General features: G+C 39.7%; 1 protein-coding gene across 4 annotated transcripts; it reads right to left on the reverse strand.

Moving 5' to 3' along the window:
• Positions 1 to 52,938: 52,938 nt before the first annotated feature.
• LOC140311803 (ephrin type-B receptor 3-like) lies at positions 52,939 to 111,599 on the reverse strand. 4 transcript variants are annotated; one of them, XM_072389344.1, is made up of 16 exons: positions 110,865 to 111,598; positions 83,316 to 83,380; positions 77,131 to 77,803; positions 73,809 to 73,964; positions 72,513 to 72,848; positions 69,887 to 70,011; positions 69,132 to 69,294; positions 68,638 to 68,746; positions 67,028 to 67,080; positions 66,676 to 66,810; positions 64,379 to 64,626; positions 63,596 to 63,811; positions 62,575 to 62,724; positions 61,984 to 62,183; positions 58,745 to 58,900; positions 52,939 to 56,883 (listed from the first exon to the last, which is right to left on the reverse strand). In XM_072389344.1, exons 1-16 carry the CDS (start codon positions 110,926 to 110,928, stop codon positions 56,775 to 56,777), a joined length of 2,958 nt encoding a protein of 985 aa, XP_072245445.1. In that variant the 5' UTR covers positions 110,929 to 111,598; the 3' UTR covers positions 52,939 to 56,774. The 4 variants fall into 4 exon arrangements, with proteins under 4 accessions (XP_072245445.1, XP_072245444.1, XP_072245447.1 ...); XM_072389343.1 differs by having other exon boundaries at positions 66,592 to 66,810; XM_072389346.1 differs by lacking the exon at positions 58,745 to 58,900 and having other exon boundaries at positions 110,865 to 111,599.
• Positions 111,600 to 144,179: the final 32,580 nt, after the last annotated feature.

Genomic DNA, 144,179 nt, shown 5'->3' on the forward strand with positions numbered 1-144,179 from the left:
TGTAGTTCCTTTAATCCCAAAAACATGTTCAAGCCTCTGCAATTCAACGATACGATCGACTGTGCGACATAAAGCTATGAGATCCAACAGGACAAGTATAGAGACCATAAGTCCATTATCTGAAGCAAAAAGGGGATAATTGGCAACTTTCACCAGAGCTGTTTCTGTGCCATGATGTGCTCTGATTTCTGACTCTTCAAACAGATAACTGCTGTGAAAACGGCCGCATTGTTGAGCTGGAACAACTTTTTCAAGAATTTTCTAAATAAAGTGGAGATTGGATATACATCTATGACTAGCACACAGTCCTGGATCAAGAGTAGGATTTTAAGTAAAGGTTTAGCAAATTTAATAGCCTGTCAACAAAGATAGATTGATTAAATCTGATATGGAAGTGTTGGTTCGGGTAGATTTGAGATGGCCGAAAATACAATTTGATGGTTTAGATGAAACTATTGCTCTTGTTAGGTCAGAGAGCACGACAGAACAGAAAAAGTCTAATCATCAATCAGGTTCTACAGACACTTCTAAGGCTGTTGTACTTCATTATACATCCGCAACAATGGCAGGAAGGATGTCATATTCATTTTCTGAAATAGAAACAATTTTATTTGTGAGGAAGCTCATGAAGTCGTCACTACTGAGAGTTAAAGGTATACGTGGCTCAGCATAGCTATTACTTTTAGTCAATCTGGCTGCAGTGGGGGCTGTTCTTGTTCTCTTCAAACAATGATGTATGAAGTTCTAGCTCTGTGAAGAGCTTTCTTATATGTTATTAAACTATCTTCCCAGACTAAGTGAAATTCTTCTAAAAGAGTGAAACAGCATTTTATTTCCAGCTTTCTTGAATTCTGAAATGAGCCGTCTAATCTGACTATTTCCTTCATTTTAAGAGTATTGTTTAGTGATGAGACCATTGCACAGCATGCCATGCAACTGGGGAAAAAATAGAATGAATTCTTCAGGTTTATTTTCAGCATTTTTCGATAAACACCGACTATAATGTGTGTTTTTAATTTTATTTTTTTTGGCATTCGTCAAGCAGTTGTGAGAGCTACGATTAATCTTGGGTCAAGGACTTTAGAAACCCTTAGATTAGAAATCCTGATTGAAAGATAGCTACTGTGGCTCATCATTGGCCTATAGTTCAAGGAATATGAAATTCTAAATAGCTAATGGGAGCTACCTCATTAATTGCTGACATAATCCTCCTGCTGCCAACACCAAAGGATTCCAAGAAATTTGATATAGGGCAAAACAAGTGTGTGTTATAGAGTTTACGGTTCAAAATGTGCATCTGAAAGAAGGAATTCAGCTATATTTAGTGAAACAAGAGGAGCTAGCAATTCCACAGAGCACAAGTGAGAAAAACAAAACAGGGCTCCAGTGACTGCAAATGTCAGCACAGGAGCCCACAGAAGCTTTATTTGTCAGTTTGTCCACATATTTTACATATACCACACCCACAAACATATATATCATCCAAAACAGTACTTAAAATCAGGAATATTAAAATATCGATTTGGTTGAAAAAAGTCAAGATGATTCTTATGTTGTGTCTCAAGTGTTGTGCAACATAAGGACTTATTGGCCTAATGGAATCCTTACATGTACACAACTGTTTTGACTTAATGGAGCCTCAGTGAAAGTCATTAGTGACCTCCACTGAAACAGCAAACTTGCTCGTAACCCACCGTATATGGTATTTAATGTCAACTAGAGCCTGGGCACGTTACCCAACCTTTTTAATCATACTTCTCTATTGTCTGAGCCAAGTCACTAATGATCAAAATGGAACTGTACACAAACACATAAAAACATTCAAGACTGCACTTAATAACTGGCTGAGTTGCTTTGGAGACTTCATAAAACTGCACTAAACAGACCTTGTCTCCCTTTCTCACGCAACAACGTTGTCTCAAGATAATTATTTCAGCATTGTGAGAAGAAGACGGCTGCTTCATGGGTGTTCACCGTATGGGAGCTCCTTTGATGTCGCAAATCTGTCCACTCTACTACCTCAGATGCCAGACGGCTAATGATCATTTGACTGTGAGTCTTCGTCATTCTTCAGCACATTAACAAGAAAAGGCGACCGCAGATGAAACAAGTTGGACATACACACACACTGGTCCACTACTGTGTCTTGATGCATATACACCCTTTGATCAGTCTTGACATACAGTAGTTTGGATACTATAAGCATTTGTTGTCATATATTTTGAGTATTAAATCATATCATGTAAATTCAAATTCTGGGTTCAAATACATGACAATGAGAGCGGCAAGCATACAGTGTTCAAACTGGACACATTTTGTTTATTAAATCTTACAAAATGGGGGATGTTTTAACCTCAAAACCAGTGGTAACACTAGGTTTCCACTGCACTGTTCCGTGCAATGTGCTTTGTAAAGTGGCACTTGAAGGTTGTCTGTGAGCCTCCCTTCCTGTCAAAGCCAGCGGTCCACTTGAAACTCAAGTACCAACACACATTTTGCACAACCACCCAAAATAACCCAAGCAGGTTGCCACAGCAGTGAAAAAACAGGGGTTGGACAAATTGCAGGGAAACAAACAAGATAAATGCACTATACAAAAATGTATGTGTTCATTTAGCACTCTAAAGTTTTTTTCTTTTTTGTTTCTATCATCACTTTTTAAAGTCTGCAACATACTGTAAAATGATTAACTTCTGCTTTTTTTTTTTCAAAAGACATGTGTACATATTATTCTAAACTGGCTGTGAAGAACTGTCCCCACTGGTGGATGGCACTGTTTTGAAGTGTTACTAGGTATGCATAATCAGTTCTATGTTGGTATCGAGTGGCTTTGTATCACATTAGCCTGGATTGTGTGTCTGAAAAAAGAAGGGAGAGAGAGAATCGCTTTTCTAGGGTTACTCTTGGGCCTTTGTGCTGTGCCAGCTGCAGGCAAGAGGATGGCCGCCTTCTCAGCTTGCTGTCAGCCTCTCAGTCGAATTACTCAAATGTTTTTTTTCCCTCACTGTTCCCAGCTTGTAATGAAATTAATGCCACTTTAATTTGCATCACCCTCTTGTTAAGACCAGGGCTGCAGAATGAATGTGGCTTTGTTTGACTTCAGCACACGTTGAAGAAAAAACAACAGTAAAGCTTGGAGGGTTGCCAAGTGTCTGTTTAGTGATTAGTTAATGGATCGAAATGTTTTATTTTTTTCTATTTTCACCTATTCTGCTTAACTATGAGGTGTGATCGACCAGCTGTTTTTTTTCACAGCATCTATGGTGTCGTTGTACATCTATTAGTCATCAGGAATTGGCAACACTGATGATGCATGTATCACTGGAGGTGTATGATACAGCCTAACTCACTGTCAGGTGATCCACTGAATCATTCAGAGTGTGAATCACTGTTACATCCCTAGTGTATTTGTCGTCGGAAAGGCAATGGCACATTGATCACTCTGCTCCTTCTCATCTCGGCATCAGTCTCTTTGAGCAGAAGGCAGGAAAATATGTATTTTCAATGCAAAATGAGCAGACTTTTTCTCTACTGGCTGACAACCAATCAATTCCACTACAGTGTTTTCTGTCTTCAGTCAGAGGAGACGTTCGATAAAATGAACAAGATAAACTAGGCGTGCGAATGTGGCTGTCGAAATTCCTCTACAGAAGGATATCTTATGAATTGGAGTGAAAGTTTAAATGCATGACAGCTGTGTATGTACACCTTTTCTAACTCCTGAGGGAGCTTAAAATAATAGAATCTGAGTCCCACTTGTACAGCTTAACATTAATCAGTGTGCACCTGTGGGGATCAATCCTTGATTTAATGAATGTGTTGCTATATGCAACTTTTTTTAAATATGCTGCTTTTTCCTCGCTCCCACTTCTGTTATAGCTTTTTGTACGAGGGTCCTCGAACATTACAAAGCACAAAGACCTCACTAAAAGATATTGTTCTCTCCCATAGCAGACTGTGATTCTGAAACAACCAGCATTCCTTCTCTCACTTAACAGTATTACAATGAAACTAATCTGTTGCCCAGACACCTCTAAGTAAAGGTGTATAAATGCTCAGGACGCAAGAAAGACGCGTTCAGATCTGATTGCTCACTCCACATTCAAAGGTGGCCTGGGAAACATGTAGCAACATTCAGTGTAACCATTAGAACATACTGAGTTTTTAAATTGGTCCTGTGCTACACCTGCTGCTTTATGACATATTCATGTTTTACCTGCAGTAGGGTTACGTGAGGTACTTATGAAAAGTCAGTGTCAAGCCTGCAGTAGGCAGCAGTCAACACTTGCAGCTTTGTGGAAGCAGGACGGTATTCTGAACGGAGAGGAGCTGAGCAACAGCTGCAACAGTTATGCAGAATGGAATCACTCTTAAGAGGTGTTTTTAGGCAATTTAAACAACTTATACTTTGAAAAATTCACTGTTGTTTAAAGAAATAATATTTTGTGGATTTTTACACTTTTGACGTGAAAATAAGTTACAGTTCAATGTAAAAGTGATGTGGTGCAAAATTTCCCATGATGGTGTTTAAAGTTTTTACAATTTTTAAACTGTGGACAAAAAAAATGCACACCTTTTGTCCCCCGTTAGCTCGGTTCCTTTTCTTGAATGCCTTGGTGCTTTTCCACATTGAGAGCAGTCTGACAACTGTCTGCTGCATGCAGCAGGAAAGACACTGACTACTCAGAAGTGCTTCACACAACCTCACATAAAATAAGATAAATAATTCAATAAAAACATTTCAGCTCTTCAAAAGGTCAGGCCCCTCTGATTCATACATAATATATTTATCTGCCTCAGTCTATCACACTTTCCTATAATTCTTCGATCCTGCCAGAGGAATTTGATGTTGGGCCAATTTTCTTTACCCACAATACCAACATTTCTTCTTTTTTTAGGTTTCATTTGATTAGGGCTGCTCTAAAAATGCATTTAATGCCGCAGCCTTATACATTTATTTATTAGCATTATTATAGCTGTTTGATTTCTGCTTCCTGGCGTCCTAATGAACTAAATTAATTACATAAAGGCATGCGGGGAAACTCCCACGCAGTCTTTCCTAAAGTCTGATTAAGGGAGAAAAGGCTTTGCATTTCTAGTAATTTTTTGCAGGGAAGACAAAAGGTGCATTAACAGGATTAGTTGACAAAGTCTTCCCTGAACCATTTCTTTTAAAAACACATCAAAATGATCTTGTAATTTTACCCTTTCATACAAAAGATCACGCAGCTTGCATCATACCGTGAAGCTTGTGCACTTTCTCAATGTAAAGTTTACATGTGCATGTGACACACCCACATGCATGCATTTGAAACATGTCCCTTTTCAATATGAGTGCTTCATCTTTTTTTAATGAGTGGACACAACTGTGGTTTGAGCCATGTTCTCGAAGGGGAGCCAGTGGTGGCATTTGTTTGCTTAATTAAATCATGAGAGTCATCGCAGTGTGACAGGTGAGCAAAACAGACGGTTGAGGGTTTTTTTCCCCCAAATCCCATAGAGATGCTTGCATCTAGATGCCTGGCACTAATGATTTCATTAACATGGCTAACAGGGCATCAGTACACCTGTTCACAGGCATCTGAGCAGATATCTCGGTAACCTTGAGACAACGGCTTGAGGCCCCTGCCAGCACACCTTTTGTTTTATGGCTGCTGTCTCAGCTCTTGTGTAATTGTATTAATAGCGGCAGTGAGGATTTTTCTTCAAGCTCAAAATGATCTGTTTTGTCATGAAAAACTACATACAATGAGCGATTGTATTACATTTGCATTAATGTAATGTTTTTTCCACCTTTTCATTTCATAATAAGAGAAACTGGAAAATGTAACTATATTTTGTCTCACCTGTCCAACCTACATGAAATTACACATATTCTAAGCTTTACTGTCAACTTGTCTTTGTAGACAGTTTCCACATGAAAGTAAGCAATGAGCACCCAAAAGTTTTGACAGCCACAGAAAGCATCTTAAGTCAGATCTATTAATACTGCTCCACACTTGATCTGACTGTCTCAGAACATGTCACACCCATCTGGCCTTCAGACAAGATCTCAAGAAAAAAACTATTCCATTTTAACTCTGACCTCTTTTTCTATTTTTCTCCCAAGAACATTTTAAACTAAATGAACCAGCTGGAGTTTTTCTGATCTTTCACTATTTTGCTGTGATGTTTCATATCATTCCCCATGGCTCTGACTTTCCCTCTCTCTCTGGGCCAGTTTTCCCACAATATCTACATGCTTTAATGGTCTGTAAATTGTCAAAAAGGCCTATCTGTCTCCTCGCCCACTGATCTGACAGCCTCACTGATTTTCCCCCTTTTCTGCCACAGGATGTGCTCAATAGCCCCTGAGCCCCCCACCCAGCTGACTTCGCAGGTGGATATCATTAAGGGATGATAAATGAAATATCAAACCAGGCAATACTCTGTCCACTGTTTAAAGTGAGCCAGTAACAGATCTCAGTGGTAATAAAATACTTTTTTGCCATTTTGCATTCCTGTAAACTACCTGAGTATGATTGAAATGTTTCTGACTCCAGTTTCTGTCTCACAAACACAACGTATATCCTGGCAACATGCATGGATGTGTGTTTCTATCTAGGAGCACCAAAGTCAACATCAGGAACATAGAAAGGTGGTGGTATGAGTTGTAAAATCTTTTTCCTGGAGACAAATGCTTGAGTGCAGTGGTCAGTTTAAGCTTCAATTCCATTTTGTTATGATAGGATAAGAAAGGCCTTCCACAACCGTGATGAGCTAGAAGTTAAAGCAGACTCTTCAAGTTAAGAAACATTTAGATTATAAGGAACAGTGGTTTGCAGAAACCTAAATTTTACATTTAAATCTACATTTTTTTCTGGTGTCAAGGCACTTATCAAATTTTCCTCAAGCTCAGTTTTATGGTTTTGCTTCTTGTCACATCCAAGTGGAAGTTGAATGCTTGCAAAATCAAAAATGATTAATTTCATCACAGTGATGTAGATATCAATTCAGAACATGAACAGGAACCTCAGCAGTATGTCGAAGATTTGAAATTGATGTCAGAAGCCTCTTCAACCCTGAGAAAATGCTGGTTTTAACCCAAACCATGAAGTAACTGTACTGGCTGTAAGATCAGCACCTTCACCTCACAACAAGGGTTCCTGGTTCAAATCCTAGCTGGGGCCTATCTGTGAGGAATTAGCATGTTCTTCCTGTGCAAGTGTGGGTACTCTGGCTTCCTCCCACCGACCAAAACGTGCATGTCAGTTTAATTAGTGACTTTTCATTTAATTTAAAAGTTTAATTGTCCCTATGAGTGAGTGTAAGTGTGCATTGGTGATGGACCAGTGATCCATCCAGCATGTATCCTGCCTCCTGCCCTGACAAAACTCAATTAGATTTTCTTCTCTCTTAGAGTCACAAATGCTTCACAATGCACAATTTATCTTCCCACTTTCTGTTTGGGTTTGTTTATTTGTTTGTGTCTTTTACAAAGGCACCAGTGTTGCTCTGAACATGTCATCATGATATGCTGTGTTGCTGTGGGTTGGTTAGTAAATGTAGGTTACAACATTAGTCACATTGCCAGACAGATACAACAGCCATCTTTGTGCCTCAGTGTGTTGTGTGACCTCTGCTTTAGAGCTATGCCAGAAGTTACTGACAAGACTTTTTCATGTTAGCCAATATATACCCATCTTAACCCTAACCCAACCTTAACCATTGTGTTACTTTATATAAGTTCACTAAATAACGGAAATAAAGGACTTTCCTTTTAATTAAGGGGTTGCTGGCAATAAAGTATAACATGTTCCCTTGATGGGCATAAAGAAAGCCAGTAAGACTGATCAGTATGTGAGCAAATAGGAGAAGGGATTTTTGTTGTTTTCCTTACTATCCATGTACTTTGATGAAGGTGAAATTCTGCTTTTTCATTAAGCGTTGGCTCAACCTAAAACACTACTTATGGTTCTGAGCAGCAAAAGGAGTTTGTATTCCTAAAACCCCTATCTGTTAGCAGCCCCCCCTCTATCCCTCCCTGGCAGGGTGTCTGTAATGATACTCCTATAAGATCAGAGTGGGAGCACATAACCCAGATACCGCGCTCCATTTTTTCCAGAGCCTGGATACACAGAAATCCAACTGCCTGTCAAAATAAAATCACTACAGCACGGACATGCTTGTTCTGATATCTGGAATTCTGCATGACTGATAGGGAAGCATGTATCATTCCAGTGCTAAACAGCATGTCTACAACAGATAATGCTCACATGTTGTAAGAATGTTATAAACCTTGTATGATTCATGTATGATCACAATTAGAAAATTAATTGGTGACGTATTAACACTATTTAAAACTTTTCCAGGATTTCCCACATTCAAATTAGAACCCATGCTTATATAGTAAGAATTTCTATATAAGCAATTATATAGTAATTAAGTACAGTTAAATTCTCAATGGATAGAAAACTCGATGAACATCCTGAGAGAATAATAGTGGAACTCCCAAGCGAATCTTATCAAATGCAGGTATAAATCCGAATTTGGAATGACTAGCAGGGCTTTTACAGCAGGCCCACAAAGAGACCAAACACAACAGTGAGACTAGATAAGATCCGCACGAATGTGTTATGTGAATCCAGCTGTGCCTAAAGAGAGAGTTAAATCCAAATCCCCAGAACAAGCACCAAATTCAGGCATGTCATGAGTCTTTTGCAAGATCCTTGCTGATAAAGAGAGCCTACTATTACTGCCTATCACACACATATGTACAGACACGCAGTCGCTCCGTGTGCTCAGACGTTCTCTCTTTGTATGTCTCCAACGAAAACACCCACATGATGACACACACAGAGTAGCTGTGAGATCCCATAACTAAACAAACAATGTCAAGTGGGCCATTTTTAAGGTTACAAAAGTTATGGGCAACTTTAAGTGAAGGGCCTCCAACTTTAATAGGCTTTGTGTTTTCTCAGATGTTAAGATTGCGCTAGAATAATGGAGGCTATAGAATCACAGACTAGAAAGATAAAATACATCAGACGTAGGCATCAATGTGCTTTTTTTGCTGTATAGAACCATTCTCCATCAGCAATGTAGTTGACAATAATGTGCTTAAATAGTGTTTACATTTCACTTTGCTTACTTTATTATACAATGTTTGAAAAAAAGTGGTTTCCAAATAAATGCTGCATAATGCTAACTATATTCCTCCAGGTACACAGGATGTTTGTTTCATCGCTCAGAGCCTAAAATACTCATCTGTGTGGGTTGATCCTTGCTTAAAAAATAGAGTCATATAGTGCCATTGCCCACTCCTATTTGCTCAAGTTTAAACACAAGTTTAGACCTCGGAATAAAGCAGAGACATGGCTTTGACTCCCTGACATGAGGGGAGGCAAGTATGTCTACATTATCTGCAGTTATCAGGAGTTGCAGGGCTCTCCCTAGACTCTTTGAGTCCAACTACCAGAGCAATATATCAGGCAGGGAACGAGTGGAGTAAGGACGAGCAGTGATAGCAGGGAGGAGCATCTGCCAAGGTCCAGGTTCACTCCCACTTCTGTTTGGCTTGGCCTGCTGATGAGAACATCATGATAATAAAGAAACCTGGAAGATGTTATATTACTGGCCATTATCCCTATCGTCTCTAGTTCTGACAGCAAAGCTGTCAAAATATAATGTTAAAAATATTTTGTCTAGGGAGGTCAGACATGTCCTGTTCTGCATCATGCTCATAATGATGTAAAAATGTGTTGAAATTCAGTTGACTCATGACCTTACTTCTCTGGCATGTGAGTAATTTATACAGTTGTACTCATCCAGCAAATGTACCTCCTCACATGTTTTCCATGATTTATATTGAACACAACATGTTTATTTAATATAGCACATAGTGGTTGGCTCTGTCACTTCACATCAGCCAGAATTAAACATTAACGATCAGATTTAGACCATGGGTCTGTTTCTGTGTGTTAGCCCCGTGGTGTGCCATCCACCCATCCCGAGTGTGCCCTGCTTCTTCTCCAGTGTCATCTGGGATACGCTCCAGCTCCGCTCTGTTTACAAGACAAGTTGACTGCAGCTACTTGATGGATAAGTGTGTTCACTTAGACTTGCAAAGCTTTGTGATGCCAAACATCATTCAGTAAACTAATCATTGCGTATTTTATGTGCAGCCTTTGCTCTTTCTAATTTCTAACTTGTCCTAATCACACTTCTCCTAAGGAAATCAGAAACAATCTGATGGGTCTGCAAAACCATAGAAAGCCTACATTGGCCAACAAACCTTCTTGATTGACAGTAAACCCAAACTTTGCCTACAGGAGGCTTCTGGGCAGAGTAGCCGCCTTCAAATCAACCAATTATTTCCTGCCCATGTGGTGTGTGTATACTGTACTTAGTAGGTGAATAGTGTCTATATTTGAGGTTGCTAATTTAGAGAACTGTGACCCCAGTCGAGTTTTACTCCCCCAGATGTAAAATAAATCTAGGTGGTGTCTTTCAGGATGCTAATTTATGTGTCCCTGCTGGCAGCTTAAACTCTGTTATCTTTTGAATTGGCAACACCACCAGCTGGTCTGTCCTCACTCTTGCTGAAAGAAACTCTTGCTGAAACATTGAAAAAGTGTTTTGAGCTTAGGAACCTGTCCCTGATTCTGACAGTAATGTAGGCACAAAGGGTCCAGATTAAGCCCTTTGCTTGTGTGTCTTTAGAAACATAAAGACAGCCTCTGTCACATGAAATGATACACTGGAGGGTTTATTAAACAAGACCTTTATGCCATGGTTGCTTATCACTGGGCCATCTAGCTGTAATACTGGAGGAAAAACCCACTCCTACAGTACACACACTATTCTCGTTGAGGTATTTTGTGATTTTGTCCCTTTTTCAGTTCCAGTAAATACCAGTGGGTGTGTTAATGGCTGTGCAATCCACCTCTCTTTATCTGATTTTAGGAAATGCACGCTTTTTGCCTTGCTGTTACTGAAACAGGCTTTTCTTTGGGAAGCAGTTTATTTATTTTTATTTTGAGTTATACAGTGAAATCTGAGTCAGGAAAACAACTGCATGTATGTTATTATTGATGTATTGCATCCCATGTCCAACATCAAGGTTATGCCGGATGCTCCATGATTCATACTTTTACTATTGAGCACATGAATCTACAAGCTAAGAATCATTTGTCTCGTAATGGGTTATATAGAATATAAATACATCAGAACATACATTGATGTCTACCTTTTATGCATAGTGATCTTACACAGCATCTCTGTTATTAAGTATTTCCACTAAGAATAAATTGCTTTTTTTCTTTAAGCTGATGGCAGTCATTCTCACCACAGGGTAGGTTTAAGCAAATTTCTTGCTTGTACTCTGTAAGTTCGTAATAATTACAGTCAGGTACAGGAGAACTTAAATATGGCCCAAGTCTTTATATGAGATTATATGAAGAAGGTTTAGAACAGAAATAAAGATTAACTCAAACATCCTATTAAATCTTGCTAAAACAGTTAACTCACTTGCTCAAATTTAAAGTAGATATTTCAAACTTAGTAAATAACGATGAAAAAGTGAAAGAAAGTAGATTTGTATGCCTTGTTATGCTGTAGTCCTGGGGCACCAGCAGCAATTACTCTCAATATTAAGAGTAATTATGCAGTGCAATTCATGTCCTCGTTAAACAAAGTATTCCACCTTGAAATAACAGGATTTTTCCAAACCGAGTCATGACTCTGAAAAGTTGTTCCTCGGAAAAATTCGCTGGAAAGATACGAATGCCGCTGAAGAAAAGCACAAATATCCCTTACCTGGACTGACCTATATGTGAGTGAGCTTGCAGCCACAAAGCAACAGCAGTCCAGAACTCCATTTGTGGCAAGCTCCAAAACGAGAAGGAACAAGCAACTATGTTTGAGTGATGGTAAAAGTTAACACTGAAAGATAATTTTTTCTAACTCAGTTTGGGAGATTGTGATTAGTACCAAAGTAATACCATTTGTTTTTAAATTAAAAAAAAGCATAAAATGAATTTAGAAAAAAAACGCATATCACTCTGTAGACATGTATGTTTTAGCCTCAACCAGGTATTCTTTAAATGTACCTCTACCAACCTGAACTAACGATGAAGTAGAAAAGTGAAAAATCCGTGGGCACATTTGGGTTGGATTTGACTTAATCTTAATTCTTTTACATGACAGTCCACGGAATAATAGCACCATCCACCCCCAACTATCTCTTTGAGTGTTTTTGAAAATATTATATTCATGCAGTATTGAATTTTTTACTGTTTCATATAGTGCAAATTTTTTGTATGCCATAATCTGCAAAGTAGCTTTTAAAATGCAATATTCAACTAATTATTTTGAGCTTGCTTAACACTTCATGTAATGGCAAACAGGCATGTTACAATTTTGAAAGGCAGATAAAGGCATTGAATAGTTTTGGAACCCAAAATAGTATTGGTTTTACGGCTTTGGAGTTTTCATATTGAAACAGCTATGTTTTGCGCTTTGCAACAGAGTTAATTAATTTAATAGTAAATCACCTGTGAGTACAATAAGATGTTAAAGTTGAAAGCCATGACTCTCCAGAGATTGGCACAGTGATATTAAAACTAGAGCAATAATCTTCCTGTATTGATGTGTTTTTATGTGTGTGTGTGCACATGTGTGTTTAATATATAAACAGGTTGCTTCTGATATCGTTGTAATTGGGTTGATAAGATTTTTCACATTTCGATAAGTGTTAAATACTGGGTATTTCGCATAAGGGAAGTACACTGCTACCAATAATCACAAAACACATTTTATAGACATAAGAGGTTAATCTGGCATGGCGTGATCAAAACTAACATCTGAAGGTAAAAGGACATGAGAAAGACAGCATCTGATGCTTTGTGAAGACAAATATGTCTCAAGGCGCATGTAAAATAGGAGACCATTTACGTAGCCAAAGCTCAGCATGTCTAAACAGGCTTGATTCTATCTAATTGTATGCAGTGTGCACTGTTCTTTCCCCTGAATAGTTGGTCTGTGAATTTTTAGTGTAGGGTTTATTATGAAATGTGGAGTACAGAAGTTTTCATAGAAGCAAACTTAATATGATATGCTAACTAACTAATATAATATGTTAACTAGTAGTCCAGAGGTGGACACTCAGAATTTCCTCTTGATGAGTCACAGAGCTCCTGGTGATAGTGGATCTATGTTATGGGGCGTCAGTAGAGAAAAATACAGTGGGAAGTGACCTGCATGAATTGCATCAGATAGAAAAAGAAAAAGAAAAAAAACATTAAGAAAATATATAACTTAATGGGGTGTGTGCATGCCAGGCAGCTGGAACAACAAAGAGAACAGCAACCAGGGTTGAGGTAAACTCAACACAAAAACATACTTCCCTCACCGTGACTCAACTTGTGGCCAAACTTTGGGCCTTCAGAGTATGTCTGTGTTCAGAGGGTACTGTACTCAAATGGCATCATAAATCACTATTCTAAATGAGGAAGGGACACAATATTTATATTTTGGATGGGCCCTTATCATGAAAATGTGTCTAGTAGAAGAGATTTCTCATCTTAGATATGGCTTCAGTTTTACTTGTTTCACATTTTGAAACCATCTTATCACAAGAGAAATGCTACACAATGTACCGGCATGTTGCCTAGTTTCAGATCCTTATCAACCAACAGTTTTATCAGGTCTTACCCTCCTTCTCTTTTCAAGATGCACTTCTTCCATGACCAGCATCAGTCATCAGCGTGCAGTACAACGACCACGTGAAAGAACTAGGGAGATTGGGGGTGGGAGTAAGCAGTAGAACGGATGGAGACAGAGCTCAGAGGTCCACAGAAGTGATGACGGCTTTCCACACCCTGTTAGGACAACAGCCATCGTGTTTACAGGAAACCAGTCTAACTTGCTGTTCAAACTTGTGGTTCACAGAGTAACCTCTTTCTTTCAGGCCGCCTCATCCTGGTATGTATGTCTTTTCATCGGCTAGAGAGATCAAAGCAAAAACACCCAAAACAAAACAAAGAAAATTCACAGTTAAAACTCTTGCGTGAGTGTCAAACTTACTTTGATTGGTCCTCTTACATCAGATATGTGTGGGAAAACACTTTAATGTCATGCCCAGTGATTTGAGGAAATTCCCACATGGATAAATTAGTACAGACAACAAGTATCTTCCCTGAATGCCCGAATTTGTGCAGTTTATTTAAAGTGCAGAGGAACAATAAATAAAATAAAACAACATTTTCATTTTATGAAGAGTGGAGCTGAAATACAAAGCACTGCAGCAGATTTGGCAACACACTAGCAGAGCCAGCACTACACTACTGAGGTTCAAGGGTGGCGCACCTACTCAAAGAACCAAAGTTTCAGGAGTAGAAGTGTCACATGTTAAAAAAAACAAACAAAAAAAAAACCTTTCCACTATTAAAATAATAAATAACAAAGCTAAAATCATTAAAGACGCCAACAACGCCACCTCGGTTAGAGCCTCAGACTCTCAAAAGCACAGGTTCTTACAAACCACGGGACACCTGACACATCCCAGAGTCTGAACGTCGTGTACACAAAATTACACAACATTTTTACAAAAACATAAAAATAAGCCCTATCCAGAGTTTCCGAGGGTCCCACAGCCTCTAGCAGCCTCACTCTTCAGTTGGGCGAGCAACAGACCTCCAATTTTCAGACATGGGGAACCGGCCTCAATTGCTCTGTAACATTAAAGCAGGAAACAGTCACCCAGCTTCAATGTTATGATTAAAACGGAGGAGAATCCTGCCCTGTCGTCCCAGCCGTTCCAGCATCCTGCCGTTTTTCCTTGATTCTTCCCTCCAACTCTCCTGTGCTTCTTGCTCTGCCTGTCTCCTCCCTCATGTTGCTGCGACCTCCTGCTTAAAAAGGGTGTAAAATCCAATGCCACCACCTGTGGCTCATTGCAATCAAGTCCGCTGCTTGCAGTTTAGGTCCCATTTGAGGTCAGCGTATAAAAACAGACACTACATGCAATCATGAAACCAAATAAGCAAATAAAATCAGTAAAAACATGCACAATAAAAACTGACCCTGTCACATCAGTATGGTTGGTGAATTGATGAGACAATAAAATATAGGTTTCACAACTTAAAAATGTTGGTGACTTAGTTCAGAGTTGGAGAGTCTGCAGTATATGTATGTGATCTTAACATCTAAGCAAATTGCCTGCAAAGGCTGATAAACACTCATCTTATCCCCCGGAGGCATTTAGCTGTGGCTTGTGACTCATGACTCCCATTTGCCTGAAGGATACCCAAGTCATTGCAGCTGTACTGTACTGTATGTCTACTATCCTGCCTTCTGGTAGTTCCATCTATGCCATATAAAGCCACACTTATCCGGTTTGAATGGCATCTGTATGTCCTTGCCATAGATTTTTGTGAAATCCAGTGAGTCAATATCTTTATCACTCTCAGCATACAGCTTGAAGTCCATTTCAACATAAAAATGAGTATTCATTCCACTAGAAATGTAAGATTTCTGACCTCTACAACAATTTTCAGGGGTTAATAGGTCAAGATTCACTGCTGTCCAGTTTGAAACGTCTATGTTTTCCTTTTTAAATCCTTCCCACTCTAACCCAAGACCTTTAGCTTGTTTTGTCGACAGCAGTTTTACAAAATTCCAAAAAACCTTAGCAATATTTATTTTAAAGATTCCTTTGACATATTCAGCATTTCTGGTACAGCTCTGAGTAATGCTGAGTCGAATGCCCGCAATGAATATTAGCATCTTATTTGGTCTTTTGCAGGTATATCAATTCATACACGCAGACACCCACGCAGTTCACAACCAGTGTAGAGAATTTGATATATTACTTGACACAAGCCATCACTGTCTCTGCCGAATAAATAATAATAGTCATCTTGACACACCATTGGAAAGTAACTCTTGAATAACTGCTAACTAAGCTCCACTCAATCAATTTGACAACAGCAAATCAAGAGCTTCTAATTGCTTAAAATCATCCCTCTAAACAGAAACATCGTCATCAGATTGAGACTACTTAACCTCTTAACAGTCAGTGTGGTGAGCTCAGCTCCATTGCACACCAAAGTGGCAATTATACAAATGTTCTTATTTCAAATTATAGACGTTTATCTGGTTTTCTTATTGAAATATTTTCTCTGCTAACACTGTGCTGAACACACAAGTGATTTCAATTCAATTGCAGTTGTTGTAACCCCTTAATGTTGATCCGTCTATCCTCTTTGGCAACTTAAATGTCTCTGGTTTTGTGGCCTGAAAGTGCTATTCAACATGAGGACCTTCTTAAGATGAACAAACACTGTATTTATGTTGAAAAATTAAGTACTTGAAAGACTGTGATCATATATTATTCATGAAACACTTTAGAGGTTTGATAAAAAATTTCCAAGACGTCAGAAAGAGTACACTTGTCAAAGTAGAACCTTATTTACCTCTCGCAGTCAACAATGACCATCATTCTTCTGTTCACCTATGCCATAGCGACCATGTTGGTTCATTTAGGCATTAAACCTTTGTAATGGCTTTCATTTCAGCTAAAAACAGCTAAGAACAAATGTAGACAATGTCTCCAGACAAACAGTTTACAGTTTTGTAACGTGGTGGCAGTTTATTTTTTCCTCATAGTAAGCTTATGTGTGTTTGCCTACCCACACATCTCTTACTTCTGAGTGACATTTTGCATTGCAGAATTGAATTCTGGGTCTGTTGCTTTGCTTTGCTTTGCTTGCATAGCTTGTGGAAGAAAGCTGAGAGCAGCTCAATTTTTTCAAGCAGCGGCACAGGTGCCAACCAATCAAATTGTCCAATTAGTTGTGTGTCTGATCTCATGACATATTGACGGGTAGCAATTCAAAGCTTCAAACCAGCCCACCTTCAACCATTAATGCGTTGTCTCCATGAGAATCCTGCATAAGGAAAATATAGCTTGCAGCAGCACTGGAGAGTGTGCAGGTTGTACATGAGCATGTACATGTGGTTCCTCAAACAAAGAAAGTGCAGTGTGAAGAGGAAGAAGTTGGAAGACAGTGTAACAAGTAACATCCAGAGTGGATTACAGCTAAACAACCAGAGAACAAATGACATGTGGGGCAGCACTGCTCTCTAGAAAACTCAAGGTTCTTATAATCTCAGGGTTCTTATAATCTCAAGGTTTCTTAGACAAGTTGGCACTTTTAATTTCTGAAAGCAAAAACACTCCATATGTTGGCGACTTGTCTGTATAGTACCCATGAACAAAGGTCACCATGAACAAACATTCTACTTAATGTAAGTGCAGGTAAGTTGTGTGTTTGTATAACCAAAGTTTGTCCGAAACTATAAAATCAAAGATCCAGTTGTAATATCCAACATTTGTTATCCTTTAAAGTTTATCTGCTTGGCTAATGTCACGTATTCTGATCAATAAATAGAGTGAAACATATCAAGTGAAATGAGGAAAGAAATGTAAGAAAAAGATCAAGAGCCTCTTATACTGCCTAAAGCAGTACATTTCCCTGTAGAGGTTACTGCTGACAACGAGACACAGATAAAGAGTTCCAAAAAAAGAGAGATGTAGCCATAGAAGGAGGAGAGGTAATCACCTGCTACATGCATAAAATGAGAAGAGTGAGCAATACCTAGATTTTTCACACCTCTCAAACAGTCATCTTTACATAAGTGCAAAATCACTACCATCAGCTGCATAAAATATTACTGGGGTGTCACTTTGCACCAGGCAGCCACTCATAGTTGCATTAAAGGCTTTTCCTGTTGAAGATTAAAATGAATGCAAACATTCCGAATCTCCCTGTGGAGAAAATATTGCTTTCACATCTGCAAGAGGCAGCTGCTCTGAGATTTTAGCCTCCAGAGAAAGAAATCATAAATAATTTTGATTTTATAGTCTTTGGTGGTGAAGAGCTATGCTTCGTTTTGTCCATTTTTTTTTTCTGTCTCTATGGCCTAATTAAATGTAAATCAACATATGGGACTAGAAAAGCCACTTGCTCACATGTACTTTTAGGAGCCTGTCATATGACTGGATTGAGCCAGAAATAATCCGTTCTCACTCAGTAGTTTAATATCATCAATCTAACAGTTTCTCTGCTTCGTACAGTCACTGCTTTTCATGAAGATGAATGTATCCATTCACCCAAAATCTACTCACGATTTAAGGACCTCCTTCGATAAAAGTCAAGTTTGCAGCTGTGATAACAAGTCCTTAAGGTGATTTTTTTATAGGAGACATCTCAGGTGGAAATCTCAGGTGGAAGAAAATAAATTTAAGATGTAGAACACTGTGTTTTGAGCATGGTCCTAGGCAGAAGCTGCAGCTGGGCAAATATTAGAGATTTGGACAGTCGGAGAGAGGAAGGTCTAATCCGCATAATTGTAGATATGCACATTATATAAAGCTTACATTGTGGCTATTTAAGGCATTTTTTTAAATCTATGCTGCTGATGCACCATTAGATTGTAACACTTAACTTACCAAATTATAAACCAAGGCTTTGTCCACACCAACATGTTTTTGCTTTTAAATGCATTTAAATGCATATCCACAATGCTTCTACATTTTAGGAACCCTAAAACTGAGACTAAAACTCTGTCCTCATGTCTGTTTAAGATCTTTTAGATTGTATCTTAGTCCAGATGCAACAAATGTTAACTTTTGGAAACAAAGACACGGAGGGCAACATTATTTTCCTTATTTGGACAAATCAGCCACTATACATGCCTGCAGTTTCTCTTCAACCAAATCATCATATGCATGCCCAGTGTAGATGAATCGTCATATATTACATATGCTTCCAGGCATTTTGATATGAATGAGGATTATTTGTAATGCAATCAGCGCACTTACATGCACAAGTCAAACTATAGTTTACATAAATGTGTCATTATGGGATTTGAGAAAGCATTAACATGTGAGGAATGCAAGCAGCTGATTTGGTTTTCTTGGCACGCAGGGAATTGACATTTGCAGATTGACACTGACTGAGTGACTGCGCCTCTGGGAGACTACCAAAGGGTGTGAACCAGTGACTGTCGACGTGTGCGACAGATTCTGTCTGAGCATGTGTCTCTGTAGTGACAAAAGCACAGATGTATGTCAGATTGACAGAGCATTCTCGTCAATCAAAACAGTCGGTTATCTGTCTCTGAAAGTCTGCCAGAGGTGACACACTATTTGATTTACAAAATATTCTTTTCTCATTTTTTGTATTCTGTAGAGAATTTACAAAATACCTTTACTCATTTATACAGCATACACATTGTATAAAGTATATACTCACCCTTGTGAATGTGTTTGTCAGTCAAGATAAATTTGTGTTGCTTAAAGTGTCCCATGAACACGTACAAGTATTTCAGACTGATGAGAAGTATTTGAGAAGCACCTTGACATGTTCGTCCCTACAGACAACAACAGCAAAGAAGTTTAGCTTTGTTCTCCAGCCAAATCACTCAGGTAACTATGCGCACAAACACACACACACACACACGCACATAGACAGACAGACATAAACAGACCTTGAATCCTGCAGGCACTCCAAAGAGACAATACAGACACAGACACAGGCACGGATCAGAGGCAGAGCGGCATATATAAGCTCATCAGTTTGGAGAACAGGTTTGGTAATCATAAACTGACAATGGAGCAACTCTGTTTAATAATGTGCAAAAACTATTACCGTCAGACATATTATCCATCTGTGATGTATTTGTCCCTTTATAGCAAGTGTATAAAGAGGTAGAGATGGTAAGAAAGACTCTCAAAGGGGTCCAAGTAACAATGCAGCAAGGAAGCCAATCCCCCCTCAGTGACCTGGTACATGAATATTGGAGCTTAGCGCAGCTAACAAGAAGCTTATTGCAAGATGGTGATATTGAGATGGAAGAGGGAAGCAGCAATAAAACAAAAGGATATCAGCAAAGTGATGTGCGACCTGCCAGGCTATGGTTACAACCCTGTACATATGATGCTCAGAATAGAAATAGTATTATTCAAAATTGTTCCAGATACAATGAAAAAGTAACAAATAATATCAATAGAAAATGACATTTCATATCAAATTAAAACAAAATGTTTGCAGTGTTGGAAGATTGTAAAATAAGTGCATTTTAAAATAAAGGCTCCAAAATTTGAGCTCCAAAGAGCTGTGTTTTTTCTTCCTCAGTTCTCTACTACGATTCAACTTTATTCAGTTCACAACATAACATTGACACTCAGGATGTAATGACCTCAACAGTTGCCACTTTGAGTAGGACAAAAATGTAATATAAGAGTGGTGATGGGAGGCGTTAAGCCCTTTGGCCTTGGAGTGTGAGAATGCCGGTTCAGTTCCTGACCTACACAATCCTTTCCACTCTTCTTTCACTTTTCTACCTCCACTATCACTTTCTACTGCATTCCCACCCTGCTCATGTATTTTCAACTCTTAACTGTAACCATTGGAGTCAGTTGAAAACATATGTAGGGTTATAATCAATATACCTGGTTAGCTTTATCTGCTGAAAAACACACGATTAAGGCTATAAAAGTATAGATTGTCTCAGACCTGTGGTGTGATGTGATGCCAACTGACACAAAACAAACTGCCAATCAAACGACTGTCATCTTACAATTTTTAAGAAAATTTAAACTGCTACACATTGGACATGTGGATGATGTTCCTATTTCACAATTGTTGCTGAAACTGGGCTGGTTCGATTTATGTTTGCATACAGGCACATACTTGCACAATCCTATACACACATAGTCTGTAGTGGATGCACACCTTGCCCAGAGCCAGTGTGGTCCAATTATAGGAAGAGCCCAAAGTCCTGCTACATCAAAATGAAGGGAAGAGGATTAAGACCTGGGAAGCAGGAAGGGCACCAGTAAACTGGCAAGCATGTAGCTGACAGGCCATTTCAGCATCAGCCTGCATTGTTTGCCTGGACATGTACTGGCACATTCTATCTGTATGTGTGTGTGTGTGTGTGTGTCGGTGGGTGGGTGAGTGCCTCATCATGCACTCCACTTGTCATAACATGCTTCTTGTACTCTCTGCTGCCAGACTTACATTTATTTGGACTTTTTCGGTCACGAAGGTTCAGGAAATTGTCACTGAGACAGAAATTGCCACTAAGTCAGCCATTGTGAACCTGTTCTGCTGCCTAATAAGTGTCTATTTTAAGGGACTTAGCTTTATTGTTTTGTTGTTATTAATGTGAGAGATCCATCCAATATGCATACATTTGACAGGGCTTTTTTATGAGGATTGATTTGTCCTCTCTGAAGTTCTAATCTTGACTGGAAATGGGTCCGCACCCTTCTGTCCTGAGTTCAACCAAACCAATTTCTTAGAGAGCAAACAACGTTACGTTTGATGCATTTTAAACATGCTCACATACATGCATGAGGTGCAAATGCTATTGCTTCCCTGACACCTTCTCAATCCCATTCTCTCCAACACAAGCAAGCACACACACACACACACACACACACAACATATAGCTCATTTATTTTTCTTGCAAGCTGTGCTTCAAGCAGATGGTCAGTTTCACAGGCATGTTTGCGAACTCTTAGGTTGGATCAATCACACTGTTTTATGGGGCAAAGCTTAAGAGGTAGAGATGAAGGGACAACAAGAGAGCTCGCAAGTATATAGAGGTATAAAGAAAAAAAGCCAATTTGTCTGTGTTAGTCAGCTGTTCTTTCATTTTTCACGAAATGAGTTTAAGATTTAACAGATGAGCTACAAACAGCATTCATACAGTTTAGCTCTCACTTTCACTAAATGTAGCCTTGTAAGAAGCAGAGATCGACAATCACGACTTTAAAGGACTGCAGTACCTACTACTGGACACAGTGTGTGACTGGAAATGGGAGCAAGCAGTGCAACGGCAGCTTTAGCAGCATATGATTTCCAAGACATTCAGTTGGGTATTTGGGCTGAATGACTGCAAAAGATCAAACCCAATCATTTAATGCACATAAAAAATGAATGTGACCTCCTGACATCAACCACTGGTTTGTTGACCATCCTTTTGAAGCCTTGTTTTACTCAGCCATCTTGGTAATTTAAAGCCAGACATTGTGTACAGGGAGAGGAAATTAATTAGATTTAAAGAATATGGATCCATGCAGAGAGGGACAATCACAGGTTAGACAAACCCCAAAACATCAGCACTTTATCATGTATTTTATCATAAATGTGACAGTAGTTTGTGAAATAAATACCATGCCTCCATAGACAAAATGTTTGCTGAAGTAACACATCAGGTGAAGAAAATTTTTGCTTTGATTTTTATTTATCTATCTATTTTTTTTTACAATGGGACCTTTTTCAGTCTCATCTAGTCTGTGGGAAAATTCTTTTCCATGTTTATCTTAAATAAAACCACAAATGTCTACATTCTGTAAGTTGATATATGACATATTTTAAGCCCATGCACACGGTGACCACAAGCCACATATCTACTTTTCCTCTTTTTTTTCATTTTTTGGTTCACATGCACAGAAACATTTAGGGTCATGTTTCAAAGGTCAGCTTAATCAACCAACAAATGGTGTTAGATGGTTCTGACACGTGCTTCAGCAGACAGACAGGTCTCCAGGCATTAAATACCAACCCCGTCAGTGGAAATAACACAGATAGACATTTAAATAATGGTAAAATATGTGTATTACACGTATACACATTACAGGTAATACCAGTCTCTGGAAATGTAGAAAGAAACATCTTTCCCTACTACTGGGCTGTGCAACCATATGTGTCAACCCCTGCTGGCCAGAGTAATAGTAAAAGGTTTAATTCTCTTCCACAATGGCATAATCTTTTAGCCCTGAAAGCTAGGTCAATTTCTTATACTGTCTATGATTGGATAACTTGTTTCTGAAGTATAATGCTTCATACAATAATATTTTGACTTGAGCAGGCCATGACTGGCCTGGGAGATGAACAGGCCATGTGAATGTAATGGTGGAGTCAGGTTGTCTCTGAATCACTTTACAGGTTTACACTTTGCAGAAAATAAACCAATGTATTTTGAAGATGTTGTTCACCATCATAAGCCTTTTTCTCAGTTGTCCATACTTGAATATGGAGGGATTTAGGTTGTCAGTTTATAACCAAATCTAACTTGAAAGAAACTTGAAAAAAAAAACAGAAATATCTGGAAAAATCAATTGTTGTGGTGGGTGGAAGATTGTTCTGAGTCTAGATTACACTCAGGATCCAGCAGCATATTCCAACAAGATAGAAAGCTTGCTGCTCAGCAGGTAATGCCACCTCAGTGTAGTTCTCATTCGCCCTAATGAGAGTTCACCTTAAATTTGGCCTCTTTGATCTAGGAGACAGTGGCTTGTTAAATCTAAGCCAACTCTCATCACCCTGCATGAGCTTTGCCTACATTTTAAGAGTACTTTGACAAAATGAATTAAATTGCTCTATTTCTTGTAAGCTGGATCAGGTGTGTGGTTCAGTACAGCAATTACAGTGTACCAACAAGCTTTTATTGTCTCTACACAGATGAATGGTGTGCAACCTTTTCCAATCAGGGCAGTTGTCAATGTTTAGACATTACTTAGAGTTAAAAAAAAATCAGTCATGAATAGGCAGAAATATATTAATTGGCCTCAAGTTGGTTGAGGGTGTAGTAGGTCTTGTCCAATTAGTGTGACAATGATTTATTTATATATTTTGTTTCACACACATAAAATATTGTTCTGCTTAGTTCATTTGGGGATGTTATGATTATGCTTTAATCTCAAAAGTACTTTCAATGTTTACTATATTGAGATAGGAACAGCTGTTGGTTGGGTGATCATTTGTGTGAGTAAAATGTTTGGGACATCAGAATCAGTTTGCAATGAGCATTTCTCTCTCCTTTTTTTGTGTATGTTAACATGCAAATATTAAAAATATACCTACAAGTTGTTCAGTTGTGTACAATAAAATGTCAGTCAAAAAAAAGTTACTAAATTTGCAACTTCTGGTTGAAGGAAGACAGGATTTATTCAGTTAAAGAAAATATTGGCAAGAAAATATCCACATCATCTGAAAAAAAGAAGTTCAGGATAATAACTAAAAACACAGCTCAAATTCCACAACAGACTACCTGAAGAGGCGGTCTCTGAAAACAACTCATCTTTAAATTTTGGAATCTTTTGGAATCCATATCATCATAAGCCATTTAGCTCTCACTGCAATTTTGGCAGAAACCTTAAAAGTCATAGCGCCTTAGTCAGCTACATAGTTCATAAAGTTGCCTTTGACGGCTCTAGCTATGGTAAATGCTTTCATCGCAACTTTGTAATTTCAATTTTTTTGCGTTGTTTAAGCAGTGTTCAGTTGTATTAAGCCACAGGCTGCTGCTGTCACAACCAGCTTGAATTTGTTAGTGAATGTTGTAAGCTTCCTAGCAGATTGTACCTCCCACGGTTGTGCCTATGGGAAAACACGAGATGACAACAATTCCACTGAGACTGTCAACCAGGCAATTGTTTGGAAACCTTACGATTGCCTTTCTCCAAGATACAGACTCTAAGAACAGAAACTATTCAGAATCAAAGAAAATGAAAAACAGATATGTAAGCTTGTAATGGCCCAGAAGTTTTATGATTCTACACGTCTAAATTTGTTAGAGTCAGAAGTTCTTTCAGCAGACCTCAGTATCTCTGAAATTGCTTCCCTTGAGACATGATGCCTGTTAATGTCAAAGTCCTCTTGGGGCTCACGTCTTCACACAGCAGGAAGGACCTGTCGCAGGCTTTGGGTCAGACCTCAGTGGAGATTACCTGCCTGTGTCCCAGTTCGACTTGTCTTCTGTATTTGATTGTCCTTTTTTTGTCCTCGATCTCACATTCCTTTTCTGCAATCCTCTGCCCCTTTGACCAACATTCTCTTCATGTGTCTTTCTTGTGCATACTACTCTTTCCTTTTACCTCTGCCCCTCTCTGTCCCTGTTACCATGACTACTGCCTTCGTCAAAATTATTCGGGGGGTTAGGTCCATGATTCACTTGCCATTCATTGTTGTCTCTCGGTCTCTACTCTTACATCTATGTTTATTTTCAGGCTTCAATTAAGCGCTGCCAAAGGAAACTTGTGCAAGACAACCAGATTCATACCTACATGCTGCCCATTTGTTCAGTAATTGTTTACATCTTTTCAAAAAACAGTCACAAGTGTTCAAAAGTGATAATTTATGCCACCGTTGGTGATCTTGGTAGCCTAAAAAATGTAAGTGTTTGTTGGAAGTATAAAAAGGCAAACTGTGGATGAAACCCAGAGGAGCACAGGTACACTGTAGGATCATAACATGCACAGGAGCAGAAACAAATGAACAAGGAAGGGTAAAAGGGCTGTGCAAATCTGTGATGCAGATCACAGTCTCAGTGACACCCAGGGAAAGAAGGAAAGAGAGAAAGTCAGAGAAACACACACACTTACACACACACACATGCAGACAGTGTTTATGTGTGTCGAGCCACAGTGAAGCCTGTAAAAAGAAAGGGCAGTGATCAAAGGAAAGATGAGGCGATAGAGGCAAGGGGGGAACTCAGGAAAGAGAGGGAGGTACAGTCAGTGTCACAAGACTTGTGCACACAGCAGCTTTATTATTTTCCACACTGTCTTTACGGGAATGTGTTTCTTTCACCATCATCTTCCCTCTTTTCGCCTGGCAGATGCATGCACACATACGCCCACACCCAAAGTAACCCTCACTAACTTTCATTTCAGTTTTGCATCTGCTGGGCAGAGGAAGCTCAACAGTCATGATACTGTATCTCAGCTTTGTTCTGTTATCATGACAACACAATAACCTCATTCAGAAAACTGACAACGGATGCTGCAGATGTCATGCTGTTTTGCAGCCTTACTTCATGTGAGAGGTTTTGCCTAACTAATGAAGAAGATTAGTAGAGGCCAAAACGAAGAAAGCAGCAGGGAAGATACACAAAGCTCCTGTGCAGCAGAGGAAGATATTTACATAATGCCACTCTTATTATCAGCTTCCCTGCAAGGTAGCACTTTTATGTGTGGGGCTTGGGGTAAGACAAGAAAGACTGAAAGAAAAAAGGAACATGAGCCAATTTAGAATTTCCTGCAAATTGGACCAATGGTTTATAAGTTATGAGACTGCAAGCTGGACTTTCATGGTCTACACATCAGAGTTGTGGACAAACTTCCATCTCCACTCATTTATTTTGCTAGTTGATAATTGGTGGGTATGAGATCTGACTCATCAGTACCCCTCAATTGCAAGTATACTATAACTGAGATTGTTTTATGTCATGACCACTTGATTGAATATTCTGGTCACTTGTGATATCCTTCTAAATATATGCATTTTTCTGTGTGTAAATCAAAGAGTCTCTACTTATTGTGTCCCATCAACAGAGAAAATCACATAAGATCAGATATCTCCTAGTCTTTTTGACTGAAACATTCAACCCATTCAAACAGAAACACACTTCTTACTACCTTTACATTCCACCTACTACTATGCAGGGGACAGGGCTGTTAAAGTTTTATATTTGATTTTTTTTTAAAATATGTTCATTCCAAGCATAGTTGTTTTTAATATACGGAATCTATCGATTTCTTTTCTTAAGGTTTTTTTTGTTTGTTTTGCTGTGCTTGCATATTTTAATGATAGTAGATACATGTCTCACCCTCGATGAAGTTATGGTGTATTGTACATATTGATGGTTTACAGTAAACACTGCATTTTTATGATCGTAGAACTTTTTGCTTTTTGTGCTTTTTGACACGGAACATGTAAAATGTTACCTTTAAAAAGCTTGACAGATTTGTTCTGCACAGGTTTTTGATAAATCACTCAACCTGATGGGATTAGTTTTAGTCCGAATTTCTGTCTGCCAAGGCTCTACCGCATTATAGCTGAAGAATGTGGACTGTTGACTGTCATTTACGTACAGCATCCATTTTATCCCTGACATTTAGCTGGTACAATTGGTTGTACTTAAGTTTTTGAACTGATACTTTAATTGTGTTTCTAATGATTACCCTGTAAACTCATTCAGACCCAACAATAACAGTTAGCACCCAAGTTAACTGATAGTAAGTCTCAGTGGATTTAAATAGAGCAAGGGTTAAGAGAGACATTAATTTACATTAACTGTCTCCTATCATGTGATCCACTACCACAAACACAACCCACTTTGAGTCACTCCAGGCTTATCTGTTGAGGGTTAAATCTAGTTCCCTCAGATGACACCTCTACCCAACAGCTGAACACTGCACATTTACATACAAGCATCAGAGTTTAACTCACGGAGAGCACTGAGGAACTGGTCATGGCCTAGAGGTTAGAGGGCTACAGCATTGCTGAGCATCTCTTTACACTCTGTATGAATGATGCATGAATGATGGCTGGCAAGAGTTTCGTAAAAAGAGAAGAGGGAGGGAGAGTGAGAGACAGCAGCCAAGGAAGCAAATGAGCATTGATCAAGGGCGCTACAATTACACTGACTTCAGCGAGTTCCTTCCAGTAGGTGCCCTGAGGAGTGAAGGAAATGGCCTTAGTTAGATAAAAAATGTATGTGTGTGTTTGTGTGTGTGTGTGTGTGTGCATGTTAAGTAGGGAGAGTCTTGCAATTGCAGGGTCTCTCTTTATACCCAAATGAAATGTTTTCATATTTTTTAACCTAGGTCCATGAAGCCTTGACTGTTAAAAATATTAAAAATGCCAGTTTAATAGGACAGTAGCATGCATCTCTCTTTTTTTCATGCATCAAAAAATGCTAAGAAGATTTTCTTCTTTTTTTTTCCGCCTGACAAGGACAAAACAGAATCCCTAAAATGGGACTGTAAGTAAGTGACAGAAATAAAGGAGGCTGGGGGGGGGGAGGGATTTGGTGAGAAAAAGACTGAGATATAAGATAAAAGGGAAGGATGGCAGAAATGTAAGAAAGAAGAGAAGAGGTGATATGATGGGCAAGAGAGTGGACTAACTGATGGATGGCTTCACTGCAAGGAAAGCAAATATAACGCAAAAATACAAATAAGCATTCACACTTGTGCAGAATCGCCTCATTGCACTAATGCACACATTAAAGTTATAAAAAGACTGATAGACACTGTTTTTACATCAAAGGTAGTGTGTTTAAATAATATTCTAAATGTGAATATGCCTGCTCAGTCAAGCCAATGTGCTCAGACAACAGGAGTTGCTTTCAGTTAGTACTACGATCTACCAGAAGATAAACGTACAAGCTACAAAAACGCAAAGGGATGGCATTACACTGTGTCCTGCAGGCTATGTTGGACCACAATTTCTAATAACAGCAACGTTCTAAAATAATTAGACTAGACTTTAATAATTAATATGATATGGTATAAGCCTACATAAATGGAATAAGAGTGAGCAGCCTATAAAGTAGGTCAAATCAGTCATGTTTCTTTGTTTGTGAGTTGATGCTGTCAAATTCAGAGCTTCGTTACTGATTTTAAACAAAATATGAGTTGTGCCCCCTCTTGCTGCCCTGACCGCAGTATCCTCGTTGAAAATTAGCATAGGATGTACTCACCTCATCAATGCCAATGAGAGATTAAGTCAATAAATACCAATGCATGAAAAGAATGAATGAACTGCTTTAGGTTCAAGGGTTAAACTCGACTGTAGCCCACTAAAGCTGAACTCTATACCTTCTGAGGTCCAAATTGTGCTGTCAGAGCCCCACTCTGTCTCTATTAGCAGCACAATACTTTCTAAATCTATTTTTGGACATGCCATGCTGAACAAACACATATAAAAACTTCCTTTCTTTCTGTTAGTCCATGAAACATGTCTGTGCACAAATTTAGTGTCTACCGTAAAAAAAATGGGATTCAAGATGTTTGACTCAAAACTAATGCAGCCTTTGTTATTTTCTGCAAAAAGTCCAGACGTACTGGTTACTCCCAAATTATTTTTAAAGGAGAAAAACCTGTAAGACCTCTCCGATATCTACGCATGGCAAAAGAACCGCAATGTCCCATTAATAATCAGACACTTTAATCCAGAAGTGGCAATCAGGAATAAACATTTAACCTACGTGGCATCATCTGTCACTCACTCTCCTTCATACGCACAAACATTATTAATGTGCATCATGCAGGACGGGGTAGTGCACTGACTAATAACTGTAAACAAGTATCACCATGGGGCCTATCACACATCCCAGTAATGGTTATTACCGTCATCATTCTTCCTATGATTATCTAGGCCTGTTAGATAGCTGGAACATCGCTCTTAGCCAAATATATCAATGGCATTTTAGAAATACACTCTATCCCACTCAACTCAAGCTTATTTACATCCTCAGCACATCTGCTCACAGGATCTCATTGCCACCCAAGCTGAGTTAAAATGTAATGCATGGGTTGTGTCTGAAACACGCAGTGACTTTCTCAACAATACTGGAAGGAACACATCGGTTGATGTGTCGTGTGGCACAGGGGTGGCAAACTGTGCAAGCTGAATGCATAACAACCCCATCGTGAGTGAGGGGTTGTCAGTAACACATGTCAGAGAAGTGTGTACACTACACAACCTAAATAAGCCACTGTATTTAATTTTTAATTGAACAAGGACTGAAATCTGGTGCAAGAAAAACCCAGAATCTGTCTGTGATGGTCATATCTGTGTATCTGGGTTTGAGTGCATATGTAAGGTTGGGCTTAATTTTAAGTGTTAACAGCATTTATCTGCCGTACAAAGCAAAAACCTTTTAGATCTTCAGAGATTATCTTGTTGCCTCTTCACTTGACATTCACTCATACTGAGAAAGCTGTCGGTCAGAGGGAAGAAAGAAACATGTTTTGTCTTAATTTTCATTCCTTTTTGACAAATATATCCCCCTGGCAGTCAGAGGCATACAATAATCTGTTCCCCTAACTTTATATTTTAAGAAACTATTTCTAAGTGCTGTGATGTGCCTGCCCAACGTCACCCAATCAACACATGCTATTTGTTTGTGGGGGCATGATTTCCAGTAATAACGTGGAGAGTGCACAGAATTCTTATCACATACACTTCTCCATCAGACTTGTCTGTTGTTTAAAAAACACATGGCCTGATCTCACATAAAGAGAGTTAAAGTGTTCAGGACTACTCCTGGAAAGATTTTATCTTCATTCTAAATGTAATCAACTCTGATGACACCACAGCATTGGTTACACAGGTACTAATGAAAGTGTTCAAATAAGTTACTTGATTTATATTTGCAATTATATGGTTAATGATTTGATCAGTCAAACCAGTGGATGCTTTGGCTAGGCTGAACAAATCATGATATGAAATAATCAGGCCTGAAACATATTAACAATATAACTCTGCTAAGACAAGCCATATTAATTCTTAAGAGCTTTGCAATGCTTGTAGATCCTGTTTTTCTTTCCTTTTATATTTTCAAATATTGTATCATTGGAATATTCTTGAGATGTATGAGTATTTGTTATCACATTGATTTAGCTTTACATAGCTTTATATCAAATTTGATGGAGCAACAGTTTCATCATAATTTCTTTGGACCTTAAGCAAGTTTTGCTGAAATACTGTTATCTTTATTGCAGTTTTAAACAAGTATTCTGTGCTCCAAGGTAGAATTCCAACATTGAGGCCCAGATGTTAAACTTTGTCACAGTAAATGAATGAACAAACATCCACAAGGAGACAGTTTATAGACATAATCACGGTTGTTTCTGTATGCTTACATAATAGCACTTACATTGAATCCTAATGCTACAAAACACTGTTATTATAACTGATATGCATTTGCTACTCTCTTTTATGTTGACATAATGAGAATATTTTGCCTTTACAAAAAAATGAGGATCATTTAGAGAGATCTCATGGGCTGGGAAAAATGTTTGCTCACGGACACTTGAGCGGAGCCAGTGCCGGGCAAACTTTGGCCTTTAGTCTGGTTCTTCTGGTTCAGTTTCTTTGAAAGAAGTCAGTGGAAAACAACAGAGCTTGTGTAAGCCTAACAACGACTATGAGCTGGATTTGGTCCCACAACAATACAAACCCACGCTATGAACTCCCACTCAATGAACCATTTTTCCTCACTCAGCCTAAGAATTCTTACTGTTTGAAATGCAAGTCCAGTACATTTTCCTGGACTCCTCTTATGTGTAGTTGAGGAATAGTGGACAGAGAACTGCGCAAAACTGATTGTGCTTTAGAAATGTACTCCCACATGGATAACACAATGTACGAAAGGACATATTCAATGGTTAATAACTGTGTGTTTGGTGCTGTAGATGCCCCCGATTACACTGTGCTAAGATCTATATTTTATTTATTTATAACATGTTGGCAAATGTCTTTGATAGTCGTTGAATTGATAATGTGGTGTATTAAGCATTATTTCTGTAAAGGTATTTGAAATCTGAGATCTTTATATTGTCATTGATATTATCCTTATTTAAAGGTTGACAGAACTTTGAGTGTGGTGTTCTACCTCTACGCGTCCTCCAGATCTATTTAACTTTGAAAAAAGAATTTATAGCTGTCAAAGTGTGAACTACCTGATGTAATTCTCACCTGTACATTGCCCCTTTATACTACAATATACACAAACATTACAGCTTTCCCTTCTCATTGTTTTCATCATTTATACAGTCATTGCAGGCTCACTTTGTAATGGATTAAAATGCCAAGTGAACCTGAAGCTACACTCACTCAAGATGATGAATAACAAAACTTTCTACTTGACATAAAAACACAAGATAAAATTAATTGCATATGAACAAGCTCCCGAGAGGCAGAGAAACACTGAAAACCAATTACTGGACAAATGTAGCAACATAAAACATGTGCTTTGTTTCTGCTTAATGAGTTGCAAAAGCACATGTCAGTGGCAGATCCACAAATACAGGATACATGTGCAGTATTTGCACTGAAGGATTTGCTTTTCACTGACCAATCAAAAACTCTAGACCTGTATTACTGATGTTTTGGAGCTTTGGCATATGGGCCCAGTGGTGACAGATTGAGTTATAAAATCCTGCTTTATTAGCAACAGCACATATATGACTGAATGATAGTCAGCAAGTAGCAGGACCAGCCACATGAGCTTCTGATGGTGACACATGAGTGAAGCTGTGGGTGGCTAATGTAATTTCGCCACTCAGCATGAACTTATACAATGCTCCATTTATTTTCTTTACAAAAAGTGACAAAAAACACTTACAGCAAAACACTCTGTGGATGCTAAATAAGAACCACCATTCCATTAGGGATGGAAATTTTAAGTGCATGCTGTGTGGCACGATTTAAATCATAAAAAAAAGTGTAAAAATAACAAATAGCACCTTCTGCCGAGTGACAACTGTCTGGGAGCTGATTTTGAAATAAATTATAGCTTTTCCTGTTTTGGGGGCAATAGATATTATAAGCAGTCCGTTATGCAATCATTAATCACACACTGAATTTACACTTTAATTGGTTGTTTGTCTTTGGATAATCTAGGACATATTGTAAATGATAAAATAAACTGGTAATCTATGGCAGTGGTTATGCCTGCGCCAGTGTCAGTGCAGTCTTTTGGTATTAAATGTGTCCAATTCCAAAGAAACAAGTCGAATTCAGTTGCTCCTTTCCACATAGATTCCCATTGTAGCAGTGCTCTATCAAAATAATATTAGTGTCTCTAAATTAATTTGATAGGCTACCTGATAGGCCATCTGCAGCCACACATAGAGGAAAACCACATGAAAACTTATGTTGTGGTGCCTGCAAGCTCTGAAGTAGCCTCAACTAGTTACGTGAAAACCGTGCATGTAAATGTATTTGCGAATGTACATTCCACTGGGTGATATTTCTGTCAGAACACACCTGTGTATACACACTTCTTTATCTGTTTGTTTGATTGATTATCCAGCAAGCCTCTCAACACCTTAATACTTTCCTTTCCAGTCTTTTTCTCCCCTCTCACACACAAGACACGCATGTACACAAACCATATGGGGGTGAAGGAGGCCCTGCTCATGACATATTAGCCACCTGTGGGCAAGCCAAGCACTTTGTAAATACCTGGAGGGGAGAAAGGATGAGCATTGGCGCCCTGTCAGCCCTAATGTTGGAGGACACCTAATCTCCACAATCCCCCACAGAGCCCTCTCCATCACTCCCAGATGGATAGGAATAGTACCTAAAGGAAAACCATGACATTATTACTGTGGATGATAACAGCAAATAGTCAGGGCCATAACTGTCCATCTATGGACTCATTAAGAACTATGGTGTGAAATTGCTGTGTTTCAACAAAATAGTCAATCAGATTTGAAGGGAACTTCAGAAATGTTGGAATACAGTAACCGTACATCAGACATGTTTTCATTAGCAAATTGTCTTGGCTATATTATACTTACATAAGCTGGAAAGAATAGCCTCACCACACACAGCTCTAATCAAAAAAGCAGTGGTCAGTAATCAGAAAAAAAGCCTTATAAAAGAAGACATTGTTACATGCTCATATGTTATTTGTGAAGAATTTTATTGAAGATAATAGAGAACTGAACGTGGCACCTTGCTCATGACACCACCCAAAATTGCTGCATATTTGTGTGTCCATTTCACATTACTATTACATACTATACACTGTGTGTGGGTTTTATTTATTTTCTAATCATAGGTCTTTTAAAGGACAGTTTACTACTTTTTAATTGCAGTAAACAAGAAGGTTTTGTTTTGCTGTTGTATATTTTTTTTCTTCTGGCGTGTCAAATTCAACACAGACTGAAAGTTTGAGGGCTAATTATACATAAAAGATTAAATTTGTGGCTGAGTTGGCAGAGAGATGTAGAGGTTGCCAACAGTGTCAATAATCCTTAATTTTACACTTGATTGCTATTGTAATTAGGAGCAAAAACGTTTGATTGTCAGGCTTTCATTGCTGCCCATCTGAGATGGAGCATATAGACCCCCGTAACTACTACAATCAAATGACCATGGAATGAATGCCAAATATTCTTCCCGCAGAAGACAGAAGTAAGATTTTAGCGAATATAAGTGGCTCTATTTTCATTTAATTAATATTATTTTTGTCCAGTGGGATAGTTGCACTAAAGATAAAGACAATGAATAATACATTTTTCCTTTGAATCTGATCCTTGTACAGTCTTTAACTTCAGATCAGATATGGTCTTCTGTGGCTAATGTTTAATTATTCAAGTGGGTGCTACGGAAGGACACCCTAATACATTCACCAGATTTGAATGTCCATCAGATTAACTGGCCAGACACAAAGAGTGCAGAGCTTTAGTTTTTGCTAGAACAAGTACTTTTCACTGGAAGTGGGTCTGAGCTGAACCTCCACCCTAATCTGGCTCCTCACATCCAAATGTTGCTAATAGCGCTGCTGCACTTCACATTCCACTTGAAAGGTGATTGTGGGGAGGGGAGAAAAAACAACAACCAATTTGCATTTTTCAAGCATTGCTCTGGCAGGTGGAGTGCTAATGAACAATTCTATGATCCATTAATCGGGATCTCGTTTGCACATGGCCGTCATCACAAAGTGCCACTTGAGTTTGTGTGACTCCATCAGAAGGGCTAATGGAGACAAAGGTACTAATCAGTCCAAAGCAAACAGCTCTCCAGTTTAAATTCACCAGCAGCACATCAGGTAGGTAGTAATAGTCTGTTGGGGGATGGGTAGTTTAAATTTAGGCTATCACTGGGCATTGGCGTCATATAAATGGTATTTTTTGCAAAGCATAACACTCTTAAGGGAACAAAAAGTATATAATTGGCTGATCAATTGGAGAACCCTGTTATAAAAGAGAAAAATGATCAAGGATATCCTTGGAAGTTGATTACGATATTCAAATACATAAGGTTTTGTGATAAGTCTAAATGTAGCTATAAAGAGGCATCTTCTTTCTATTCTCTTTCTATTCTCCTTTTTCTTAATACACTGTTATCTATCTATTTATGAGTCAAACATTTACATAATATAAAATGCATGAGTCAAACTCTATTCTTATCAACCAGATGTAACCGAACACAACACATGACACTCCTCCCATTGCACAAAAAATACCAGTTCCTCATTTCACCTCTTTTCCTGGAACAGCTCATGGAAAATTGGACCAAGCAGCATCTATTCTCTATCAACTGTAAGCCACCTTTTAGCTAGTACTGAGAACTTAGATATCAGAGACAATTAGCTGATAGTGGCATACACACAACAGTACACACACCTGGCTGTCTTGTTGCTGAACATAAAAGGAAAGTGCACAGACAAGCTGGCCGAGCCATGACCTCCTTAGATAACTGATAGTTGAAAGCCAGATGGTAAGAAGTGGCTGGTTATGTCTAACAGAACAAATTTGTTGGAAACACTTCTCTGTGTAGTAAGCCAAAAGGAGTACTCTTGTGTCTTCTTGTGCTGACAACATGTCAATATTTGGATAACACAATCAAAAAAAGGAAGTGCAATCTATCTATAACATTATGTATACATACAACACACAAATTTTGAAACAATCTTTTCATGAGAACTTTTGGACTTTGATTCATAATATTTTAAGTCAAATGTTGCCGTTACCATGACACCATATCCACTGCCCCATGTCTTTCATTTCCATGATAACATGATCACATTTCATGTAGCATCAATTTCAGTGAATCTTTTTCAGCAAGCCTTATTTCAAGTTCCGGGTAGTCAACCTTTATGACTGCCATAAACTGCTAACAGCTTCATGTTGGTACAAAATGACACAAACTGACATTACACTTTACAAATGAGGACATCATTATAAAAGCATCACAGTTGTTGTGATGTTGTGCACCACATGCATTTCCACCCCATACAGTGTACCATATATTTATATTGGTGCTATAACATAAAGACTCAACAGGGAGTATGCCCTAATGAGTCTGCATGGCAAGCTGTCACCTGTGCAGGCTTGAATGATTTAAAGCCAATGTGAAAATTGCAAACAGTTGATATGCCTTTAGATATCAGATGATCTCGTTCTGCAGCCCAACACTTTGTTGACTTGTCTTTTTTCTTTGTTTTAATCTGTTCAACACATATGTTTTCTTAGCATTTCAATATTTCAAGCATGTCAGTGATTAAAGTGGTCATGACACAGACAGCAAAGAAACAGTAAGAGGGGAAAGGGATGTGAACAGTTCTTTATTTGGGCAGTGGGTTCTCATCTAATTTTCCCTTTTGGGAATTAGAACAACGAAAATACCCTCTGTGAACTGACTAGATTTTCTGCTTCACAATCCCTCCCCTCTGCTTTTTGAAAAGTACTTGAATGAAGTTCCAGTCTCTGCAATGTGTCTCTTCCAACTGATGAACAGCGATATGCAAAGTAGCACCAATCTACAAAAGGAATTTGAAAAAAAGAGACAAAGCAAATGTCAGATTCTGTTCCCCTAAACTGAGAGCGAAGGTCCAGGGATGGTGGTGGGGGAGTTGGAGCTGTGAGGAGGGGTCTTTTAGCAAGTGTGCCTCTGAGCTGGCAAGGGCTTAAGTGTGCAAGCAGATGTGCACAAACACACGATCATGTGCTTATGCATGTGTGCGTGCGCATATGCGTATGTTTGTATATGCAATTATCAGCTTCAACAGACACTACCTTGTCACAGCTATCTCCCCCATCCCCACTTTCACACAGACCTTGGGAGGCTTGATGCTTAATGCATGGGGGAAGGAGGGTGTCTGGTGTTACTGTGGGGCCCTAAGCCGGTTAATGATGCCGGGCACCAGAAGCCCCACAGATGGCTAATCTAACCATTGTCTTTCCCACCCAATCCCTTTGGGCAAACTCCCACTCCTCTGGCCCCCCATGCAGCATGCTACTGTTTACCCCTTTTCCAACTAATTCTAATCCTGTTTAGCAAAATTCTCAGAACTCTAAATGGCCTTTCCACCCTACCTTCTCCTCTCCCCTCCTTTTTTGTCTTTTCAAATGATAGCAAGGGACAGCTGAATGAATAAGGGTCACGGTTATCGTCCCATATGAAAAAAATAGAGATAGGGCCACTAGAGTAAAAGGGGGACAAATGAAAGCAGAAGAGAGGGTGGGAAGACCTTGGAATGTTCAGAGTTCCTTTCAAGGCCAGTTCATGCCCTGGCTAATTAACGATTACCCCTCATACTTATTGCATTCACTAATATGAGAGGATGATGGATATGGTGCTGACATTTGCAGTCTCCTGATGTTGCTCCTGGAGACTCCCTCTCTCTTTCTTCACTTCATCTGTCACTCCAAGTTGACTGTGTCAATCCAGGCCCCAGTCTGGCTGACTGATACTCCCAGAATTCCTTTCCCTTTATCTAGAGGGAGGTGTTTGTCTGTGAGGAGGGCACTGTATGTGGCAGATAAAAGGTCTCACTTTTAAGTCTATCGCTCCAAAGAGCACATATGCACAACCAGACAACTATATGAACTCACACACACACACACACACACACACACACACACACACACACACACACACACACACACACACAGAAGCTCTCTGTAACCTCTACCAAAGAAGGAATGTCACAAAGCAGCCTAGAGAGGATCAGTGGACTGGGCCTGTGTGTTCACGTTGCCCTCTCTGCTAGTCTTTTCACTTTTGTTTTCATACATATCAAAGCATTTTTCAGTTCTCTTTCTCTGCCTGCTAATATGACACACTGCCATTTATAGTGATTTGAATAAGTGGATAAGGGACACAAAGGCCCACAGAGAATAGGGAATGACTTGAAACTCTTTCATCGCCAACTGAAAGGGACATTGTTACTGTCCGACCTCACAATCGAGTTCCAGCGGCATTTCAGCAGTACGCCGAGATTACAGGCAACGAAAGAATCCACTTAACACATTTAGTTTTGTATTTCTATCTCTTCTTCTTCTCTTGTTTGCTCAGCGGTTGGGATATGAAAAGGAGGAATTATACCAAAATGGGATTGCTGTCTATCTGTAGAATGGAGGTATTGGCAAGTCGTGACTTCAAAGGATACTGGAGTTCTTTGAAGTATAGCATAAAACGAGGCATCTGTTTTTTTTTCCTAGTTGCAATAATTCTTCAACACACTGATACTTAACACTGTGCAAAATGACAAGCCAGCATTCTATGAACACAACAATTGAGCTGGGTTACGAAGTCCATTAACTTCCAATGTCTAGGCAAAGTAAAGGTCACAAAGGAACAATAAATGATACCTCAATTTGGGGGATGGTCAGAGTGCTTATATACCATACTGTCCTCAAGTCAGATCCCAAAGTGTGTTTAAGCAGGAACTATGCTTATAATACCTAGATATCTTGACACAATTGTGCCTCGTGAAAATTATTCAGTGTATTCAGGTCCAGATCTGGCATGTTGCTTTCTGCATTAGATTAAACTAGCTGTACAAAAATCAGGAAGTGTATAACCAATTAGGAAAGTAGCATTACTGTGTGTTCTCTCTCTTCAGAAATCTGCATATGCAAGAACATCTTTATCCTCGCTTTCACTTTCTCAAGCAACAGATGAAGTGTGAATACTGGCAAGAGTGTCCAACATTTATGTACAACCAGAACAAAAGCAGCAACAACATTTTTAATGACTTGAAAGGTAACTACCAGTAGGCTATATAATCATCATATGTATGTATGTATGTATGTATGTATGTATGTATGTGTTAAACAACAAGCAGTGATCAAATATTTCAACTGATTTGATTATGACAAACTCAGTTGCATTGTTTGATGCATGTCATCAGTCACCTTCTGCTGTTCTTTACTTTAAATGCCAGATGAGCAGTTCAGGAGGGCTATGTTGTATCAGCCTACACTGGTGCTCTTAATACTATCACTCTCTGGTGGTTAAAGGGTTTTCTGTATGAAGATGATGTGGAGCGTCTTGATTTTTGGGTGGACTCCGTAGAGTGGGTCTGCCTCAGTTAATCTGTGGTCATACCTAGAGGTCTCAGCCTCAACTGTTAAGATTAAAACGAAAAGATATTGTGTTTCTGCCCTCAAGCTAAGCATAAAATACCCTCATCCTACCTCTCCTCTCAAATCTCTTGAAGCATTTCTCACATTCTTTCTTCTATCACCCTCCTCATCTTCTTTTCAAACGATGTATGCTTTTATCCAAAGAACCTTCCAGTGCTTTTCTAAAAGCTGCAGAAGTAGACCTATTCTTCTCAGGTCATGTTGTGTCTCTTTTTTTGTCTCATTCATTTTTTTACAAAACCATAAAACAGACACAAAAAACACAATATTGAATAAAAATGTGTATAATGATAATCCATTTTACCACAGAATGTAAAGATATTTACATATCTGGGTACATGAACACCTGCGCTGGCATACAGATGGTGGCATGGCTGCTACATGCATCATAGTCTGAAAATAATTTCAGCCATTGCAAACAATATTTAGCAGATCTTTTCATGAACAAGTTTTACTTTATATGACTGTAAAAAGTATCTTAAGTATATTAATAGAATTTTCAGGAATATAATCAATTTGTATTTCCAAGAACTCAAGTCAATTCAAGCATCTTTCATGTCTGCATTGAATTTTTGTCTTCTATCTCTACAAGCTGCAACTGTTTTCTAAACCCTATAATGCCTGAATCTCAGCAATTATAGATTCCCATCCAAACTGCTTGTGGAAGTTAAAGTTACCAAGTAAATAAACTATGTTAATTATTCAGTCGGACAGGAGTTGATCAGTACATGCAGTGTTACTCTTCCACCACACCTTACATCTCTCTTGAGTGAAAAGTGAAACCCTCTTTTTGTGACAGTTTCACAAAATGCAGATTTTTTTTTACAACATGTAGTTATTTTATTGTCCACGTACACTGCTGGATTTAGAATTCCAAGTACCAATAAACAAATCAACAGGGATGTTTCAGCACAGTGAATTATTCCACTTTTACTTTTGTGAAATCTCCCCTAATTAAGCTGAAGCATTAACTTTTGGTTCTTGCACATAAAAACGAGACAATTTACTGTATCAGTCAATGTTACAGTCTTTAACTCTTGGACTGCTCTTTCAAAGAAGCTTAATTCAAGCAATATTACCTTTCCTCCATGATACTTAAAAATATTAAGATACTCTACTTCTCCTTTTATCAACTACTTTTATTTTACTTTAAAATCTGCTATTGCTCTCTTTTTTAAATTTTGCGGTTGATTATTCCAATTTTAGGACATTTTGCTCAAACACCACAACACAAACGTACCCAACTCTGAGACACCTAAAAGCAAATGGTAGACGGTGGCATCAGCATCATCAATCATCAATGTGGTTTCCGTGCTGAGCAATAGGAAGGCCCCAGTACAAGGAGAAACTCTGTTCCCCCTCTGATGAGCCTGCACAAACTGCAAGCTCCTCACTGAATCATTCCCACAGTAAATGTCCCTCACCATCAGCTTTTATGCAGCACAGCTCCCTAGCTCAGACTTCAGGCACTGTAAATGACAAGCAGGGTCAGAGTAATTGAAATCATTAATCGTGTTTTATTCTACTTTGGGGCAAAGTAAGCTTGAATTGAAAAGCGGTAGGTAATGGCTTTGGATAATATACCAGCCTTTAAAAGAAGTGAGTGAAACAATATTGTATTGCAAATATCATTGAGTTTCAACGGTAAAATACTTGTAGATCAGGCATTATTATGCTGTCATGATAAAATCGTTGACTTATTTTTTTCAGAATTAACCTTGTACTGTATTCACTGATCACATCAAATCAAAGTTACAGTCAAAGTGGCTGAACAATACACGTCAAAAACGTTTTTATGCACCTCAGTGTCTGTTGTCAACATGAAATATTACAATATAAATCAATGAACAATAGTGTTCACCTCAAACAGGATCACAGTCAAATCCAAGTTGGTTCCAAGAAGTTAAGCAACTATTTTCCTGGAGAAAGTAGAACTTACAACAGTAAATGTTTGTTCTTGTTGATGATAATGTTTGACATTTGACTTATTTCTTCTACTTTGATTTTAATTTAGAAACATCTTGAACCCCATCTCATCTAAATCAACAAATCATCCCCATGATCTATTTGTATTTAACCTTGAGCCACCTCCAAGGGGCCACAGCATTAACTACTGTCATATGCGTCTGGGTCAGACAGGGCTTGTGTTCCATAGAACGGAGTACCCTGGGGTGAAAGAGCAAGGCACACCCTGCAGCCCCATGGACGCTGAGCAGCATGATGACCTTTAAAGCTATGCTCTCACTTTGGCTACAGCCTCAAGATATTCCCCCACTGTTTCGGTCAGGCCAAAAGCTTTAACTTGTGTCTGACCTGTGTCTATCACCACCTTACTCTGCCCATAAAAATTACCTAGAAAAAGTTGTCTCTGACAATGACACATGCTCAGTATCATCTTTCTCTGTCTCTGCCATGCTGACCACTGGCCCATATTCATAAACTGCATTATCCCAAACACAGCATTAAAAAATGTATAAATTGTACTTGGTTTTAAAGATTCTGAGTATTTATACAGATGTGTGTTCGCAGCCATAGCAAACTCCCTATCATATCAATGTGATGACACATTTAAAGCATTTTCTATAAGTTGCATAGGATATTTAAAAAGAAAAAAAAAAGGCAAAATTTTGTAAAATCCACATTTTTACTGTGGCAGATAATATTGTTATTGTATATTGTAGGTGACATTAATGCTTGAATGTGTGAATGTGTATATATCTACTCAGTGCTAGCCTAGTCCTATGTTTATAGTGTAAAGCTGAGAAATGCAATAACGGTAAGCCTATTGCATAAGACAGTTCTGTTTTGAATAAAATGAGTGTATTCTGAAAAACTCCTTTCAGGACTTGCATTACCACTGTAGCAGCTTCTACCTCTGGCTCTGCAGTTTTAGTCCTAGCTTGCCTCTGTGCCATGCAGAACTGATGTGATCTTCCTGGAAGATTTTATCAGTGCAGTCTGCCACAGCCCAGTTCTACTTCCAGCATTATGCTATACAGACTGGTTGTTGTCTCTGAGCCTCATAGTGACTTTCTGGAATTCACCAAAGAGGCAGGCAATTGTAGTGACAGTTAATCCTTTGTGGTGATACTGTCTGTTCACCATTTTCTTATCTAAACGCAACAAGCTCGACAAAATATTAGTGGGTTTGTGGCCTCCATCATGTACTATATGTGAACTGTAGAAAGTTCAAATAGCACACTTTTGTTTAACTGCATATTGATTATCTCATGTCCTTTTGACCCCTTTTTATGTCGTAGGGAGGGAGTGTCAAGCAGGGCTGCATGTTGGTGTGGTTGTTAGCACTCATCTCACAACAAGAGGGCTTCTGATTCAAATCCCAGCTGGGGCCTTTGTGAAGTTTGCATGTTTTCCCTGTCTATGCGTGTGTTCTCTCTGGATGTTCCGGCTTCCTCCTACCATCAAAAACATGCATATCAGCTTAATTGGTGATTCTAAATTGTCCCTGGGAGTGAATGTTTAGGTAATGCTTGTGAAACCTTTGTTTATTAGCGCTGATATGAGTCTGACTGTGTTTTGTGCTCTGTCTGAGGGCAAAGAGAAAATATGGCTCCAACCTTCCTGTCAGTCTCAGGACAGAGAGCTGCAAGGCTGAGCACTGACACGGTGACATGGCTGGGCAACTGTTAAGCTCTAATTGGAGATTAACTGCCTTGGGACAGATTCAATTGTATACATTCTGGAACACAAGTAAAGAGAGTAACACTGAAGGCATGAGGGTGAGGAGTTATTTCCTGAATTCTGTTTCTCTTTTCAATTGACAAACTGTTTCATTTATGTTTTTTTTTCTGCTAGTTTTATCAAATCGAAACAATGTAAAGTATATTAAACCAGGGAAAACAGACTGCTTTTGCCCTTCTAGTTTATGTCATCCTCATTTTTTCCACTTGAATGAATTTCAACAAAACTGTGAGATGCATGTTGTAGACCTTCATTGATATTTTTAAGCCTCGCAATGTGCCTTTTATTTAATTTTTTATCCCGGTGGAACAAGTGGAAGTGATCTGTTGTCATGTGACCATTTCCAGAGACCCGGGAGATCATTCAGCAGTGATAATTGGCTAAAAGGGTGGTGCTAACACAGGGAAATAACTGCTGAGTTTCTGATGCTTTCAGACATTTTAAAAAAAGCAGTCATCCATAACAGCTTGTATTTCTGACACAATGAATGATGCACATGGCTGGCATGTCATGCTCAACCTGCCATGCATCATTAGGAAACATGTATACTACTGGCATGGATAATTTGCACACATTTATACATCCTATCCAACCCAGAGTTAGATTTCTATGATTGAAAATAATGAATAATAAAGTGTGAAATTACTTTTTGCAGTCATGTGATAAAATGAATAATACCCCCCTTAATATTTATTTAATTCAACTTTATTTCTGATAAATAATCACTTAGCTCAGCAACTTTCAAACCTCGCTCAAATTTAACTTTAACTTTTGCCAAATTAAAGTTGAACTTTGCTGATCTTCAGTGAATCTAAGTGATCTTAAAGGCATTCTATTCTTTCACAAGGTTAATGCTTTTTTTTTATGCTTACCGCTGATGAACCTTGTCAGGTTGTCACGACTTTCCATCAAGGAATTGGACTAGCCTTTCTTCTGAACAGCAATTAGATTACTAAACTACTTCCAAGAGGTGTGTGAACCCACTTTGTGGCCTGATTGAAAACTATTTGTCACCACTGACACTCTCCTCACATCTGCCACATACACATGTGCAAGATTGGAGTTATCAGCAAAAAGCCTCTAACATCTCAGAACACAACTTTATGGTAAGTACCTGTATTTTCTTCTCAGATTAAAATAAGATGCTTTGACTTTACTGGTAAACACTAAGTGATTTTTGGTAGTAATACAATACTATTGATGCATCTATGGTGATATTGGGGTTATTTTAATGTCATAGCATTTGGTCCATGATGTAATGTACACACCTCACATCAAATTTAACTGTCAAATGTAAAAACTTGAGAAGATATGGTACTACTAGAAGTAAACTACTGATAGTGCTTAAAAACATTTTTTTAAGACTGTACAACCAGAAAAATACATTATAAGTTGACAGAAATATACAAGAAGATGCAAGAATTGTTGTAAACATTAGCACAATATTGAAATACTGGGTGGAAGAAGCTCAGCCAACATAGCCAGTGTGCCTTCCATCAGGCTACACTGATCACATTCACACTTAATTTCCTCAATCAGGAGTTTGTTTCTACAGGAAGGACACACGAGGAGAGACTCTGTGGAGGAAGAGAACATGATTGAGGAGAGACACAGCACGTCATTGTACGAGACCTGCAGTACATCATACTTTCTCAGAACTGAACCTGACTTCATAAACATGACCTCTCTTTGACACTCAAGTGTATGGGGCAGATGGTCATGAGGAGTAAAACTTAGACATCAGACCAGTGACGGGGCAGCGGTGTGGCCAATCAAAGAGGGAGTAACAAAAGAAGAGTGGTGGAGAAAACGCAAATCAGAAAAACGCAAATTTTTTTAATAACATGGAAGATAGATAGATAGATAGATAGATAGATAGATAGATAGATAGATAGATAGATAGATAGATAGATAGATAGATAGATAGATAGATAGATAGATAGATAGATAGATAGATAGATAGATAGATAGATAGATAGATAGATAGATAGATAGATAGATAGATAGATAGATAGATAGATAGATAGATAGATAGATAGATATGTTGCCTGTGTATGTGTTTGATAAAGAAGGTGAATGCTGTTTGTGTGTGAGCATGCAGAGAATGTTCCCTGGCAGAGGAAATAAAGTCTGGCAATAATCACCAGTCCAGTGAGAGGGTGTATGTCCTCAGGAAAAAAAAAGCAGTTCAGTCAGTAACAAGGGTCACATTATCTCAACTACACATGGCAGCAAGTTAACAGAGGGAAAATTGAGCTTTTGACCAAAGTTGGCAGTTCAAACCAATTTTGAACTGTGTACAACTGTGTACACAGTGTGCAAGATGGATTTTTGCCTCCAACACTCCCACTTTCATTACCATTTGATCTGCTCCTGAAAAAAGTGACTGAACTTCAGATATTACTCCACAAAAAACTGGCAGATGACATGAAATTATTTTGACACATTTTAGACCAAGCATATACTAAGATTTAAACTTGAATCCTTTAAAACATCGGGACAACTGACCCAGTTTCAGTAATAGCCCACGATTCAAATAATTTGTTCTCTTGTGCTTACATGTAGGGGTTAAATTAGGACGATGTCATCTGGGGCTTAGCCTCTGCACATTCACACTTCAGTGTCGTCAGAAATCCTAAAATCCCATGAGAGATATTTTCAGAAATGTACTTGTACACTGTATCTTGAATCTAGTTGTGGCTTCCTCTGTATTACAGACAGTAAGAGAGCACCTGCTCTTTGTACTGGGCTTTGTCTTTGAGATGAGCAAGGTATCACTTTTAAAAAAAGACTTTATCAATCTAATAACTGACTGCACTTATAGTGTCATAGCTTTGCTAATCTGACATGAAGGTAATAAAAGAGAAACCTGAGCAAGTTAATGTTAAATGTTGCGGAACAAAACTGGACAAACCGCTTTGTTGTTTAAAATTTTAGCCAAAGTCCATATATTTGGCTACAACAAGCCCAGAACCTTCACAACACCTCCACTCAAGACAAAAGCACTTTTTAAAAATAATCCTTAGTTACGATATTTTAGACAAAAACAAAGATACAGTAGCAAATGGATGGTAATGTAGAGTGACAAAAGGGCAGAAATTAATAGAGAAATCTCATTTGATGTTAACATATGTACTTAAGAAATACAAAGGTAGCTAGCAGTGAAGCGAGCTTGGTTTGAGCAGGATATAGAGTATCTCAAATAAAACCATGCCTAGATAATGTTTGCCAGCTTTTAAATTTCCAAGCTAAAATATTATCTGTACTGATCCTAATACCATTAAATGCACCTTGTTTATAGCCAGTAATAACACATATGACTTAATAGAATCTAACAAAATTAATCTCTCATCAAGATGAGTTCAAAGTCTGGCCTAGGGGTGGATTTCATATTGTATTGTATTAAAATGTATTATTTATGACCTGTCATAGGGCAGTGTATTTTATATAACTTTTATTGTTCAAAATAGCTGAGTCTAACTGAGTGACTAAGTTTAAAGGGATGTTTTTTCTTTTTTTCTTCATTGATCAACTGCAAAGGCAGTTCTATATGAAATAGTCAACAGATAGAAAACAGAAGGTTGTTCAACATAAATAAAATGGCAGTTTCATACTCATTCAAAATGGAAATAAAGTTAATGATAATGTGTCATATCAAAACAATATTTGTTGTATTGAAACCATTTCAGAAAGTGCAGGTGCAGCTTAATTTCAACTCAGTGTCACTCATAGTAGCGTGCCATGAGAGGGGATAACTATTGGATTGCATCCTGTCTGTGCATGTCTTGCAACCGCCTGCAACCTCTCTGTCGATGTGATGGTTTTTTATCGCATCGCATGGAGTCACTCGAGCATGTGTTAGGAGGTGTGTTTGTATTGTTGTTGTCAAGCATGTCTACATTTTCTTTTTCCTTCTAAACCTGCTGCTAATCCTTTTTCTGCTCCCATCAGACAGGGATGCTGTTCATGTGTCAACACAGCAAAACCACCAAGTCTAAAGACACACACTCTTTGACAGCAGAGTAAGAGGACATGAAAGCAGGTACTGAATGAACAGTTAGAGGTAGTGTGTAACCACACGCAGTGGCCCAAAAGTATGTGTAGCCATTTGAAAGCGCAAAGACAACAAGCAGAGCAGTTCAGCAAAGGACTCTTTAGCTGAAAGCAGGTGGTGTCAAAATTAAACTAAAATGTGAATTAAGTTGTAGAAATCCTTTTGACCATCATACCATTGTGATGAGTGTAAAACCAACAGAAAACTATTGGCTTGGCAATCAAAGCAAGATCTGTGATTGCACAGAAATTTACTGTAATAATCTGGATTAGGGAAAGAGGGATTAAGAGGTAAATAGATGCTCTAGATGGACTCCAATGCTCTTATGGCCATTATAACCTAAATCTGAAAAGAAAATCTTCCTCTCCAATCAACACCAGTGACATAGCACTTCATAATACTGTTTTACCAATTAGCACATTCTAATCTTCATATTGAGCTGTGTTTATGGGCCACCTTTGATGTGTGAAATATAGGTTTTATTTCACATTTTCCTTGTGCTTAATATGATGGCTTTAACAATCTCGAATGTAATGAGAGGTAATTGCCAGTACTTGCTTTGCCTCTGCCTTTATTGTTCTTTATTGGACACCATTTACACCCTGATAGTGCACTCTGCTAGATTAGGCTTGATGCAAATCTTTGTTAATGAGCGATACGTCTGCACTGTGTGTTTAGCCTTGTCTCAATACAGTTATTAAACCCAACATTCACTGGTGTAGCATGACGGCAGAAGCTATCGTTAAAGCTTTAATGTCTGATTGGTTTATTTAAATCTGAGTCTAATCAAACCAGACGATAGCTTCCCTGTTTAACAGCTGTCCCACATTTTCGCTTTCACAACTGCCCTCCTTGGAAAAGAGGGCACATTTTTCCCGAGATGCATCACGATTTGGCCTTTTTCTGACCCCATCAGCCATGATGTGGGTGTCTGGCAGCGGCCAAGATCACATGTCAGCCATTTTCTGTCCAATCAGAATCCTTTTCTGTGACTGAGCGGCTGTGACTGGGACTGAGACTGAGACTGGTGACGCGACTGTCGTTGCGTCGCACAGCATAACGGAAAAAGAGACATAATATTATGAGGCTTATACTTTGTGAAATTGGACGATGTCCTACTTTTCATGGTTCTTCTAACTTTACTGGACAAAAAGAACTACAGCTGCCCCGCTGTGTTTGCTTTACACTCAAACTGCACTTTTTTTACGCTACGCCTTTGTTTTGTGACAACTCTGTGCAGCTCCTGCTGTTTACAGGTCATTGGCAGTCCAGAGAGGTGAAGCAGACTTTGTAAGGAGTTGACACTTGGTTCCTCAGAAAAACGCCTCACTGGTCTTCGATCCCACACAGCTGCAAGAATGTTAGCACATTATTTGACATCCCCCATTGCCTCACCTTTGTCTGCCTGCCACCTGACATTAGACTACTTCACATTTGCCTTGTTAGAGGTCCTTAGCAGGGTCAAGGAGTAAGAATGAACACCTGATGGTAGACATGACTGGCAACAGTTTTTGTGTGAACAAGAAATTAATTTGGCGCCTTGGTCTACTTTTTTTCATCTTTTTGTTTCCTCATGGGGGAAAAAAAAGTTGAGCTACTGCATTAGGCTCTTGTTCAAATATACATTGTTCGTCTGATACGAAATTGTGTGCTCTAATTAAATAATTTAAACAGAGTTATATTGAACTGAACAAGCTATCTTTTATTTCAAACAACTCAAAAGTGTTTGAGGATTCTATAAAGAAAACACTATCATTTTCCTTTTTTCTCATTTATCTTTCACCTTTTGTTATCTCTTTTGTCGATGCCAAAAGTGTGGAGTAATTATTCTCTCCTCCTGCTGGGTGTGTTAAGTTTCCGGCTGCGTATGTTCTCTGAAACTGCACAATAGTTTGCTTGCAGAGTTCTTTTTAAAGAACTGGCAATTCATCAACTTCTGCAAAACTCATTTGACTCACACAGTGACACATCTGAACACTTGCATCTTGAAGCACAAAGATGAACCAGAGATAGATTAATTATCAAGGCAGCACTTAATGCTCAGTACACTAAATGTATACTGATGTCAATCTGGTGCAGTGTGTTTGCAATAAGGACGTAGAAGGCAGACGCTGAGAATGTGCTCTTTTTTAATTCTGCCTTCTTTTTTCACAGCCCTCTCAAACTTCCTCAACCATGCCAGAGTGTTTTTCCCTCAATAAATCAAGGACAGTAGGGAGGACGAGGTGTGATTGCTTTCACACGCGGGAAGTAATCACACCGGACCTGCCACGGCTCTGATTAAGACTGATAAATATCGACGAGAAGTTAATGAGATGTCAGGCTGGAACAAGGCCCTTCTCTTCATGCTTACCGATGACATGAAAAAAAATATGACCTTGGCTTGCCAATGTCATGACTGTCTTTCATAAGTACAAAGCTTGAGCGATTAATTGTGTTGAGTGGGTGTGCATGATTAGCACCGATTCATCTGGATTATTCACCTCAAAGAGCGAGCAACCACCAGATATCGGTTGAAATGTTATTGTTCATAATTAGTTCATAATTAAGATAAAATGAGAATTATTGTTTTTAATTTTCAATATGTAAACGGGCTTGGACAGACATGTGAATCACAAACTGCCCACAAGTATGTCATAAGCTCATTAGCAGCACATCTTAGACATTCTTCTCTGCACCTATAAATCGACTTCCCCACAATGGAGTATTAGAGTTTAACGTTGAAATAGATAGAATGCACAAAAGCAAACAAATACTATCCTGTTGGATATTGTCTGAAGTGTGATGTGAACGTCAGCAGGCCAAAAGCAAGTAGATTCATCATCTCAGTAAGCATCATGTATGCAGTGATGTATGTGTGAGCTTTATTTCTCCAACTCGCAGGCTCATGTCAGTGTGGTTTTGTGTTAAGACATGCGATCTATGCCTTATGGTACTGGTATTACTCTCTGTTTGCAGTAAATTAGGGCTCTGTTTTTGTAAATCTTATCTCCCCATACCAACATTTCGATGCACTTGTTTAATGGCCTTGTTCTACCTGAAGGCTGCTATACCTCTCAGATGTGACACATTCCCACCGACTGTCCAGCTTTGACAATGAACTCCAAGCTACCCCATGGTTCCTGGGTACAGCCCTATTAAATATTGTTTCCCTGGCAGACATGCTCAACCCGTCAATTACACAGACCATGCAGCTGTGCCCAAACATCAAACAATAGGATGCTTGTTCAGGGGCAGAAAAGGCTGGGTTTCCTTCATGGGGAAGGGGCTATTGTGAGTATGTGTTCAAATATCTTTGGGGTTTTGCACCAGGATAATTGTTTGTGATGTTTCTTTGAATGGAATCGATCAACTGCGGGTTCCAGGAAAGTTTGAGGAAGAGAAAACTTACACCCCCAACATATAAATAATTTACCCTGCGTGGCTCCTAAATTCTGCGCTTTCATGTTCTGCAAACAACACTATAACATAAAGCTATTTAAAGGATGTTTTATATGTCAAGTAAACAAAAAAAAAACATTCTAAGAATGAATTTACTTTCAGAGTACCACAAACTAATTAAACAATAAAAACTCCAGATTGTTTGATTGTGTCTGTGAGTGAGTGCATGTGATAGAAAGATGATGCGGGTGCACAGAGGGACATCAAAAAGTTAAAAAAAAACAGTTTTGTGTAAATAAATCTTGACTGAGTAACCAAACCAAACAGTTGTTTAATTAGACAATTATAAAGGTAACACTACAGCAACAATGCCCTCATACAGATGACCATTTCTGGTCTTCCTAATGAGTTATATCACAGCTGCCGAATCTTATTTTTTTCCATAGGTCCCTTATTTCAAGCAAGAAAACAAAGGAGCTAACAAACACTTGCACACAAGAATACACATATTCCTTTGTTGGAAGTATTTGCCAATTAGCAAGTTGTGAGGCGAGAGTGGTAATTAGACTTTTCATTTGGCTGGTGTCTGTGTACAGCTTGCCCGAGACAGGTCTGAAGCTAAACGCCTCACTATTTGTCCTGCAATTATGTCAGGTCCCCATGTCACAGTACAGACCAATTAGCTGTGCCTAGCTGAAGTAAAAGAGAGGGATTATGGCAGAAGAGATGGAAGAGGATGAAATAGTAGTAGGAGAACGAGTTTGAGGGTGTTTGGAGCTCATAAATAGGGGCGAGCAGTCTGTGGGGACTAAGAGAGAATAAAGATAGTCTGGCTTTTGGAAATGGGGGAAGGAGTGGGCAAGGAGGTTGTAAGAAAGCTGATTTTTTTAATGCTGTATGATCATGTTTTTCATTGATCTTCCTCCTGACTAACATGTGCCTCAGACATGTTAATGCAGAGCAATATTTATGCTAATGCTGCCTCACTGATCAAGTAGGGATAAGAAATTAATCTTTATTGACGTCTTAATAATTCTCTTTTGCGTTATATGACATATTTTGATTAAACTGGCCTGGAGACAATCAATATTCTCCAGCTTGGAGTAATGTGACACTATGTCAATAGCCAGAGGAAAGTATACAGTGCACTAGTTCATCTTGGCATTGGTCCATATTTACCTCAAACTGACAGATTCTACTATGTATCGAGCACTTAGGGAGCACTGGCTATGTGAGTTAGCCAAAATAAACTCAAAACCTATGATATGGTCATCCAGTCTGTTTCAGAATGTTTACAGTTATGGATAATTTTATTTTGTTACATGGGATTTCTAAGTTTCCTGAGCCAAAGCAGTGCCACAACAGGAAAATGGAGGCTGATTAGGAGAACAAATTAGATGGAACTAAATTACGTGTCTGTGAAATAGTATCGGATCTTAAGGAGGGATCCAGTGAGCCAATCAACAATATCAAAAAACAAAATGTTACAAAAGTTTTTTCGAATTTATTCTGCCTGCTGAAGCACAAGAAGAACCTTTCTGCTGGAACCTTTCTGAGCTGGTCCAAGGCGGAGCATTTTGAAAATATCTGCTCAAGAGAGACCGATCCAAGGCTCTGCATTTAATTGGACAAGGGAAAGGGAGGAGAGGGGAGCCAGGGGACAGGACAAGGGCCAGATGAGGTAGAATCTATGATCTGAGCATTTTTTTCCTTACTGCTTGAAAACAAGACTGTTGGCTCACTGTCTGCAGAGATGAATTGAGCTCACATTAATTTCAGGGTTTGAAAGACAAAACAGGGAGCTTGAGTGGTACAAGTTATCGACATATAGCCTTACCAACAGCCTTCCAACATTCTGTCTTGTATGTTTTTTAGGCTGAGAGCCCTTTTTGATGGTAACTTTTTAAAGTCAGCTTTTTTAATGGCTGGTTTTGGTTTTATTGCACAACTATGTGGATCTCCGCAGACTTGTTCGCAGCTAAATTCAAAGCAGAAGTAAAGAACTAAAGCATCATTAGAAAAGATGAACTTGGCATAACTTCACCCCAAGATCAATATCACTTATTTGGTGTTTGTAGCTATAAGGTGTGTATGAAAGACAGTGTATAAAAACATATTTCTTACATTCATTGCTACTCTAAATGACCTCAGGCTTTTACACGGCAAAACCAATAAAGCAGCTTAAACCTGCCTGAAACACAAACATCAAATCAGAGAGCTTTGGATAATTTTTTTCATAAAGAACAGTTCCGGCTTAAAGGTACTCTGAACATACTGGAAATGTGCAGAGTTAAGTATGTGGGTGTGGAATGATTGTCTGCAGCATATCGTTAGCTGAATTTAGGCATCTGTGCCACTTTATCAAACAAGTAATGTTATTGTAACGACAGCTGCAAAACTACTCAAAGTTCTGGTAATGATTATAGTAGTAAGATGCTGCCATAAAAATATAAGTGGTGAGATTGAATGTGTTTGTCTTGGGCAATTACCTGACTGAAGAGCATGTGTGTGATTATGAATTGGCATGGTATTTAAGGAACAAAGAACAATTTCTATATGGAAGAATAGTCACTTCAAAACACAACACAAGGAGTCAGTGAGGAGACCGAGTCACATTTCTTAAATAATTTAATTGCAAAAAGGGTCTTTTAAAAATATTTCTACAAGAATGCATTATCATTTTTTTTAGTAATTTGTTGTGTATGTCTGCACCATTAAATACATCTCAATGCTTTTCAGAGAGGAATTAACAATTGCATTTCTTTAACCAACCCCTGCCCTGCCCCTATTTCACTAAACATTTACAGTACTCTCTGAAACATGTTGCTTATTTTTATTTGAAAAAAAAAAAAAAGTGACCAAAAGACATATGTCTGGTGAGCTTGTTAGAGGAAAAAAAAAGACTATATATATTCATTTAAAACAGACAATTTAGGAAAGAAAGCACGAGAGTTGTAAGTATGAGTAGGGTGGGGGTGTTTTGGGGAGGATGGGTGTGTTTATGATTTGTGATGATGCAAAGGGTGTAAAACAGGGAAAGTAAGGTGTAAGGAATGTTAGGATAGTTTGAATATTGGCACACAATTATACAACCAAAACCGACAGTCTAAACTGATGATTGCCAAACTGTCTCTGTAGAAAATGGCATTTCTTTTATTCACCACACACACACACATGCACACACAGAAAAGTAACAGTCCATCTTATTTTCAACCTCCTGAAGTCAGATGGATGAACAAGAAACACAGGGGAGCAGGTTTCTTTCCTCTTTGTGAATGCTGTATATGAAACACTCATGTGGATGTCAGAAAAAGCTACTTAGAGATTAATTGTTTGCAGTTGAAGTGGTGGTGGGTTAATCTTTTAAATATGTGCAACACTGCCAGTTGAGCTCATCACTCATTCCTGGTTGACTTTGGTGAACACAAGTCCAGACCCCTGTAAACCATGTGTACTTAATCAATAGTTCATGAAAGCTCCAAACTGCCATTTTTCATGAGTAGGCATGTCTACCATCTGATTGTGTTTAGCCACATTCCTCCACCCCTTTTCCTTATTTTTATGCCCATCGGCTGCATCTTGTTTGCTGCCACATGCAAGTTAGCAACAGTGGGGCCAAACGGTCTGGAAGATTGAGCTGATTGGAGGAGAGAGTAATAATGTGTATTTATGGGAATCCCACAGTTCTGATTTCAGTCATTTCTTAATGTATGCTCTATCGCTCTTCCAATCGCAGTGTAGTTTTTCGATGGAGGAGGTCAAAATATCTGCACATCACAATGCAAAAAATATACATTGTTACCAATTCTGTTGCTTCTGAGAAAATATGAATTCACCACTTTCAGGTTAAAAAGACTTATTTAACTTATTTACTGCACTGCATTAGTACACAACTTTAAAACTACTATTTGAGTGTGCACTACTTCTGTTACAGGTTAGTAAGCTCTTAACAGACTATTAGCAATAGTAAAAACATCCATATGTGGGCAGATATAGAACAACATGAAATAGGGGGTATGTTGTTTTGCATAATGTCCTCTTCTTCTGAAAGACAGTCTTGAAAAACTGGCGAGACACTCTACCAAAGACGCTCCATTTTCAACACCTAAGGAACTGTATTCACATATTGCCTTGATCAGCTCCAACCAAAACAATATGGAGACTATATGAAAGATCACAGCAGTGATAGAGCCTCATACCGTAATCCATCACCTTCAAACACCCTCTTGTGAGAAGCACAAGTAGCAGGGTTTCAGAGATGCAGCTGCTATCAGTTAAGATGGAGGGGGGGCTGCAAATTTTGGCTGTCTGTGTGCCCGGGCTGTTGATCCTGCACCGTGTTAATCATGCAGCAGCTAGAGCTGAGACAGAATGATTGCAGCCCAGACAGGAAATGAATGGGAGATAATGACAGGTCCGCCTGCCCTATGTCTGCGTATGCCTGTATGCTGCATGTTCATATCCTGGCAATTCCCAACTGGCTGCTGGATTAATCGACCTGACATATAAAGACCAATAGGCTTATCCTCTGACAGCTCTGGATTTTCTAATGAGAATCCTTTTGGATGAAGGGAAACTGCAGGCCCTGAAGCACCACCTCTCCACTGAAGTGACTGAAATTATAGGAAGGTGAACTGACTAGTTCGACTCAAATTTCTGGACCTGCTCCCAAGTAAGCTCTTAAAAGTACAACATGAAAAACATTTGACAACAGTTGAGTGGTTTGCAGGAATTAAACATAATGTGCCTGGAAGACAATTAGTAACAGCTCAGTGCTCCACAAATGCTCTTTATGTTGAGAATCAAAATGGGTTGGGGAAGCTTAAGATCAAGTTCAGGTGGCACACAAAAACTCGAACACACCTACTCACTTTTAACGCTCAGACAACAATGCACGCAGAACAAGTAGGTTATTAGCAGTGATCTGAGATGGGTTGTGTTAATGTCTTCTCTACTTAATAATTTTCCCTCTTCTCCCTCTCGTCATCCTTTCCTTTCTGTTAATTTCACTCAGGCAAACATTTCACAACAACACTTCCTTTTAGTCAAAAACACCATGTTTCCTTTGTTACTTATCTTATTTTCGTTACAAAACATGTACAGGCTGTTTAGAACAACAACAAAAATACAATATCCAATTTATATGTGATTTCCTTTGTTTAATAATCATCGATTCATTAGGCAAATCCTTTTGGAGTTTCTCTTCCATCTAATTGTTCCAAGTCCACAAACGGCTTTGTCCAGCTGGGTTACTTGACAGGGAATTGTGAGTTGGCAGATGAGGTACAAATAAATACATAGGGCAGGATATCAGAAATTAAAACAGGATTTGATTATTTTAAATCCAGATAATAGTAAGTAGAAATTAAGGTGTCCGTCATGTCCTCAGGTAAATGTTGTGTGTATGGTATGTCCAAAGTCCATTTTTGGATCTAATAGAAAACAGCTGTCCACAGAGTATAGCATAATTGTTTCAGATATAGTTGCTCCTTATAACAGTTCAGTTCATGCGTTAATTCTCCATGGTGGCAAATAGCAGAAGCTGTATTGTACAGTATATTTGTGTGCAACTAGATACACCCGCACATCCAGACACACTTGATCACACATACACGCATACATGTACACGCACACAGGTACAAAAATGCACACAAAAGGCCAAGGGGGTCTTTCAATAGTCCTCGTTGCCCCCCTAATCACAAAAAAGTGTTCAGTGGAGGGGGGTTACTTCAGGTTGACCAGCCATTTTGAAACCACAAATCTCCCAAAAGTGTGTAGGAAAGGCAAAAAAAAAAATTAAATTTAATGCGGACAAATAAAAGTAAAAATAGTATTTATGCGCAAGAACACTGTTGATAAGCAGGTGTTCCCAAGCTGTGGAACCTGAGTCACTTCAGGTCAGAGTGAAGAGGTCATCTGGTGACCCAACAGTCGAAACAGGTGTCCAAAACTGTGGTTGCCTTCCTTTGACCTTCTTTATCTCTGTCATCCTCTTGACCTTTGACTGCAGCCCATCTTGTTTTATTCCTTCACCACCTCACCCCTCTCCAGGAAGTGTTCTTTTCGGTAACACACCTTCAATATGAAGATGGAGAATAACACACATGCACAATAAACAAAACTTCCGTTGGATAGAATTGTCCTCTATCCCCCATGGTCTGACACACATCGGATTTTTTTTCCCCGCTTTGTTTGTTTTAATACAAGTGACATTTTTACATCACTTTTTTTATATCTTAGTGTTCATTCTTCAGTATGTATTATTACGTCCGACAGAGCCGGGTTGAGAGGTCAAAGGAAGAGGCTCTAGTGTGAAGATCAGAGTGTGGCTAAGGCCAACCTCACTAAAAACCACATGCATGCAAACATCAACCCACTCGTGGTGAGGCACGCATGGGAAAGGGGGTTCACTCTTTCTCCTCTTTCAAAAACAAACTCTGTTTGGATGGGGGAAAAAAATGAAGATAAACAACAAAAAGAGTGGGGACAGGAAATGTAAGTGGTAATGAAATAAAGAAAAAAAATATATATTCAGAGGCACTGCAAGCCAGTTTTATAGTGTGTAATGGCAGAGATGGGTCAGGCAGCTGGGGTTTTCCAGTAGCCCTCTCTGGCACAGTTCCTTCCCCATTTTCCTGTCTGGCTGTCCGTTGACTGCATCTGTCTTGTGTGTGTTGTCGCTCACACCTGTACAGGAAGTGTTTGGTTCATCTGTAGTCTCATGTCCTGAATGCTACCGAGAATCTTCTTCTGATGGCCGGCCAGCGTCACCCCTATCCGCAGCAAATCCCTGAGGAGAGAGAGGAAAATAAGAACAGGTGGCTCATTTATAAAAAGATTAAATAAATACATGAAAGTGAACAAACATCAAGCTGAGGTTGGAGAGCAAGTTTCGCTTTCCATAAAGAGTGAGCACACACTCTACCCGGTGGGAACAGGGACAGACATCACAACTGCAATCAACCATAAAATGGCTTCCTGAGAGTCTGTTAAAAAATGGGAACGGTCAGAGTGCTAGACTTCATGAAACATATGTTTGTTACCCAGCAGGTGAGCAAGACCACAAGAGTCAAAAGGCCATAATGATGGTTAATGATTAAAGAGCAAACTCAGCCACTGTTGAGCACCTGGAAAAATTCACACCAGCCTGTCATTTATCTTTAACAAAAAAAAAAAAAACGGACACTGGGGAGTGAATGATTTTCTTTTCGTATTTGAAAAATATTAGTTGGATTGGATCCTTGTTTCAGCAAATTAACTTAAAGTTAGCTGCAGGTGAACAACCTTCTTTAGTGCTTAAAATGTTCCTCAGAAGACTACAGCAAAGACTGTAAAGCGTAAGTCATTAATTTAGCTGTGAACATTCAGTAAGTATATTTTCAAGAAAGACTCGGGAGAGCACACCTGCTTTGACTCTCATTACTCAGATGGTATAATCTAATCATTGTGGCCACTACGCTGACCAATAATATCACAAGAATATCTTTTCCGCCTGTTTGTTCGATTTCACCAGTTGATAGCTGATAAGAGAACAGACAGTTTCTGGGACTGCGATAATCTCTAACCATGTGAGTAGTCCCCATTCAGTCCCACACATACAAACCAAAATGATTCAGTATTACATGCCGACATCTTACAATGGCTTTGTGACTATCCAGTCTTTACATCTAAACCACTGACTTACAATCAGTATGGGAATATACACACACACGGCACATCCACTGTCTCCAAACCAGGGTGTGCCCCACAAATACATGGTGTGATTTATTTTTTTCTTCATATTTTGCCATCCCCATCAGTGCAGCAACAGAGGATGAAATGATAATAAATGAGCACCATTAGAGAAATTACTGGCCATTAAGGGCAACAGAGAGCCACAGTACACCACACCTGTCAGCTTAGCCAAATTGAAACAAATTACCCCCACCTCCCCTGCCTATTATGCAGCTAATGAGAATGATTTATTTATCATTATGAACCTAATTCATTTATTTGATCATCACTGGCCTCCAATTTCCATGACTTTCATTAGATCATTTCCTGTTTGTAAACATGACAAATGCTGGGTAAGTCATCAGTTGGAAATTGTAGGTAAGGAAGCAGCAACAAGACCTTGCAGACAATTAGTATTACTCCATCATATTCCTCGTTTTAAATTGTTGATGCAATTTCTTTGTTTGCAAAGTCCATGATTGTAACTATCCTTTCAGTTCTTCTGTAAAACAACCTCAGTGGCCAGTCTTGTAACCAATAGAGGGTCATCTTAAATTGTTTTTTTTAAAATCTCATATTATTTGAATGCTATGATATTTACCCATAAATATTGAATAAATATTAAATAATAATAATAATAAATATGGAAAATATAACAATAAAAGGGATGATATTGCACTGTATGTCCACAAGGTGTGATTTTATTTGTACAGGAATGCTTGGTTAAAGGAATGGTTAAATGTTCCCTGTTATTTTGACAGCTATTGGGTATACATTATTCCTTCTATAGCTGACTCTACTCAGAGCCCAGTCTTCAACATCATGTCTAATTTATTCAAAAGATTATTTTTATTCCCTCAAGGTCAGTCCATGTAACTCTACTTTGACTCTCAAACTCAGCCCAGTCAATCATGTTAGGCCCGATTAGCTCCACTCACTCTGCTGTCATCTGGGCCACCAGGTCAAAGGAGGCAAATCCGGCGTTGATGAAGTTGTCACGGTAGCGGCTCATCTTGATGGCGTCCAGCCAGTCCCCCACAGTGGTGAAAGTGGTATAGTCTGGCACACAGCGGTCAAGCAAGGGCTGGGATACCCTACATTGAGGAGGAGGGGGAGGGAGGAGAGAGAAAGAGAGACAGAGAGAGAGGGTTAAGGTCGTCACTCTGCTGCCTCTACTGGCCAACCTCACCCCATAATGCCTCCCTACTGAGCGCCACCTCTCCATTTCTCTGCCTCCCCTCCTCTTTTCTCCCCCTCTTCTCCGCCCTCCTCCATACAGAGTGTAAAGAGTTGTGTGCAACGGGGCTGGGGAAATATGTGTTGGGTTTGAGGGTGTGCTTTTATGACTGTGGAGAGACTGGCTGGAGGCTTGGGTGCTGGATGTTGGCGCTGCAGCTGGTGAGGCGTGGTGATGTATTTTCCCAGAGCATATATCAAATCTAGTCCCCAATGACACATGTTGTCATTTGTGACCAGAACAGGTTTTTTAACAAGCCATGATTGTTTGATATTATTAACTAATGTATCCATTTAAAAAAAAAAAGACATTACTTCTATATGAGTCATGCAAGTATGCAGAAAGTTCCATGTTCCCAACAATATTTTTCATGGAACATTAGAGATATCTGGATTTCTCTGCCTGTGTATCGCTTACTGTTCTTTTTGTTGCAATACGATGCAGAGTCTGCTTCACCAGTACTGGTGAAACAGAAAAACACATCTATCTATGCGGTTGTAGAGAGTTGTACTTTTAAACCAACTATAAATGCGGTTTGAATCTGATCTGAGAAGATAGGATTCCATGCTGTTTTACTGGTCAGTTTAAATCAAATTTGTGCCGTTGTTATGAACATAAGCTTAACCAGCAGGCTATAACTGTTAAGCCCTTTAGCACATAATTATTGTATTTACGGTTCATATCTCAGGGTGTATTTAAATGTTGAAGCATGCGTTCTTTCTTGATCTTTATACAGGTTTGCCTCAACAAAAGGATGCTTGCAACATAATCCAGAAGAGGTGGACAGACATTTTCTTCAAGACAAGGAATAACTGTCTGAGGAATGTAAATACAGATGTTGTTACCATGTACATGTGGTTACACCACAGGACTGGCTCATGATGCCATGGACTCTAGAAAAAAGTGACTTACAAGTGCTACTTGTCCATTTCATTGCAGATGAAGGCATTTAGTTGTGTTGTGGTTCTTTTTATTGGCTAGTCTGGGTCTGAAAACGCGTTTTGTGTATTTTGCACTTTTCCAACACACCTGTTGACAGCCCAAAAAGGCCTCTCTTAACAAAAAATCTAAGGGCTGATCAATGCCACTGATAGAGAGGCCACCTTGCTAGTTTTAATAAAACTGTGCAACAACTCAAAGTGAAGTAGAGCGGATGAACAAGAGTAGAGGTGGAAAGGATGACGGGGAGGTGAGGGGAGGTAAAGGAGCAGAACCAGTTGAGGGAGCAAGTCCAGAGAAAGAACACCACTGTCTTCCCTTTTCTCTGCTCTGCTGATCCCTGTCATCCTTTTGATGGCATTAGATTCATTAACAATTAAAAGAGGAATGGAGAAAGAAAGAGGGGTAAAAGAGAAAAAGGCATGAAGGGGAGTTAATAACAGTGATACAGAGGCCCCATTGAGTGGTGTAGATGGAGTGATTTTTAATAAGGCCTGTGCTTCGGAGCCCACGGCCTCAGGCTGCCGTTAACTCCAGACTCTGGCCTCCCTTAATTGAGTATTGTTAGTCCTCCTTCTCTAAAGTTGGCTTAAGAAGAGTCCAAACTATTGCTGGCCACATGTGAGCCACAAGCAGAGACACAGCAGGAGAGTTGGATAATCCTGTGAGTGAGATTGCTACAGGCCGAGCCTAAATTCACAAGAAACTGTGTCGGTCCTAACAGGGGACCGTCACAGTTCTCCAAAGGGTTTACTCGCTGTTTTACATTTTAAAAACTTCAGGGATTTGATATGGTTAATTTCTCTGGTGTGAATCTCTCTGATGACAGTAGAAACTCAGACAAATGCAAACATGGAAGTTACTCATAGTTCTGGTGATAGAAGCCCTCGATTCACCAAAGCTCTTCTGATAATTTCCCATTAAACACACAGTACAATGTGCTATCATGTCAGGCATATGTAATGGACCCACACACCACTGAAGGACATCGTGTCAGACAGTGTTAGCAAACTACAGCCAACCAGGACTAGTGTGTCATCTCTCAATCCTCCCTTGTTAGGTTCGTCGGCAGGAGGCCACCTCTCCGCTGGCCCGTTTAAAATCTCGTTAGTGGCTAATTAAAAGAATCTCCCATCTCTTTTTTGTATCTCCTTAATCTAGCTAATTAACCGCAAGCTTAATCTTCTAAGAACGTCACTCTGGTGGCCAACTGAGACCCTGGTTTCCCTCATGAGCCCAACCCGGGATAGTCTGTGGCCCTCCCTCAAGACAGAAAAGCCCTGATGCAGGGACAGAAAGGTAGGTCACCCCCTTACTGTATGCTCCAACTCTGCAGCCTCCAAATTCTTTCCAAGAAGCAAGTTTCAAATAAAGATAAATCAGCTAAATGTAGATGTGACATAATTGATTGAGCTCCCAGCTGGTGGCTGAACTGCTTTGAGGGCTGTATTGAGCGATGGTAATTTGGATTTGCATAATGGCTTAGCCTGCATTTGTGAGGACTACAGATTGTATGGAACAAAATCTGCACTTTAAAGGCATTAAAAGAGTGTTGTAATTGAGTCAGAGTGACTCACATACACTATCAACCTGGATACAGACTATTTTCATGCAGCACCAGCTCAGCTGCAAATGGCAGAGCCAGTATTGTCATGACTGTTAAGTCAGGTGACTGGCATTAAAACAGTAATTGTCAGGTACCAAAAAGACAAACGTCTAAAATGTCTGGTCCAATGCATTGCTGAATAAATCTAGAAAATAATTTTAGAAAGCTATCAGTACTAATATACATAATAATTAGTCAACAACAATAATAAAACAAATACAAGCCAACACAGAACTAATGGAAACTATACAGATTCATTGTTCATTTTTGTTTACCAGTCAACACATGCAAGGTAAAATCTTTTCTTTAAAGATTTTCTAGGCCAGGCTGTCATGGTGTTTCTGAACTTAAACTGAGGATCACATATTCTAAATCACGCAGCAAATACGACTTACCCTGTGGACTGTGTGCTGTTGGTGACCACTTTCAGGCTGGCAGCATTGCGAATAAGCTTATCCAGTGTGGCCACAATCTGGGTGAATTTGGGTCGCAGGTTCCTCTCTTTCACCCAGCAGTCCAGCATGAGCTGGTGCAGGGCTGTGGGGCAGTCCATGGGTGGGGGCAGTCGATAGTCCTGCTCCACAGCATTTATCACCTGAGGGAGGACAACAGAGAAATCAGTCTACCTCTTATCACTAAACTGGTATAGGGGGATAGACAGACAACTCAAGGAGAGCAAGAGGTGATCAGATGAAAAGGGCAAGTAAGGGAGGACAGAAGAGGATAGAACGATGGAAAAGGAAGATATAAAGAGGAAATCCTGCCACTGGCTATACAATGATATAAGTTCCAGAGTGAGAAGGTGTGAGTGGGTATGATCTGTGAGCAGGGCCATGAAAGTGGTTGAAAACATTTACATTTCATGCATAATGTACAATATGTTCAATTGTATATAAAAGTGTGTTTGTGTGTCACACACGTTTATACATTGCCATTTACAACTGTGTATTTCATATTATGGAGAAAAAAAGATCATATTAGCTTACATCTTGATTGCTCATGTCCCAATACGGCCGCTCACCGTATGACATTACTTCCCACATGACAATACCGTAGCTCCACACATCACTGGCCGAGGTGAATTTCCTGTAGGCAATGGCCTCAGGGGCCGTCCAGCGGATGGGGATTTTTCCTCCCTGTGGATATGCGAATGAGTAGGTGAGCATGAAATACTGGAAGGATGGAACACGGACACAGAGCCACACACATACAAGAAGGGGAGAGAGAGGGTGAGAAACAGTCTAAGGGAAACATTGATGCACAACACATGGGTGCATGCTCTAGAACCCAAGCACAACATACACACAAGGTTAGTCAACCTTTAGACAAAAATGACAAGAACAAACACATGAAGTTATTAGGATATCTACTGTGCTGCAAATAGCCTTTTTTAACATCAATATATCAGCATTTTAGAGTCCTTCCATGTAACTACAAGGCAACCTGAATTATGGTTGAGATGATTGATAACTCATACCAGCAGTGTTTCTCAAAGTGCCGAACACATTTGTAAATTAACGCTAGAGCTTTCTGTCACCAGGAGACTTGTCAGGCCTTACTCCCTTCGGATATTGCTCCGGGTGTAGGGATTTTGCTTTTTCTCTTGCTCTACTATAAAAAGGGTTTATACATCGGAAGGGTATGTTTACCAAGTTCACATGACATGAGAATGAAAGGGTTTCGTACAGAAATCTTAACTTATGTGCAGTTTTCTCATGACATCTGAGAATAGGACCTAGAATTTATCTTGAAAATAGGACATTTTGTCATTTCTTTTGGATCTTTGTCATCTATTGTTTTATAAACTGTTATTATTTCTCAGTCATCCTCCTTGTCTTTTTAGTCAGAATGTTAAAATCTTAAGGTAATAAGATTAATTTTGGATTAAAGTCAAAACAATAGTGATGTATTGATGTTTAAAAGATTACATGCAGCAGCTTTAAACACTGATTAAAAACATGCAACAACATAAAAAGACACATACATATAATGCATACACTGACTCACCAGTGAGCTGGTGTAGGTAGGATCTGTAGCGTCATCCTCGAGGAAACGAGATAGGCCAAAGTCAGACACCTTACACACCAGATTACTGTTAACTAAGATGTTGCGAGCAGCCAAGTCTCTGTGCACGTAGTTCATGTCTGACAGATACTTCATGCCAGCTGCAATACCACGCAGCATGCCAACCAGCTGGATCACAGTGAACTGGCCATCATTGAGCTGACAAGGGAAGACAGAATGAAAAGAGTTAAACTGGATTTTGATCATGGTTGCATGTTCAAAGGAACGTGATATATATTTTTCTCTTATTTACATTTTTACTCCTACCTTCCTCTGTGTTTGCATAAGTCTCCTTACTCTCATCTTTCATCTGCCATCTTATCACACTGTAATGTCTTTTTTTTTTGTAAACCCACCCCCCATCCCCTTATTCTCTATATCTCCTTGTATTGCTCCCTTTTCTTTGCTAGACAATGTATGATATGACTTTAAGGCAGAGATTCATTGGAGACTGAGCTCTTTGTAAATGTCACCAACTGCCTGAATGCCAGATTTGTCAGATATCCAATGTGGTATCTGTGGCTGAGTTTAAGAAGATCTTTTAAGGCTCTAAAGAAATAGAGATAACTAAAAAGAAAGATCAAGCAGATTTGGATGAGCTTATTTGCTTAGTAGTGCTGCATTATTGATAAAATCACACATACATCTTTTAAAAGGTGTGGCTAACAACATAGCTACAGTATTCTTGTAAGAAATGTGTTGGTTTCCAACTGTTTTTTTTCTCACCCTTAGAAAAGAATCCAGAGCCCCATTTTCCATGAACTCAGTGACAATCATCACTGGTCGACTCTTGGTGACAACACCTTCCAGACGGATAATGTTGGGGTGGTCAAACTGACCCATGATGGAAGCTTCGGACAGGAAGTCTCGTCTCTGGCGGTCAGTATATCCCACCTTGAGAGTCTTGATGGCCACAATTATTTCTCTGCGCCCAGGCAGCTTCAGGCGACCGCGGCAAACCTCTCCAAACTCTCCTGTGAGAGCCCAGGTGAAACAGGCAGAGAAACAGCAAAAGAGGGAGAGGAGAGATGGAAGAAAGGTATGACGGAAGAGTGGAGGAGAGTGGGGGAAAAGAAGGGAGAGGGGACAATTAACTGGTTAGAACCAAGGAGCCAGGGAGGGTGAGCAGGAGGGTTGAGGCAGGGGGAACTGCAAGAGAAGCCAGGACTCTAGGCCAGTCTTAAGTGATGGTGGTGGAATGGGGATCGTACAATTACTTTGTACTCTTAGGCTAAACATTAAAAGAAAAAAACATTGCGTGAGAGGCATATGAAAAGGTGTGGAGGTGGAAAAAAAATTATGTTGGAATTGAAATTATGATTGGAATAAGGTGATAGGAGTCAAGCCGAGGGAACATAGGAGGAAGTGGTCATGGATCAGGGAAGTGGTGCTAAGCTTCAGAGTGGCAGGGAAAGCGGGCACCGGATGAGGAGATGGGTGGAGACAAAAGTTTAGGGGGATTGGGAGTTATGGACGCTTTATGTTTAGATTCTACACCAAGCGTGCGCAAGAACGCAAGAAAAATTAGGCAATGAGGATGGTATGTATTAATGTGAGTGCAAAGGGGACAATGTGAGGGAAGTCAGGGGAGGCGGGAAAACGTAAGGGACGGAGGGTTGGATGGATTGAGTAAGGGGTAGAGGAGAAGGTAGGGGACAGGGAAGACACGGGTTGAGGGTTTGTCACTTTAAAGGCGAATGCTGGGAAGCGACGGGTTTCAAGTAGTAGCCTCAGCAGTAGAGGAGCTCTCGTAGTAGTAGTAGCAGAAGTAATGGTAGTAGCAGAAGCAGCAGTAGGGGATTCCCATCTCTGCCATCACAAAGTCCTCCGATTTCGTTCAGTTACATAAGCTACAAAAAACTCAACTTCACATGGCATAGTCCTGCAGCTTTTAAGCAGAGATATTACTTTCAAATATATGGAATACACAAAATATTTCACTGTCTACAACATCATAGATATCTAAAGAAGGTAGGATTCTAAAAAAGGGAAGACAACCACATGGTGGAGGGGGTGTAAGTGCCAGGACCTGGGGTCAACTATGGTGATCCAGTAGAAACTCTCTTTTATTAAGAGGTTCTCAATATAGTAAAAAGTGGGCTGGTTCAGAGACGGTCAATCCTGGACTAGAGACCATGTATTATCTCATGCCCCATTCAGATAGATTTAACATTAGCATTAACAATTCTGCTGCCCTTTGAAAAGCAGAATTGCTCAGTGTAATCAAACACATTCCTTACACAAAAAAAAAAAATCTTCTTTAAATAAAATAGCCATAACCCATTTGCAGGATTTCTAGAATAAATTGGATTTCAATAGCAACCATATGTCATTGACCAAGTAAAATGACATCCTTAAGAAGACAATTAAAGGTAACTGCTGAAACAGAAAAAAACTAAACTACACTATTCTGTAAAAGAAGTTAAAAATGTAGGGTCAACAAGTGTGACACAAAATATTAAGGCTGTACTGTAATTAGCTCTGGAAAAAGATAAGAGAAGACTGTGACGTGTGCTCAGACAGGATCAAAATCTTCCCTTGAGAAATTAATCTTATCTGCATGGGGCTGTAGTTTTGTTCTGTCCACACTCTGATTCCATTAGATTCAAGAATTTTTTTAATCATGGAGAAATTATTATTGTCAACAGATCAATTTCCATACATTGGATTGGTCTCATTACAGGTTTGGGCTCCATTTTCACGACACGGGTAAATGATAATCCACCATACAAAAAGGTATTATAAATGCTCTATATGTACATTGCACGTGAAAGGTGCAAGGGCTGTGAGTCACACCAACTTAAGGAGGACACAGCTAGTAATTTGAACATAATACAGTGCTGAAGATATCTGTAAGACTGAAAAGGGGTTCCTAAGAATGACCAGTGTGGTGGGGAAGGGGGGAAGAAGAGGGCTAGCGATGAATTGAGTGAAAGTACCGCTTGGTGTGAAGTCCTCTAACGGTATGGCCTGGAGGTGACTAGCAGTCTTCCCCCTGTAGCTCAGGAGCTTTGGTGGGTTACCTGCGCCAATGACCTCCTCGATCTTCACGCAGGACACGTCAATCTCCTTGGCAAACTCGCGCACTGCCTCATTGGGGTCCTCATACGTGAAGGGGTCAATGTAGACTTTCATTCCCGGCGTTACTATTGGGGATTCAGTGGCAAGAACAGGAAAGTGAATCTCCACTGCCAAGCAAAGTCTGTCAAACCAATATACTTACATTTATGGTTTTTTTTTTATTATTGTGCTAAAGGATTAAGTCAATTCATGCTATGGGAGTTACTTGTCAGTTAATGATGCACTAAAGTTAAGGAATACTGTTCCAGGAATGTGGAATAAAGCAAAATAAGAGAGCTTAGCAAAGAGACTTACTGTACTGCTGCAATTTCTCTGTGTACTCCGACTCTGAACCATTTCTCTGTTTTCTGTAAAGAAAGATGAAAACGCTTAGTCAGTCACGTGGACCCAGTGGGGTACAAACACTGGGAAAGAACAAAGGCAGAAAGAGAAAACTGATCTTCTTTAATTCCTGGTTGTTGCATGTAATGTAGCCACAGTATATTTTGGACTGGGCAATATGTTGAGTCTTTTTACATGAGAAGCAAGAGATACACTGATAATGATTGTATCATTGTCTAGTAGTACAATGATTCATACTTGAAGACTGTAGCGCAAGTCTAAACAATAGGATATCATACCATTGTCTGAAGCAGCAAGTGAAGGGCAGTTACTTTCAGTACCATCAAAATGTGCAGGCAAGACAAATAAAGGCTCAAACGGCAAGCTAAGCTCTGTCACCTTCTGGGTATGGACAACAACACTATTTCTCCCAATTCAATCTAAATCTTCTTGTCTCCATGTGGATGCTCTTTTGACTATAATCTCTCTTTCCCGTTTTTTCCTTGCTTTTTCTGCATTCTTTTTCCCCAGTACACGTGTGTCAGTTTGTATAACCTCACCTTCCTGCATAGGTTCCTTGTGCACGGTAGTGGGGTTGGGAGCCACAGAAAAGGGGCCGGGTTGTTTAAATTACATGTTAATGTGCTTCCTTTGTTGTCTAACCAGTAACTGGGACAAAAAAAAAAAAGCCCAATGGTGATTTGCATCTTATTTCAAATTCTAATTTTGTCTGGTATAAGCAGTAGCTCTGTGTTCAATATTATTACTATTTCCCCCTGCTTCTTCAGTGGCAGTCAGAATGGCGGCTAAGCCAAGACCCTGAGAGAGACACAATGTAGTGGTGTGAAAATAGAAGAGAGCAAAGAGGCAGTATGGAGAAGGAGAGGAGGGGGATCAGGGAGATTATTATTCAGTCTAGCGTGACTGATGCCCACGCTTGTCAGCCGCTGCCTGAACTGGCTTGTAGAGGGAACCCAGTGGGCGCCAGTCAGCAGTGAGTGCCAACCTTACACATACTTATACACACATACTGCATTTGCTGCTTGATAAATGAGCTGTATAAGAATAAACTGGTGTGCTTAGTACTAGTTGATTCTGTACCAGACATTTTGAAAGGTTTAAGTGGCCGTTTGCATCATCCTAGTCAGTTGGGCTCAGCGGACAGGGAAACATCTGGGATCTTTGTGGTTAGGCAACTGCAAATATGATTCTCAGTGCTGGGTCATGAGGGCAGGCCTATCGGGCCCAACAGCTGCTACACCATGTTGTGTCCAGTGAGTAAAATAGCATTTTGTCCAAAGCTGTTTACTATTCAGAGATTCAGATGGCTAATCTGGCATTCAGAGGCCACACAGGTGGCGCAGAAATCCACTGAGACTGTTCTGGGGTGGTTTGGAGGACATGCAAACAGAGTTGACATTTGAAGCTATCTCTGTTTTCTTCTGCTTGAAGTATAAACATTATTGACAAATGATTATTTAAGTGCCAGCGGATTAAATTTATTTGTAAAAGTGTTTTAGCCCAGCGTTATTTACTATTTGTCCGTATTACTTATTGGATTCTTTTAGGAGTTATATTCTGACCTGAGGCAGACGATAGCAATGACCACAACTGCAATGATGAAGACCAAGGTGGCGGTGGCTGATCCAACGATGAGTGGCAGCTGTTCCTGCCATGACTTTGGTGGGTCAGCTTTAGATACAAAATAGAGAAAACTGTTATATGGAGATCTTGTCACAACGATACACCCACAAAAGCTGTAGTCTCTCTAGTCACTCTGTGAGACATACAAATTCTATCGTACACTTTTATACCTCTTCCACAGAATGCTAACATAAGTAAAAACATGTCCCGGTTTTAATTAGGTTGCATGATATTGAGGAAATGTATATCAGATACCTTGACTTGCTGTTAGGATAGATTCTTACACAATCATAATTCAATTTACTCAAATTTCAGGTTATTTTTTGTGAGCATTTGACTAATTGGATTTTGAACATGCATATGAGCCATTACTGCTATGCGACAAATATTCTATATATCTCTGGATAATGAGAAATGTGTGGACGTAACGTACATTGCAGGTTGGTGCTGAAGTCTGCTGGGCTGCTATACCGACCATAACCAGCAACTGTTCGGGCACGGACTTGCACCACATAGGGTGTCCCAGCCTTAAGACCTTCAATGCGAGCATTGCTCCGTTGGGCAGTCATGGTATGGGCGATGGCCTCACCCTGATCCTACACACAAGAAATACAAGTGAAGAAAATGATAGTAAATAACAGCCTGCATTCGTCATTATCTCATCTCTGATCCGCCATCCTCCCTGAAATAGTTCACTAGTCTAACTATATAGACAGGTGAAAAAACACTTGGAGACAAGAACAAGACAGACATATTAAAGAGGTTATGTTAATTTGATGGTAGAGGACAACAAACAGGACAGATATTCACTGAGTGCTTTTGTTCTCTCCATAAGCCAAAGCCTCTGTGAGAAAAATACAGACTTTGTGATGCATGGACTGAGAGAGGAAACAGGGGAAAGAACAGGGGTATGAGGTATTCATAAAAGGGCAGTTCATAATAGAAATCTGGGAAAGGATTGGGAGGAGAGAGAAAAGGAAAAGGGAACAAAAGACTGAGGGATGGAAAGTTGAGAATAGGCGATGAGAGTGCTCAAACAAGAATGGAAGTGGACTTGCCTCACACTAACCATGTGTTTATCAGGGGAGGCATTGTTTTCCACATTTACAGAAACACAGATGAAACAGAGACCATGCAAGTCAATAGAATTGGATTGAATCAGAGGCATTCACTGACATTGCTGCTTACCTTCTCATGGTACTTAATCTCATAATCCAGAATGATTCCGTTGGGTTTTTCTGGAGGAAGCCAGGACAGGCTCATGGTGCTCGCTGTGGCCGCCATCAGGTGTACTGTTGGCACTGCAGATGGAGCTAAAGAGAAAAATGAATTCTGTTTTATTTATCATTTTCTGTACATGTCTTTTGAAGTTCTACGCCCTTTATGTGTCCATAGAAGCCCAAACACAAAGTCTAAGTCTGTGAGCTTTGTGAAAAGCTTTGGCCATTTGTTAGTATGCAGAACCACTCCCCACTAATGCTCAAATTCTCCCTCACAGGGTCCTAGGGGGAGTAGAGGAAATGTGTAGTTCTCCTGTGACGCGAAAATAATCAAAGAGCAAGGCTGATAGAAAAGTTTCTGGTACAATGTAGTTTCCCATCGTACACCAGACTTAAGGAAGCTAATAACATACACATTAGGTAATATGCTGGACACATATGAAAACATATAAAGACTACATATTTAATGAGATATACACATTAACATACATAACATACATATACATTCATTGGCTTGTGGACACTACATTCAAGTGCGTATAATACACACTGGTACTCCACCCACTTGAGCTTTCCCTGCTTTGTTCACATGTGCCCATTAAAACCTAAGTGCTGTCTGTGCCATGTCTCTTTTCCTATTTTCTAAGTTCAGGCTTGTTCTGTACCTCTGACTCATTCTCCTCTCTTAGTCTTAGGCTTTTGTCTCATAACTTCCACTGTCTATCTCCAGTGACTCCTTGACTTAAAAAATAAAGTTATGTACTTGTCCTGTGTGGACAAAATCACCCCATGGTTTTCTTTCTCCTCTTCAAGTCCTCACTTTTTATCTACTTTTTCACCATTATAAAACCTCATCCCTTCTTTGTCAAGGGCCAGGTTATGGCGTCTTAGAATTTGTTAAAAAAATGTGCCATCTACACAAGTGATATATGATGGTAGTCATGTTTGTGAATGGCCAAATTAATTGAAAAAGCCTGCCATAACGGGAGGGGGATAATATTGGGTACACACTGAGATGCCCACGTTTAAATGAATGGGAGAGCCAGGAAGATGAGGACAGTGATTTGTTCCTAACTGACCTCTGCACAGCTGGCTGATCATGGAAAGAGGTTGGTGTGAATATCAGATAACAAATTTTGAATACCCTGCTTGAGCATGTCTCTCTTCTTTAGCACCCCAGACACTGTTTTTGTTAAAAGCTCCCACCCTATTAAATGCAGTGCTTGTGTTTTGAACAAGTCAGCCTTCTGTTTCTTTCTCTTACTTTGGGTCTGGAACCTCACCTTCCTTGATCCCCCCCCCCCCCCCCCCCCAATTCCATCTATCCATGTCTCTCTTTCTCCTGGAGAAGACAATACTTCCTAGGCAGAGCCCTGGTTACTCTAGCCGAGGGATTAGGGGCCCTCCTGGGAGAAGATGTTGCAGTTACCATGGAGGTGGCCCCTGGGGCTTATCACCACCTTTAGTATTTATTTAGGTTCTTAAAAGGTGAATACATATGCAGGGATAGTCTTAAGACTACACAAATAGATAATCTGATCACAGTTGATGCTCTCTTGCACCGTCCTTTCCCTCCACTGCTCTCTGCACACGCAACTGACCTCAAGCAACGACCGGTGGACAGTTGTTCCTGTCAGCCCAGTGCTAGACCCTCTCATAAAACAAAGAGGCCTTTGCATGGGGCTGTGGGGCCTTTGGGCCCTAGACCCTCAAAGAAAAAGCATTCCAAAAGCATCTTTTAGGAGCAGGCACACAAGGTTAGAGGTGAGGAGGACAAGACCATGGAGAGAAGAGAGAGGGGGAGGAGCAAAGCATAATCTGTGATGTTGACTGAGCCACCCGAGAGAGCAAATTTAACATAGCGGCTAAACACATCTAAGGCACAACTTAAGAGCCCTGGGAGATTTTCAACAAAGAGACCAGCTCTTAATAACGAAAGTAATGTTAAAATCCAACATCTCAGAAATCTATTTGGGGTCATTTTAGGTGCACCGAACCCATAAAAATAACTAAATTGCCAAGTAATTTTTAAGGTATTTCTACATTCAACCTATATGCACTACAATTCAAAAATATTAAACCTCTGCAGCTATTTCAAAATTATATTATACTATATCACTGTTATCCCTTGTAAATGTACACTGAATATACAATGAATATTAGCTTGTTTTCAATCTTAAATACGAAAAAATGGTTTGATAGCAATATTATCCGATTTATTTCTGTTGCTGTGAGCTGAAGGAGCAGTGGGTTGAAACCAGTGGGTAGCTAGAAAACTGAAGGTTTACCACTTTGAATACACACTGCCTTGCTATTTCTATTTGCAGATAATGTTATTACTGAGCTAGCTGTGGGCGTGTGAAAAAGGTCCCTTTCTAAGCTCATTCAAAAATGTCTTCCTTCTCAATCCCTGCTCAAAAAAAGGAATATATAAGATACTCCTACATGCATACAAGAAATGGATCTTTACTTCTTTAGCCTTGAGTGTTTTCTATGACATTTTTGTACTTTTTTTCCACACTTTGAAAATTGACATTGCCCATAAGTTCAGCGCTGACTCTAACAGGTAGCCACAAAGCTGCAGTTACACTTACCGGCCTGATTTGTTGTGATGTTCACTGTAGAGAACTGCGGTACATAAGGGCTCTTGTTGGAAACACCGTTTACCGCCTGGATCTCAAAGCTATACTGTGTGTGGGCCTGTAGGTTACGAACAGCAACGCGGCGCTGCGTCAGGCCCAGGTGGCGTGGCGAAATGTCTACATTGTCGTCACACCGCGAACACATTCCCCGCTCAGGGAGGCACTTCTTACAGATGACGTTATAGAAGATATCTTCACGGCCACCCAAGTTACGTGGTTCGCTCCATTCCAGCACCAGTGAGGTTTCGTTAACACTGGAGATGACATTGCGTGGGGAAGATGGAACAGCTGCGAAAGAAAGAAAAGTGTGGATGAGATGAAGAAAATGGTTTCGGAATGAGAAGGAATTTAATCCCCACATACAATAGGTGTAAAAATGTCTTGGCAATAGAATTTGACAAAAGAGAAAAATTCATATTTGAAACACTGTTTACATATCATTATATACACATACATTCAATATTCCATAACAGCTATCAACACACTTCATGACTCAATAATTACCCCAGCGCTGCAGTATTAATACATTTCTCATGCATGAGATATAATATTATTTCCTCCCGTATAACAAGAGTGTTCCGGCAGTTCTTCAGAACAAAAAAAAAAAGAGGACAGGGGTTCAAATTTGAGTTGCATGCCAGTTTCTATGTGTGTGTAAATTGCTGTGAGAAACAAATAAGACAAACTGTTGGCAGAGCCCTGGCAATTCTGATCCTATTACCAGAACCTCATCTTCATTATGCAGTGAGAGACTCAGACCCACATCCCAGCAACAGAAAAAAAAAGGATCTCTCTCTCTGAATTGAATGAATTTGCTCCTACATCTGCACATTTGCTCCTAATGAAGCTAAAGCTATAGGAAAACAAAATGTTCCACTGTCTGTCTTTAGAACTGAGAACTGAGACTGCATGGACTTCACAGACAGATAGGAGGGGGAGAGCATGGATGATAAAGTTCTGATAACACTGGGAAAGTAAGCAGCCGTGTTTGCCACAAGTGGGACGACGTGGGAACGTTGTTGTCAGACTTTTATCAGTCGCTGAGGGCTTAATCAAAGAAGTAAGTTGAATTTTTTCTATAGTTAACTGTCCATTCCGTTTTTGTTGAATATACTACTAGTATAAATAGGATTCTAACAGATGAAGGAGCAAAGTAGATGATTGGTTTCCAAAAGGACTAGAACAAAGTATCTCATATTATCACGAGAAAATATAACATAACAATGGTTAAAATAAGTCTTCACTTACTTGTGCAGGGTGATTCTGGAGAATCTGTGTCTGAGCGGTAATAACCGTTTTGACAAGAGCAAACATTAGCCGCTCCGGAGGTGGCACGGCTGTTGGCTGGGCATGGGAGACAGCGTTCGTCCCCTTGTTTGGACTTGAAGGTGCCAGGGCTGCAAGCTGATGGTAAAATAGAGGAGGAAAAGTGAGATGAATGACTGTGATTGCAAATTTAACTGCATTAAAAGGCAGCCCTGTTGCAGTTGGATTGTGTAAAACAATACAGTTATACAGTTTTTGCTGCATTTATATTACAAATTTCAGATACTTTTACCCTGGAGTGGAACAAGTTTCATTTTTTTAAACACAACATACTATTTTATCTGAAGTGGATATTAATGGTGAATGACCAACATTTAAATGCTGCTCAAGCTCAAAAACTCAAAAATGACTGTACATATGTGTTTTAGATTAACTCCATGTTCTTCTTTGACTTGCTGAAGTTGAGTGCATAATCAGCCAATGCAAATCATATACACAACCCTTACAGCTAAAATTCTGCTGCTTTTAACTTTATTCAGTGTTTTATAAAGCTCAAGTAAATGCACACAGAGATGTGCTTGTCAAACAAACCAATGAACAAAACACTGCAATTGTTAAGGAGCTTTTCTTAAAAACATCTCACTTCCATTAAGAAAATACCTACCAATATAATTTTAACTATATCTTGTTAAAATGACTTATCCTGATGACAACACCGCTATCCTATGAAAAAGGTCTTATCTCCATTAATATTATAGCTGTTGTTTTGAAGTTTATACCTCTAGTGATAAGGTACAGACAGGGTAACCGTAACAGCAGCACTGTGATCTAGAGCACTTTGTCAGGTTCCATATCTTTCATAAACTGTCTTGTTAAAAGATGAATGAGTTTGCCGCGGTGCTTAATAAAAAAGACAGCAGCAGGTAGGCAGGCAAAGTTTACTGGGGCCAGTTGATTAGCTGACCCACTAGCGTCATGGCTCGTCAATGTCAAGGACACACTATGAGGTTTGTCCCACTGAATGATAATTATCGCATAGCTTCTGTGCCGGATTTATTCTCCCAGTTGAAAAAACAAGGCTGGAGGTCAAATCTACAACAGAGCACTTGCTGCTTCTGCTGTTCTCCTGTTTTAAAAGTTCAATATTAGCTTAAAACCACCAGTCTGCTGTGCTGTGCACATTAGCACTAAGTGTATTTGTTTTTCCACCATTAATCAGAGTCATCCACACTGCTGGCTAACAGGAAGTGCTTCTTGATAAACAGATAAGAAATCACGTCGAGTTTTACTAGGTGATCTGTATCATGACCCATGCAAATCCATGTAAGTTCACCCCACACAAAGTAAACTAAAATAAATTTCTCAACTCATAGAGGATAAGAATATCAGTTTGTGAACATGTTGGCCTGACCAGAGATTTTAAGGAAGCATTTCCATTAAAAAAGACTATTTTTCTTATTCATGAAAAGGTTGAAAGTGCTGATCAATCACTTCCATTGAGTAAAGGGGTTGTCCTCTTCCTTTCATCCATTTTTCCCTTAGTGGAACTATTAAAGAATGAGGCAGCAAGACAGACAAGGGGGTAGAGAAGAAGAGGGAGGGAGACATGGAGGCAAATACTAATCCTGTAGAGCCCCCCTTTCCACCCCACACAGACACATACACACACACACACTTCCTCATTCCCCTGTGTCTTAACCTCTCATGCAGAACATAGAGCTTAAGGAAATGATTAGAATGTATGCTGAAATTGGAAAGTGTGAGGCATGAAAAAAAGTCTAGAATATTGGGGGTGGAAATTGTGCAGCAAATGAGTGGAGAGGCAAAAAAGGCTCATCGATTAATTTTAATGCTGACAGCCTAACTGTATCTCTGGTGGCTTATTAATGAGAGCAATGGCCTTCAGATTAGTAAGGAACGGTAGAAGTTAAGACTAGCACAGAGAAGAGGAGACAGGAAGTTGGAACAAGTACAGAATAGCTGAGAAAAGAGGTGAAACAACAATGGGATTACTAGAAATGATTGTGGAGTTATAAAAAAAAAGGTGGGAGACAAAATGTTAGAGAGGAGACGAGAACAGATGATGTGAGAAAAGAAGAAAAAGAGAGATTTATCCCTTGTGGTTTTCAGTGATTAGAGAATGTTTTATCAGCACCAAGTCACCAAAGCTTTAACCTTGAGCTGCCAGGAGCAAACAAATGAGTTTTTAACCACAGCCACGGTGCTTTGGAATTACTATGCTCTCTCTCTTTCTCACACATACACTCTCTTCTTCCAAAGGTGAGCACATATTAAATATCCAGGGTATGCCAGAAGCTGTCAGTGTAAAATCTCCACCCGTTATCTGCCTGATCATGAGTATGGATTTTGAAAAGAAGAAGAAGAAGAATGAGCCCTCTGAACCAAGGTGCGCAAAAATGATACACAAACCACACATGAACTGAACTTGCACAGATGCAGTGCAATCATCTCCTGCTGATCAATAACCCAGTTCCCATCTCTTTCTCTCTCATTCGACTATCTCCATTTGACCTACGCACCCTGTGCCCAATTTTACGCCCTCATACCCCTCAACAAATACATACACACAGTGTCCGTGTATCCTTCATTCTTCTCCTGCTGTCACCTGCACTCCATTTCAGTCTAGAACATGCTGTTAAATTTCACCTTTATCACAACCTCTGTTAATTTGTTATGTTTTCCATCAGACCCAAAACCATCAGCACCCCAGCTTTTCCAAACAGACAGCGTAAGTTGCATTTCCATTTAGTTAGTAGCCAGCTGCAAGGCAAAACTGAGGTCAGAGGAGTGAAAAGCCACCAGCTGACAGTGTCATTGAGTATGTTTTGTTCTGGTTTGTAATCATTGGATTAATGTGTCCAAGAGAGCAAATCTAATACGTGGCTGATGATAGTGTGGCAGCTGCACAATCTAACAATAGACAGTAACCTGTGGCCAAACTAGTCCAGGCAAAATCTTTGTAACAATTGTTGCTTCAACAATAGTCATGTGTCCAGATGTAATGCTCTTCAGCAAGACTTTGACTTTGACCTGCTCTCAGCAGGATAAGGAAATTTCCCCCTACCCCATGATCATCCTCCCGGCACATAAAACTGAAGCATAAGATACAAAATAGCTCAATGTTCTATAAGAGCTTGAACAATGTGTACCCTGTCGAAAAAATGTCGAGCTTCTTAATCCATCACCACAAACAAAGAGTAACTTACATTTTTAATCTACCAACACAAAGAATGAAAAATGGAATTCTGGACTAACCTTAAGCATTTGTTGTGAAAACACTCACCTTGACACTGGGTTTTCGTCATGGCTGGCTCAAAACCAGCTGAGCAGGTGCAGGCTCCAACAGGAACCATCCACTCTCCATCTCCATTACAGTAGAGCTTCAGAGGCACAGACACCTCCAAGGCATTAGGCACACAAGTTCCTGGTGCAATAACCAAGGAGGTTGCCTCAGCTCCGGTTGCTGTTTCTGGGAAAACAGCAAAGTTGGCGATGGTGGTGGAGCACTTCTTGTAAAACACCCTCACAGAGATGAGGGACATGCAAGCACCAAGGTCCTGGAAGGCCAAGTAAAACCCGGCTTTGGACAGCGGCCCGAAGCTACGGACTTTTGTATTTACCCGACCAGACTCGAGCATTGAGAAGCTCTCATCTGGGGCAATGGTGTCCACCTTTACATAGGGGTTCTCCATCCAGAAAGGGCTTGTAGCTGTGGCTGAGTCTGAGTCAGACTCATAGTAGAAGAGGTTGAAGGTCTCTTTGCAGGAACCTGGTATGTTGGGAATGCTGTTGCAGTCACGTACTGTGAATTTCATTTCCACATATACACGTAGTACATCTTTTCGTGGGATGAAGTCACTACGTAGCCAGTTATTCTGGTTGACTTCTCGTACATTGCAGACTTGGTACGTCCGGATGGGGTTCATGGCGTCATCGTAGCCACTCACTTCCTCCCACTGAAAAGAGAGCAGAGAAGGAACATTTACAACCTGAGAATCTTGATATTTCTAGCAGATATATTTTGCAGCAATGCAAAGCTTTCATCCAACCTTGATGACGTGCACAAAATAATGTTGCATGAAGAGATAATGGTAACAAGAACTAGTGCAGAGGTTTGGACCTAGACAGAAAAAAAAGTCGTGTAATGTCTGGTGAATTTTCCCTCCCATTCCCTTCGTTTTGCTATAATGTGCCTTTCATCTGTGGTTAGTGTAGCTAAAAGGCAAGGACAAGGACTGCAAATTTATCACAATTACAGCAACCTGTCACCTCTTCACCACAGCGCTACCACAGCATGTTTATCTCATATCTGTTTGGATCTAGCAGCCACATTGCTTCACAACCAATTACGCTTCAATTATGAAGCAACGACTGCAACGTCCTCTAATGAAGGCTGAAAAAGGCAGCAGTTAACCTTCACGCTTTTTTAGTTTTTACAATCCTCCACATCTTTTAATGCAGCTCGAGTACCCAAGGGGTGAATTACTCTGAATAAAATCTGATTAAATTTCCTAACTTTTATTACCAGCTTCATTAAACGAGTGCAAACAAACTAAACTGCAATATTTTGCTGTGAAACACAGTAAAGTAATTTCAATCTCAAATGAGAACAACATAGTTATATCATCTAATTTCAAACAGCAATTTCCATGAGAATAATATGTCTGCTTGTGTATGTGGCTGCTGGAGGACATGTTCCCCTCTCCTTCATTATCAAACACTTTAGTGCATGTATTTTTCTTAAGCTAAGTCTGTCAAGTTTATTTGCAATGGAAATAACAAACTCAATTGCGTGTCATCAGAAATGTTTTGTACAAAGCCCAGAAACACGTTACACAATTTGAAGGACAATGGGGCGAAAAATAAAACTAGACAAAAGAAAAAACAAGCTTTTCCACTTGTGCATTGCTCAACAAATACATACTCCTCGTGGCTGTTGGATTTACAACCTAAATTCATGAGTCTGAACCATTAAGGTGATTATTACACCACCACCTGCCACTTCAAAAGAGTGAAAAAGTCATAAAAACAGTGATATGTCTATACCACACCAAAAGTATTACACCCTTGCAACTAACCTTAGCCTCTTAACATGTGACTTTCTCTCAAACCAACTGAAAAACTTGGCAGCAGCTTAGTCCTCAGATTATTTAGTTTTTGTTTGAGCTCAGAGCATCTTAATTAAGGCTGTGATATGGATGTGGTGGAGACAAGCCTATCCATCCAAGACCCTGGAGGCCATGAGGGAGAGAGGGGGGGAATGGGTGTAGTTTGGCAGTGGCATTAAAACGATGGCGTGAAAAGGAGGAAGCGACCGGAGGGAATCGATAATCACCAGCTAGGTCAATGAGATGGCTAAAAGCATGAGGTGTCAATGGCTATTTAGTTCAGTGTAATAAATCATCCTCTGCAAAAGAGCAATGTAGCCAAGTGTTTGTGGGTGTGTGCACAAAGTTGGGTGTTTGTGCTAGTGTGAGCCTGTCTGCATGAGCTTGGACTTGCTCTGTGTATTCATTTAAATGTGTCTAAGTATATGTATCTGTGCACTGAGAAAGGGGTCATCCCCTAAGACATGCACCAGTAGGCCAACACCAGTAGGCCTGCTTACCAAGCCTGAATAGATTAAGCAGGTTGAGTTGAAAAAAAAAAAAAAAGCAAAATTTCTTGGCATCAATTTCCAACAAGATGAAGAGTCATGCAAAAGTGGAAATCCACATTATTTTCTTTGTACCCTTTCCAGTCAAAGCATTACATTTTACTTTCAGATAACAATGAACAATACCTAAGTGATGAGCCATGCCCCTCCTTGGATGTCTAAAATGCAGCTGGAAAAATATGTTATGCAATATCTTGGCTAAACACTGATTCTTTGGAACAAGCTATTAAAATTAATACAGAACAGAGAGACGAAGTATATTTTTTTCTTAAACAAAGTAGAATTTTCATATAATTTTTTTTCAGTAAAGTTTAAGATATCAGTTCAGTCTCAAAGCAGACATCAGCTCTCTATGCAGTGTCATCTTTGTTGGCTCAAAAAATATGGAAATCGCCACTTACAAAAGCCAGCATGTGCGGGTAAAAAAAAACTGCAGCCACTGATTTTCTAATCTATGGTTTGATAAGAGCCAGTGAATTTGCAGGTGTTTCCTCAAAGAGTATTGGTAGTGAATCATTCATGTTTTGTGTTTGTGCAAGCCTTTCGGTCTAATTTCACAAACTTCAGCCTGACACATTAAGCTTATGGCAGTAAATGTCATGTTCCCATGATTTCACACATGAGAGACAATTTGCAATGTGGGAGTATGGAAAAAATAATAATAATAGTATTTTACTATTAACAATGGGTTACATTTTTGTAGTTGAGTAAAGAAACTGAGCTTAGAGCAAATTCAGGAGGTCTTCATGTAGTGCATGATTAAACTGGTGTTCAGAGAGGGGACAACAACAAGCTTAATGTTGTAACTCACTGTCCAGAGGAATGCAAAAAAAACACTGTTGCTTAGCAATGATATGTTTTGTGTGATTATACCAAACTGAATGTAAAAACTGTGCCACGCATCCGCATCCAGACCTCTGAATGTTTGTTAATGGGCAGAATCTCTAAGATGGCTTTCTTTTCCGACAGTGATACTTGTTTATTATGATTTTAATATGGTAGAAGTACCTGTTTATATGATTTATGCAGCTTAATTTCACAACACAAAGTCTATGGACTGTGCTTAGGATTGCAGTTACATATTCAGTTATTCAGATATATTATCAGTTATTATAGATGTAAGTGTGCTGGGCTACAAAGAAGGGATTTAATGTTGTTTTGAACATGAGGTCCCAGTGTGCCACACAGATGATGATGTTGTGTAAAACCATACACTGATCGTTGCACTTTATTTTGCTGACTACAGTTTTTCTTAATTGTCCATGAGGCATTATTACAATGATAGAACGTAGATGTAAGCAAATGTAAACATTTTTTAGTTATGTAAAATGTAACATTTCAACCGGCCTGCTTTTTACTGCTATCTAATCACATTTTCACCAGAAACATACTTTTTTATATGAATCACATAAGAATAATGTTCTTACATGAGTACACTTTTCCAATGTCCTTTCAAAGTGCTCAAAATTTTTATGGATGATGTGGTTTTCTCTTTTTTACTAAATGAGAAAATTGCGATTTATATCATCTGCCATTATTAACTCAAGGTATTAAATTAAAGGGCCAGGATTCCTTTAAGATTAATATTCTAAGAACATTTTTCTTATTTATAACATGTGTTTTAATGTGCTGGGGGTATGTGAAGTATACCGTGCTACCCCAACAATAGTTATTATATGAACATGGTGTATTGTTATATGTTTGTGAGAAACCCTGTTGTTGAGGAAATCCCCCTTTAACTCCCATCTGATTTGGGAATTTAAATGACACAGTTTATGGACAAACCTGCACACAATACCAGGTGAGAGCCTGGCCTCATAAAAAAGGTGCAGTTATTGCACGTCTTGTCATGTTGCTTGTTATTAGTACACCTTTTTGTAGTTTTGCGTGTCATTTCACGTTACGTACTGTGAAAGGATGACACCCTGCCCTGTACTTTTACCCTGACTCTAACCATTTGGAGTGTTATTTTAAGATCATAAAATGACACACCGAAAGCTTAGGATGGAAATAAATGACACGGGAAAAGTGCACTGAGTGGCATGCTATTCATAAGCATTTCCATGAGATCATGTTAAAAAAGTTCTCAAGCAAAAATACAAGTACACCTGAAAATACATGTGGACATGCACTAATACACACATACACACACACACACTCATAACTAGACAGAGTCATACAGCAATGCTGCAGGCTAATCAGTAAGACAATGGAATGTACATGCAAAATAAAGATTCTTAGGTAGAACAGTATGAAACAAACATGTACACATGCACAGAACCTACTCATGCGGTTTGTGAAGACACTTCTCTGCAATTATCAAAACATAAATATGCATCCTCTATGGATGTACACTTGTAGATTTATCTATATATGATGTCATCCTCTGAAAAACAGAAATCCTGTGATTCAGACTTGGCTGTAAAGTATGTAGAACATGTGAATGGATCTATTATCTTTGTTTTTCCTCTTTCTCTTCCTGGCTGTATGGACATTTACCTGGACTTTCCTTTATCTCAATCTTACTTCTCTCTTCTCCCTTTCAAGCTTGCACTGTATGGTTTATTTGTCCTCTGAGGCAATGTATCATTTCCTCTTAAACACTCCTCACCCATAACAAAACAGGCTTCTTCATTCCTGTTGCATCACTGTGAAAGCACACAAACTATCACACACATTATACAGTGTGCATACAGGCAGAAACAAGACAATAGAGACGATTGATTTTCTTTTCTGTGTATGCGAGTGTGTGCGTGTGTGTGTGTGTATGAGTAAGGCCAAAAAATAAATAAAAGGAAGGAAAACACAAAGGCTGTAAAGATAACTCAGGGAGGACTGGCACCGTCTGTGCCATGTTCTACTGCAAAACAAAAAAAGGCCTGGGGAAAAACTCCTCTCTACTCTTCTGGATGGTAATGTGGGAAATCTGGAGTGCAAAAGGCTTGCAACTGTACGCACATGCCTTGAAAATGAGCATCTGTTGATGGTTTCATTGAGAAAAAATCAAGGAAGTGTTTTTGGTTTTCTTTTATCTCCTATATTATGTGTGTTTGGAACTGGTGGAAGCATTGCTGCAGCATTGTAGCTTAAAAAGAAGAGTAAGGCAGGGGATATGGAAGGATGGGAGGAGGAATGGGGGAGGCAGAAAGAGGGCACGACAGGCTGTGAGGGCGTTTGTCCTACAGATTGTTTACAGCTGAGGTGGCTAATGTGTCACTCGGAAGCAAAGAAAGGAAAAGAAAGGAGGGTGGGCGATTTAGACGACTAAGGAAGAACCTCCCTGCATGTGTGTTGGGGTAACAACAAAATATAAAAAATTGGGGGCCCACCTTTGAAAACACAAGTGCCAAGTCAGAGGACTACACAAAAGCAAGGGGTGGAGTGCTGGCACTCCTTGAAGTATAACTGAGAAAGGGTCAAGACTCTTTTTGCTCTTCTTCTACCCATTGTGGAGACCACATGGGAAAGCACAGTGAGGCTGTCATTGGCACTTTGTGTGAGGTAGATTTGAGTGCACGGATGTCTAAAAGCTCAATGCTGAGAAATATTCAAGTCTTTAAAAGGTTACTTTATAGAATAATTGACACATTTTAAGTGCACTGATGCAGGACGAAAGAAACATTTCTGACTGTGAGGGACATAGAAATTGGATTGCAGGGGGTCTTTTTCATCCCATTAAAAAGTTATATATATATAAGATATCCTAGTGAGTGAAGGAAAAACCAGACAAACATTTCTTCTTTTGAACAACCTCTGTTTCCCTTCATAAATAACCCCTGCTCATCCTAAACATCATTTGCCAGTAAACTTACCCCAGTCTCAGGGTGTGCAGTCCACGCTAATTCTGTAGTGGCCCACTTTGTGTCCATCAACGTCTCTGCAAAAGGAGGCAGAAAGAAAACATCCAGGTCAGACAAAGAGGAATGGGGTGGCAGGAGGTCAATAGAACTTTCAATGGATTTACAACAATGTCATAAAACTTGTAAAATGATCCCAGTAACAGATAAGACGCTTTTGACCGAAGCCGTTCTCAGATAACAGGGTGAATAACTGAACAGAAAGGATGGGCTTTGAGTAATATTAGATTCAGTCAAACAAAAGAAGTACTGTATGTGTGAGTGTGTGTCTGCGTGTGCAACATAAAAGACCAGAAGACAGCGGAAGAGTGAGACAGAGATCTAGGTGGCTGATCAGTGAGGTGTTGTGTGACATTTTATTGTTGCTCCACATTTGGCTAATTAGTCTCAATTAGATGCTTGTTTTAAACAAGGGGAAGCAAATGTCACAGAGAAACGAAATTTTGCTTCCCATAGGGCACTGTGTCATGCACACACACACACACACAGTTTGCAGCACGTTGTAAAACTCCAAGAGATATATAACTTAACAGAAGGCCCCTCAATGGAGAGGGGTAATAAAATTAGGTGTCACAAAGGGGAAGCTCTTGAGGGAAACAGAGGTCAGACCGCTTCAATTGGTTTCACTTTGTGTAAATACATGAGCATGTACACACTTTAACTTTAGCTCTGTTTTACACCTATCGCATGCCACAGTGGACACAAAATGGTGGACAGAGACGTCCTGCAAATCTCTTTTTTCATCTCAACTTTCCACTTCTTCAGTGAAAAGACACCAGCGTTGTTAGAGAAGGGAAGGGAGACTATAAATGTCGGCTCTTTTACTACCTGGCGCTCAAGGCGCAGTGTGCAGCCACAGTTATTATCTCAACCGCTGTGCTGTTCTACATGACAGTAAAAGATGATGAAACAGTGCAGCCAGAGAGTGCGATTGCACTGTCTTCATCGAAGGAGGTGCAAGATGTTCCATTTTTCCTGCCACAGTTGCAAAGGAGGAATTTGGAATAGTCTCTCTGCCCACTTTACTGCTCTACTACCTTCAGTTTTTCTCTGCCCCTGTCTTTCTCTTGAATTTTTAAAGACGCATGTATTTGCTTGGTAAGCTTTACAGAAATGAGACTTAAGTACAAAAAAAAAAATTAGTATAACATACGGATTTTACCACCACTTCTTCAGATACATGCTGTCACCCCTACTGCATCCAGGAGCCCCAGCACTTACAAAGGCAAAAAGCCCAGCCCTTTTTTAACTATGTTGAAAGGGATTTACTATGAATAACTTTGGGCGGTGCGATCTCTTTCTATCAGAGTGGATCTCTGTACTAAATAGAATATCATTCTTCAGTCTAGTGCCCAGGATCTCTTGTGTGCTAAGAGAGTTAAATGCTCTGAAATAAATCATGAATCCATTCGGCTCTTTGCAACCAGATATAGCCAAGTTTGTCACTTGTGCAAATTGTGGCCTACTACTGTCTTGATCTCAGAAACTGTGTCAGCGCACATTAGCTGCAGGACTTGACTTGACTCACTCTCTGACAGTGTGTGATTGGGGACTTGTTACTGACAGCTGTGCAGGTACGTAAGCTGGTGTTGTGGAAGTGATGTACCTCCATTGCCTGGTCTTTGTCATTACAACTGGATCATGTGTGTGGCACACTGCTCTGTCATTAGAGCTGACCTTGCAGAAAAACAGACAAAACAATGAAACGTAGTGACAGACAGCGATGGAACAGGAGTGGGAAGAAGAGATGAGATAGAATAACTAGAACCATCGAGCAGAGAGACCATTATGCAAAACACACACGCACACAAACGCACACACCTGTGAAATCTGACTCTGTGGTTTAGGCAGTCGATCATTCTGGAGTGCAGGTGCATCCAAAACCCCTCCTTTTTCAATGCATCTGCATTGTTTAACCAAACCCGGACTGTGTTTGTGTGTGTGTCTGACTGTGTGTTTGCGTGTCTGTGTCAGAGGGCAATTGTGTGCATATGTTTGTGTGTGTGTGTATTTGGTGCAAAGCCCTGCATTGTGCCCAAAGTAGAGCATCAATCCTAAGTCAATGGGCTGGACTGAAAGCACTGGATGGCCCCAACCTGACCTGGCTTTTCCCTATCAGCGTGTGGGTGTACATATGCATATCTGCTTGTTTGGTGTTTACAACACATCAGATAATACAAGAACAGCACAATATACATGACTGTATAGCTAAATTCAAATACTGGTAATGAGACACAAAACACAGATGCAAAAGAGCACAAACCAGGAAATTAAGTGACATATGTTCATGAACACAGCAACAGCTTTCGGAGCGAAACCGACAGACTTAAGCTGTGTAGATGATAATGCACAGGAGGGAGGTAGACTAAGACAGATTAAGGAAAGAAAGGTATCTTTTAAAGCAAACAATCTTATAAATCCTCTAAGAATATGTTGGCAGGCTGCCTAATGGGCCTGGGAGTGAAAAACCAAACAAAAAAAAAAAAAAATAGGTGGAAAGAAAACCAGAAGGACAAGTTGAGGGAGAAACTACTACACTGTGTAACTATAAGACCCTCCCCTGTACAAAGGACATGCTCTTGTTGCCTTTTTATCTCTATACGATTCAACTCTTTCCAATCCTGGAGGTATAAAATGAGAGGAGGAGTGATTGTAGGTAGGAGGCGGAAATGGAACAGAGGGTAAATCAGGAAAATGAACATGCAAATTCACTGCCATAAAGTACACACGGGGAGATCGAAAAAAGTATCTCATTCTCATTTCCTTTCTTTCTCTTCTCTTTCTTTACATTGATCCTCAATCTAATATTTACTCATTAAAAGGTCTGGCCTTTTGTCATCTGTCATTTGCCTTTTTCACTTTCCTCCCCCTTTCTTGCTAATCTATATGTCTTTGCTTATGTTTTCCCACAGCACATTGATGGATGTGACATGGAGTCTGGGACTGTTTTTCAACCACCCACAGCTTATAAGAATATTCAATTAGCAACTCACTGTTTGAGCAACCTGAGGATTGATTTAGTAAAGTGTTATTTATGATAGAGGTCAAATGCACCTGGGATTATCCTAACAACCATGGGGGGAAAACAGCAGTGGCATTTGTTTTCTCTGCATGCTGTGATTGTGTGAGAAAAACTGTAAAAATACAAACAGGCTTGGGGAGATCATACACAAGCAAATAAATGCTTACACGCACACACTAGCATACGCACATGCATGCAAAACCAACCCCTACAGACTAATCCCGTAATGACAGGGCAGGCCTAATAACAGGGGAGGGCACTGAAGCATTCGTCCCCATGGCCGTATCCAACACCCACGCACACACACATGCACATCAGCCTGAGTTACAAGCTTCTTAAAATATTTCTTTGTTCAAACAAGCAGACTGCTCAAAAGAAAAAGAAAAAAAGGAGCCGAAGGAGGAAAAGGGAAGAAACGCTATTATTGAGAGACAGGAATGTGTGGTCTTTTTACAAGTCTCCAGGTCGCAAAGAGCAGACAGGTGAGGGGTTAAGCTTAGATCTTGCCGCGACTATTTCAGATTTGTAGCATACCTGCCTTTGTTAGCGTGGTTCCATCAGGTGACAGCTAAAAAATACTGTATGTCTTGACAACCTGAGAGGTTACAGAATAATCTTCAAAATATTTAAGCCAATGGTGATAGTTAACTGTTAGCGAACATTTTCTCATGCAATTACAAAACAAAATGGCTTCACCTCAGGCATTATCATTACTGCTGTCTTAACAGGATTGTGTGAGCAGCTACAAAGGAAAAAGGAAAAAAGAAAAAAAAACAATGAAAATATCTAAACCTAAACCCTCTTAATGACTCCTTCCTCAAAACCCTTCCCTTCAGGCTTCTCCACCAGTTAATTATCTTTTCCCCACCTCTTCCCCAAGTTGCTTTTGTTGTGTTCTTCTACAGTCAAACAGACCAAGCACATGGCGACCTGGCATGAGGCAGCCACTCCATTAAAATACTATGCTGTCTGGTTGCCAAACACTTAAGCCTCTGTTTAGCCACAGAAACAGTGAAATGTGTCAACACTGAGAGCAAGGACCCCACGCTCAACTTATTAGCGCTATTAGCCTGATTGTTTTGTGAGCCATCTTTGTTGGCTCCACTTTTGTTATCCGGAGTGAAGCTGAGGCAGAGAAAGAGGAAGAGAGACACAGAGAAAGAGGGCAGGAGTAGAGATGCTTTTCAAATTCAAATTGTCCAAGCAGTCTTTTTGCCTTTGTCTGGGGCCAGAGGGCGATGATTAGGAGAAGTCCCCTCCATTTTAGGGCAAGGCCTCCCCTTTAGCCCCCCTTCTCTCAGACACACACACACAGACACTCACAGTCATGGTAATTGGTTGCTGCGACATGGACAAGCCAAGGAGTTGATTCCCCTGTGGAATTCCTGAGCGGACTCACCCCCCATCACAACTCCTCCCCATTAGAACGTACACGCACACACACACAAACACACGAACACACATACCTCATCCGCTACCACTCACTGTCAGTCATCCCACAATGGGTATCACACAAAAAGTTTGTGTGTGTGTGTGCATATACAACAGGGTAACGCCACAAATACTTGGTAAATAAGCTCTCTTTCTATCTCTTTTTTCCCCTCTCTCATTTCCCACTATCATCCCTCTCAATAGGGAAGTCTAATGAAATCAAGTCTTGCACTGTGCATTTGTCAGTGGGACACCGTTCCCAATCATTTTCCCCTTGCAAGAAGATACCTTGGGGCTTAATGCTTTTTGGATTTTGGACGGCGTGGCTGTTAGTTTTTTTCTTTTTTGGTTCTCTTTTTAGCCCTTCATGTGTCAAGAGGCAATTTCAGACAAACAGCTCTTGCCAGATGACTCCGACTTTCTGATAAATAAACAAAAACAAACAACTATGTTTTTTTTTTTCCTTCGGTCAGAGGGTTTGTGGGAGCAGAGCAAAGCCAAGCAAAGCGATTCAAATGGAAAAAGCAAAAGCTTTGATCACTGCAAGGAGGACATTGTGAGCTATGTCGCATACATATACGTGTATGTGCACATTAGTGTGTGAGTGTGTGTGTGCAGCAACCAAGCAGGCTATTGTGTCTTTCAAGGGCTCATGAAGTCTAGTCTAGTTCCTGTAACTGCCAGCGGAATGGGTCTTTATCCCTGTTCTTCTCTTTCTTTTTCTCTCTCCCTCATTCTACGTCTTTCTCTCATCTCTCCCTCTTTCCCGCTCCTATCTCTCTAATAATTACAAACCACAGAGGATCTGACGCACAGGTAGCCTGAGGGCAGCTGTCTAAAAAACCAGGTGTGCGTCTGTGTGTGCATGAGTGTGCATTGTCAGTTCTCTTGCTAAGTATGAGTGATTTAACATGTGGTTGGAGGTTGAGAGAAATAGGAAAGTTTAAAGAAATGTTTTTACACTCATTATGGTTTTTTTTTTGTTCCTATTTTTTTAATGTTAATCGATTTGAAGACAGGTAGAAATCTCTTTTCCAGAATAACTTCTAATATAGCAAGTAATATATCAAAATTGGACCTTGAAGAATTGAAGCTCATTTCATAACTGAGTGAAAGTCAAGGATAACTGGATATATGAAGAATGAATGACTACATTTTCTAAATGACTTTGCTGGGAATGCCAAAAGATGGACACTCACTCCCCTCCTATATTTTCTATTCTATTCGAATTTCATTGTGCACATTCTCTCCTTTCATGGCCTCTACTTTCCAGTTGATAACCCAACCCAGCATTCACAGCTTTCTGCATTATCCCATGGAGCCACTGAATGGCTCTGTGTTCTGCTGCTATTGAATAAGTCACAGCCCCCTTAAATAGCGCTGGCATAAAAATAAATAAAAAAAAACGTATTTAACACACCCAAACTCACAGCAGGGGGTTAGCCATTACTACTTATTCTGATATGTGCTGATATGTGCGCTTATCTTAAAACTCCTATGCTAAAACTCTTTTGAGTTCTTGATATAATGTGTGTGCACGCTGTTCATCAGGAGAGCTGCTACCTTTACTTTGTTACTGTACTTCAATTTTATCAACACATTTTTGTCTTTGTTAAGTTGTAAATGAATATTAACTGACGCTGCCTTGGTGTTTCAAGATGAATACATTTAAAGTGAATAGTTACCCCTTTGTTTTCTGTGATCTAAGAGCTGCTCTTGATTTGCTCTTAAAGGGAATGTGAACATTGAATTATGTGTCTTTCCCTGCCTCATTAGTGAAGTTATACACTGTTATCTTCGCATATGTGTATGCGTATAAGACTGCTAATGCTGTCTGTCATTCTATATTAGCACAATTCTTGGCTTTTGTCAGAGAGGACCTAACCACTTTTGTGTTTTTTGTCACAGCAATGTCATCATGTATAACTTATGATCTACTGAGTTTCTTTCCTATTTCAAAATATTTTGGTAGAGAAGTCATCCAAACGCCTGTTGATTTACGACACTGAGGTGTTTGGCTTTGCCTTGTGGAATCTAATTTGAACTGCCAGTGCTTCAACTAACGTCTCCTAAGCTTAGATCACCTGAAAAGATGGAGTAAAATCCCTACACTTGAAGTAAATTAGCAAAGTATACTTGCAAATTACTAGACCTGTTTTTGTTTTAATGTGTTGAAAAATGTCATAAAATAAGCCAAATAAATAGGATCTGAGTGATAATCTGCAGAGTGCTGGTTCATCCAAGTCTGCCAGTGTTTAAGCACCACCAGGAATTGGGCACAAGACCAGATTTTTGTAGAGACGTGGGATGTTTATATTGTCCAACATGGAAACTATTGCCTCAAACTTTACCATAAATGAAGTCATTTTTCACTCACAACTCTTTACGGAAAGTCTGCAGACCCTTCCATCAAAGTTTAGAATACAGTTTTCTTTTCTTCTAATAAGAATACTGACAGCAAACAGAGCTTAGACATAACATTCTGCTATTGAAATAGATCTATATAGCCATGCATGGTCACCTTGCATGCGTCTGCGCGAGACGCCAAGATGCCATCATCAAATTTCCTGGCAAATGACACGGCCAACTGCAGCTGAAAAATGCAAACAAGCAAGTGAGCAGCAGGTTCGCTTTTACCCCAAGGATCTGCATATGTAAATACAGATCTCCTTGTCAAGATATGTGGGTATTTGTGTGTGTTTCTGTTTATATGGAGTTATTTGTCTCTTTGTGTGTGTTGTAGGGCATAGTGGGGGGTGTGCTTGTCACCCCAGCTGTTGATTTAATTTTGTTTCACCTCATGCTCCCTCGAGGGCAGCAATACCTGGAATATGATTCGTGTTTAAAACACAATGTAATGTAACTGCAACCACACTGAGCTCTGATTGATTTAGTAGTATGCAACTCAAATGAAATGCAAAAGATACGCCACACACTCATACACATCAACACGTGTAGGTGCACATTTCAAACTTCTATAAAAAGACCCCTTTGACGTGCATCAAAATAACAGGCAGGCAAGACATCTCCTTGCATCAGCTACGCCTTTATCTTTTAACCACACCTATTTATAACATGTACTGTGAAAAACACTTTTATTCAGGGATGAGTTACAGTAAAGCGTTTTCTTGTACGTAGGGTTTCAAAGCCTTGCTCAAGGGCACCTTAGAAGAAAGCTGGAAAGAATAACGGCTACAATGTATGCTACATCAAAAATTTATATAAACTATTTAACATATTCATTTGCATTCGTTCAATGAAAAAGGATATGAGATTTGTTACTTTGCCAAATCCAGAATTAATTTTAATGCAACTGGAGTCCAGCAGGAACTCATTCAACATCATTTTAAAGCAAATACATGAAAAAAAAACAAATACATGTATTTATTTAATGTTTGTTACTGACATTAAAGAGCGCCTCAATATGTGTTCATCCTCAAAGAAAAAAAATGTAAAAGGGGGGCGGTAGAATAATTTACTCAGATAAAGCAGCATCGGTATTCTTTGATATCCATGCTGCTCTGATAGCTTTTTTGCGGATAAGGCTAATGAACAAATGACACTTCATAGCTCGCAACCTGATAAGAATCTTGTGAGCTAGTGCAGACGATAATAAATATGAAGTGCCTCAAAGGTCAAACAAGAAGAGGGGAAGATAGACTATAATTCAATTAGTCTCGAAATAAGCCTTTTACTTACATAACAAAAAAACTAATTAAATTGAATCAAAGGGTGGCATGCAGGTATGAAACGTATTCATACATATTATCTGTCTACGTGTGTCTGTGAGTAGAAACTCACCTGGGGGCCTCTTTCTCTTTCAGGGATTTTGAGTTTTAGTGATGCAGGCTAGCATTGTGACAAGTGAGTGCCACGAGTCATGTGTCAAAACATGTGGTGAGCATTTTCTGTGTGTGTCCATATATAGACCTTTAAAAAGACACTGAGAATAATAATAAAACTGCACTTGCTTTATGATTGTAAGCCACTTAATGCTGAATGCAAAAGGCAGTGAATAAAAAAAATCATTCTTCTGAACATATGCCTGTATTTTTAGTGCAGCAATAAAGGAAATAACAACTAAATACGGGTTTATATGTCCAGATGAAACAGGAAGTGTGTGGCTACTTGTGATATTTAAAAAAGACATTTAATGCACATTTGTACAAGCATGTTAATATGTGGCCATATAATGAAACAAAAAAAGAAGGACAGAAAAAGACAAAGGAAGAGGGAACAAGAGGTGGGAATTCAAAGAGAATGTGGGAAATTCAAAGAAGAGACAAAGAGAGAGAAGGGAACAAGGCTGAAAAAAGATGGAAATGAAAGGCAGAAGGGGAGGGTGTGGTGACAGGGGGGGGGGGGCAAGAGGGAGGAGAAAAGCCAGAGGTTAGAGAAAGAGGGAGGACGAAGAGCTAGTACATGTTCTCTTGTATTCCCCACAGCTCCTGCACTTCTTTCATTGCCATAGTGTTTTTGGCATGTTGACATGCAGAAGCCTTCAGAGACCGAGTGTTTAGATGTCTACAGTGTCCTCTGAATGTTTCTGTGTCTGCTTCAAGTGTCTACATTTAACATGCAGCCTGATGGGAACTGTTTCTGCTCATTGCCTTACTGCAGCTCAGGGAGCCATTATTAACATCACTGCTGTGCTTTTCTCTTTTACTTTCTATTCTTTTTTCTTCCTCCTTTCCTTTCCTCTCCTCTCTACTCTTTTCCTCTCCTCTCAAGCCTCCCTCTGCTCCACTGCATCCATTCATAACAGCTCGATTGCTCTGGAAACTGCCTGCGTAGAAGATAGCCGCACAGATTCTCAGGCCTAAACTGCGATAGCAGCAACTTGTCCTTGGGGACCTCTGTGTGAATGGAGGCATTTCGTTGGTGCTGGGAGAAGTGTTCGTGGGTACATGCACACACTCACCTGTGTGGATGAATGAGCTTGTATGGGTGGAAGCTGCTGATTATCAGAATGTCTCAGAAGTATAGGAAGCAGAAACATGCACAAAATACACACTAATTCACATGGCTTTGTTGAGATGGTCTATTGTGCCGCCTACACAGTTGTATTGTGTGTGAGCAGTTACTTCACAGCTCTAATAGCAGGTTTCAGACAATTTAGCTCGTCAGCAATGGCTGACTCAACAAACAGTACTCAAACACAGGGGAACACAAACTCATGCTGTATACTTACATAATGCCAAAGCATACGCATTATCCATAATACATACAAACAGAAAATGAGACATGTTATTAAGACACATACATATGCACACAGAAACACACAAATCCCGTTTGTTCACAGGGGGTGTATCCCAGAAAGAGCTGGAACCAGGCATTGAATAAAAGCCGTGGCTTTTTGAATGGCTGAGCACCACAAGAAAAGGGCTTAGCACCCAGCTTTGCCATTCTGTTTCAACAGACACTGAGTCTCCCACAAACACATGGCCTCACTATTTCTCTTACTCACTCTGGCTTGCTCTCCCTCTGTATCCCTCTGCCATTGTTTGTTCTTAATACAGTCTCTGCTAATACAGTCATCTGCCAACATATCGGATCACTTTACAGTGCACTTCCAGCGCAGTATGTAATGATTGTGTTGAATCTAATTAAAGATGGCTACTTCCTGTTTCACCCGGAACAGCTGCCTGTGCGTCTGCTGTGAGGGGCAAAGCCCCAATGTGGTTTCACATTTTCCACATGCCAGTGGCTTCCAATTACTTTAAAACAGTTTAAAGTAGAAACCAAAAGTCTTTGAGGTTTTCTTGTTTCTTGTCTGGTTCTCCACGGAAACTTGCCCAGATAGGATAAATAAAATAACATAACCGAAATTTGAGCTGGTGACTGCTCTATTAGCATAGATTCTAACTAGACATACTAAGAGATGGTGATTTATGAAGATGTTGCAGGATAATTATCAAGTCAATTATCACTGCCAGTCATGTTCATTTTCTAGGTAAGCCCTCATTTACCTGCGAAAAAGAAGAAAAGAGAAAAAAATTGCAGATGGGGAATTTTAGAAGATGAGTAATTACACTCTACCCCGCCCCTACATCACACTTGTCTTGTCCTCTATTTTTTTCAAAAGATGGGACGAGGACAACCAGATGATGTGCCTCTCACATCACATTGCTACAGTTTAACTGCTTGCTATGCCATTCGTTTTTCAGGTCAAAGTTACCAAGAACAAAAGGGAGATTGGGCAGTTAAAGTTAGGAATGCAACCAGCCAAGTCAGGGCTATGCAGGTCTGTGTGACTGTCGTACACAAACACACACCCTCTCTGTAACAGACACGCAAATCCATAAACACAAAGATCATATAAAAGTGACCTCTTTCTCTTTGTGCCCTCAGGTTCAACTCGGGGAGTGGTGTCTTATGTTAAATTGAAAAAATAAAAACCTGACGTAGCACGCAACATTGCAAATACAAACAGGAGGAGAAAAAATAATCGGATGCACTCATACACCAAATTCTGTTTAATGTGAAACACACTCCAAGGTAAACTGGGCGGGCCATTCATGTGGTTCTGTCCTTTTCACATCATTCATTCCATACAATTCTGATTTTCTTTGTTCTACTTTTATGACAAAGCCGCTCTCATTCCTCATTTTCGCCTCTTCTGATGCAGATTCCATGACTTGAACAAGCAAACGACCCCAAACTCTGAAGTGAATCGGTTGTTGTTCCTACGCCACACAACTTTCCATCAGTACTATCTTCTATGAATACGATGGCAAAATACAGCCTGATTTCTGTCTTATTCTTCTAAATATGAATAATGGTTTATAGTCTATGATGACAAATAGCAGCATGCTGATTGCCAAAAAGATGCAATTTATTTATTCTCAGTCCAGGCTTTACAACTTAAGCTGGTACTCGGAGATAAATGTGTTTATTATTTGGAAACATTACCCTTGGAGTAAAAGGTTAAGGGGAGTCACCAATATTACTCATGGCTATTTTGTTTTTCAATACCACATACTCACTAATGGCTTGATGAGATTAATCATGTTGATCTGTTTAGAGTGGATGCTGTGGATCTCACTTTCTCTGTCTCTCTCCCTCCCCTTCTCGGGCCTCTATTCTTAATCGCCTCTGAGTTAATTAATCTTACACTTGGCTGCAGTAATAACTTGACTCGTTAGATCTCCTCTGTACAAATGGACTTTGCCTTTTAAGCAGTTAAAAGCACCAGTAATGAACCAGCAATAGGGAATGCATAATAAGAGAGAGAGAGCTTTTGGAGCATCCATAAAAATCTCAAAACATGACACTGCCAATGCTAATATCTACTCTGCCTTGCATGTGCATTAAATTTACATTTATGTTCCCATAAAGAAACCTCCTGTAAGTGTGGCTGTAGAAGGCTTTGGAGAAAGCTTGACATCCTGAATTGCTAACCCTTTAAGAGGCCGACAAACTCCAAGAATAATTCAAAAGAGATGCAGGAAAAACCTCACATAACTCAATAGCTTCTTCTGTATCTAAGAAATGAACATGGCGAGAAATTAGTGTTTAAATCATGGGGAGGAGTTGAAAGTTAAACCAGAACTAAAAAGAAATGTGCATTTTCAAGACATAATATTCATTTTGTTCTGGAAGGATTTGTCAGATGGACCATCAGTTAATGGATCAATCAATTAATCTACTTAAAGGCGCAATACTGACCAGCAATATTCTGATTCCAGAGTCTGGTGGCTGTCAGTGGTATTGCATGACAGGCACATAATTGGCGTTATATGTTCATATTTGACTAAAGGAGTATGTGGGCAGTGACGCTTGAGAACGTTTGAAACGAACATACCTGTTTGCCCACATAAAGTGAGAATAAATGAGCCTTCAATAGGTATAATGTCGTTTGAAAAAATTGATAAAGAGGATATGAGATTGAAAAAAGTATTAGGCCTTCCAATATACTCAATACATTATAAATATGTTCACTTTCAAACTTAATAACTATAACAAAATAAATAACATATGTGAAAACTGGTGAAATTTAAAATGCAGTTTTGTTATATTACACGGGGAAGTAATAGTGACACAAAACAATAGAAACATTTGTAGCACAAGATTAAAACATTATCTCATTACATTAAAGGATTCCTCTTGGTTTGCTCTTCAAAACATATTCCTTTCATTATAAAAATCATACTTTATCATGTTAGATTTTTTTTTATCTATACTGATTTATAAATAAAAAGACAAAGAGCAAAAGCTATTTCTGAAAAGTGAATGTCAACCAAATGTAGCTGACAATGACAGAAGTAGGGAAGTCAAAGGCCAGCCACGGCCTATACCGTCCACATTACCTGTCCTTAGCCCTGCTCAGCACTGCTTGGTCAATCTCATGGTCAGGGATTGGCAGGGTCCCAAACCTTATTACATATTAATGTATTTAACCTATGGAGAAACCGCTCAATAGAGAGCCACAGCACAGAATCCTGGCTCTGAGCAATTAAAAGTAATTGACGGATGGACAGAGAGATCCAAGGCTGCTGGGGTCCATATGGCAGGGGGCTTTCAGAGCCCCACTGCAATTACATAAAGACCTCTGTGCATTGGCATGACACATAGAGGGCCCCAGACAGCAACATCAGAGAAAAAAGGAATAAATCATACAACAGTTAGTAACACACACAAAGTCACATGTGGACACACTCGCACTGTAAAGTCAACTATACTTTCGCAGAAATGGACAAACTGGCAAGGTCACAAGTATCAAAATACAGAGGATTCACACAGGCAGTGCAGGTTGACGCATTTACAGAGTGCTATCCATTTTTCTCCAGCGCACGGAGAAATGCAACTAATCACAACATGAGGACAGAAAAAATCGTGTCACCCTTCCACACTCAAGAATTTTCTAACACTTTAGCAAGTCTAACAGTTATCGGAGAGTATTCTGGCCAGGAGATTCTGCCCTTTTTTGTCTTTCACCCGTTGTACAGCAGTGATGAACTGAGAGAAAGACACTTGGCATTCATTAGGACAAGGAAGAAAAGAAACACAAACTCAAGTGAGGATGAGAGAAGTTTGATAGTTTGGCTGAATGATGTGAATGAAAAATGAGTTTCATTCACAGAGGGAGCTTTGGGTTAAATATATTTTCTACAGTTTTTTTTCTCTATACAAGATATTTAGATATTTTTCATTCTGTCATCTGTCTACTTCTCTACTATTATTTTTTTTTAGATATTTTTCATTCTGTCATCTGTCTACTTTTCTATCCCTCTCTTTCTCTTGGGATATGAAGGAGGGCTATAGGCTACCCTAGCTAATGTATTATTCACCCTTCATTGATGTGTAACTAAAGCTGGCCGTTTAGAGGGAGCGGGGTGTCACCAATTATCCCACACCACTACCACTACCTTCGCATACACACAGTAGCTCTAGCCACAGGGCCGCCATGCAGCCATTGATTAATGTGCTGACACACAGTGCATGTTTGTGCACACACACATTTTGTTGCAGCTGAAACATGAATTTTTATCAAACATGGATGTGCGTATGTGTTTTTGCATGTGACATGACACAGAAGGTATGGGAAAGGACCACAGATATACTGAAAAGATAGCACATTGTCAGACAACCAATAGCCTGTGTGTGTGTATTCTTGTGTGTGAATAAGACCATAAGGTCAATCGATGTCAGTCTTTACAGTGACTTTTGCCGTTTTGATAATCCACAAATTTTTAAATAATATCACATCAATTTTTTGCCACTGGTGACACAAGCGTTAAGCGATGAGACTACATAGTGGGAAGCTACAAGTTGCTTGAGCAACAAGTCTTGCTTCCTTATGTGTCCTCAAACACAATGGATCAAATTGAATTTAGATGAGCAAAATATATAGGAATCTTATTTTTCATCAGGGCTATTTAAGACAATCAGTGATTAACTTTTTCATTGGTAACCCAGGAATGTCCCTTACATAAACACCTGCTTCACTGAGGTACTCAGCGAAAGGACTGCCTGCACCAAATCTAGGTAGTTAAAAAATAACAGTCCCAGTGTGTATGCATAAGCCTACCCATTAGCACATGTGTTCAGCTTGGTTCAGTTCTGTTGTGGCCTGCTGTGTTCTAATCTGAAGGGAATCAACAAGACAGAAGTGCCAGTTTGTTTTTCTTTGCAACTGGAGTCATGGAAAATTAGATGCATCAGAAATTTCACTGTGTTTCCCTTCTAATTCCATCTGCGTTCAGCACAAGAACACATGCCGGACCACTTGGTGGTCCAAGTAAGCTAAAGGGGGTTAGTAATGCTCCAACTGCAGGGTGTGGATAAGCACTGACCTGATTAGTCATCAGCCCTGACCCTGACCTTGCCAAAGTGGGAGGAATACAAATGAATCCCTGCGGCTGTTGGCCAGTAAATCTGACTTTGGACCCGTGTTTATGGGAATCAGACCGCACCACACAAGGCCACAGCAAATGGGCTCACTGAACCCGAACAGTGACTTCATCATTAAAAGGAATGGAAAGAAGAAAAAAAACACTTTGTATAGGGTGTTTGCCGGACTGATTGGTAGCTACAGTAATTATAAGACTGTGGTTGTTGGAATGATCTCATGCTGCTGGCATAGAATGAAAAAAGGTAGTTTGAAGTTAACAGTATCTGTTGTTTTAACATGTTTGCAAGGAGCCACAGCTTGAAAAATTACATATATCAATTGATTGCGAATGATAGTGGTTAAATCTGTACAGCTCCTTCTGCTCATGGAAAGTGTTAAAATTTCACCAACATGAAGCCTCTTATTCATTTTCATTTCATCCATATCTCACGACTGTCATAGCTGAACATATTTAGGCTACTCTGGTCTTGGGTTAATTAACAGGTGAAGAATTACTTAGACAGATGGAGATGGAAATTGATTTTTTTTAAAGTGTTGCCTCATTATCCCATGTGGGGCACTTTATCCAGTACCACAGAAACACAACACCAGACAACGTGGGTTGTGTAATGTCAAGGTCATATGTGTGTTACAGTTTGGTGTGTGAATTGACAAAATTAGGGTCTAGAATTGTCTGGAAGCAGGGCCATTAGTGAGAGACTAATTAGGGGAGACCAAGTGGTTACCAGTACAGGTCGAAGCCAAGATTCATAAATAAGTAAGTGCAGGGGCAGCTTGGTCGCCTAATTAACAAAGCGTGAAAAAAGGGCGTGAATCCCATGAGGCACCAGCCCAATCTGGTTGCAAGCATGAGCTATCGGCAGCAATCCTGTCTATCTTGGTGGCATTGATTGATAGCATACTAAATTGAATCTCTAATCATCACCACCCTTTTAGTTCCTGGACCCCTGAGGATTTACAGAGGCCAAATGTGGCACAGGGGGCAATGCCTTTTTATCCCTTTTCTGACACTGGTGACATAAACACTGCAACCCCCTCCCACAACCTTCCTCCTGTGTTCACTTGACCATCCCCATCTGGTCAGGGGTTATCTTACCCCTGTGTGTGTTCTTGCTCACACTTTCACGTCTCTGTCGATTGTTTTTTGACACTCTAAGCCATTTGGCTACAGGTATTCAAAACCCAAAAACACCCTGCAACTCACACTTAGACACCCTCTGCCACCTAAAATGGCATATCAAGTTACAACCCACTGTGGCAGTCCTTGTCTTTTTGTAACTATTCCTCCTGTGCTAATCTTTCATATTGTCCATGTTGACAGGCAGGAAACGTGTTTTGTAAAGAACGCTGAGGGTGACTATGACATGTTGTCATAAAGAACCATTTGCTTTTCGTAAAATACAGGAAACATTTCCAGTCAATGGAATGAGTGGAGATGACGTACGTTGGCTACACCTTTTTAAAGCGCAAAATGCAGAGATATCTTGACAATCAAGACCTTATCAAATAGCAGACAACAACAGTGAGTCTCCAAGCAGTAAATAGCATCTGGCTCCCAGGTGCCCAGTGTCGCTGTTCGGATTTTAAGATAACAGGCCGAGGAAAACACTGCAATTGGAACTTACTGTAATTGTGATGAGCTGCAGTCTCAGAACAGGGATCAGGTGAGGAACAGAGGACAGAACAGGACTACATGGACACACAGGAAGACATGAAAGAGCAAAGGACTAGATTGGCAGTTTACTGAAAGTTAAGAAAGATCATAGCCCAAAAGTAAGGCAGCGAAGAAGACAGGGTGAAGAGCATTGACTCTTGTAGATTTCCTTCTTGACAGAGGCCTCGAAAAGAGACCAAGCTATTCCATCTGGCAAAATACATTGATGATTTACCCAATGACCTAAGCCTTTATCTGATCAAATGGCAATAAAGTGTATTGGTCCATGTAAATCAACATTTGTGCCAAACGTAAACCTTGAGCCAATGTAAAAGAACAGATGCTGGTAAATAACACCATGCTTTGTTCTCACTGATAAACTAATTAAACTTGGCTTAGAGAACCTTGGAAATTTATTGATAGGTGGCTAATAAAACCACAATGCTTAGCTATTGTTAAGCTTGCTGTCACAACTCAAATGACATGAAGTGTTTACTCACATGCTCCCGTTTCCTTGTTTTCAACTCAAGTCATTTTTGCTCCATCTGCCATTGAATCACCCACGATACAATATCGGAAATTACATTTTGAAATTGCCACACAATGCTTCCATTGATTGTCACGATAAGACTCACTAAAAAGCCAAAAGTGTATTCCCTCCAGACTACATGAAAGCCTGAATCTTTATCTTGCAACCAATGTGCATGTGTGAGACAGAGACTGGATGTAAGAGTTAGTTAAAGGCACTGATGGAAAGCAGTGAATCTTCCTTCGAGGTGCAATCCTGTATCTGAAAGTAAGCTGCATACTATAAAAGCAAAGACTTAGATGATAGATTGGTGGCAGTATTTCGAGTAAGGAGATTATAAAGTATTGTGGTTTCTTTATTGTAGTATTGTAGAGCAAACTGCTGTTCATTTGCTTAGCGCTCCACACTCAATCCATCTGTGCTTCTGCTAACTATTTGTTCACATCCATCCATTCTCCTTTAAACTTAACTCAGTTGACCTTGGCTCCCCATAACCTCTGGCCTGCATAGTTGCTTTGCTCAACACTTTTTTGCATGAACTGGCAAGCCAATAAACAGAACTAAGTACCTTTTGAAAATGAGAACCATCTGAACCCCTCTTTTTGCCTTCCTGTTTTTCTCACTCTGCATGGCCTCACACATATGCGCACCTCCAACTTTGAGGGGCCTTAATAAATGATACCCTTTCTGACTTTGACTCGGTAGGTGGGTGGTTGAGACATACCGAGAGTTGGAATCACCACACTCATCACTCACCGGTCCATGCTTGAGACTCACACTCCAGAAGAGGCTGGGGTATTCCATGCATCACTGCAAAGAAAGGACATCCCTGGAACCTCCTATCTGCCATTGCCTTTAAATGTTGTAGGAATCCAGAATGCTAACATATGACTTCTGCAAAAGGTAACAGGGAGGTCAGGTACCATGCATAAGCCTTAGAAGACATCTTGCCTGCTTGATCTTTTTAATCCTTGCTCTCTCTTTCATTTCATACCCATGCATACATAAGGGGATAAAAAATTGAGAAGTTTTTGAACTGCCCGGATACTTCAAACCCCTTCCTCTCCTCTCAGTCTCTGAGCTCCCCTGCTGCTCTGTTCGGACGAGGGGAAAGAGGCTGATCAATTGAGTTCGACAGAAATTAAATGAATGGAATCAGCTGATTGATTCATTAGCAGAGGAGTGAATGAAAGTGGATGTTAGCTCTGACCCTAAGAAACAGGTGCAAGGGTTAGGTTTTTGTGGGGGTTTGCGTGAATGTGCAATTGGTGGAGGTCATTTGTGCATACGTGTGTATGGCTGTGTAATTAAGCAACTGTCACCATTCAAGTGTGTGAGTATGCAACGGAGTGAGATGAGAGGTCAGAAGAGATTTCCATAGGGTGTGAAAGGGAAAAGGGAAGCTGTTTATGGCCTGACTTGGCACAGAGGGAGGGGGTCAACCAATGCTGTCCTGTACTTTCATCTTTCTTCAAGTAATTAGTTTACCACAGCATTTGATGTCAAATCCTTGTTAAAAACCACAGCTAAAAACAACCATGTACAACAGACATGGTATGATGGTGACTTATATTTCAGATGATATATATTAATGACTCGATCAATCTACATTGAAGTAAATTTGCTGAATTTCAAAGAAGACACTTTTTGAAATTAATCTTTTCAATCAAAAGCTGATGGACTGCAGTCTTACAAAAGCTCTGACTGAAGGTAATGATGATGCCTTCTTTCCCATCCTGACAGCAGCTGAAAACACACCACATGAGTGTTATCTGTCACACACCACAATTTATAGCTATCTGCATCTACACCTCTGCCAAATGGACAGCTTTTAGGGGCTGTCTGAATAGGAACTATCCAATAGCAACACCCCCACATTTGCTAGATTGCCTCCACTAAATACTCACCTTAATAACAGCCATTTAGGTGTTCTGACCTTCCTTTCATTGTCCTTTTGATATTGTATTTGCCTAAACTTTAAAGTTACTGTGTCACTGAGACTCAACTTTTGCTGAGGTTAAAGGAATGCTCCCCACAGCTGGCAGCGTCTGGGGGGAGGCTGCAGTGTGGAACCATGGGGATTATGTAAATATCTTGACAAAAGGTTGCATGCGGTTGGTGCTGCTGCCACTGAGATGTGTTGGATTTGCCCAGAGTGAGTTGTGCAGAGAAGTGTGTTTAAGATGTTCAGAATAAATCTGGTGAACTGTTGATAAGGGAGCAGGGGTCTGGTTAAACCTGCCGCTGTTCTTAAGAGGACCAGAGGAGAAAAGGAGAAATATCTAATAGGAGTAGGGAGCCCTCCTTTTGCCTGTGGGCCTTTTGAAGTGTAGATAAAGTGCAGGTGGTGAGTGTTTTTGACACCAAGGATGTGAAGTGGGACAGAAAAGGTGTAATAGGCTCCTGCTGCAACAACATACTCCTAAGAACAGGAACACTTGCACACAGAACCCTTTACCCACTAAAATATACACTATTAAAACACTTTCTCCCCCCACATATGCATTATGTTTAATTACAGTGAACATTTGAGCCCATCACATCAGTCATGACTTCAGCATTCCCTTTCAAGCAGTACCAATCATCACACACAGTCTTACTCAGGATGGCTGTTTGAAAATGAGCAAAAGCTGTTTCTCTCCTCTTGAAAGGAACAAGGCCTGGAAGTATGCCGTCAGCCTCAAAATGTCTCACCATTAACCACCCAGTTATGGTTAAACTCAACAAAGCAATCTCCTTCCCCATTTCCTGCATTTCTCATTTTTTATATTTAACAAGACTAGCAGAGGCTAAAACCAGGTAACGTGGCTTTCCTTCCTCCCTCAAGTCGCACTTTTTTTTTTACAGCTGTGTCCACTCAGTCCACACAGATGTAACCGGCCGTTTTTAAAGACAAATATCAAAGATCTTTTTCTGCTCTGCTGGCAAAAATTGTTACAAGAGACCGTAGCTCGTAAAGAATTGGTAGGAGGAGGCCCCGAGGTTGATCAAACTGCTGCAAGGAGAAGTCTCCTTCTCCAAACTCCACCCTTCAAACCCCTTCTGTGACATGCAGGATAATGGCTGTCATGTGTCCATACCCAGCAGCCCAGATCCAAAATGCAAAGCCTTCATCTGCAGGCTGGCAGAGGAAGCCCAAGCACACACCACTAACCCAGTCTTTAACTGTGCCGAGGACCTCATCTGCTGGTGTGCTTTTTTTTCTTTTTTCTTTGTGTGCGTGTGTGTGTGTGTGTGTGTGTCAATGAGCCATAGAAGGTTACACAGTCGATCTTTATAAATATACACATCCTCTTTTAAGGTATTTTTATTCACCACTGGAATAGGATGACCCCTGGAGTTTGATTGTGTTAGGACAGCTATTGTGAGAAGAAGCAAGACTAGCCTTGGGAAGTGAGCCCCACCTCGAAATAATCCAGGGGGGCCCGTTCATGGCCTCTGAATAGGGGTCAGGGGATGTGGGCTGACTGTGGGTGGAAATCACAGCAGGTACTAACTCACTTATAATCTGGACAGTTTGACACATGGTAATTTCAGCTGTACTTTATAGATATCCGGTGCAGACAAGGCCAATAAAACACCAGCTCTGATGGCCATTAATATTATGTCAAACATTTCATCAGTATTTTGAAAGTCATCAATATAGTTTGGTGAGAGCCATGACAAAAGGCTCAGTCTGAGTGAGTTTAGCGATGTAAAACACACGTTATCCATCTGCATACATACAGGAAAACATGTGCCGAGCTCCTGTGGAGGAGTTTTTCCATTGCAACACCATAAACAGGTTCAAGAAAGTGCGATAATATACAAGCAATGAACAGTCAATTAAGCTATTTTTTTCCTCTACCATACACAAACAGAGTATATTATAAAGGAGATGTAGTCTGAAATAATTTGTTTTTCTATAGGTACACGGAGTATCTGCTCAGAAACAGTTTCTCGTATTCATGCAAATTCAGTGTCTCCATCTCTCCATGTAATTATTACATTATTTAATTTTTAATCCTTCTTACTGGATTGAGCACACCCAGAGACTCTTGCACCCCCGCAATGCACACACAAACACTCCCCTAGCCCTATATCCACCCACTTGCTCTCTCTACAAGTGCAAAATCTCTCCCTGACTCTCTTTCGCTCCCTGTGTCTCTCCCTCTCTGTCTCTCTCGTTCTGCTCGACTGACTGCAGACAGCAGTGTGTGTGCGTGTGTGTGTGTGTGTGTGTGTGTGTGTGTGTGTGTGGTGGGCAGGCCCAGACACATTCACCCCCACACCCCCCACTTGCTCTCAACAGTGGGTGTCAAAGACCTGCCATCCCACAAGGCCCCACTGTTGGATGACAGGATAGACTGTGCACACAAATGTCATTTATACAAAACAGCAAACTATATACACACACAAAATTTCTGTTTTGGAATCCTCTCTCACTGAACTAATATCAGTTTAGACTACTTGCAATGGCCTGTTTACATGAAGATTGATATATAGCTGCAAAGCCATCAGGGTAATAAAGTGAGTGAGGTATATGAGAGTATATTATGTGATAACGTTTGTCAGGCTTTAATCACAGTAAAATAACCTATAAAATGTGGCTACATTGGCCAAATTCATTATAATTACACACACAAACAAAAAAAGAATCAAAATAATGTCATGTAAACTAGATAAATGACACTTAGAGCTTTGAGTATTAGCACTATTGCTGCTTATTGTTGTTGGAGACAGGCAGAAATATAAACATATATTCTACTGCATTTGTCTGCCAAAAGGGGGACATGATTTAATATTATATTAAGGTAAACCAAGCAAACAATGAGAAAACTACTGTATTACTGTAAGGAAAATTACACTCCTGTTTCTGCTAAAACTTGTATAGCTGCTTGATATTCTTCCCTCACAAGCTAAGTCACTAACTTTAAGCCTGAAACAATTTAGTGACACAGAACCGATAACTTTCTGTGTGTTAAATTTAGTTTCACCTTAAATTAGAACTACACTAAGGTCTAACAGAAGAAAGCTGCTATGACAACATCCCTATTTACATCTTTGATGGTGTGCTCTAACGGTCACTTCGCATTTTCAACCTTCTGGTGCATGAAGGTCCAGCAGGCCTAACACGACAGCTGCTTATCTACATTCCAGCTCGGTGAATCTTTCCTTGCCGCCATCTGAGCCGTGAACCTTTGGTGGGTGCGCATGAGTACTGCCACAGGCCCGCTGCATCTGTAAAGTCTGTCAACTCTGCTCTGAGTCTCTGATCCAAATCCACCCCATAATTCGACCGCCACCAGACTGCTCCTCCCATAGCATCCCATCCCAACTCTCAACATGTCGTCATCCACCCCCCACACCCACCCACCCTCCTTCCACCATTTTCCTTAGTGCTTTACGCCAATCTGAACCTAAGTCAGAGTACATCTGTTAAACATGGCGGCAGCTTATAGCATATGACCAGCTGACTGGCTCAGATCCCTGTTGAGGTCAATAGACCAGGATACTGGCAAAGGTGAAGGACCGGCACAGTTGTTGTCGATCATGTCTTTACGGTTTCCTTAATCAATGTCAAATATGAACAAATCTCTGAATACTATTTGGGACTGAATACTGTCTGCCTTGTGCCAGTATGTGGTTCTTTAGTAAGAATTAGAAATTCGCAACATCATCCATGGGAGATCGTTTGAAACTGTAATAAAAATAACCATCTTGAGTCGTAAGTGCAACACATAACTGTCGGATTAAAAATGAGTTGACAAACAAGAGTAACAAAAGGAAGAAAAACTGTTTAGTCAAACTAATAAAATAATAAATATATTTTAATTGTTTTTTATTTGTAAACATTTTTCAACAAAAAAATATGCTTTCATATAATAGTAATAACAACAACAACAATAATAATATAAAACTCTTGTGATATTATTAAAATAACATCAATATTATCTTATTTCTCTTTTTGTTGTTGTCTGTTTGCATCTCAATGTTGCATTCGTAGCTTTATTGCACAAGAGGCAAAGTTATCCTTCACCAGACCAAGTGATTCAAGAGGCTTTGATAAATATCCTTATGAACTGGTAAGTGTCGGAGTAATCGGAGGCATTAATTTAACTTGAAACATTATCCGTCTAATAACATCTCTAGCATCTTTTTGTCTCTTACTGAAAGTGAAAAAAGATAGATAGATAGATAGATAGATAGATAGATAGATAGATAGATAGATAGATAGATAGATAGATAGATAGATAGATAGATAGATAGATAGATAGATAGATAGATAGATAGATAGATAGATAGATAGATAGATAGATAGATAGATAGATAGATAGATAGATAGATAGATAGATAGATAGATAGATAGATAGATAGATAGATAGATAAGACATTCCTTTGGAAAATGATTAATTAGTAGAAGTGGCAGGATAACTTTGCTTTTATTTTGCAAATTCACTTGCACGCCTTCCACTCGGCTCTTGAATGGCCTGTGTAATAGCCACCATAGAGTCACTAATACTTCCTTTTGTGATCTCAATGGACATCCTAAATACGTTTGCTCAGTAATTTGCCTTTGAATGTTATGTAAAAGAGCTCCTGAAGTAAAGTTTGACAGCGCAGCTTCACCGTGAGTCCCGCTCAGGCCACACAGCCTGAGCTCTTATACAACCACGAAGGCCTTGTGGCACCGCGAGTGCGCCGGACAAATGGCCCATTACTCTTTTTATCGCGAAGGTTAATGTTTTTCTTTTCTTTTCTTTTCTTTTTTTTTTACCAGCAAGAAGGGGCCATCCAAGACTAATCATAGGGTCCAAATTTGATCTTGCAGTTCTTAACATGAAAGCGAGGAAATGTCAATTGAATTAAGAGAGGACATTATTACAAAGGGCAAAACACAGAAACTGAGCATCTCCGTCGCGTTTCATTAAAATAAGACAAAACTTCAAGTTTAACTTGCACACATTTTATATTTATGGGGTTGACAAATAATTCTGAACAAATGATTATTTCCATTTCTGTTTTTAAATTAAAAAACTAATTCTGCACTTCATTTGTAAAATGACGATGATGATGATGAAGACGGCCAGGGGGACCTCCACTGCTACAGAGAGAGAGAGAGAGCGAGAGAGCAGGAATAAATCATGTGAGAGAGTTTGATGAGAAATGTGCCAATTGAAAACAGGCACAGGAAAGCTCCTGTGGAGGTGTGATCTCACCCACATAAAAACACAAACATGTGCAGCTACAAAGGGCCTGCTTGTGCGTAATCACTCCGCGAAATGCACGGCCATAAATAGAAAGAAAAAAAACACGGAGACTTAGTGGGAAACCCTGAGTTGCGCATGGCTATCAAGCCCATTTGTCTTTGTTTAGACAGAAAATTGCTCCAGATGAAAGTGGAGGGTTTGAGTTTCAAGAGCAAGCAGAGCGGGGCTGATGTACACACATATTAATCATAACAAATAAAAATGGCACCTAAACCGGACTCCTGAGAAGGTCGTTTGACCTGATCCTCCACCTCAATACTTACAGCCGGTTGTTTATATATAAAACATACAGCCTAAGCCATTAAAGCATAATTTCAACACTGGATGGTTAAATATATATAAAAAAGAAAGAATGCATCAAGACGAACTGCACCAAAGTGTGTGTACTGTGCGTGGCCCGGTCCTGTGTAACAGGGAGTTCTGGTTCATACCCTTTTTATACTTCCTCTCTCCATCACAGGTAATTTACACCGAAGGGTAAGCAAACCGCCTGTGCGCCACAGAGGACTGTCATCGACGCAATTTGTCTCCTCAGCACTCTGATAGCAGCTGAAAGTTCAACAGCCAGGGCTTGCTATATCAACTGAGGATCATCCTGACTGCAGCAGCACTGCAATAATCTACGCGGCACTTTGGCAAAAACAAATGCTGATAATTTCATTATCAAAAGAAAATATGAACAACTCAAGTGGGGTTCAATCCGAGCATCCGATAGTTCACTAATTTTAATATTCAAACCATTAAAAACCTGATTCCAATAAATTAAAGAAAATGTGTGCTGGAAATAGTCATAGAGTTGGAATGAGGGCAAAAGAAAAGGGAAAAATTAAGGACTTGATGTCACGTAAAATCCATAAAATGATCTGAAGGGAGCATTCCAATTATCACTTACCACTTGTGTTTGCGGCTGTGTAAACCCTGCGTGGAATTGGCCCATAATTACATAATTAAAAGTAAACACAATTTATAAGATTGAATACCTAAAGTTTAACTATTACATTTCCATTCCAAGTTCGGGTGTGAAGAGAAAAATGAGGAAAGGAAAGCATGAATTAATTTAGAGCGTATTTTGCAGTGGTGTGACCCAGCGACCCCGCGAGACGCACATTGGGCCCAGGGAAACGTGTCCCGCCGGGCAGCTTCTTTCCCTCCATCTCACCCTGATGCACCAGAAACAAGTCCCAGCAGCGGCCATAAATCACCCGCCTCTATTAAAAGCTTAGGTAAACCCCCTAACAGGTCAGTCGAGTACAATTTATGGCACCCATATGCAGGAGATGGACTGTTCTAACGAAATACACCCGCTTCAAGCAGTTACGCAGCAGACTTGCCACCACTGTCCCAGCCTCTCATCCCATTTTTTTTCTTTGCGTATCAGCCTTTAGAGCCTTCAGCTACTGCACAGCAATAATCCACCCATTCATTTAAGACATGTGTTTTAAGTCAGCGGGTCTCAACTGGGGTCCGGTGACCCACAGGGGTCACTGTGAGAGGGATCCAGGGGGTCACTAAGAAAATAAAGAACCTTTTTTTTTTCAGGAGAAGTTTGTATCAGAGTTGGAGCACAGCCTGTTTCTGTCGTGTGCGGAGGTCTAACAAAACGACAAAAACCTTCAGATAAGATGGAACAGATAAGGGTCACAGTGTTTTCACGCTCAGTGGGCTATCCATGTATATATTATACGCGTGGCCCCGACAGAATATGCAGAAAATGTTTGAAAAAAGTTTCAGTTATAATTATTATTTCATGAGTGGCTTAAAAAAAAACGTTTTCTCTGCCTGTTTTTTTGGGTGTGCTCCTTTTTCTCCTTTTAATTAAGGCACGGAAACTCAATGTAAGGGGATGCGCGTGCACGTAGACTGGTCTTCTAGAGCTTGCAAAGCCGAACCTTCATTTTGAAAAACTTTTGAGACTCTTTATTAAGTAACACTTTATTTATTTTTTTATCGCAGCGGGGAAAATGACAAAGATCTGGTTTGAGAGATTTATCGGCTTTGTGAGAAGATGTGAGACACTGTTCAATGCATAAAGCTCTTTTATTTCGAACTGTGTCTCAAGAAGGGGTTTGAAAAATATTCTGTCTTTCTTTTTTTCTTTTTTAAATGTATTTCAGTTGTGGTAAGAAAATAAAACTCATCAGGTGGGTTATTGTGCAGACAAACTGAGAAATGAGCTGCGAAAAGAGGAGCGTCTACTGAGCCAGTGGCCCACTGTCCTACTTTCCTGCTGGCATCGCAAGCCAACCGAAAGGCACGTACGAGTCCCAGCACTCATAGTTCAAACTTTAGGCCTCTTTCAATTTTATTCCGACTATATCCCCAAAACATGGCACAGGGAGACCTTCTGTAGTAAAAAAAAAAAGAAAACAACGAGTGGACTGCTAAGATGTCGAGGAAAACGACAGATAGAGTTTCTCATTGATTTTACGCACTGCAAACATGTAGACTCAGCCAAAACAAATGGCTTCTGAGAGAAAGCAAATGACAGCAAATAACCAATCAATAAGTGTTTTGCAAAAATACATTAGAGAACGAACAATGGAATTAGTTTTGAGAAGGAAATAATGACGGTTTGACAGAGACGACGTCTCGTTACAGCATATCTGTTTTCAGGCTTTTTTGATAAGTTAGTAAATCATAAACCAACTTTTGAAATGCATGGATAATTAAATGAGTCTTTTACAGCTTTTCATGAATTTATTTTTCTCAAAAGTCTACTTAAACTGATACGTAGTCCAGATGTCAAAAGGCCACACACTCAAACAACCCTAAAATACACGCAGCCGAGCAGAGGGAAAGTGGCGGGGGAGGGGGGGCGTGTGTGTGTGGTGGGGCTGAGCCGAGACTCCCCAATGAGACCCACAGAGTGGAGCTAATTTCCTCGAAGTGACAAAGAAAGCCCAAGCAAAAGCCATAGGCCTACCTGTTGTCACAAAAAAAAAAGAATACACAACCATCATTGTAATGGATGAGCTCGATGTGGCGCATAACAATTGTGTATTGAAACCTGTACTGGCCACAGCGCCTCACTGCTTTAAGCCAATAATACCATTAACGATCCTTTAAAAAGTAGCCAGGTGGTGACTTTGAAAACGAAACGATAGTTTTAATTCGGGGTTGAAAGAAAATTTGGGTGAAGAGAAGCTTCAGGGTATTGCCCAGTCTGTGAGAGGCACGGGTGCTGGCTCGCTTGGTATGGAGACAAATACGCTTTAAGCTGACTGCAAGGCAACACAACACCGTCTGAAGATGGAAATGTCTTACCTTCAACGGCGGACACCACGGGCAGCAAGAGGCTGCATAAAAGCAGAAAGTAATCCATTGTCATAAAGTGGTCACCTCGGACATGTAAATAAACCCAAGACAGGGAGAGCGATGGGGAGGAGGGGGGTACAATCCTGGGCGATCCGATGTTCCACGCACCCAGTCCCGTCCCAGTGGCAGCAGTGTCAAGCCTCCAGGACCAGAGTTAACCCCATTCACAAAAACACGTATAAGTGAGAGTTCGGAGGAAATGATAGCCTTGGTAGAAAATGTATGTATACAGAAGCCCTTCTAGCTTTTCTCTGATCTCCAAAGCGCCTCGTTAAACCAGAGAGTAGGCAACGGGTGCAGTCCCTTCCACACGCACTGAGCGAAAGACTGGGACGCAGGTAGTCCAGTCCGTGGTCAGCATCCAGAGAAGTATTTCCAGTAGTATGTCGCTGCTACTCAATAAAAGAGCGATAACAACCAGCTCCGGGGGATCCAAAAGACTTTCTCTGTGGTCAAAGCGGAGGCAGAGATAGTCGCGCTGGTGTCAGAACCATGGTGTATAGTCCCATATAAGCATGTGCATGCTCACGTGCGTCCACGGTCAAGTGGTATTCCTATTAAACAGCCGCGCGGATAACAGATATTTATTCCCTGAGCGAGTTTCTCGGCTTTGGCTGCTGCGTAAACCGTCTGCTTCGCTCGGCTCGTGCACTGGAATGAAGCACCAGGCAGTGGAGGAATAAGGAGAGAGTGTGAGGACGGAGAGGGAGACCGGGAGGGGGCACAAGGAGGAGGGGTTACAGTGCAGGCAGCTGCACTGAAAAAATGCCTACCTTGACAATCACTTAGTCTCCCATTTACTGTCAAAATAAAACCTTTGCCCGCTGAAAACAAGGTTGGATTTGGAGGATTTTTACTTGTTCCATTGTGTGTAGTGTGTGCCTCCACCAGCTCCTTCACGTTTACTGCAGCAGAGAGACCGATCTACTCCTCCTCTCTAACAGGCATTCAAACATTTTCCTGACGCCAGTGTCATAGGATTGAATGTTTCTGTTGCCTCAGCGTCAGCTCCGAGTTTCCGTGGCTATGAAAATCTTACTTGACTACAGAATTTGAAGTTTCCTTTTTTTATTTATCACGTACTTATTTATTTATTTGCAGCGTGCCACTCTGCCTCCTCGGGCACCAAGCCCTGGAATGTAATGGACACACAGCGCCCCCCTGCGGATTACTTCCGTGCCGATGACATGGGGTAAGGACGCTTCTGTATGTTTTTTTTTCTTTGATTAAAGAACTTTTTATCCGTATGCAGATCGCTTCGGAGATGTGAAACATTCCGAAAGAATAAAAAGCTCCGGCGGACACTCTTTTTAAATCTTCTTTTTCGCTCCAATTTAGAAAAAGCTCTCCGCTCACTCTGAGGTTTTCTGTGAGCATGAAAGTGACATCATCGCATCTAACAAGTTTACATCTTAAACTCCGCATAAGAATAGTACACGGAAGGAAAAACTGTCACTTCAACAATACAGTTTGAAAGGCCTGCTCGTGAATAACACGTGAGTTTGCTCTTCATTTTGATTTAAAACCCTGGCGCTGAACTTTCCCCTGAAATTTAAAGTAAAAACAAAAACAGAGAGACTTTCCAAGAAGCGACGCCCTGAGCTAAAACTCAACACAGAATTGTTCTGTCGACTTTAAACGTCGGTTAGGGTTTTACCTCGGAGCTGTTTCTTTCTATTCACCCCCCACCCCCCTTTTTTATCCTTTATTTTTGCAGATCTACACCTTTACAATTCTTCTCCGTTGGGTGAGTTGAAAAAGAGGGCATCTGTCACGACCGGGCTTTTGCAGTCTCTCTCCTCAGTTTCCTTTCGTTCATATAAAAGCTGCTGGTCAAACCGAATTATCAAGTTTCTCCAAAACGACAGTAAATCAAGTTTGAGACGGCGCTGAAAAAAAATATACAGGCCAGTTTAAACAGCGACAAAATGAACAGCATTTTAATTAAATAATGTGTTCTGTTTGTTGTATTCACCTTGTGTAGGTTGTAAGGCACATTGTGATGCTTTAATTGAACGGAAATGACTACATACTATACTATAGTCATTTGAATAATTACAGAGCGTCTGACAAACAAAAGCCCATTAAATTATTCACAAACGTTATCACTGAGTTAACGTTTTGTAAGTTTGTTCTAATGAGTTTTATTGATTTGATTTACTTTAACAGGAATCATATAGCCTCGTGATAACACATTGAATCCCTCGGAGTGTGGGGCTAAACTTGGAAAAGTCAGCTTTGATGGGGCAACTAACAGGTGTGACTATTATTAATCACTTTTTATACTGATGCGTTCACTGCTGTGTTTGGAGATGCAGAACTAAGCAATCGTCTGTTGTAATCCGATGCAGCCTTCACTAGTTCATGTCGTTGTCCGTGCAAAGAACAGAACTCGTGTTCCTGTGGAGTTTGTGGCCCCTTCTGTCGTGTGTAAATAAGTATCTTAGGTCCTCTCGATGTTAAAGTAAAGCAAAAACACCGTTCTGTTACTGTTCGTGTAAAGCTGAAAAACGACTGAAGGAAATCTTGAGCGCACCGTGCCGGCAGATGTAACCATGTCTGAGGTGACTTTGGGTATTGTGCTGTCAGATAAGATTGTAAAGAGTAAATCTTCACCCATTTGGGTAAGTTACATTCGGCCCTTTTGTCATCTCAAATCTAATGAAAAGTCAAACTTCTATTACAATTGCAGAAATTATTAGACATATTTGTAAATCTACTTGTAGTTCATAGAGGAAACAACTTCACTGTATTCACAAATGTTTTGATTTCCTTTAGAAAAAGTGGAAAGCATCAGAGAATCTAGAGGAGGGTACTGCCTCGGAAAGCAAGACAATTACTTTTGCCACAGTGAATATCCTTTCATTTTATTTCCAAAGTGTTAGAATTGTGTTTGATTAAATATTCTTGTAAAAGATGTCTTTTTTTGTTTCTAAAGTTATTTGTGCTTTTGGGAATGTGGAGCAAGCACCTGCCCCAGGGAGATAAAGGCTGAGGACAAAGCAGCATGACTGGATGTAACTCCTCAGTTTTGTGTCACTTGCTGATTTAGCAAAGATTTTTTACTTTATTTTACTTTCTGTTCCTTCATGTCTAAGAATGACTTTTACATCTCTCTCTATATATATATTTCAAATATGATTGTAAATATAAAATAATTGTTTTTAAGGGATGTATTATTGAAACGTGTTTAGAATGAATAGAGATGACCCAAGTGACCAAAGTCAATCAAATTACTGAATGAAGTGAAACAATGAAACAATAGCTTTGGCTGGTACTAAAAATAATGCATTTACACAATTTCCTCTAAACGGTTGTTAAGCTATTCCGCCTCTTTTATTGTTGTTGCTCTAAAGCAATGACATGTCAGCTCACAGTATGTAGTAAAAGCATTTGTAAATCCTGAAAACTGTAATAGTGAAGAAGGGAATTTTCCTTTAATGTTATTGTTATTTCTAACAATTTTTTTTGTTTGTTTTTTAAAATTTAGTTTTTTGATACAATTAATTAATTTTTTTCCCAGAGATGTGTTAGTGTAATACTTAAATACGCAAACCAGAGAAGCAAAGCGACCCTCGTGTTTGGGGGTTAGGTCTAAATGACAGAAAACCGTTTTTTCCAGAGGAATTTCTCTATACCTCATGACAACATAGTCCATTTATAAGGAAAATCATCTTACGAGCGATCAAATGTGGGTAAGAGGATCTGTGGTGACTTCAAAAAAGATTTTCTTATTTGTTGCCAAAACCACTGAAGCCCAGGCTCTCCTGCCTGATTGCTATGAAAGGGCACTAAGTTCGACTGCGACCTTTGTTACCTCGATATACTTCTGATGGTTCTTAAAAGAAACGTAGAGCAAGTGTGTGAAGAAAGCACAGTTTAACTGTAGCCATAAGACTCATTGGCCAGCTGATTTGTTATTTATTTATTTAGAGTTTTACAGATTTTTGTTCACAGCATGAAGGTATCTCCCTAAAGACTAGAGAAGAAAAACTTTGGTCTATGATAAATAAAAGAGAAACTCACAGCTGGATGGAGATGCAAAAAAATTAATGACTCAAACCCTAAACACGGGCCTGGTATAAACCAACATTCTGGAGCAAAATAGCTTTTTTTTCTGTCAATGAAAGGTCTTCGTTAATAAATCCAGGTCTTGTATACCACAGCTAAGGTTTTTTTTTTTTCAAAACTTACAGAGCAGGTTTATTTTTCTAAGTTTTACAGTGTGTTTAATTTGGGTTGAACGACTGAGAGTCATCCCATCTATGAAGGTTAACAGTAAAACTGTATACGGGCCTGTTCTTGTTTAATGACTGCTATGGTTCAGGAAGGCACTCAAAAAGAATGTGAAAAAATAGGAAAAAAATAAACACTCAGTTAGTTCATGACTGGCGACGTTGTACTGCCCCCTTTTCTTTTTGCCTGGACACTTACTATAGTCATTACCCATAAAAAAATATACCTTTTGGTAAAAAAAAATCCCCTGAAATCCAGAAAGGAGGATGTTTTGAGTGCAACCTCTCTGAAACCAAATCGTGGAGATTGATTTTCTCCTGAAGCAGCATATGATCTGGTTTGAAGTCCACAACTCATTTCAAATGTGGCCAAAAACAAATACATGCAAACGCATACTGTACACAGACGGAGGGGAAATGGCCCTCGTGTGCTCCTGAGACTGTCCCAACAGCACCTGGCACATATTAGAAACTCAATAAGCAAAGTGGCAGACATTTTACTGCCATATGGAAATTTCTCAAGCTTACACCTACTGAGCCCTCGCCAGACCCTTGCTAACCTCATCCATCCTTCCTCCCACTCATCTTGTGCCAGGATATCAGTGTCTCTACTTTCTCTCCACAAAGTCACATAAACATGGACAAAAGATCTTGTCTGAGACACAACTGAACTTCCCTCTCACTTCCTCTTTCACGAATCACATGCCTGGATGCAAACACAAACACATACATCCCCGATAGCATGTAGCATGTATAAAATTCCTATATACTCTATGCAAGCACACACACACCCACACACCCTGTGGCTCTTGTGTCTGGGTCTGGTCTCATAGCAGCACTAATGTGATATGAGTGTGAGAGGATCGCTTTACTCTGGCAATATTAAGGGAATGGTGAGATGTTGGTTATGTTAGAGTGTCTTTTGATGTGTGTGTACGCGCACTTGAATATGTGTGTACGTGTGTGAGGGAAGAGGCAAAGTGTACTTGTAGTAGTGGTGGAGGAGGAGTTAGTGGTGGGTGGCTCTGGAGAATCTCACAAAAAGCTCAAAGCTGGGATCCAGGAAGAGAGGACGTGTGTGTTTCTGTGTGTGTGTGTGTGTGTGGCTGTTCACGGGAGTTTTAGGGTGGGGGTCTAATCCTCCAGGCCTTCACCACTGACCGAGCACTTAACACAGGATCACAAATTCTGTCCCAACAGCACCTCTTCTACACCGCCATCTACCAGCCTCCTCTACACACACCAGGACAAATACACATTCAGCTCTACATCCACATTCGTGTCTCCAGCCTCAGTCCCACTGCTGTAAATCAGCAGCTTCTTGCCGCTTCCCTACTCTTCTCCTCCCCTACTATATGCAAGACTCCAACTTGTACCACAACCAGCCAATGCCTACCCCTGGAGAGTATTTCTCTCCTTTCAGCACCTTCTCTACCAAACTGAGAAAAGATATACTTCACTTTCTCAGCTCAACGCAGATTTATTACTCAAACTACCGTCACCATGATCCTGCTGTCTGTGTGCCGACAAACGCACCGACAGGGAGGCATTTAGGCAGACGGGCAGTCACAGATAAATGCAGTCAAATACACGTATGAGGATCATGATGTCACGCAGGCACACGCACGCACGCACAGCTGACAAACAGCCTGAGCATGTAAATTACACGCTGTGCAGACAAAACGTGAGAGAAATAACCTTTCAGCACCATGACAGGATTGCGTAGAGAACATGCAGAACTTTGACAGGCAAGGCTAGGTGGTGAGAAACTGAGGTATTGAGGATGAAGGGGTGCATAAGTGATTGCATTTACATTTGTGGTTCTTGCAAATGAGGTTCGGTATTTGCCTTTCGCGTATAAATGAAGAAATTTAGCCATGCAAAAAGCAGTGTATTGATCTCGACCAAGTCAGTGCTCGCTAAAGGTACATTTACACTTAAAGGTTTTGCCTTAAAGTCGCACTGTGTAGAACTCAGGGGCTCTTTTCGTGAAAATGCTTTCTAAAATTAAAACTCATACATGTGTTTTGAGTGTAGAATATAATGAAACTAAACCATGTTGTGTTATTTCTATCTTAGAAAGAGCCATTTATATTTACAGATGCCATCTGTGTTCTCTTACAAAGTCCACCATGTTGCACTGCCATGTTTCTACAGCAGCCCGCAAGGAAACCAAACACTGGCACTAAAAAGGGCCCTTTGTGTTTGCCTTGTTTTCACATTTTTAGTGGCCACCACAGTTCCTGGGTGAGGTGAAGGCCATGCAGTTGATTCATGTCCATAAGTTTGCTGTAGATATCACTAAATCTTAGCTTCTTATATTCATTCATACATTCAATTTCCATACCTCCTTCATACCCCAGCTACCATTTGGCCAGAGACAGTGTACACACTGGACAGGATGTCTGTCTATGGTAAGGCCTTTTTTAGAATCCTCTACTACTAAATACTTTAAATTTAGATTGATTTAGGCCTGGTGTACACACTATCTGTGTTTTAGAACCCATAAAATAGAGCCATCTAGAAATGCTCTTCACTTCATTATAGTTTGCATCCTATTTCATAAAACTGCAATTTCCTCAATTGATTTTTCTGTTTCTTTGCCCATACATAACGGAGCTGTTACAAAATCAGAACTGGATCATCAGAGGGAGAGTACATTTTCCTTGACAGCCTCACTTGCCATCATATATTTTCCAGACATTTATTCAACAAGAGTTACAGGCGTTGCTGACTACATTGTCTATGCTGCCAGCTGTTGTGCAGTTAAATTCTACATTTTATCATATTACTGCTGCCGACATGTCCAGGGTTTGAGTCATTGGCGATAAATCACTTGTCCTGTGAATGGTCATGTAAAATGAACTGTTAGGCATCCTATTATGAATTGGAATTATTTTAGAAACAGTGCTTAAGAGCTCATCTGGACAGCTCTCACAGGTAAAAAATGTTCAATGAAAACATCCTGAGATTAATTTATCAGGGTCCATCTGTACTTTTAATTCTTTACTACGATTGTGGTGTTTTTTTCCCGTTCTGCTGAGGTGGTACCTCACAGAACTCAAAGAGTTTCCAATAGCTGCTGGTAATAAAGTCCACTGAACCAGTGGAAAATAATACAGAATAGTGGCAAAAATCATGTTGGGACTTGATGATCTCAAAACAGTTATTCACAATAGAGGTATAGGATTTAGGATGGGACTACACACAAGCGAAAAACTCTCTGGAACTTCTTTCTCCATTTTTAATTTGGTGTTGAAACAATTTCACTTTTGTCAAGGCAGCACAAAAAAAGGATATTCTGCGTCTTTTTTTTTTCATCAGTAGGCTCATTTCTGTTAAAGCTGAACCAATGATTGTTACAACCATTCCTAGTAGCCTAAGCTTAACTGATTTTTTTTTTACTTTCTTTTGCTCAACCGTAGCTATTGTTAAACTTTGAATTATGTCCAATTCCTTGCTGTCACAATGGAGATTTCAGTTTTTCATGCTGCCACACAGGAGGGATTCTCTGACTATTTGTACCTTCTTTTATAGTGTATGTGAGGCTCTTTATTTAGGAAAATCTTAAAAACACATAAATACTGTGTCATAACATTCTCCTTTGATAAAACGGTTTATTTTTGCCAGGAATTTTCTCCAGTATTTCACAGAGATTAAGCAGAGAACCGGCTGCAATGAGTAGAAAGCAAAATAGGAAAGTATATTTGATAGAAAAATGCAGTCTTAAGTTCTACTTCTTTCTTCACACCATAAATGTAAACAATCATTACCTGAACACCTCTCAGTCACCCCTTTATGTCTCGGAGAAGTTTATTTCTCTCCCTGCTCTTTTGACACCAATCTTCTTCCCTCTGTGTTGCCGTGTTTTGTGCGGCCCGAGTGGCAGAGGAGGAGAAAGAAAGGTCAAAGTAAGTACACTGGCCAGCAGAAACACTATAATACGCTTCAGAGCTTTTCCCATTAACACACTGGAAAATCCTAGGTCCTGTGACTATCACTGAGAATGTAAATGCATATTTTTTCTCAATGTGTGTCCTACTCCCTTGCTACTGCTTCGGAGCGCCTGCCTGCACACGCCAGATTTACAGTATATGCTGTCTTCATGCGTCAGTGGCTTAGCTTGAAATATTTTGAGCGGAACTTGTGCCAACACAATTGCTTTAGGTTCATAAATATTCGGGACCTTTCCATCGTTGCTGTGGATTACCTTCATGTCGAACTGAGAAAGAACACTCCATTTACTTAATAAGTAAATGTTCCGAAGAAATACAGCTGCGACAAATTCCCAAGGACAAAGTCCAGACAGTAAGCAAGCATGGAAGCACACGAGGGGTCCATTTGACATCGGCTCATATCAAAGGTTCAGCATGAATAATCACCGGAGCTGCACCAATAACAGAATGATTGATTGGCCCACAACCCCTCACTGTCTGAGATAACATTGTTCAAAGTGTTTAAACACAATGTCAACACAGTGTCTCCCTTGTGGGTTCCATTCTTCCTCCATACCCAAGAGTCCGTCCACTGACCCCTGACATTTTAGCCTGTCCAGCTGCAAAATGCAGTTTTCCATGCAGTTAGTGACCCTGAGGGTTGGCAACAGTGGCAAGTGGTGGCACATGCTCTCTGCTGTGGGTTACTGAAGGTTGCGATCAACATTCCTCAGAAAAAAAGCCTGTATAGTAAATTGTTAAACCAGCCTGGAGGAATTCTCCTTTATTAAAAATAATATCAAAATCTGTGATAGTATAGTTTCTACTGCTTTCACATCTGATACAGAAGACTTATTTGAGAAAAAGCAAGGTCAATAGCTTTATTGTCAACTTCATGTGAGCATTAAATCACAACAAATCATCTCTTTCTAGTTACTGTCAGTCAAGAGAAAAGGGATTTTCTTCCCCTAAGTGTCCAGACCTACGTCAGCTCTCCCAGAGGTAGTTAGTCATGACAAAGTTTGAAACCACAGAAGCACATGGTTTCAGTTTAGCTTTTGCTACTATTCAACATGGCTCTCATCCGGTTATACTCCCTCTCTCTGTACAATCACACCACTTGTATATGACATATCATAACCAAAGAGATGCATAATAGAAAACAGAACATTGGAACCACCACTGCCAAGTCTGGGCACCCAACAGGAAATGTCAACCACATCCCTGGATAAATACTTTAGTACTTAATACTGGGTGGATACTAAAGGCTTTGCCTGTATGGGTAAGATTGGTTCTGTTGAATATCTAAATGACAGTATTGTATTGCAAAGGTGGTGGTGGTTTAGGGAGTCAACTGGTCAACTTACTTGCTCTGCTGTTAGCTTGGTCTCCAGCCTAATATGCATGTGGTGCGAGAACACCTGGCAAGATGTTGCAAGACTGTAGTAATTCAGTGTGAATGTCTGTGTACGTGTGTAAGCCAAGCCCTTATTACCTCAGTATGGGTGGGTGTGAGGTGGTCCATGTGTGTGTGCGTGTGTGCGTGCTAAGTCCCTATTACCTTAGCATATGTGTAATGTAACCAAAGCCCTTATTATGCTGGCACGACACTGTGCATGTGTATGTGTCACTGTTTGCTTCTCTCTCCAAACCAGATGATGCTCCCTATGGACTGCTAAACATGCTAACCAACAAAACACAGAGCTACCGACTATGAGTGGCAGAGACATTAAGAATAAGAAAAAGTAATGGCATTATAAGAAGTATGGTTGGTATGGTTATGTTCAGGCAGAGGTAAAAAGGGACTGTCTATGGAGAAGGAGAAGCTAAATTGTTTATACGCAGGCATAACAGTTCACCTTTTCAAAGACTCTTTCCTTAAGACAATCCAGCATTTAGCTGTTTACCTGAAAAGCAGAAACTGCACATCCTAACTGCCAAGTCAGTGAGATAAGTAGATGATTTAATGAGCTGGATTTGGACATGCAGTTCCAAAAACTGAGAAATTGGTGAAGTTCAGGTATGCAGTATAATACAGTGAATACAGACGCACACGGGAGTTAAAATTCCATCCTTTATGTAAATACAGTTTCATCTCCCTCAGCTTTTAAATAAAATTTTCCATGGTGAATACCTTTACAACTCAAAGTCTAGCCACAGATGAAACAAACACTCACAATCCTGTAGTTTCGGCATCGGTAAGGAAAACAAATGAGGCTACATTTATTGTTTGCCTCAAGGCTCCAACTTGTCCATGCACTTACACACGATTACCTCATCAATATTGAGAGCAATGAGAGAAACTAGTGCTTCTAGGCTATAACTCATAATACAAAATGTATCTCAGCTATGAGTCACAAGAGGCAATAAAGTTTTATTAGTCCAGGTGACTTTTTTCACATGATCACAGATTTTGTCTGGTATCGATGAGTTTTCCTTATAACCCCTTTTCATAAACTAACTGTATATGACTTACAACAAGCATATGTTATTGCAATTGTTTATACATTTTTAGTATTTTTTTTTTTTTACATTTTGCTGTCAACAGTTAGATGTTTTGATAAGAAATTATCTGTGTGTTTAATTTCGATGTTCTAGTGCTGTGTATTTCCAGGAGCACCTCTTTATTTTACATTCTTTAAACGGAATGGAAATAAATTCGCACTGCTTCGGCACATTAATCACATTCTTTAACTTTAAAGCAGGAAGTCTTCTGCAGTAAGGATGTGAGGTTTCTCTTTCTGCTTTATCTGCTTTCATCATGGGTCTCCATAACAAAGGGGGCAAAAACAATTTGATCTCAAAACATCTCTCAAAACTATTTTTATAGTAGAGGCAAAGATTTCTTCATATTCCATCAAGGCTAAATGAATTATAAATTCAAAGCTAAGTGGTGAGGACAGGCTGCACCTGGTTTTTGTGTATGGTGAACAGGGGACAGAAAATCTTTGAAATCGAAATTTATTTAGTGAAGTAGATATGTAATTCAAGAACATGCCCCCATACCCATTCCCAGAGAAGCCTGCAGAGTATGCACATGGCAGAAGGGATAAATGCATGCAGTTGTGCAGGCATACACACACAAACACATGACTGTACCCAGCAAGCATTTGACGGACAGCGACATACAGGGGGTGGCCAAGTTCAACCACTTTCCAATCCTCAGTGACATTAACATGACACACTGGTCGACATCAGCCCAAAACAAGCAGACCCTTTATTTATTTTTTTTTACAATATGATAGCATGAGTGACTGTCTTTGAGAATATTAATGCAGCTTTGAAGAAGGATTGAAGCTGATACCGTTATGGTATTTAGTCAATTTTTACAAGCCAAATAATCCAGCAAGAATCAATATTATATCATAATAAGTTTTTATTTAAATGGTGCAATACCTCATTTGAGAAATATAACATCTACTGAAATGCAAAAATACGCATGCTTGCATGCACACTTGCCGACACAGAGATGTTATAAATGACTCCCTCAAACACCCTTTGGCTGCCCCACCTAGCTTTATGGCACAGATACACACACACACACACACACACTCAAAGAAACAGTCACTTTGCCAACACTTACCCACACACCCACCCTTAACCTCCATTCATCCGCTTTATGCCCGTCGTTGATACAAACAGACAACACAAAATGCTCTGCCAAGAAACAATCAGTCAGAAAGAGTGCCCCAGTGATTTGTTATGAGCAGGTGCAGTGGGGAAAATTGACAGGCAATGTTTTATCAAGACAGAGTGAATTTTACAGCCGGTAAATTGATAGCAGACATAATGAAACAATAAAAGTGTCTGCAGCACCAGCCAGGGCAAGATACTCTGAAGTTGCATATTTAGTATGTGTGCATGGAACGTATGAGCATTATATATGTGTGTGCATGTGAGTGTGTTTCAGAAGAGGTCCATTACTTTGCAATTCACCGAACCCCCACATTATAAACTCTCCCCCATTGTGTTTTTTTTCTTGAACTGATAAGGAAGTACTTGAGCTGTTTGCAAATAGTATATAAACAAAGGAAAAGGACAATAGAGCTATTCAGCAGCCAGGGAGAATGAGAACAGGCTAATTAGACCAAAAAGAAACTAACAGCAAGAAGAGTAAGAGTGTGTGTGTATATGTACAAGTATGGTTTTGTGGGGTCAGAGAATGGATGCCATTCAAACAAACTTTACCGGAGCAGCTAATTCTAAGTATTGTTGCATTACTTTATGTCTCCCTGCTGCAAGTCATCATAGGGTGTATAATGACTTTGCACAGTGCTCTCTGTATCCCCTACCCGTCTCATGACACACACACACACACACACAAGTCTGTCACCCACAGCGATGTGAGTGTATGGACGCTGCAGAGCTGCTCAAGGGGGCATCTGGTCTTTTTCCCCTCTCAGTCGCTGAAATGTAAACACCCCAGTTGCCTGGATTTGCCAAATGAGCACCTGGTATTTCAAAGTGGCCTCCTGGCTGTGACTTTTTTTTTTTAAGTTGGGTTGGGAGGCAAGGCTGTTCTGCATTATGTAGAGCCACACATGAGCAGGCTCACACACACACACACTGTAGTTCACCTCAAGCTTATAGTGTTAGTAGAGGCACACAGAGTGAGACAGGCCAGTGAGCCCACACATGAACATGTTCGCACAGTGATGTGACTTCTCTGACAAAAAAATATAAATAGGTAAATAAAAAAAGGCAAGTTTGCAAACACGCACACAATGACCTCATACACATAATTGCACATGCACCACTGTGTCATTCTCTCACCTGGCCTTGTGTTTAGTCTGTATGCACTGTAATGGAATATGGTAGGATTACTGTGACCCTCTGAGTTGCAGCAGTCCATTGGTGTGGTGTGTGTCAAGTCTGTCTGTCCTGTCCCTGTGGGCTGCAGGGACTTGTTATTAGAACAGTTACCCACACAGAGCCAAGCCAGACCCCAAATCTTCACGTCTTCACAATATCAGGCTATCACCCAGAATGTCCATTTGCGTAATCATTACAGACGGTATCTTGAAAGTCATCAATGCTGGATGAATTGTTCTATTTTTGATAGCTGCTTGTTCCATATAAAAGCTAAATAACACTGTAGTTTCAGTCAGTTTGATAAATTATCTTTGAGTCTTATGAATTTAAATCACTTGCGTAATTTTAGCAAAAAAAAGAATAAGATAGAAAAACATGCCGATGTAGTTGTGAGTAGTTATTAACCTAAACAAATCGTCCATTGGTGCCTGTGTAATGCATACCCAATTTGAGTTTCTTCACTCAATCAAAATTCTTGATTTTATTCACTTTTGAGGGATTTGTCACGATCAGAATCTCTCTGAATGGTACTGACACATGCAACAGATGTTTCAACACTCATAAATAGTTTTTTTGAAATCTGATTAAAAGTTTTTTTATTGTGTTTTTTTAACTGTTACCAAGGTTACTTTTTTTTTTAGCTGGAAAACACAACTAGCACACAATTTTTGGTGATGCCTGACAACGTTATAATTCAAATGTGAGTCTTGAACACAAGTACAACATTTGGGAACCAGATGTTTATCATCCTACCCTCTGACCTCCTTACGTTGATCTGTGTTGATAAGCCAGCACTATAGCATAACATTTTTATTTCCCCATTTACTAATGACACAGACAGTGCATCATTTGCCACCACAGAATAACTATTGGAAAAATATAGAGTTTCCCTCAGCATGAGAAAGTGATGGTAAGGGATACTGCATGCCTTGAATAATGACACAAATGACTCTCGACTCAGCATCAGTATGTGACCAGAGTTTGTTTAGCTGATAGCATTAATTCTGGTTTGAGGAGGGTTATTTTTACATTATTTTACAAATTTATATGATGTGAAATACAATATCAAGATGTTAGTGATTCAATTACCCATTTATCTGTCAGTCTCCATTAAGAGTATAGTTAAATCAGACTGGATGAAACCAGTCATGTTTTAATAGAGAAGTATATCAATTTACTGATAATATATTGGTGGCTTGTGGTGTGGTGGTAAGAACTGTTACCTCACAGAAAAGAGAATTCCTGGTTTTAATCTAGGATGAAACTTTTCTGGGAAGAGTTGGCCTGTTTTCCCCATGCATGTGTAGGCTTTCTCCAGGTAGTTGGACATGTATCCACAGTCTAAAAACATGCTTGTGAGGTTCACTGATCATTCTGAATTGGATTAGGGTGTATATCAGTCTCTCAGTTAGCTGGTGGCCTATAAAGGTGTACCCTACCTCTCACTCTACAACAACTGAGTTAGGATCAGCATAGACTGGACATGGACAATGAATGAATGGATCTTTTTTACTTTTGCCATAGCACCAAAACTATTGTTGTTATAATAACACCATGCAGTGAGGAAGGAGGTTTAACTTCCACAAGTTTTAATTAGTAAATAATCGAAATTTTATCTTTTCTAATTTAATAGTTTTTGGAGTCAATTGTATCTGCTGTGGGGATTGTTTCTAAAGATTGATAGCATCAATCATATCACTAGATGGTGTGTTGCATGTGCAACTCAGTAGTGCCAGTTGTGTACACAGTCGGGTTGTGAAATATGCAAATGACAAACAGAGAGGGGGCCCTTGGAGTGTTAATCTTATCTCTATAAAATTTAGAGGCAACATACAGTAATTAATTTTCCTGCTGGATATGTATATGGATATTGCATTTGGGGACACATTGTCATCCAAACTTGTGGTGAATTAAAAATCTTCATCTGCTTTACAGCAGTAGCAAGACACTACCTAGACGTGTGTTTAGCTTTGCTTATCAGCCCACTATTTAGACCATATATATATATTGCCTGGCTTTATTTTCCTCTGCCATTGCTCTGATCATTATCTTTATATAGTATTTTATATTTTGGTCCATGGCTGTTTCTGAACAAAGCCTTATTTGTGTTTATGTTATATAAGGGGAAATTATAGGCGGACGCTGTCAATTTTGGATGATTTGAGCTTTATGAAGGAAAAGGAAAAAGTGTACAGCTGCTCTATTTCCGCTCATTTTTCCATAAAAAAAAGGAGGTTCTCCATTGTTACGTTACTACTCATTTGTGAGAAAAAAAATGTGTTTCATAAAAGGAAGTAAGTAAGTAAGAAAGAAATTCTAAAAAAGTCAAAAACATCAGACACAACAGATCAGAATAGCCAGACAGGCGTAGCTATGACATCATTCTTGCTCACCCACAGTGCCTCACAAAACACAATCATTTTCATGACAAAACTGCATCCTGCCACAAAATGATAGACACAGACAATATCTCTGTTTGGCCCAGGGGGGTCTTTCACTCATCCTCCCTAACCTCTTCCTAAAATGGAAAATGTTGTCTTGTTGCTGGTGGTGGAGTGAGTTGTAGTCTGTTGCGTCTGGGGCTGATTCACATTCATGTGATAACAGACAGTGTCATGTCATTGCATGCCTCAGCATTGACAATGTTGGAGCAACACTGTCTGTCTGTCATCAGTGCGCACTAACACATCCTGGCCTACACCCACTCAGAGCTGAATGAGGCATCTGCGGTAGAGCAGGAGGTGTTTCTTTTTAGCTCAACAAACACATTCCATGGCACTTAATCACCAGAATTACCTGCTTGGAAAATTAATAAACATCTGAGTCTTGTGTATTATTTTTGTGTGTATCCATACGAGGTGATAGTAGTTAGCGTTTACGTGACTGGATTAAATGAGTGAAAAACTGGAGTATGTGTGTTAGAATGTGATTTTGTGGGACAAGTGCTTACTGTGTCAGACTATACTGCAGATCAAAGTATGGTTTTAAGTCTGTGTGTGTATGCTTTATTGTATGTGTGTCTGGACGTATGCAAGCGTTCTTAAATGTGTCATGGAATAAATTGAGCACAACTCTCTGGTCTTGCTTTTAAGAAACTTCTCGTAAGGGATTGAGATGGCCTCTATCACCCAGTCCAGCATGAAATTATGTTTTGTCTTTGCAGCCAGCATACACTGGGGAAACAGAAAATTCTACAGACAAGCATGAAAAACACTGACAAAAAAGACTACAAACAGCTTGTACTTATACAGACATGCTGATAAAGTCAGTATTTTTCCTTTTTTTTCTTCCTTTTTCTCAGTCTTGATCTGGCACTATCAGTCATTGTTTATTGTTTTGTCTTTTGCATTATCATCCTCTGTGTGAATATTCAAACAGTTCCCATGTATGCTGACGGGAAGGAGATATTTTCCCATTTCTGTATGCAACCCCAAGGTTGTATGACATTGAGCACTCCCTCCCGAGTGGAGACCCACCTTTGACTTTTGTTACCTCTCTTTGTCTTTGTCTGTGTCTTCGTTTGCCCTTTCTTCTTTTTCATCAAAACTTCTCTAAATGGGAGCTCTGTGGTCTCCTGTGTGCTGGGGGCAAAGGTGCTCTAGATTAAAAAGAACTTTGAAAATTGAATTCACACTTGATGAAACAAACAGATTTGCATGTGTCTATCCACCTGAGACGGGGTGGCCAGCTCCAGGCAAAGAAATGTCCCACCTCTGAACAGTGTAATGCACTAAACTAATTAATGGGCTGTTATTGAAGAAATTCGTCACAGAGTTTCAGGAGAGACGGTGTAGAGTGGTGTGACTCCAGTCCTATAAAGGTTAGGGGCTTGATAATAGGATTGAATCAGGTCATTTCTGAACATAATGAAAGTTTAATAGTTTTCCACCTTATTCATATATGATAATGATAAGATTTATGTCGGGTCCTGTAAGTCTTTCCTGTCTTGTCAAAAACTTATACTGTCATTTCTTGATATCATGATAATATGCAAAGTATTCAGGATGCTCAGAAGCCATCTTGCAGTGACAGCTGTGCATGTGGGTTGGCAGCTGAGTTTATAATTCCCTTCCTTTTTATCATCAAAGGATGTGTTTCCTCTTGTTATATCAAATTAGAAATTACAGTAATATGCAGAGACAATAAGACTGTTAAATTTCTGTGCACTGCTGGCTTTATTTGTGACACATTATCTTCATTTGTTGCCTTTTTTGTCCGTAACTGGCAGTGTTATTTCATGTTAGCTATTTTTGTAACGGTTCAGGTCACGCACCACTACAGCAGTGCTTCCTCACCCAATGCTTTGTTGCCCTTTTCGGGAGCTTTCCCTGCTGGCTGCCAACAGAGGTCATTGGGGAGATTGGTTGGGCATCGGTGACTACAGATAAACCGTCCACTGTCCATAGGTACGATGGGAAAGCTCAGGGGACCACTATGGCCACTATGACTGGCTGACGCATTTCTGCCTTCCCTCTGTTCTCTCTGCTATTTACCAGACTGAGGTCCCATCTAAGCAGGAATTTCACACCCTATTGACAGTGTGGCTTCTGTCAGCTGCCGCTCCAGCAGCCATTAACAGGGGCTCATCCTTCCGTCTCCTCCTTGTAACCCTCTCTGTCTCTTCCTGCCTGATTCTAATCCGTCAAGGGGGTTTGTGCCTCTGGGGTGTGAAAAAAAGAGTCAGTATCCGGACTTAAAAATCAAGCACTGATAGTTAGTTAGAGATGTGTAGCTAGGGTGTGGCATTGTTTTTATGGTGCTCTGTTGGTTTTGGAGGAGGGGGCATGTTGACAATCAGAGTGCTGAAAACCAACAAAATTTTAAAGTGACATTTAGGATAGTGGAAGTGTTACCTTCCTGGAAAATATTTGAACAGCTGTTAGCACCAACCAAGAAGGGCAATTTACAGCCTCCAGCCATCTAAAACTCTTACTCTCATCAAAGTGTTAACTGCTCAGTTTTGCCATCCTTGTGGCAGACATGTTCAAGCTTCTGTAAGTGCCTTAAATGTCCTAACACACTATACTAATTTAGGTGAAGAGGGCAGGGATGTCAAACATTGTCCTGGAGAATGAAGTTCCAACTTAATAAAATGCTAGGAAAATGGTACATGAGGTACATTTGATTAAAGAGGTACAGGACTGGTCGAAATGACACTGAAGCGCCAGCTAAAGCAAAAAACCCCATGTGAAGCTGGTAAGCATGAACGAAGCTGGAGGGAGCGTGCGTCACAGAAATTACACTGTGGAAATAGCTGTGTTTTTTCTGTACCACACATTAGCAGATATAGATATAGATAAAAGAGCTACATGCATCTCTACGTATCCACAATAGCAGGGAGTGAGCAGAAAACAGCGAACAGGTCATCGGAGATGCGCTCACACACGTGCGCTCACTCAGACAGAGGCAGCAAATTGTGCTGATGCATTTTTGCATTGCCTCAACGACATAACGGAAATTTTAGTCAGTGCTGCTGACACATACTGCCACTCTAGAACCACTGTGTGAATGTGGTTATTATTCTCAAAAGCTGATGAGAACAGTATATCGTCACCCTTTCCTCCTGTTGTGAAATTTAAAAAAAAAAAACATTGAAAACAGTTCAAGGGAAAGAGCATTATTCAGAACTCATCTGTTTAATTTTGTTTGTCAATTTAAAAAAAAAATTGTACTGATTAAATGTTACAATTGAGCTGTACATTCAAAGCAGACCTGCTTCTCTGACTTAGTTAACTTCTTCCAACACAGACAACCTTTTTTTAAGTTCTTTTGTGGAGGGCATTGACTGAGAAGGTGGTTTGTACCTGTGATATTGCGGGGTAAAGCACTATTTATTTTCAAAAGTCCTACATGACTATAGTTTTAAAGAAGAATAACCTGGATTCCCTTAACTATGTGTCATAAAATGTCTCTCATCACATGTAAATGTTCCTTCCTGAAAGAGAAAGGTCACATCCTCTGCTGCAATGACATGAGGGCTTCAAGCAAAGGGAGTGTGGCTTTCTCTTTTCTGTGCATGTTTATGTGTTGGTATAAACACCAAGACTGAGGAGATTAACAGTGGCCTGTATATGTTTATTTAAAATTTCACCAAGCAATCCATGGTATGTGCTGTGATGGATAGACATGTCAAGTAAGCTTAAATTCAAGGTGTAGTGTTTTGGATTTGTGATGGAAATATTTTCAGCTACAAAGCAGAAGTGAAGAAATAATTTGGCCTGTATAACATACGCAGAGAACCTTAAACCAACTTTGTCAGCAAACCAGCAAAACTGAGGTAATACTAGGTTTTTTTCCTGAACTGCGTACATACAGTGTGCCAGCTGATAAAAAAAATAACATCTAACTTGACCTGTTGGATTAAACATATCACTAAAGTTCACAGTTTATCAGACAATACCTCTTGAAGATTATGCTACTTAATGACACACACACAGGCATTTTTATTTTTATTTTGACATTAACAACCATCATTTCACATTTTGATTTTTACACCAATTAACAGATGTACATAATCATTAAGCCAGATTTATTAAGGTTAAGACAAAAATGAAGAAAAATAGCTTTTTGTGTCACAGTATATTCAGTATTATCCTCTGCTCTTGAAAGAGAAAAAGTCCAACTAAAAAACTTGTAAAGTATGCTACTTGAAGCTTGACTAAATCCATATTGCCATGGAAACAGAATCATTTTGGTCTCACAGAAGCATTATTTTTTCTCTTTCTTCTTTTCAAGAGAGATAGTTTGAATGTCCTCGCTCTTAATGGCAAGCTCTCGTCTGTCGCTCAGTGCTCACATGATGCCCGAGAGTAAGGGGCTCAATAGGTGCATTACGTTTACCTTATGATTAAATATGGGGTCAGGGGGGAAAACACAACTAAATGAAAGTGAATGAAATTGGTGAGGGGGGAAATGTTCATTTGTATAATAAGATTGGGGAAACAGGGAGAGGTTGGAGGAAGAGTGGGGGTAGTGCTGGTGTTTTGGAAGGGGATGCTGTGCCATTGTGTGCCTCTTGGAACATGCCAGGAGTACAGTAGAGGTGCTAATCTGGCAAATTGAAAGATTCTTGCAGGGAGGGGTGTGGGCACGAGAGTGGGGAAAAGGACTCCCATTTCTGGAATGAGAAAAAAAAATTGAATTTTTCTAGCCTCAGAAACTCTCCTCCTCATGCCCTATACTTGTTTACTTAATTGAATTTGTGCCGGGCACACAAGCCTGGGTGAAAAAATGATGGCCAATATTATCTAAGGTGAATTTGTATATTCCTCGGTTTTACTTTAAACAATAGTTTTGCTAATTCTCTGACTGATTACAAAATCAATGATTTCAAAGAGTGGGGTGACCTACATAATGGACAGATGTCACTGGTGGATGTGTGTTGTTTCTTTTTCACAAAGCAGGAACATACAGTTATATAAAATGGACACAGTGCTACAAGTAATCAGCCAAGAGACAAATATTATCTTATTTTGGGGAATTTAAGGGCATGACTTCACTTGAGGTCAAGATATTTTGTCTCATAGACAGCTATCCAAACACGGGGCACAAAGTTCCACATTGTATAATAATACCAATAATACCAATGATAATGACACCAATAATGATTAAAGTCCTATTAAGTCACGAGATACAAAATATTGATGGTTGAGTACATCAAGCTAGGTGTATAACCAAGGTTTTGATAAAGTAAAATTTTTCTAACAACACACAATACTGTCATAACAGTTGATGTTTACATTAGTAGAATATGCAGTGGTTGTATGAAATATAGCAGCTGTGGATGGCAGTAGCTGACAAAAATGATTTCATTTTCACATTTGCACATCTCGAACAGTCAGTTATAGTCATGAGAGTTCAGTCATTGGAATGCATCACAAACAGTTCAGTTGCTGTCTGAATAATGGAAAGTGCATGGTCGATGGAACGTTTTTTGCTGACATGACAAAATAAATCATGAAAATATCAACCATTAACCAGAGTAATCAAGTTCCAGCATTCGCAACTTCCTTTTTGTTCTTTATGGGGCTTTGATATAGTAAATGCAATTCAGCCAAGAGGCGTATCAAAGCCCAGTCTTCAACTCTTGTGCATCTTCACTGACTTGTAGCATTAATCAGTACTTATCAAGCTGCACACACTCTATTAAGACAGCACGTCAGTTCTTGTTTAAAATCCAGTTTTGCTCTTTCATGAAGCACCTGTTTGATAAAATCAACATTTTCCAGAGGCCTCAGCTCTGCCAAAATTGACTGTTTAGAAAAGTAGAGCCTGTCTAACCTTTGCCTGTGGCCAGCGTCAAATTAGTTACGATTATATTCTTGTTGTCAGAGTTAGACAAATTTTGACCTCTGTCACACTGGCAATAAAATTGATTGGCTGAATAACAAATTTAATTCATTATGTATCTGTTAGATTCAATCCTTATCCTTATTCAAGGATCGAGTCTAACAGATAAATAATGTATGAGACAGCAAATCAAATAAGAGCCAAAAAGAGTTCCTGACAAAAATTTAAAAATTTGATGGCCAGGTGGTGATATGTTGATGTTCATACATATATACATAAATTTCATATGGCCAGGTGCATAATGTGGGATATGTCTTTTTTTTGTCTGATTTTAAACCCCAACAGAACAATTCCCACTGCACAAACAAAACTCGGACAGAATAAAAACATTTTACATTGTGGTTTCGTGATCTATTTTTGCCCTTTGCCAGGTGTGATTTTATTTTACATTATGTAAGCCTATTGTAGCTTTGCAGGGATTATTTGTACCGGTCCTTATTACGTTGAATATAAAAATGTCTCTGACTGACAACACCCTGTTGTCTAATCACTATGTTATGTTGAGCTTCTGCAATGTTGTCCATAGCTTGTGCAACATTCTTCTATTCACATTATTCTTTTGGGGCTCCTGAACAGGCCCCAGTGCAGAGTCAGCCTTCTTCATCAACTTGTTCAGGTTCTCTGAGTCTCTGGCTCCAGTGCTGCAGCCCCAACAGATGACTCCAAAGAAAATTGCATACTCCACCAAGACTTGTTGAAGACAAGTAATACTTTGCTGCAAGCATCGGAGGAAAGCTAAGCTTCCTCGAAAAAGTAAAGTCTGTTTTGTATTCTTGTAGACATCCTGAGTGTTGCATTTCCAGTCCAATCTGTTGTCCAGGTGAATATCCAGCTATCTGCAGGCCTTCACTACTTCAGCCTCTTCTATCAGGATGAATATAGTAAAAAATACTGGGGAAAAAATAAAGCACATAAAAAAGGAGAAAAAGATTAACTTTGGCTTGAGATTTATGTCCATGATGAGTGAACTTATGAGAGGGAACTGTAAGTAGTAAGTAATAGTGAATGATTATAAGTTTCAGAAAGAACGATCTACTAAACTTCAGTGGTTGTTAAACTGCAGAATTAAATGTTAGATTCTTAAAACATTTTTTTGGTCAGAGAGACGTCTAATGAGAATGTGATTTAAGTCTAAGTGGATTACAATATAATTCATCATTGATTTAATCCCTCTGTGTGGTTGTCACTGGCAACCACACAAACACAGACAGAAGTCCACATGCCAAAACCTTAGGACATATGTCAGCAATTTCCCCACGATCCCATTCCTTCTTCTAAACTGGTTCTTTGTAGTCTCACTTCATCTTTTATGTCTTTCATTCTCCATATCCATCTCATTCCCGTGACTCTATGATATGTTACCCAAGAAAAATGCAATGAAACATTGCAATTGTAATGCAATAATTACAATTTCCATCTTAAATGAACTGATGTGAATGCAAAAAGTAACTAACTGTCAAAAAATTTGAAAGCAGGCTCAATTCAATATATATATAATATATATATATATATATAAGAAGTTCCCAAAGTTAGCATGACCTTTTATTGGAAGAGTTGACCTTGCTCGTGAGTTTTTCAGAGAATTCCTATCGCAACATGTTGATTGAGCCCTGTTGGAAAAAACAGTATGTCATTGATGACATGGTTTTCTCCAATAAGTGAACTTGGTAAAGTTAGACATTATGATGGAGGGTGTGATCAATGAGGTTGATTCTTCTGTGTAGACATGTTTTTATTATAGCCCAGGTAATTATTTCACCCATGCCATCTCCTCCACTGCAGCATCTTTGTTCTGTTGTAAAGGACTGGTCTGTTTCCATTGGGAATCCCTTTACTGACATACCATGTTGAATATAAACCGCTCTCAACCTTGTTATGTGGTTGTCACTAAAATGCACATCTGTTCCATTAAACACACCGCACACAACAAGACTGAACGTCAATCACATGGATGCCAGCAGCGTAAGGTGGGTGAGGGGACCTGAAATGAAAATTCTCCAATTGAAATTCCAACTTCGGATTTAAATGTCTGAGTGGAGGCTCAGTGTGGATTTGTCATTGAAATGCAAACCGTTTCACTTGCAGTGCTGTATACTAAGGGATAAAAATTAACATAAATTTTGATTTTCAGCACATAAAAGCTGCACCTTTTCAGCCAGCATGCCAGGGTTGGAAATGCATTTATTCAGCACGCAGTCATTCATTATTCATGTTTATATGTGTGCACCTCATGATTGCTTTGTTCACAGTTAGGTCTTGTGTCAGCATGAAGCCTTTTGATGGTTTACAGCTTAACTCCCTGAAATTTACCTACTTTGGATGTAATGAGTGTTTGCAGACACCCCAACTCACTCTGGTGGGTTCACCAGCTGTCCTCAAACAGCTTGGCCACTGTCACTTTGAAAATGAGTCACACAGGACGTCCTGGTAGCCAAGTGGCTTAAACTTCCTGCCTCATCTGTCACCTCAGGTTTTAAAGCCCACTCTCTATTAAATCCGTCTGGTTCAAAGCCTAGATCTGTCTGGTATTGTAAAACCACTAGCCCCTTACCATTTGTACCTATTTGTCTCCACATAACCAGACATACCAGAGCCATTTCATGTCTGGTCAAAATCTTCTTCTCATGTAGCCATTGTCATCGTTCTTTTAACCATACTGTCAAAGGTGACCTGGTTAACGTGTAATTAAAAAGAAAAATGGACTCAAGCTAAAGTGGGATAGAGGATTATTCTACTTTATCCCCTGTGTTCTTTATTCACTTTTTTTTTCAGGATGACTACATTCTTTTAATATGATAAATGGGAATGCAACAGCTCAGTAATTACATTTCCAACTATGTCCATTTTATTATATCTGTGGGCATAAAGAACTGTAGCAAGTGTGTCGATTATTTTGTAGCAAAAACACTTCAAACTCTCACCAGACCTCAGGGCTATCAAGAATAAGAAAAAACATTCTCCAGAATTGAGTTGATACACAGCAAGCGACTAATTTAATCCTTGACAAAATACGACCAACATTCACACGAAAAAGAGAAAAAAAAAGCATCATGGTAATTACCTCCCATTTATGTTCACTTTGCATTTCAAAGGCAGGCCTCCCCAACTTGTCACACTCTGGTTAACAGTTTAATCCTGACACGGATGAAGCACACCGCACTCCTTTGTGAGCAGACTCCTAAATGTCCAGTAGCTGGATGGTGAGGAAGTGATGAAATCAGCAGGAACGGATGAGGAAGGAGGGAAGGGAAGAGGAAGGCTACTTTATCTGCCAAAAGTCACAGCAAGTGATTGCCATCAATGGGACAAAGAGATTAGCGAGTGGGTGTTGAGTGGGTGAGTAGGGAATAAAGTAAAGGATCTGAGACTGCTGTAAGCCAAAAGGTGAATGAAGATTATGTGTGAGCATGGATGTGTGGGTTTTACTTTATTGAAAGATGTTCTAACAATTATCAGGTTTTGTTAAGCTTAGCCACAATGCATTTTTCATTAACTAACCTCTACACTATCAGTCCATCACCTGCACTGATGAGATGCAAGAGATGCAATCATAAAGAATCGTATTTTTAGGATAGTAGCAGTATTGTAGACTTGCCAAAACAAATTACGACTATCTTATATGACGGTAGTGATGTCACAAAATACATTTCACTGTACCTTAGAGAGATACAGAAATATATCATTTGTTGATGTCCTTACACAAATCAGCTGGCAGTTAATAGACAGTTCATTGCTGGTACATCTACAGGTTTATAGTGTTTATATCTAATCTGTCCTTACCTCTGTTATGTTACAATATTTATCAGTGCACCTGCTGTCTGTCTGCCTCTTTAGCATACTTTTTTTTTTTTGACCAATCAGGACAGTGTGATTGACCCACTAAAGCACCCTTTGTGTTTGAAATTGCAATGATATCAAATCCAAATAGTATTCACTGGTTACATCGTTGTTGTGTGACACATCACCATGGTAACCCAGAAAATTGATTAGATGTAGGTTGGCTTACTTAGGCCATTTTAAAACAAACAATGAAACACCATGCCACAAGAAAATAATGCGAAACAAAAGGAAAATGGAACTTTGACATTTAAAAGTCTTGATTTTAATTATCCTCATTATGCATGGTGTCCACTTAAAACCCAAACCAAGCAATGATGTAAGAGCATCCAGGGTTACTGAGGGAGAGAAAGTGAAGAGGGTAGCTTGGTTTGAAGATAGTTCATTCTTAAATTAATCAGTTTTCACACATCTAAACCTGAGTCGACATTGGTATTCTCTTCTGGAGATGCATTCTCACATAAAGAAATCCTCCAGTGGGTTGTCGGGATATAGGGTGCACAGATGGTCAGACATCATACAGAAAGTGCAGCATTTTGGGTGTCAGTCTCCGATGACTGATATTTTGTCGATAACAATACCACAGATATTTAGACATATCAACAACATCTATGAACCAATAAAAAGCAAAAACGGGTCTGCAGAAAAGAGTACAAAGTAGTGCCTCTTATTTATATGCACGATTGCTCGCTGTAAATTTTGCAGTTGTAGTCACACATGGGCACACTCACTTGTTCTCCACACTTCTTAACGATTAGTTATACTCGACCGCAGACATGTACACAGTTTGGTTCCCTGGCTGAAATGAACTTGCAAACCTTTCTTGCTACACAGACGATTGCATCCCTGAAGATTGACATTTATAGAAGGAAGTATACAGGGGCATGAGGAATGCATACAACGAATGAAACCCGCAGACAACTTAGAGTTGTCACAACAAACTGCCAAGTACTGGGCCATTTGTACCCTTGTGCACACCACCTAAAGATGACATTTACATCAGTGTGAATACTGCAAATATTTGCTTTCTCGTGCAGTCTAGAACATTTTTGGACTCCCAGCACGTGTGAAACTGACTTTAGTGAAGTGAAATAAAGACTTGCTTTGGTAGATATTGACTTTTTGTGAACATCACAGAGTTCTGTAAAATGGCACAAGATTGGGTTTTGAGGACACAATTACAAAAATCATGCCCTGCAAATTAAATATAATATTCCTTCATCAATTGTCAGAGATGTTTGCAAGTAATTTTTTCCAAATCATGTCTTAAACGTTTGTACTCGAGTCCAAGTCGAGTCTCAAGTCTTTTAGGGGCAATATCAAGGCAAGTTTCAAGTCTCTAAAGACTGAAATTAACACTCTCTAATCGGATGCATACCATCTGGTTTAGATGACACAACATCACTGTATGTTATGAATTGAAAGCATGCACTGTAATGTAATCTATTATACACTACAGTATCAAAACTGATCAGAGCGTGGTCACTTAAGAGGACTGTTTCAATACATTGTGAAGAAACACCATTAAGGCTTTGGCTGAAGTTAATAAATATATTTTTAAATATTTGTATGCCTTTTTGTTCTGCACCCCAGGATCCATTTCATGCACAACATTTTTTAGTGTTTAAAGTCAAACACCCAGTGAGTGACCCCGTGGATCTTTCATATCTCAAAAAACTGTCTGGAGCCTGAGGCTGCTTCCATCTAGTTCAATGAAGTGGGCTATTACCTCTAAAAAGCCCTGCTTGGGCCTGCTAAATATTCACACTCACACATACGGCATCTGTCTTTTCTAGTTTTGATTTGAGACAGGCCTGTTCGTCTGCTGCTCGATCACTCATCTTGTAATTGTGCTTCAACTTACTGGACTGAATCTCTCTCTGCCACTGACAAAAAACTTCCTGAAGTTAGGGTTCTCAGTCAAAGACGGGCAAACTGCATGTTGTGATGAGGTTATTAAATATTGATTCTGTGATGATCTTATGTCTAGGATGACCCCGATGATATACTTAATCATAACTCAATGCTGCATTGTCCCTCTTCACTGACTTTTTGAATTCTGCAAACCTGTAGATGAACATGTAAATGAATTGACTTGCTAACTACAAAATATGTACGATGAAGCTAAGAGGAAAACCTGAAAATCTGAAAATGTCTTTACAAAAAAACCTGCAGTTGTGTTACAGGAAAACTGCATTTACTGCCGGTATACCGCAGCACTGCAGTATATTTGAGTTAATAATATTACATTTACAGCAGTAAAGTGAAGTATTTTGTATGCATGCAGTTTTTGCATTTCCAAAATGTTGCATTCACTGCACTAGAAGTAGAAAAATATCGCAGCAGGCTATATAGAGGTAACACTGCTGTGCAGGATGTTGTGAAAGAAATCGTTCCAAACTAAATAAAAAAGTGGGTAGCTAAATGGGAATAGACTTACTTAGCACACTGCCTTAACCCCTCAAATGTAAGGAAATGTTAATCTAACAAAACAGTAATGTCGTGTCAGGAACAATAAAGCTGTAATCTGCACGTGGCACATGACTGCCACCTGTGACCTGGGTTCAAATCCCCTGCATGAAAGGTATTACCTCCGGTAGGGGTCCTTAAGACCCCCTTACTCTACCTGCCTACCAGTGTAAGTCACTTTGGATAAAAGCGTCTGCTAAATACATAAACATAAAAAAACATAAATATTGCAACTGTTTGCTTCGATTAGTTTGCCAGCGATACCTCTCCATCATCCTTCATCTCACCAAGTGACTGAAATATCCTTGTGCGTTTGGAGATGCCTGATAAAGTTGGACGTAGTTGAGCCGGCATCATTTATCCTGATGCCACACACTTTGCAAGTGGCCGTTTACTTGTTTGCTGTCTGCACGAAGACTTTATAACCAAATGTGTTAACAAATGGCACAGCTCCAGGTGAGCTTTTCGCCGCCATGGTCAGTGTTGTTTTGATCTCTGTGGCTGCACACATGCATTCCATTGCACATAATGTCACGGGAGGGAAGTAGATCAACCCTGCCATCGATTTAGCCATAATGTCTATACATTAAAAATTTTAATTGATTAAATAAATTAAGATGAGAAAACAATAATTGAATATAATGAAGATTGTTCATGAGTCCCAAACCTCGCGTCCAAATCAAAGTCTCAAGTCTTTTGAGGGCGAATCTGAAGTCAAGTCTTTAATTGTGTGACTCGAGTCTAAGTCTCAGACTTGAGTCCCCATCTCTGTCATTTGTGATGGTAAGACCTTAACCTTTGTGGGTAAGGATAATGTGTCCATGACATCAAACCTAATATTTTAATCTTAACATAACAAATGCAGACCTCAAAACTTCCGTCATCACCTTATGCCATACTTTTAAATCTCTAAAAGGTGTTTGTTATGGCTGGATAAATCACCAGAAAAGAAATGATTAATTTAACAGGAACATTTGGACTATCAACCCATGTGGCTTGTTATACTGTATGAGTGGAAAGAGGAAATGACAGAGACTGCCAATGTGGGATCTGTTTGGTAAGTGCATTTGTGCAGGTGTGTGTGTGAAAATGTTAAATGGAGGCAGGAAACAGCGGATACATAGAAGCAGGAGATTGAAAAGCTGATGAAAGAAATAAAGAGAAAGAAAAAGTCACGTATGCACATTGACACACTTTAGAGAGGCCTTGTGTGTGTGTGTGTTTTTTTTTTTTTTCGTGCACATGTGCCAGTAATTGTCTTTGAAGTCAGAAGAAAAGAGACTTGTTCCTGAGTCTATGCTTTATTCAGCAGGACAAACACATCCGCAGGCCTAAACATATTCATAATGAAGCATAACTACATTGTTTTGGGCAAAGTGAGGGAGACATTTTTTTATCAGTCTATCTCTGGAACTTTTCAGCACTGCATAAATTTGTGTCTGTTGTTTATGTAGCAAACAAAAGATAGGTTTTCATTGGCATAACCTTGTAAATGAATTTAAAATGCTCCTAAACTCTGTCCCCCCTTGGAAGTGGACTTGATCTTTTAACCTCTCCCCTGTGACCTCTCTGGTCACATGGTTAGCTAAGCTGCGACCCCTCTTGACTTCAGTGGTTAAAGGGGATACCGCTGTGTTGGGAAGGTCATGCAGAGTTGCTGCAAATAACACTTTGTACACCTTTAGCAAAGAGAGCCGCAGGGTCAAGCTGCTTAATCACCTCTGATGTGGACCAGAACTGGGAGAAAAAAATGCTAAAAATGCAGTATTGCTGACTGATCATGTGTATATATCTGAATGACTAAACATGATTTAAAAAGTTTACTTTGTTTGGATTACCTACAATTTCATATGATCTGTGTGGTCACACTGAAAATACAACAGAAGTAAACCAGCATGGACGATAAAACTGTTTTTATTAGTAAAGCCATCTTATAGTGTGATGTAGGTGTTAGATGATTGTTTAGTTTTCATTTGTCAAATTTTCTACTCCAGGTGCCCTTGAGTGGTACTTTTTCACGTGTGCATACAAAGCATTTTTTTGTGTTCAGTTTGCTCTACATACACATACTGAGGCAATGTAAAATAATACAAATGTTTTTATTGCTTTTAAGGTCAGACAGTTTTTCAACTCTGCATTGAGGGGTAAGCCCAAAGCAATTGAAAGCATGAAATGTTTCAAGAAGTGAACTTGACATTTCTCGAATCAAAGTGAATTAAAAAAATACGGAAATATGGGCCAACCCTCAGTAACCTTCTCTTGGCCTTCTTACAAAGGTTTAAGCTTTTAGCGGGTTATTCAGTTTTCCACAGACATCTCTCCACTGCCACACACACATACTAAAACTGATATGGTCTACCACAATGTGCTGCTCTGTACAAATAGTTACATATTGCCACAGTTACAAGATACTGCAAAAAAGGATTTCACAGGGCACTTAAAGAAAATCCTTTCTTATTCCTGATAATCCACAGTAGACCTGATGCTAAAGGGTATTCATAGTATTTTTCTCTCAGGGCAAGTTCACTCATACCCAGATTAGGTTCAGACCAGGGCTTGTATGTTCATATGGATATTTTAGTTGTAGTTTCACCTGTACCTCATCATATGGACAGTCTGTTTTTTTTTTTTTTTCAAACAACTGTTTGATTCAGTTCATTAGTTTGAGTCGGCAAAACTTAATAACAGCAAGGCAAAGCAGACGAGCCCTAGTTGCACAAAATCAGCACCAGGGTGCTGGTTTCTGTCAGAAGAATGAATATGGTGTGATATTGGGGTCAGTGCCACTGGCTGTCTGCTTCAGTCCAATGCTCAGAAAAACATGACTGTTTTCGTTTCTTCATGTACATTTTCTGAGCTCTGTAATTAGCCCTGTCATCTGTATTGCACCGCCACTTTGGCCAAGCCAACACAAATGTACAACAGCAAATTGGAATAGGGTTAAAAAATGAATATCTTGGCTCATGAAATTCTGCGAGGAGGGGTTTTCAGTCTGTTTTCTTTGTTCAAAGCGTGTGCTGCAAAAAAAACCATGGATAGCCCCAAGGGTTTAATTCTCTTTCTGTGCTGTCAGTGGAAGAGATGGGTGGGTGGCCCGGGGAATGCCACACAAATAACATATTATGCTGCTTGTATGCAAATGATAGACTGAGGTCAGAAACTTGAAGAGTTTATGAGACAAAAGGCATCGTACATGGAGCTAAACTTTTTTTAGATGAGACTGGGAAGTTTCACTCTGAGGTTCATCATTCCTCTCTAAGGGGTGTGTTTGATCTGGACTGTCCTCGGTCTTATGCGCGTTGCTCTGTATCGTTACAAATTCTGATTCACAAAGTTCAAACAAGCAAGTCCCCGAGGAGGACGGCTGACTCCATTGCAGAAAAGAGAGTGAAGGTACCCTGCTGAGACTTCCCCTGCGTTTCTGAAGACTGAGGAACATGAGAGTGGAAAGGGGGCATACGAAGAGAGGAATGTTGAGTAGTTGATCATCCTCCCATCTTCTCAACAGCTGTGCAGCAGGACAAGACAGACTTTACAAGCCTCAAATGTATGTGTGTGTCGTTCATCTCATGTCAGACACATGGAGACTGTAGTGGGGAAGAATGTGGAGTGATCTCATATATCTCACACAGTTTGGAAGCTGTGCAAGCTGATTGTTGTACATGTTCGTTCACACACCATCTCACAAACAAATTTATGTGTAATTAGCAGACTCCTCCCATGGAGTAAGAGGCAGAAATCAGTTATACACACACAGACAGAAAAAAATATATATATATAGGATATTACACTCATTTTGAGGTTTAGACTTTTATTTCGGTTTTTGTGAAATAGACCTATATGCTTTAGTGTTTGAGAAAAATATTTTCTCATACATTACATGGATGCAGCACCTCTTGTCGCCTTCTGTCGGAAACACTTTATTTTCAGCTCCTATTTCTTTAAGGTCCATTTTGCTATGATTGGTCAGCTCACTAGTCTAAAATGTCAGTGTGCAAAGCAGCTGCACATTCTTTGTTTGGGGTGTAGCTAGCTACAAGCTAGTCAGACATTATGGAAATGTGTAGCATAGTGAAGTCATAAAAAAGGAAAAAAAAGCTGAGATAACAAACAAAGCATTTGAAGCAGCTCAGAGCAGTATTTTCTGTGGGTGAGAGTAACTGTGTTTGGTGTGAACTATCGACACAAGCTGTACAATGTGCTGAGGAAAAAGGAAAAGCCCAACTGATGCAGGGAGGTCATCTCTTACTCTTTTTCTGTCTTCAGTCATTTAGCCTGTTTCATCATCTTTACACTTCTCTTGTGCAAATGATCCCTGCACATAATCTTTAAGAAAGGTCAAAGTAAGGGATAGATATAGTGAGAGAAAGAGTACAGGATGAATGTGCAGTTTTGGTGCGCGTGCACCATTAGTATCGTTGGACTCCATTGACGTCTTTTTTCAGCTAACTCAACATAGCGAATCCATGTTGCATTTGCTGGTGAGAAAGCTCACTCTGATTGGATGTCTAGTGTAGTTATAAGTGCACAATAAAGGGAGGCCGCAGTGTTGACAGAAAGCCAACGGCTAAACACACAATCTCTTCTCATTTATTATTTTTGTTTTTTGTTTCTCCAAAACAGGCAACACTTCAACAACGGTGTGGTCATGTGGCGTGAAGAAACGAAAGAGCAACTGATAATCACAATTTATGAGACTCAATCTGTATGAACACGCACTGCTATGTTTTCTTGTTTGCTTTTTTTCTGTTCTGTACTATTGTACTTTTTGCAGTAGCTAGATAGATAGATTGTATCCCCTAATGAGCAGTTGGAGGTTGTCGTTGCAGTATGAAGTTTAATTTTGTTTGCGCTGACTCTGTCAAAGTAAGGAGACCCAGCAGGGCCCCTCTTGTCACTGTTGCTTCTTCACGTTTGGTTCACTTTCACATTCACATTTAGTTAATAAAAGCCCTCAGAAGAACGGGCGATCAGAGGCGTTAACTGAGGGCATTGAAGTTTGATTACTAAGAAGAAGCCAGTTTTGGGCATATTTACATAAGCATGTTGAAATGAATGCCTGATTTTATCAAGTTGCTATGCTTTTTAATTTTAAGAGTGAGTGGTTCATGGAGTTTTCCTGTGGTTAAGATCTCACTAAATGCCTGGAGGAAAAGTAATGTTTTTTTTTAAAATATGGATGTTGTGAAATATATGAACATTTATGAAGGTAGCCTATTGAATGTTTATGCTGCATGTCAATCTGAGTGATATGAAATAATAATGGGACATAATGAGTATATCTCAGGCGAATTATTCCCATAGCAACCGGCTGTCTCTTGAGAAAATGCAAAATACCAACAATGTCTCAATACACTGAAACTAAACTATATTAATAAGTATAAGGCATTTCAAGTGATTATGTTACAGATCTTTTGTTTGCATGGGACATACCATTGTTGGCTAAGTGATGATGATGAGAGCAGAGACAGAGGGAATGAAAGAAATGGGTAAGGAAGAGAGAGATGGGGGGGGGTCCCGGTCCCCTGGAGAGCCTGGCCAGGCATTAATCTTCTCCCTTTGACAGCTCCCTGAAAGTTTCTCAAGAAGGGCCATTTCCTTGAGCTATTATAATGCTTCACTCAAGC

The sequence above is a fragment of the Leuresthes tenuis genome, unplaced genomic scaffold, assembly GCF_036924035.1.
Source record: "Leuresthes tenuis unplaced genomic scaffold, fLeuTen1.0.hap1 SCAF_7, whole genome shotgun sequence".
NCBI classification, from domain to species: Eukaryota; Metazoa; Chordata; class Actinopteri; order Atheriniformes; family Atherinopsidae; genus Leuresthes; species Leuresthes tenuis.

What these genes read in the sequence shown, in the direction of transcription:
- LOC140311803 (XM_072389343.1), bottom strand. Translation starts at nt 110,928, where the DNA reads ATGACAATGGATTACTTTCTGCTTTTATGCAGCCTCTTGCTGCCCGTG. An exon ending in CTCTGGATTCTTTTCTAAGG is followed by an intron (nt 63,812 to 64,378) that starts GTGAGAAAAAAA and finishes TTCCCTTGTCAG; the next exon opens with CTCAATGATGGCCAGTTCAC. An exon ending in GGGACATGAGCAATCAAGAT is followed by an intron (nt 62,184 to 62,574) that starts GTAAGCTAATAT and finishes GTCCTCCCTCAG; the next exon opens with GTGATAAATGCTGTGGAGCA.